At 40.3% G+C, this 144179-nt stretch overlaps 4 protein-coding genes across 8 annotated transcripts; 3 read left to right on the top strand and 1 right to left on the bottom strand.

Moving 5' to 3' along the window:
* The first annotated feature begins 5036 nt into the window (after positions 1 to 5036).
* Positions 5037 to 11994, top strand: gins3 (GINS complex subunit 3). Its single transcript, XM_036567777.1, has 3 exons — positions 5037 to 5300; positions 7564 to 7797; positions 11562 to 11994. The coding sequence occupies exons 1-3, from the start codon at positions 5130 to 5132 to the stop codon at positions 11790 to 11792; spliced, it is 636 nt and encodes a 211-aa protein (XP_036423670.1). The 5' UTR covers positions 5037 to 5129; the 3' UTR covers positions 11793 to 11994.
* A 30156-nt stretch (positions 11995 to 42150) lies between these two features.
* ndrg4 (NDRG family member 4) lies at positions 42151 to 108397 on the top strand. 4 transcript variants are annotated; one of them, XM_036568046.1, is made up of 18 exons: positions 42151 to 42343; positions 46078 to 46151; positions 63264 to 63354; positions 64961 to 65098; positions 76428 to 76466; positions 87608 to 87713; positions 96477 to 96597; positions 96689 to 96751; positions 98187 to 98247; positions 98378 to 98521; positions 98992 to 99095; positions 100193 to 100249; positions 100371 to 100422; positions 102668 to 102715; positions 103767 to 103802; positions 104427 to 104478; positions 105549 to 105587; positions 108232 to 108397. In XM_036568046.1, exons 2-18 carry the CDS (start codon positions 46078 to 46080, stop codon positions 108384 to 108386), a joined length of 1380 nt encoding a protein of 459 aa, XP_036423939.1. In that variant the 5' UTR covers positions 42151 to 42343; the 3' UTR covers positions 108387 to 108397. The 4 variants fall into 4 exon arrangements, with proteins under 4 accessions (XP_036423939.1, XP_036423940.1, XP_036423941.1 ...); XM_036568047.1 differs by lacking the exon at positions 46078 to 46151; XM_036568048.1 differs by lacking the exons at positions 42151 to 42343; positions 46078 to 46151; positions 63264 to 63354; positions 64961 to 65098; positions 76428 to 76466 and adding an exon at positions 84963 to 85182.
* Positions 108398 to 115703: 7306 nt separating this feature from the next.
* On the bottom strand, positions 115704 to 123168 carry LOC118806587 (olfactomedin-4-like). The gene is made up of 5 exons (XM_036568045.1): positions 123005 to 123168; positions 121696 to 121818; positions 119447 to 119665; positions 117754 to 117907; positions 115704 to 116736 (listed from the first exon to the last, which is right to left on the bottom strand). The coding sequence occupies exons 1-5, from the start codon at positions 123062 to 123064 to the stop codon at positions 115907 to 115909; spliced, it is 1386 nt and encodes a 461-aa protein (XP_036423938.1). The 5' UTR covers positions 123065 to 123168; the 3' UTR covers positions 115704 to 115906.
* Positions 123169 to 126555: 3387 nt separating this feature from the next.
* LOC118806586 (olfactomedin-4-like) lies at positions 126556 to 133105 on the top strand. Of its 2 annotated transcripts, none has more exons than XM_036568043.1 (5): positions 126556 to 126668; positions 127451 to 127609; positions 129284 to 129496; positions 131376 to 131508; positions 131960 to 133105. In XM_036568043.1, the coding sequence occupies exons 1-5, from the start codon at positions 126636 to 126638 to the stop codon at positions 132769 to 132771; spliced, it is 1350 nt and encodes a 449-aa protein (XP_036423936.1). In that variant the 5' UTR covers positions 126556 to 126635; the 3' UTR covers positions 132772 to 133105. The 2 variants fall into 2 exon arrangements, with proteins under 2 accessions (XP_036423936.1, XP_036423935.1); XM_036568042.1 differs by having other exon boundaries at positions 131376 to 131514.
* The last annotated feature ends 11074 nt before the right edge of the window (positions 133106 to 144179 follow it).

Below are 144179 nucleotides of genomic sequence, written 5' to 3'. Positions count from 1 at the left end.
AACATTGCAGACTAATGATTGGTCAGGGAGAATTGCTAAACACATATGCTAATGCTTGAGCAACCAGAACCGTCTCATCGTCCGAACTCTAACGCAGTGCATTGTGGATACCCCTTATCAACTAGCGGGTTGTACACTACTTATTGCGGCACACTGTGGGATTGTTTGAGTGCACTTGATCTCCTGTACTATGTTTTTAGTGACTGCCACAAAACAGCTGAACCCCACAGTTTCCGACGCAGGTTAAGTGAAGGTGCGCTCTAGACCAACAGGCAAGTGAGGGCCTCTAATATTTTTTATGTGTGCCAGAGTAACAGCCAGCCTATCTATTATGTTGATACTAACTTAGTTATATGACTAATTACTATGAAATATAAACAGCTACGGCCCCTGCTGTTCCATGCACCAAGCTGTGGCTCCCCTGTTCAGCCATATCATGTAGGCCTAGCTTAGGGTATTTCATTATGCTCATTATTACTGTGGGATGCTTTGTGTGGAGAATTAAATGATTCATCACTGCCCACATGGAATTGTTTAAATGGTTTCGGTCCTGTTTGCTGTTTCTGCCTCTCAGTGAATGTAGGAACACAACCAGCTCGGAGACACAGGCTCCACTAAAGGCATTTATCACAGAAACCTATTCTTGAAACTAACAACATTAAATGTCATTCAGTTGCAGCAGTATCAGTTGGTGCATTTTCTCACAGAAAAGTGAATATTTTGAATAAATGTGTCAACAATATGTACCATTTCACTGTTATATTTCATAAGATCCTTCTATTTTTAGTAAGGCTATAATAAATACTTTGAAATATATGAAAGGTCCCGCTCAAAAATGCACTATAGACCACTTTCAAGAATTTTATTTTATTTTTGCATGATATGCATTGTTGGGCTTAACATGTACCAGAAATATCAGTACTATATTATACTTAAAACCACTTTTATTAGTGAGAAATGTGGTTTCCATTATACTTCAGCTGTTATTATTATTGTCTTTTTTTAAATAGTCACAAATGGATACAGCATTTCATATATTAACCTGAGGTTATATAGAGAAGGGATTTCTTGCTTGTAAATGTCTGTTACTGTGGTAAATATTTGGCTTTGTTTCGTCTCATTTGACTACTATTGACATTTAACATATATGTATATGTATGTATATATATATATATATATATATATATATATATATATATATATATATACATATAGTAGTGCACAAATGGTGTAAGTTCGCACTATTGTATAAAATAGGACGTGTGACTTGTATGTATATAAGGGGGCGTGTTTGCCGGAAAACGGGTGGGAATAAAAATAGCCTCGCTGCCGCTGGAGACAATGGAGACGCCCAGTGCGCATGCGCGGGTTAGCAGCAGTAGCTGTGCAGAGCTGCAGCTATCTCACATTTATCTTCAATAACAGTCCATTTCAGACAGAGAGCCTCGTAATTTCCTCCATACACGACCAGTAAAACACATTCGCGGCTAAAACAGCTCCTTTCTGCACCGAACACAGTGTTCATAAAGACAGAGTCTGATCTAATGAAGTTAACACTGGGCCAGCCTCTGATGTCCATGCTTGTGTTGCCTCACATTAGATCACTAAACCCAGGCCTCTTATAACCTGGAAGAGCATTATTTCTTTCATTGTCAGCAAACAAAAGGAGAAACAATGCTGGTTTTAAATCAGGGGCATTTTCATAATCACACATACAGAGCAGATGTGCCCCCATCAGACATGCACATGATAAGGTAATGCATTATTTAGCATCAGTGTTAATTAATGTCACAACCTAGAAATGTGCCACCTTACAGAGCACTGAAATAGAGCCGCAATCAAAACACATGTACTGGACACATCCGGGATTAATTATTGAAGCCTTGACCAATTAGACACTGTGAAAGTTAAAGCAGGACCTCATGTAAGTCCCTGCTCTCTTCTTAGTAGTGCTGCACCTCTTTCACACTGACTCATGTAGGCCACTGAACTCTGTGGTTTGTCTGTAATGTCACTGCTTTGCATGTTAGATTGTGGTCACAAGAGTTGGGCCATAGAACTATGTGACTAATGTGTGACTATACTGAAACCCAGATAAAGGTGTTTTGACCAGTCAGAGCAGCCAGAATAGCCTAGACTGTTAAAAAAGATGCTTCTTCAAAGGTCCTTCACAAAGGCTATGGTTTTATTTAGAACCATGAGTTCTATGTAGGACAATTTGCATGCTTAAATGGTTCTTTGCATGGTGAAATTGTTCTTCAGATTGCTAGAGAATGTGTTGTATATGCTTCTATATAGAACCTTTTTGAAAATGGTTTGATATAGCACCGAAAAGGGCTCTGCTGTTATTACGATGTCAAGCTTGTAACAATAACAAAACCCTTCACCATGGAAAGAACCATTTAAACACAAAATGGTTCTATATGGAACGGTTCTAATTAGAACAATTCCCTTTACTAAAGAACCCTTGAAGAACCATCATTGCTGCTGTCAGAACAAAACCATCTCCATTTTTTGTCATTTTTCAGTTCTTGACATAATTTGAAAAAACATACTGTCCTTTATATTGAGTGTGAATTTCAAGATGAATGGACCAACAGAAACTGCCCAAAAGTACTTGGAAAAATGTCCAGTTCCATTGTTTTACATTAAAAGTAAAGTATGTTTTTTCCTTCTCCTGTAAAGTTAGCATTTTGGAGACAGGAGGTTTTGCTCCAACAGCAGCGATATATATATTTATAGTATATATATATATGTATATATATATATATATATATATGTGTGTGTGTGTGTGTATATATATATATATATATATATATATATATATATATATATATATATATATACACCGATCAGACATAACATTATGACCACCTCCTTGTTTCTATGCTCATTGTGCATTTTATCAGCTCCACTTACTATATAGGTGCACTTTGTAGTTCTACAGTTACAGACTGTAGTCCATCTGTTTCTCTGCATACTTTGTTAGCCCCCTTTTACCCTGTTCTTCAGTGGTCAGGACCCCCATGGACCCTCACAGAGCAGGTACTATTTGGATGGTGGATCATTCTCAGCACTGCGGTAACACTGACGTGGTGGTGTGTTAGTGTGTGTTGTGCTGGTCTGAGTGGATCAGACACAGCAGTGCTGCTGAAGTTTTTAAGCCTACATGTACAATAAATAGGACTTTTAATGGTGAAACCCCATTAGCATTGTAATTTAGTCCATGTCCACTAAACCAGCCCTAATTGTCCAAAAGTTTGTGGACACTTGCACATCCACTGTTTCTACTGACATAAATGGTATTACTAGTGTGTTTGTCCTCCTTTGCTGCAGTAACAGCCTCTACTCTTCTGGGAAGGCTTTACACTAGATGTTGGAACATTGCTGTGAGGATTTGATTGAGCATTAGTGACGTCAGGTACTGATGTTAGATGGTCAGTTTTGGATCACTCTAACTCATCCCAAAGGTATTGGATGGAGCTCCATCACTCCAGAGAACACAGTTCTACAGTTCCACAACCCAGTGCTGGGGAGCTTTATACCCCTCTAGCCCACTATACCCTAGCTGGGCACTGGGTATAGTGACCTTAGGCTCATGTGCAGCTGCTCCAGTGTGTCCAATTCTATCAGTCAGTGCTTTTCTGAGGAGATTATACAAGCTGTGAATGTGCAACTGTGTCAGCAGTAGGTGCTAGTAGCTGAATTCAGTTCTTAAAGGGCTGTCTGGATACTTTTGTACATATGTTCTATAAAGCTCTCATTAAATTGAGATCACTGAAGTTATGCTACAACTACAAAAGCACCCCTCATATTTAATCATTTTGACATGTAGTGGGAAATCTATGATATATCAGAATTCATGTAATGGAATCCTGTTAAAGTGCTGGCCTAACAGTGTAAGGGTACATAAAGAAAGATGAAAACACTCTCAATGTTGAGAAACGTTGAGAAGCTGTGACATCTGCTGGACAAAGTTGTAATTGTCCTAAAACTGAATCACAGACATTTTTCCTGATGTAAATATTGCCAGTGCATTTCCACATGACTACCATGCTGCATCTCCAAACTTTAATTTATTATTATTATTTTTTTATTAATTAATTAATTAATTAATTTTACTGCACCACAATATAGGTTTATTTTATGGATGAAAATGTGCTAGTGTAGCATGCAGCACTCACTTTCGGACATAACTTTTGTTTTGTTTATTAGCTAAATGGGTAACACTTTACTGTAGGGTACTGTTTATAAGGCTACATGACACCTACAAGTCAGGACAACTGACACAACCCCACATAAACATTTATAAGTGCTCATCCCAGTCGGTCTCATTCACTTATAAAGGCTACATTTGCCAGTTTTGATCAGTTAGCTACATTTAAAGGGGGGGGGGGTTATGGGTTATGCCAGTTGTCGTGACAGGCTTATGTAGGTGTCATGTAGCCTTGTGAACAGTACCCTACAGTGAAGTGTTAGCGCTAAATGTAATGTGTCATAAAAAAGAACAAGGAGATGGAAATAATTTATTTATCTGAGTGCAGTGAATAGAAGTATTACTACAGAAGTACTAAGGCTGCGTCTCAAATGGCTTGATGCGCCCTACGTAGTGCGCTACGCTGGTCAAGTACAAATGACGAAAGTAGCCTACCTTATGTCCTTTCAGTCTCTGGAAGGACGAAATCCCAAACGACCCCACTGTGTAACATAAACTGCGCTATTTGGGTGCTGAAGCCGATTTTTCACGACTTAGTGCGTTAGTGCACTAACAAGGGTGTACGGTTTTTGGGATCGAGCCTGAACTCAGCGTTTCAGTTTAGCTCGATTGAATAGACTGGCTGTGTTATTCGCTATTTTCGAAGGAAATAAATGACGACAGGAAACACGGCAATTCTAGTAGTAACAATAAACCACGAAAAACAACAAAAATGTTAAATATAAAAGGGACAGTCGTCCGTTTTCCCGCCCTCGACTCGCTCTGTTATCGATTGCTTTCGCCTGCTCGATGGCATCGGGGCGCTGCTGTTAGCTTTGGAAGTCTGGCGCCAAATTTAGTGTTGACAGCTGTGTTCCAGTTGTTTTCCTCTGTTTTTGTTTGTTTGTCTGTGTATGTCGTAGGTAGCTGGGCAATGGACACTCAGTCGTACATGCCTGTTCCTCCGGGGGTGGGAATGGAGGAGAATTACTTTTCGCTGGATGATATTTTGCTGTCCCAGGAGCGGCTGCCCTGCAAGACGGACACTGAGTTTCCAGGTCTGGGCTTTCTGGAGAAGAACGCAGACAGCCGCCACATACCGGAGGTACAGTCATATATCTACACCGATCAGCCACAACATTAAAACAAGATCCTTGTTTCTACGCTCCTTGTCCATTTTATCAGCTCCACTTACTATATAGGTGCACTTTGTAGTTCTACAGTTACAGACTGTAGTCCATCTGTTTCTCTGCATACTTTGTCACCCTGTTCTTCAGTGGTCAGGACCCCCATAGGACCCCCACAGAACAGGTATTATTTGGGTGGTGGATCATTCTCAGCACTGCAGTAACACTGACGTGGTGGTGGTGTGTTAGTGTGTCGCACTGGTACGAGTGGATCAGACAAAGCAGTGCTGCTGGAGTTGTTCAGCTTGGATATTCGTCATTTTCTCCTCGATTTCTCATGAAATTAACGTCCCGAAACGATCAAACCAAGATTTTCTCAATGCTGTGAAGAACAAACAACAACCAAACACATTCTAAAAATGTTTGAGTTGAATTCTTCAGCCAAAACAGTAGCATCACTGCATGGTCCTGTCTCGGCTGAGGACGCTGGCAGCACTGAAGCACATTTGATACAGGATTCAGGGCTTCTTTGCTTTTTTGTGGTATGAAAGCAGCAGAAATCTCGAGGTCGTGATGTTATTCTTGATAACACATGACCTTGAGTGCTCTGTTGCTGTACACTGGTTGTTGTTGTTTACAGACTCCCTATAATTAGTCTAAATATTTAATGATCCACGCAGATCTAGACGATCTAATGTAATTTATCTAGAATTTATGACATTATTAATCCCAGTAACGATATTAAATTATCATATTGCTCCCCCAAATGAGGCGTAACCTTTACTGTGGATTATATCCGTTTTTTTTTTAGTTGTTATAAACTTTAGGTGGTGGCTTTAACAGCTAAAATATGATTATATACACCGATCAGGCATAACATTATGACCACCTCCTTGTTTCTACGCTCATTGTCCATTTTATCAGCTCCACTTACTATATAGGTGCACTTTGTAGTTCTACAGTTACAGACTGTAGTCCATCTGTTTCTCTGATACTTTGTTAGCCCCCTTTTACCCTGTTCTTCAGTGGTCAGGACCCCCATGGACCCTCACAGAGCAGATACTATTTGGGTGGTGGATCATTCTCAGCACTGCAGTAACACTGACGTGGTGGTGGTGTGTTAGTGTGTGTTGCGCTGGTCTGAGTGGATCAGACACAGCAGTGCTGCTGGAGTTTTTAAACACCTCAGTGTCACTGCTGGACTGAGAATAGTCCACCAAACAAAAATATCCAGCCAACAGCGTCCTGTGGGCAGCGTCCTGTGACCACTGATGAAGGACTAGAGGATGACCAACACAAACTGTGCAGCAGCAGATGAGCTATCGTCTCTGACTTTACATCTACAAAGTTGACCAACAACGCAGGTGCGTCTAATAGAGTGGATAGTGAGTGGACACCGTGTTTAAAACCTCCAGCAGCACTGCTGTGTCTGATCCACTCAGACCAGCGCAACACACACTAACACACCACCACCACGTCAGTGTTACCGCAGTGCTGAGAATGATCCACCATCCAATAGTACCTGCTCTGTGAGGGCATTTGAAAATGCCTTTTGCACTTTACATTATGCATAAATGTCATGATGAATGGGCAAAAAGAAACGGCCCAAAATGACTTGGAAAAAAAGTCTGGTTCCATTGACTTACATTAAAAGTAAATTAGGTTTTTTCCTTCTCCTGTAAAGTTGTCATTTTGGAGATACAAGATTTTCTTCCGACAACAACAATACATCAAAACTAAACTGCAAAAACCAGCCTGTTTTGAATTCCCCGTTTTTGTGATGTCATGAAAACCAGCATTTACATACATCCATCTATTCAGCTGACAGCAGTTTAGCCCCGCCCAGTCGCATGGCAGTTATAAAGAGTGTTTCAGCTTGGACTGTTCTTTACATTGAGACACCATACAACCAGTCAGAACAGAGCTCATTTACATATATTAGTCTGAAAGACACAGTAACAGCAGCCTGTTTTCTAAGCGATACAGAGAGTTTGGAAAATAGTCATGTAAAAATGAATTATGACTGTTTTTGGTACATAAAGCTGCACAAGTGTTATGACTGGAATTGAGGGGAGAGAAATACACCAAAAATGTAGAGCTTGAGGCCTTTACTTTCCCTCTGTGAGCTCAGTCCCTGTGAGAAATCACCCTTTACTGCAGAGCTTGACTGATTTATCCGTGTGTGTGTGTGTGTGTGTGTGTGTGTGTGTGTGTGTGTGTGTGTGTGCGCGCGCGCTGTAGGGCACTAAGATGGAGATGCCGCTGTGGTTGGCTAAGGGTCTGTACGAGAGGAAGCGGCGTGTGATCTCTGTGGAGCTGCCTAAAGTGTACCGCGAGGGCTGGAGGACGGTGTTCGGGGCCGACGCCAACGTGGTGGACCTTCACAAAATGGGCCCTTATTATTACGGCCTGGGCTCTCAGATGCTTCACTTCGACAGCCCGGAAAACCTGGAGATCGCTCAGACGGTTCTACAGGTGAGCGCTGAGCTCTGAGGGGCTGAGAGTGATGGAGTGGAACAGAGTCGAGTGTGATTACAGTGCAGTGACTCAAAAGAAGGCCTGTGGTCAGACTCACGGTCATCGCTTTGCAGGATGAATGATTCATTAATAGAAATGTGTGATCTATCTGTCTGTCTGTCTGTCAATCTGTTTACCTATTTCATCTCTCTATTTATCTGTCGATCTGTTTACCTACTCTATCTATTTATCTATCTGTCTATCTATCTATCTGTCTATCTATCTATCTATCTATCTATCTATCTATCTGTCTGTCTTTCTATCTGTCTGTCTTTCTATCTGTCTGTCTTTCTATCTATCTATCTATCTATCTATCTGTTTGTCTGTCTGTCTGTCTGCCTATGTCTACATCTGTTTGTCTGTCTACCTATGTCTGTCTATCTATCTATCTATCTATCTATCTGTCTGTCTGTCTGTCTACCTATCTGTTTGTCTGTCTGTCTACCTAAGTCTGTCTGTCTGTCTGTCTCTGTCTATCTGTCTGTCTGTCTGTCTGTCTGTCTATATCTAGCTCTTTATGCTGTATTCTTTTCTGTATTATCTGTATCTTACAGCTGTGCTAATGTTGCCACACGCTGTGTGTTCAGTGTTATTGTTAAACATGATTCTGAGTCGTTCCAAAATAATCGAATCACACATAATTGTGGTGAAATGTTAGATTTCATAATGGGTTGAATTGTTTCCTAAAGAACTGTAATCAAAACAGACTGAGAGGTCAGAGAGTCACGCCCGTTAGTCAGCGGTGTGTTTATTAAGGCTTTGAAGTACCAATATCTTGATTTTGATGCCGATTCGTGAATTTACTTTCCTTTAAAATCTACAATATGTTTGTTTTATTAAGTCATATGATTGCAGAGTAATCAAAGGAGCACTGCATAGAATTTGTGAAGTGCTGACATGAATAGCATGCTTATGGCACGTAGCTTAGCCAGTCAGCTGTCTAGATTTAGAAGCAGGCATGCTTATTGGCTCATAGAGCTGATAAGATTGACTAGCACTGACAATGGAATTTGAATGACATGGCATTTTCGATGCTCTGTGGTATTAATGTAATACAGTCGGTACCATAAAGTGTTTAAAGTATTTATAATTTGATACCAGGCTGAAGTGACTAGAAGTTTATTTAGAATGAGGATCCCAAACCCTGAGTCACCATCTGCATGAGCTGTTGATTGACCTGGTGGTTAAGTCAAAGCGAGTATTTGGGTTTTTCATACTCTTTTTCAGTCAGCAGGGGGCGCTGTCTGCACATAACATGCGTTACGCAGCGTTGCTGGGCAGAATGGCCTTGGCGGCTGAGTGGCAGACACAGCCACTGCTCTCTGTAGGTTACAGCCTCCGTGGCGTCCTGCTGCTTCTGTCTCAGGTGCCATAAATACACTTTTGGCTTGTTAAAGCTTATAGTGAGAAATGGGTTTCAGTGATTTTGTCTCACAGGGCTGCGCTGGGTTTATCTCTGGGTTTGTCTCTTTCCCACTGAAGCTGGAGTGACCAGATCTGTCAGCCAGCAGTGTCTGTGTCTGTGTGCCCACAGATTGCAGGGAAATGTGCACGAAAAGAGGCTTGTAGTGATGCATCAATCCAACACACTGGATCGGTTTCAGCACCCATACTGACCTTATTAGTCAGACTGGGAATCGGCTGGTCTTGACTGGTTCTGTGTCTTAGGCATGGTCACTCTAAAATGGAAGTATGTCGTTCCAGTAGATTTTTGGGAGGGTGGAAGCAGGGTGGGGGAGTGAGGGGGATCAGTTGTTCCCCCCACCCCCCAGTAATTTGCTCATAACACATTAGACTTTGCTTTTTAAGAGTAGGTTTTGATTATTGCTGTCGTTAAACTTTACCAAAAACATGTATTTCTAAATCATAACGTTGTTAAATAACTGGACTGAGAGGATCCACATCCTCTGTCATGCCTTTACGTCCGTGTGCAAAGACCCATGGGAAATGAAGTCTGTATACAGTCTGCATCTTCTATGTTGCTTTACTGTAACAGACTGAGCTTCAGTTTTCTAATGTTCAGGACTGTCGAGGATGTGAACTAAGCATGCTGGGATAATTTATATGTCTACTTTGATAAACCTAGAAAAAAGCGTCACACTTTAACATTAAAATGTCTGGGTGAGTTTCAGTCTGAAGGCGTTTGATTTGTTGAAGTAGATAGAGTTCTGTTCTTGCTGTGTCTTTGCACTTCTCTGTCCCAGGTGGTTGCTAAGGTGTTGCTAGGCTGTTGCACTGGTGTCCCAGGTGGTTGCTAAGGCGTTGCAAGGCTGTTACAATGGTGTCCCATGTGGTTGCCAAGATGTTGCTAGGCTGTTGCAACGGCGTTCTAGGTGGTTGCTAAGGAGTTGCTAGGCAGTTGCAACGGTGTTCTAGGTGGTTGCTAAGGAGTTGCTAGGCTCTTGCAATGGTGTCCCAGGTGGTTTCTAAGACATTGCTAGGCTGTTGCAGTGGTATCCCAGGTTGTTTGCCAAGGTGTTGCTAGGCTGTTGCAATGGTGTCCCAGGTGGTTTCTAAGATATTGCTAGGCTGTTGCAATGGTATCTCAGGTGGTTGCTAAGGTTTTGCGAGGCTGTTGCAATGGTGTCCTGGGTGGTTGCTATGGTGTGGCTAGGATGTTGCAATGGTGTCCCAGGTGGCTGCTAAGGTGTTGCTATGCCAAAAGAGAAAAGTGTGTTCAAACAAGCTGTAGAATATTTTTAAATGCGTCTTTTGAGTAAGAAAGATTTTTAGCAACCAGCACATTTATGTTAATCCTAATTATAGCCTGAGCGCAGGTGTGATACGGTCAGTTTTCAATGAAACATACATCACATCAGATTCTGACTTTGTATTGTATTAATGGTACTGGATGCTCTATACAGTAATAATTATGACCTCCAGGGTTCAGAATGTTTAGCTTAGCACAGCTTCACAGCACAGCGCAGCTTCTTTCCAGCTCACTGACGCTTCAATAATGTTAATAATAAAGTAAAGTTTAGAGAATAAAGACTAAAATCTGAGCAGACTGAACCTGTGTTTCTGCGTGGAGCTGTTAGCTTAAGCTACCTTTGCTTCAGTATCCTTGTTAGCGCTAGAGGCTAACATTAGCTTAGCGAGAAGGCTAAACCGCCAGCAGTTCCAGCTCACTGACTCTGTACTGAGGCAAGTTTAGAGGCTAAAGGCTCAAATCGAACGAGTGAAATCGAGTGACTGACGCCTGAGTGACAGAGTCTTTCTCATTTTTAAAGTTCCAGTGTTTCTGCTCTTCCTCGTGTGCAGAGTGTGGTGGGGTTTAGAAACGGGGAGTCAAGGGGTTGTTCACAATTCGTATAATCATACATATTCATGAATTCTACCATTCTGAATGAGGGTTGAGGATTTTTAGTAGTTTATCGGGCATAACAGTAATATGTTAAAAATATTTCACTCTTATTCATTTTTCAGTTTTTGACATAATTTGAAAACGCCTGTTTCCCTTTACATTGTCTGTAAATTTCTTGATCACTGGACCAAAAGAAACGGCCCAAAATGACTTGGAAAAAAGTCTGGTTCCATTGACTTACATTAAATGTTTTTTCCTTCTCCTGTAAAGTTGTGATTTTGGAGATACGAGGTTTTCTTCCGACTACAGCGATTTAACACTTTATTATTCAACATAGATTTTTTTTGTATGTTTTCAATAACGACTTTAAGGGTACTTTAGTTTTCTGACACTGTTCTGATCTCTTCGTCCTGACCAGACCTTTATCGGACGTTTCCGCCGTACCATGGACTCGTCCCAGAACGCGTACAACGAGGACACGTCGGCGCTGGTGGAGCGGCTGGACTGCCTGGAGAGGGCGCTGTTCAAGGCCGGCCAGAGCGGCCTTAACGCCTTCCAGCTGTGGGAGAAGGGCAGAGCGGCCCAGCTGACCGCATCCAGCCTGGTCACCAACTATCGCAAGAGGAAGATCACTGACCTGCAGGCCTGACGACACGATCACAGAGACGCAATAGAGAGAGTGAAGTGGTGTGAGAGCGCGTGTGAGTGAGAGGGTTAATGAGTGTTAGTGTGTGTATTATGGATCATTTTGTCTTTGATGTATGTATAAATTCTTAGGACTATTTTTAAATAAAAATAAAACTTTTGTACTGTTTTGTATGGACGGGTGGATGAGCCGCTACAATATTATACCAAATCGGTAAATTAATTAAATGTGACAGAATTTACAGATTTTCTTTTAGTCTTTTCATTTTTTGCAGCTGAACTGCTGACTTCAGTCTGAAGGTATGTAATCATTCTGTCGGGTTTGTTTACAGTGTAGTGGCCGTGATGGGGAATGAGCAGATAGAGCAGCATGCGGCTCTTTTACTGTCCTGTTGCGGCTCCACAGCAGAAAAACAAAATAATCCTCCTTTACAGTAAAATAAAGCTCTGCTGATCGTTCAACACAGTATAACAATAAATGATCTTAAACGCTGGAGTTAATGTAGAACTGCTAATTCACCCTTTAACCCTGAAGGTTGGTGCGCAGACTGCTGGTCACCATGACAACTCAGACAACAGTCCTGTCTAGCTAGTAGCTAACGAAACGGCAAAGAGGGAGATTTAAGATGAACATTGATAATTTAGAGACGAATGGACTTATGTGTGTTTATAATCACTCCAGCTGGTTTCCTGATACGTTTAATCTGCAACGAGAAACTGTCAAACACTAAAAAGTCACGAAGCTGAAGGAGCTTCTTTGTTCGCCAGCTTCTTATTTGAATTTTCCCATTCCACCTTAAATGGTGCAGCAGTTACATTGTGGTGCCACAGGCTCCATTTAAGGTGGAACGGAAAAATTTGAACAAGAAGCTGGCGAATGAGAACCTGACTTCAGCCTCGTAAAAAAGTCAAATGTTGAGAGACATTTTACTGCCGGAGATGCGGGAAAAGCAGCTAAACAGCAAACTAAGTCTGCGTTTTTGTTTATTTTTGGATTTATTATATTTTAGCCTACACTTGTACGTTGGCACATACTGAGACATATTTACAGCCAATATGGTGAAGCGTTACTTCAATAAAATGCACATAAAATGTGGTTTGATTTTTGTTGAAAGGACAAAATGGCTCTTAACGTTTGAGTTGCCGACCCCTGAACTAGAGGAATACAAGTACTTGCAGGCTATGATTACACAACAGTTTACTAACTTGCTGTACTTTTTTTTTTTAACTATAGTAAATAAATTATTAAAGGCTCTATTTAACATGCCTTAAAGGGGAATTCCACAGAGTTTTCAAAATCTCTTGATAATTAAATGGTTAGGATGTAAACAAAGTCATTCAGAGTGGGTTGGTGTGAGACGCTCTCTTCTGGAGAAACTTACCAAGTCAGACTTGTTTACAGTTGTGATAGGAACCAGACGTCTGAAGAGTTTAATGCCTCCAAAAAATGGTGATGGATACGCTGCCTGGTGCCTCAGGCCCTGTATTGTGATAGATGTGAGGTCAGCTTTGGGCCTAAATTTTACTTTTTAAAAGTCAGAGGGGGAGGGGTAACAGCAGGGGATTGTAATTGCACCACAATTTTACTATCGTCAACATCACATATTAACACTCAGAGGACACGTGTAGGTTTACTTGTAGTTCTGGATAGTAAATAAAGATATTTACAGTGTAAACATTGTGACCCCAGACTCTGTTTGCATTTTAACAGTTTATTCATGCAGAAATTTTTTAAATTTCCTTTAAATAGAAAAGTCCCTTGTATTACACACAACTGGAGAGTTTTCACTGAAGTCCATGTAGGGACTGAATGATGAGCATTAGACCCCAATAAACCTGTGGTTTTAAGAGGTTAATGCATTTTAACAAGTAGCTTTCCTGCCATTTGCATTTGAATGAGCTGCACTTCCCCTAGATTTTGCTCAGGCTCAGTATTAGACCCTCCAAAGGTACCAGTGTTGTCATGTGTACCCGGTGTCAAAGTTTACATTCTCTACATATTCATTTACACTAAGGCAATTATGATTGATTAGGAGTTCAATTATAGTCAGTTAATTTATGTCCAAAGAATTTGGCCCAATCCCATTTCACCCCTCATCCCTACCAATCACCCCCTAGCCCTCTGTTTTGCGCGTTCACGTCTAGGGGTAGGGTGTTGTGATTTTTGTTGAGATAGAGGGGGAGGGCGAAGCGTTAGGGCTACATGACCCTCCAATCGGAGGTTTTTCAGAGACTCCAAACAGTGATATGAGAAAAAAGAAAAACCGGCAAGATGGCTGCGCGAGCAACCAAAGAAACCCACAAAAAGTACTTTCTCTGTTAAAAATGATTATAACCACTGCATTATCTTAGTTTAATGCTGTTTCAGTGTATTATGGTCTTTTTCTTCATAACAAGCATAAAAAATTTCTAATAGCATGCTAATGTCGCTGTAGCTAGCTAACTAGCTTTCCCGGTCCACCTTAAATAGTCTAGCAGTTCTGACGCCTGAAGTGCCAGAACATAAGGTGGAACGGGAAAATTCGAACAAGAAGCTGGTGAATGTCTGACTTCAGCTTCATATCACTGAAGAATAATAGATAATAAATATAATAAAAAAGATAATAAATAATTGCCCCCCCTCTTTGAAGTCATATGATGCCCTAAATGTAACTAAAGCCCAGCAGTGAGGAGCTGAACTTTACCCTCCTCTGCTGTCACTGCAGACTGGCAGCGTCGCCTACAGAGCAGCGCTAGTAGCTGTTAATGAAGTAATGCTCTTTTTATTTGAGGGTCCCATTTCAGAGGGAAGATTTCAGCCACTACCCCTTGTAACTCAGTTCCAAGAGGTTAGGGTGACACTCAAAAACAAGGGGTAGGGGTAAAAAGAAGAAATGGGACTGGGCCTTTGTGTGAATGAATGCTTTAATACTGGGCCAAAACATAATTTACGTATTTCTATAGAAATGTCTGAGAATAGTGTTAACAGTTCTGTAAATCAGACTATTTGGACTGTGAAGTCGATATAATATATAAACATGATGCTACAGGAAGTTTATTGCTTATGTCTGCAAACATACAGAAGCAGGAGCTCTCGCTGATTTCTGATTTCCTCAAAGGTGAAACTCCTTTTATTCACATCTTTTATTAAGACTGTTTCAACTAGAAGAGTGAATGACCTTTACGTTGGCTTGACAAAACCGTTGCTATGGTATCCCAGGTGGTTGTTCAGGTGTTGATTTGTTATCCCAGGTGGTTGTGAAGTTGTTGCTAGGCTGTTGCTATTGGATCCTAGGTGATTACTAAGATGTTGCTAGGCCGTTGCTATGGTATCCCAGGTGGTTGCTCAGATGTTGATTTGTTATCCCAGGTGGTTGTGAAGTTGTTGCTAGGCTGTTGCTATGGGATCCTAGGTGATTACTAAGATGTTGCTAGGCCGTTGCTATGGTATCCCAGGTGGTTGCTCAGATGTTGATTTGTTATCCCAGGTGGTTGTGAAGTTGTTGCTAGGCTGTTGCTATGGGATCCTAGGTGATTACTAAGATGTTGCTAGGCCGTTGCTGTGGTATCCCAGGTGATTGCTCAGGTGTTGATTTGTTATCCCAGGTAGTTGTGAAGTTGTTGCTAGGCTGTTGCTATGGGATCCTAGGTGATTACTAAGATGTTGCTAGGCCATTGCTATGCAATCCCAGGTGGTTGCTAAGATGTTGCTAGGCTGTTGCTATGGTATCCCAGTTGGTTACTAAGATGTTGCTAGACCATTGCTGTAGTATCCCAGATAATTACTGAGATGTTGCTGGGCCGTTGCCATGGTATCCCAGGTGGTTGTTCAGGTGTTGATTTGTTATCCCAGGTGGTTGTGAAGTTGTTGCTAGGCTGTTGCTATGGGATCCTAGGTGTTTACTAAGATGTGGTTAGGCCGTTGCTAGGCAATCCCAGGTGGTTGCTCAGGTGTTGATTTGTTATCCCAGGTGGTTGTGACGTTTTTGGTGGACCAGGTTGTTACTAAGATGTTGCTAGGCCGTTGCTATGATATCCCAGCTGGTTGCTAAGACGTTGCTAGGTCATTACTATGGTATCCCCGGTGGTTACTAAGATGTTGCTAAGCCGTTGCTGTGGTATCCTGGGTGATTACCAAGATGTTGCTAGGCTGTTGCTGTGCAATCCCAGGTGGTTGCTCAGGTGTTGATTTGTTATCCCAGGTGTTTTTGAAGTTGTTGCTAGGTCATTGCTATGGTATCCCAGGTGATTATTCAGATGTTGCTATGGTATGCCAGGTGATTATTAAGATGTTGTTATGGTATCCCAGGTGATTATTAAGATGTTGCTAGGCCGTTGCTATAGTTTCCCAGTTGGTACTAAGATGTTGCTAGGCCATTACTATGGTATCCCAGGTGGTTCCTAAGGTGTTGCTGGGCCTAAAGACAAAAGAGTGTTCAAACTAGCTGGAGAATAGTTTTAGATGCACCTACTGAGTGTTTGATGTAAGAAAGATTTTCAGGCCACCGGAATATTTTTAATGTTTCTCAGAAGTCCTGATCATAAACACAGCATTGTTTAATGCTGCCTTATTTTTACGTGCAGCGTTGGTGGGGAGCAGATCAGTTTTAAAAGCTGGGCAGCAGAGTTTTGTCTAGTAGGATGTGCCTTTACTGTGTGTCCTCGTGTAGCAGCAGACAGCCAAGGTTGGTTTAAGCATTGAATTACAATAAAAGGTCTCTGTGTCGGCAGCAGCTCAGTGTGTGTTTGGTGTTGACCTTTCAGCAGATCTTCTGTCTGTAGTTTGCTGGCTGTTTGTATATTAGAGGTGATATTCAGATGCTCTCTCTAACACTCAAATAGAGCAAGTACTCCTATCGTTGCTTTATACTGCTGTGTATTGTGACTGCAGTACACCTTGCAATATATTAAAACCCCATATCCTACATTTTTCTTGTTTTTTATTTTTTCTCATGAGGTCCTTTTACATAATTTGTGTGGTACCCTGGTCCTTTAAACAGGCTGTTTTTACTGCCCCTTTAAGAATGATATATGTCAATAAGCTCTGTTCTGGTTGGATGCCCTCCTGGCATAGACACTACATATAACTTCACTGTGAGTGGGCGGGGCTAAACCCTGTAGACTGATTAAGTGGATATACACCGATCAGGCATAACATTCTGACCACCTCCTTGTTTCTACGCTCATTGTCCATTTTATCAGCTCCACTTACTATATAGGTGCACTTTGTAGTTCTACAGTTACAGACTGTAGTCCGTCTGTTTCTCTGCATACCTTGTTAGCCCCCCTTCTACCCTGTTCTTCAGTGGTCAGGACCCCCATGGACCCTCACAGAGCAGGTACTATTTGGGTGGCGGATCATTCTCAGCACTGCAGCAACACTGACGTGGTGGTGGTGTGTTAGTGTGTGTTGCGCTGGTCTGAGTGGATCAGACTGTTTTTAAACACCTCAGTGTCGCTGCTGGACTGAGAATAGTCCACCAACCAAAAATATCCGGCCAACAGCGTCCTGTGACCACTGATGAAGGACTAGAGGATGACCAACACAAACTGTGCAGCAGCAGATGAGCTATCGTCTCTGACTTTACATCTACAAGGTGGACTGACAAGGTAGGAGTGTCTAATAGAGTGGACAGTGAGTGGACACTCGTACCACAACACACACTATCACACCACCACCACGTCAGGGTTACTGCAGTGATCTGCAGAATGATCCACCACCCAAATAGTACCTGCTCTGTGAGGGTCCATGGGGGTCCTGACCACTGAAGAACAGGGTAGAAGGGGGGCTAACAAGGTATGCAGAGAAACAGATGGACTACAGTCTGTAACTGTAGAACTACAAAGTGCACCTATATAGTAAGTGGAGCTGATAAAATGGACAATGAGTGTAGAAACAAGGATGTTATGCCTGACTGATGTGTGTAAATGAGTTGGTTTTCGTGACATCAAAAAAATCAAATAATTCTAACAAGAAAAGTTAATATTTGTATTGTATTATTTTTAATAGCACCCTGCAGACAAGGGAGTATCTCAAATGGCTTTACTTAACAATAATATAAAATGACGAATGAACATTAAGAGTATATGATTAGAAAGTAGTAATGAAAAAAATAAAATGGTAAAAAGAAGAATAAAAAAACACGAGCGTTTAAACAAATAATCAGCACAGGAGTGAAATAATATTGATATATTGATTAAATAATCACAAATTATCATAAAAAAGTTTATAAACACTGAAAATCACATTTGAAAAAGCAAGAAAATAATAAAGCTGAGTTTGTGTGGTCAGGCTGGGTGTGTTTGGCTTGTGTGGTCAGACTGAGTTTGTGTGGTCTCTGGTCAGGCTGGGTTTGTGTAGATTTGTGTGGTCAGAATGTGTGTGTGTGGGTTTGTGTGGTCAGGCTGGGTTTGTGTGGCTCTCTGTGGTCAGGCTGGGTTTGTGTGGGTCTCTTTGGTCAGTCTGAGTTTGTGTGTTCAGGCTGGGCTTGTGTGGGTCTCTGTGGTCAGGCTGGGTTTGTGTGGCTCTCTGTGGTCAGGCTGTGTTTGTGTGGGTCTCTGTGGTCAGGCTGGGTTTGTGTGGCTCTCTGTGGTCAGGCTGTGTTTGTGTGGGTCTCTGTGGTCAGGCTGGGTTTGTGTGGCTCTCTGTGGTCAGGCTGTGTTTGTGTGGGTCTCTGGTCAGGCTGAGTTTGTGTGGTCAGGCTGGGTTTGTGTAGATTTGTTTGGTCAGGATGAGTGTGTGTGGGTTTGTGTGGTCAGGCTGGGTTTGTGTGGCTCTCTGTGGTCAGGCTGAGTTTGTGTGGTCAGGCTGGGTTTTTGTGGATCTCTGTGGTCAGGCTGAGTTTGTGTGGTCAGGCTGAGTTTGTGTGGTCAGGCTGGGTTTGTATGGGTCTCTTTGGTCAGGCTGGGTTTGTGTGGGTCTCTGTGGTCAGGCTGGGTTTGTGTGGCTCTCTGTGGTCAGGCTGGGTTTGTGTGGGTCTCTGTGGTCAGGCTGGGTTTGTGTGGGTCTCTGTGGTCAGGCTGTGTTTGTGTGGGTCTCTGTGGTCAGGCTGGGTTTGTGTGGCTCTCTGTGGTCAGGCTGGGTTTGTGTGGATGGAGTCCTAGCTGTTTGCTCATGTGTTAAATGCAGGTCAGCTTGGTGATGTTGGTGAATGGAAGATATCGATGTTGGCCTCTGGCGGGGTCACTTCGATCCTGACATCAGTGCAGATAGGACCTTAGTGTGGCTTTGAGGGGGATTATAATCGACTGTTAGAGACGGCAGGTCAGTCAGAGAGGCGGCTGTTCGGTGTCCCCTTTTTTCTGTTATGTCACTGGTGAGTTGGTGTTCTGGCTTGTGATGTAGTTACTGTGCTTCCTTCATATCAGCACTGAGCTGTTCTCTCCATCTGATCTTGTGACCCTTTTCATAAAAACTGCTTTGTATAAACTACAATCAGTTTGATAATAGATACACTTAAAATGAATATTAAAGAGCCCATATGGAAAAGTTTCACTTTTGGGAAACAAATCTTATTATATAGTTTTATGTAGTATGTAAACACATACTGTCTTACTGACAGCCTGTTTTGGGCTTATTTTTTGTGTCATACAGTCATATGCAAAAGTTTCAAATACCATGTTTTGTTGATTGTGTTGATCGTCTACAGAGATCACACTTCTGTTCTGAATTTAACACACTGGAAAAAAAACATTTTTACAATTATAGACTTAAGAAAGTTCTCAGAAATAAAAAGTTCTATTTGCGTTTGGTCCATTCCAGAAAAGGCTATTTCTAAATGACCTATGATTTTAACCTTCAGTGGTCTAAGGTATCTCAATGCCATGACCTTAATAGGATAAAAAGTGAGTGCACTATGTAAGAGTTTTGCTATCTTGAAAGTGAAATCTTTCCTCCATACCTTAAAACTCCACAGACTGCAGTCAGAACCTTATAATTCCAGGCCAATGATTTCTTGAAGCAAACAAAATGATCTGCCAGTGCAGTGAGATCACGTCCCGTGATAAAACGACTTAAAATGTGCAAAAGAGGCTTAGAAATGGGTTTAATAACATCACAGTATGCTTCACCTTAATTTACTAATTCTTAACCTTAATCAGAATTCTTAACAACCCCATAAAAAGAAATCATGATTATATCTAAGAAGCTTTCTTTTGCTACAGTAGCATTTTCGGCAGTGCACTTTCTGTCAGTCCTGAAGAGAAAGCATGAAAATGTACATTATTGGCTCTGCGCGACCAGAACTGTTGATGATTTTGATGGATATTGAACATTTAGTTCTTTAGCTTTGTACAAACCCAGACTCGTCCATCAAACTGACAGATAGAGAAGTGTGATTCATCACTCCACAGAACACGTTTCCACTGCTCCAGAGTCCAGTGGCGGCGCTTTACACCACTCCATCTGACGCTTGGCATTGCGCTTGGTGATGTAAGGCTTGCATGCAGCTGCTCGGCCATGGAAACCCTGCCATGAAGCTCCTAGTGCTCAGTTTTTGTGCTGACGTTGATGCGAGAGGAGGTTTGAACTCTGCAGTTATTGAGTCAGCAGAGCGTTGGTGACTTTTAATGCATCATGCAACAGAAATGTCCATTTTCGTGTCCCTAGCGTTTAAAGATATATTGCCTTAAAAAACATGTTAGGGTTACTAATTTATTCATATTTTAAAATAAAACAATGTTATTTTAATAATTACACCTTCTTGAGCCGTCAATTCAGCAATATTGGCTTTTAAATCAATCATATAGAATTCCAAGCACCACAGAAGAGCTCGTCCCCACAGTCATGTGTAAAGGCTGAGGCCATATTTTGGGGGTAAAAAACATGTCTTTCTGCGATTTTAACTACAATAATCTATACATGACTATGGAATATCTAAATTAAATGACATAAAGGAAACAAATGCCAAATGGTCTCTAGGAGTCGTGTCACTGGTTTTACTGCGTAACAAAAAAATCAATATTTGGGTCTTTATTTGTATCTAACAAGTAAATGTGAATTTGTATTGTGATCAAACTATCGCTTTAAATCTGGCAACGTTTCTGGAACAGCACCTCCTGTTAAACCCCAGAGGAGAGGACAGTAGGAGGCTGCTCTGCTATGAGACTCGTGCAGTTCCACAGGCTCCACTGCAGCAGGGCAGTGTGCTGTACCTGATGTGCTGTATCTAATCAATAAAGTGGATCAGATCTTGTGATTCCTCACTGAGCTCATCTGTGCTGAGAGTCAGGCCTTCGTTCTGTCCTGCAGTGAAGATTCCTCACCACAGCCTGCTCTTTTAGCCAGGTTCCTTACTGACATAAACATGATATTCACTCAATAATGTATTTGCAGTTCTTTCTTACAATATTACAACCTTTCATTTTCAGATTTTGTAGAAAAATACACTTTTTAAAACAACATATGGAATATATACATTTAGATTTATCGCACTGTAAATTGATTTATGTCAAATGTTGCACAAAGATAGAGCACGGCCTGACCTTTCAAAAGAGTCCAGACACGACCAAATGATTAAACACTGGCCTTGAGACTGAAGGAACAGGTCAAAGCCCATAGAAGTTATAAGATTATAAAATTCACTCCTTAAGCCTTTTTTGGATAATAAAATCAGAAGTCAGCCTGAACGATATGATAAATTGCGCTTGAAGGGGAATGCCACTGATTTTTCCAAATTTCTGTATAATTTACTTATTTAGCTGTAAACAGAGTCATTCAGAGTGGTTTGGTGTGAAATGCTGTGCTCTAGAGAAACTAACCCAGTCAGAACGGTTCACAGTGGTGGTGATAGGAACCAGACGTCCACCTCTAAAAGCTCCCTCACGGGAAGTTATTACAACAAATGGTTATACATATGCTGCCTGATGTCTGAAATGTTGTCTGATGTTGTTTGACAATAGTTTTGAGAAGGTTTTTGGCCTCATACACTGAAGTCAATGATTAAGATGTGTGTCCCAATACTTTTGTCCATATAGTGTATTTTTAAAAAAAAACATTCACATAGGAGAGGTACATGAAGAGTGTTATAGGGAAAAACTTTTTCAGATTTACCACTATTTTGCCATCATAAACATTTCATATAAAACTCTGAAGACTCGTGTAGGTTCACTGGTTATTTTGGATAGTAAATAAAATGTCTATATTTGTGTTGTTGTCATGGCGACCCCTGGTTCCTATCACCACCACTGTAAAGAAATCTGAGTCTGAACTGTCAACCATTTCACACCAAACCACTCTGAATGACCCACTCACTGCTCAGTATGCTATTTGCTTTGCGGGCCAAACTAGCTAAACTAGCAAGCTAATTCACTGAGCCACAAAGGAGGTTGTGTCTGAGAAGCTAAAGAGAAGCAAAACAAAATATTTCTGTGCTTTTATTTAATGTTGTCAGGCTAAGAACTACATACCTAGTGACATGACATCAACTCACGCGCTTAGTTACAAAGGAAATCTCTGTAAAACTGATAATTCATCTCTGTTAGCGCATGCGAGCCGGTTCCTGTTTCAAATTGAGCAGTTCTAGTCAGGCGTGGACTGGTCAGGTCTCAAAGGCACGGGAATGAGCTTCAATTGGGCTGCACTTTCATAATCGTGCAGCTCTCTAAACCCTCTAGTAGGAGCTCTCAGTCGGGATCAACTTTCACGGCTGAAATTTTCATGAATTATGTATTAATCTGAAGCTACATCAGCAGGCTTTGTGAACAGCAGCTCCAGCTCACAAATCTGATGACATCCCCTGTGCTCTGTTATGGCTGAGTATCTGAGACAGAAACGTTTATTGCCAACCCAGTTACAGCGCACACACACACACACACACACACACACACACACACACCACACACACACTCAACACACACGCATGGTCTGCTCTGCGTCGCGTCAATCTGCCGAGACGATGAACAGAGCAGCTCGAGCTGTAGTGGTGATGACATGCTGTGTTCTACTGTAATGGGATTAACCATTAGTGTAGACTGTTAAGGCTGTTCATCATCATCATCATCGTCCTCCACTGCAGCCATTCTGAAACCTCAGTGCTTTTAATTAGACTCTGAATACTGACTATAGGTACTGTTATGAGTTAAAATATGATATATGTACGGTTTGTTCATACACTGCCAATCAAATAGAACCACTGGAACATTTTTTAAAATGGACACGGATACATAACAAGTACTGAATGAAATGCTGCATATACTTATTTCACTAGAAAAAAATCAAACACACACAAAAAGGCCTAACACCAGAAAAAAAATTTAACACCAGAAAACAGCATAAAACACCAACAAACACTGAAGAACATCAGTAAATTCTACCAAACACCAAAATACGGTGAATAACACCATCAAACACCAAAAAATGGCATCTAGCACCATCAAATGTTGACAAATACCAGAAAACACCATCAAACACCAGAAACAGCATAAACCCCCAACAAATGCCAACTAACACCAGAAAACACCATCAAACACCAACAAAGGCTGACCAACACCAGAAAAAATCAAACACCAAAAAAGGGTGCCTAATACCACCAAACGCTGACTAACACCAGAAAATGCCAAATACCAACGAATGCCGACTAACACCAGAACAAAATCAAACACCAGAAAACAGTTTCAACACCAACAGATGCCGACTAACACCATCTAACACCAATTAACACCATCTAATACCCTCATCTAACTCCATTAAAGATGTACAAACACCAACAAACACCATCCAAAACCAATAAACACAAGCACTATCTAAGACCAACAAACACCATGTAACACCATCAGTCACCAACAAATGCCATCTAAAACCAATAAATACCAAACACCATGTAACACCTTCAAACACCATATAACACCATCAAACACCAACAAACACCATCCAAAACCAATAAACACAAGCACTATCTAAGACCAACAAATGCCAAACACCATCTAACAAAAATAAACACCAAACACCATGTAACACCATCAAAGACCAACAAACACCATATAACACCATCAAACACCAACAAACGCCATCTAACACCAATAAACACCAAACACCATCTAACACCAATAAACACCAAACACCATGTAACATCATCAAACACCAACAAACACCATCTAAGAGCAATAAACACTAAACACCAATAAACACCAACAAACGCCATCTAACACCAATTATCTTCAACACATGCCATCCAGAACGTTCTCCCTCATTCATGTTGGTTTATTTGGATTGTCAATTATTTAAAGATCCCATAATATATAAAACCAGGGAGGCCCTAAGGGGCCGAGGTTAAAAAAATGGATTTTGCAAAAGAGAACACAAAACTTTTGCAAACAAATGCAAAATTATTGGAAGTGAACACGAAAATTTTGTGAGGTATAAATAAATATTGTTGATTGCAATTTTTTTTATAATGGCACTTCAGAGACTCAGTAGAAAACCTTCAGTTCAGGACTGCTTTTTGAATGAGGCAGCCAATAAGAACAGAGGTCATTTACATACATTCATTCTTAAAGGAACAGTAACAAAACAGCCTGATTCACTGTAAAGGATGAAGAGAGGCTGGAAAAATCAGGTGAAATGAAACAGGAGAGGAGTGTAGAGTTCAGGCCCTGTGAGACTCGCGCTGAGGCAGTAAATAAAGGCCTCAAACTCTCTGACTCTCTGGAATCCAGACTGACTGCTCTGAGCGTTTAATCCCATCCAGAACTGAATCAGAGGAGTTTGTAAAACTGGCTGCAGGAGCTCCTTTCTGCGATTTGTGTTCCTGTCCATCTTCATGTCTTCACTTTCTTCTGTGTCCTAGATTCATTTCTCTGCCTAACGAGAACGAACATGAGAACGTGTGTGTGTGTGTGTGTGTGTGTGTGCGTGCGTGTGTGTGTGTGTGTGTGTGTGTGCGTGTGTGTGTGTGTGTGTGTGTGTGTGTGTGTGTGTTGCTCTCCTCTCATGCCTCTCTTTTGCTTTTCTTTTTTGGAAAAGAACAGACAATCCCGGAGGCAGAGAGAGAGAGAGGGAGAGAGAGAGAGAGAGGGAGAGAGAGAGAGAGGGAGAGAGAGAGAGAGATAGAGAGAGAGGTGGATTATCCGCTGTGGGTGAACGCCCCCACACTCTTCCTCTTGTGAATCTCTCTCTCCCCCGTTTTTCTTTTTTTCTCTATTTCCATCTCTCTCTTTCTCTCTGTCTTCATTCCCTTCTCTCTCTATCCTCTCTGTCTATCTCTCTATTTCTTTCTCTTTCTCCTCATTTCTCTCCATCTCTCTCTCTTCCTTTCTTTCTCTCTGTGGTTATCTCTTTCTCCCTTTGCTTTCTTTCTTTCTCACTTTTTCATTTCTTTCTTTCTCCCTTTCTATCTTTCTTTTATTCTTTCTTTCTGTTTTTCTTTCTTTCTCCCTTTCTATCTTTCTTTTATTCTTTCTTTCTGTATTTCTTTCTTTCTTTCTTTCTTTGTCTTTCTTTGTCTTTCTTTCTGTCTTTCTTTTTCTTTCTTTCTTTAGTCCTATCTCTATTTCTTTTTTTCTTTCTTTCTTTCTTTTTTCTTTCTTTCTTTCTTTCTTTCTTTCATTTTTCTTTCTTTCTTTCTTTTCTCTCTTTTTAAATTTTTCTTTCTTTCTTTCTTTCTTTCTTTCTTTCTTTCTTTCTTTCTTTCTCTGCATTTATCTATTATCCACAGTAACAACTCTAAAGTTTGAAATAGCTGGTCATAATAATGAATAATTATACTGCAGATAGTAATATAAACATAGACAATAAAGCTGTGTTACTGAATCATAGATAATATACAGTAATTATACATTTACTATATATACATTTACTATATATACACTATACAGCTGTTAAACAATAGTGTGTGTATGTAATGAGGTCAGAGTGATGGTGACTGCTCGTCTGGGCTGGTGGTCAGTTCAGCGCCATGTTTCTGACCGTCTGATCCCGAGCAGCCGTTCTAATCTCCTCTCAGCTTAAATCAGCTGCTCTTTCTGCTCTGTGTGGTTTTTTACTTATCAGCCCAACGTTTTCACATTTACTGTACAAGAGTGACAGATCTGTACTTTATTAACTCTCTCTCTCTCTCTCTCTCTCTCTCTCTATCTCTCTCTGTCTCTCTCTCTCTCTGTGTCTCTCACTCTCTCTCTTTCTCTCTCTGTCTCTCTCTCTCTATCTCTCTCTCTCTCTCTCTCTATCTCTCTCTGTCTCTCTCTCTCTCTGTGTCTCTCTCTCTCACTTTCTCTCTCTCTCTCTCTCTCTCTCTCTCTCTCTCTCTCTCTTGCTGGTTCAGTGGACACCCAGTTGATGGACATGAGAGCTTCAGCGAGAAAAACGGACCATAAACAGATCAGAGATGATCCACCGGCTCTCATCCCTTCTCCTCAAAACAGAGGGATGACTCACTCTCTCTCTCTGTCTGTCTCTCTCTCTCTCTCTCTCTCTCTGTTCCGCCACCGCAGTGCTGTAATTTTAGCATATCAGTTGGACTCTAATGCGTGTATGGGTGGGTGCTGCTGAGAGTGTCAGTAAGTGAGAGTTAGCGTGCAGGGCGCTGATTGGAGCTAATGGAGCTCAAGCTTACAGAGTATTTACTTCAGCTCTCTACTGAGTCCTCAGTCTGTTCAGACTAACTACTCACAAACTGGAAAAGAAAACATATTAATCTTATAAATATCTCAGATATTACACAAGCTCAGTGGAGTGGGGTATCTACGGTGGGTGTTGGGAGAAACTGCCTTTCTATACTAGTTTTCTTGGTGTTTTAGTTTCTTTTACAGTTCCCTAAGTTCTAGATATTATCTACACTGTTACCAATAAAGGTTCTGTGCAGGTACATGTTTCGTTCATCAAGGTACAAACAATGTAAATGTTCCCTCAAAGGTACAACAGTGGGTTTAAGGTCTGATTGTGAACCTTAAATAAGTTTTTCCAGGTGAAAAGTTCGTATTTGTAAACTAAAAGCCTGGAGACGAGACGGGGTGTGTGGAGTCAGTACAGCTTAGAACATATCATTTCAGTGGATTATGATACAGTTATGTTCCCTGACTAAAGGTACTGAGATGGACCCTTGAGGGTCCCACCCCAGTGACAGTTTAGTACCCTTATTTCTGAGTGTTGGTAAGTATGAGATACAAACTCCAAAGTACTTATTTCGGGTAACATGATGGTAACTCCCAAGGCAAATTAGACTGAAGTGCCCAATGGGTTCTCCATATTCACTGAGTAAGTGCACTCTAAGGCCTAAAGTATGTGATCACCCCTCCTAATCAATGAGTTCAGGTGTTTCAGCCACACCCATTACTAACAGGTGTATAAAATCAAGCACATAGCCTTGCAGTCTCAATAGACAAACACTGGCAGTAGAATGAGTCGTACTGATGAGCTCAGTGACTTTAAACATGACACTGTCATAGGATGCCACCTCTGCCACAAGTCAGGTCATAAAATCTCGGCCCTGCTAGATCTGCCCCAGCCAACTGTAAGTGCTATTATTGTGAAATAGATGTAGAATTTCACAGATAATTTTTTTAGAACCTGAAGTTGGATATTAATTTTATTAGAACCTCATTTTGGATATTTTTCTTTCAGGATATTAATTTTATTAGAATCTCATTCTGATATTAATTTGTATTAGCACTTCATTCACTTTTTAGCATCTTCTATGGTTCTGTTTATCATTCTGGACACAAAAAAAATTAAATAATTTTTAAAATGCTTTGAAATCTGTGTATTTGAACAGCAGAGACATTTTAGAATGTTTCACCTGATTTCTGGTTACCTGGTTCTGTTGTTGTTGAACACACTGGTTCTAAGCTGAACAATAGAGTCTGAGTTCCGCAGTGAGTTAATGTGTAGCTCTGCTCTCTCATTGGCTCGTGCCTCTCGCGTGCTGTAAAGGCCATTTTGACGGCATCACTCTGGCACAGACTCGCTGGCACACCTCAGATAACCTCCAGACCCCCGGACGTGTTTTCTTTATCTCCCACCGCCCCCCCTCTCCTCCAGGGTCCTCCCCATCACTACCCGTCACCGTTCCCTCATCACCCTCCCAAAGAAGGCCTCTCACCACGTTCTGCTTATCACTGAGCTACTTCAAGGACAAATAAGAGTCAATTAGGTCCCAAACAGCGCGAACCGTGCCAAGAATGTGAGATCAGTTTTTGTGAATAGAACCGAACGCCCCCCCAGCTCTGCTGCTTTACATCAGCAGGTGGGCTGCGGGTGCTGACAAGACCACGACTGCAGGAGGGAAGGTGGGCTCGGGAGGTCGCTCTGAGCTGAAAAGATATGAGGTGTGTGGCTAAAGAACAGGCCATACTACTTTTTGGACAAGGCACTCTATAAGGCAGCCAATCAGCACAGAGATGATTCACATATAGCCGTGTGCAAAAGTTTGGGCGCCCCTTGTCAAATTACACTTTGTTGATTTAAATGAAAATAAGCTCATCCTCTACAGTAAACCAAACTAAATATGGCATTTATTTCAGTTAAATCAGAGACATAAAGGTGGAGACTGGTTAAAAAAGAATGAGAAAGCTTGTAACATGGCTCAACATGGCATCTGTTTATGAGGAAAGTACCACTCTTCAGCTTGCTAAGATGTTGGACAGCTTTGACTGCATATCAATGCCTTTTATTTAAAATGTAATGCACTGTTTGTGTGTAGAATCTTTATATAATGACCTAGTGTGCACTACATAGGGAGTAATAAGCCGTTTGATATTGAGACTATATTTTGCCCAGCTTGCCCAGTTATTGTAGCACCCATACAGACTAAGAATGCTATTTTATGCAAAGCAAAACTGCTCATCTTAAAGCTCTGTGTTTTCACTGATAAACATGTAGGATAACTCACCAACTGAGCAGACAAGAGTGCAAAATATACATGGAATAACTACAGGTTTAAACTACTGGGAAATGCTTACACACATGCAGTACAGATCAGTTAGCGACAGACCATAGTGGTCATTTACCAATGCTTAATGACTTTATCTTCTCCTGGAAGGGTGATTCATTTGCTAAGTTGTCATTAGCTTAATCTGCATGTGTTATAGAATGAGAAGAACACCCTTCTGTACCATTAGATTCTCTTGGTACCAATCATAAAGAGTAACTCTCCCCTCTTGTACTTTTTTTTTGCCCTACTCGTGCCCAGAGCCATGCAGAGAGATGGCTCTGCTTGTGCTGCACTCATAAATATGAAATCATTCAAGCCTAGAGCGAGGGAGAGCGTATCATCTCATCGCATTTAGTGTGTTATTTAGTGTTCTAGTTAGTTATTATTGGTAATTCTTAGCGATTGTATTTGTAGATATTTTCATTTTTTGGCCTTTTAGATTTAACTGGCCTCATATTGATAATGTTCAATGTATGTTTAGGTAACCTTACAGACCGATTAAGTGAGGATTCTTCCAGGTCTCTATAAAGCTGCTGATAAGTGCCATCAACAGCTCGAACAGACAAGTGCCATGAACCCTCCCAGCCCCACCTCCAAACCCATAGATCACTGCAGTGCTTCTCCCATAGTTTGAGCATTTTTCAAAGTTGGGCCGGGGGTGGAGTTAGCTGAAAACAGTGGGGTGTAGTTACTCTTTAAGCAGGTGCCAAAAACCATACAACTAAAGTACTGGACCCATGACCAATGGAAAAAAAGAGTTCCAGTTTTCAGGTGCCTTATTTACATGAACCTTCGTAATACTGTAACAGTTCATGGGCATTTTTGAAAGTGTATGAAATATTTGGCTGAAGAAGAGAGAAGCTGCTGGTGAAGAATGAATCAGACGGCTGTGGCCTGCAGCCGCCCAGTGATGGACGGTGGGTTGATGTGCTGTTACACTCTTCAATCAAAATGACAGCCCTCAGGCCCGCTGACCTGACAAGAGCTCTGGAGTCAGTCAGACTGTGAAATCTGCAAAATCCATCAGTGAAATAGAAAAATAAATTCTGACTCAGCGGATTTACGGGAGGAAGTGTAACTCCATAGTAAATGATGTTATTCAAGGGATCAATGGAAAAATGAAGGGTTTAGTTCCAATACGTGTTATAGCCTACTTTCAATTTTTTTTTTCATGATGCACATTGATTGTGTTTATATGCACTTAATAATCCGATCATTAGCAGATTTCTGCAGTTATCTGATTATTCACGTGGTCATGTAAACAGCACACTGCGTTTTCTTAGATTGGATTAATGCCTAGAAATATGATTAAAAAACCAGATAACAAGAGCTGGATTTCAGTTATTTTCAGTAATCTGGTTTGTCAGTGCATGTATACTCTTACTCTGATTTCTTTCATTTTTTTCTTGGATTTAAATATTCTTCATCTTCTAGTGACTCAAGTTTTTTTCAATGGCATGTTGTTGGTGTTTCATGCTACATTTACGTCAAATCTTATTCTTATTCCGTGAGTTGGTTGATTGCAAAGCAGAAATCTGATTACTGCGTAACTCATGTAGACTTGGCGTTTTCCCATTATATGATTACCCAAGTGCTTTTAAACACACTGAACCAGTTACTGACAAAGTGTATACAAGAAATATCAGTGCTCACCTGAAAGTATATGTTGCACACATGATAGTATGTGGTGCACACCACATTTCTACCAAAAAAAAGGCTCCATATTGATTGATATCACTATTATTTGAGGTTTTTGAATTATACCTCAGCTGTAATTCTTTTCAAAACCGTAAACACCAAAATTGTTACAAATGGATAAACAGTATTTTGGAAAAAACCTATTGAAATGCACACTGGAATGATATTCATAAACCTTCACAAAATCTTCATCTTATATATATATATATATATGATGAAGATGAAGATTTTGTTGTAGTGCTGTAGCATATTATCCACCATTTTTCATTAAATAAACTGTACTTTTCAGTTCACCTTCCTTTTTTAAGGTGCTGGTGGTTCTGTGAAGTGTATGGATCTAAACTAAGAGGCAGTGCCCAATAGGCTTCTACACACACAGAACTCACCCAGTTTCACCCATACTCTGTTTTAATGTGTGTGTTTTTTTGTAACAACAAACATAAAAACAGAAACAGGCCAACAGCTCCTCAGGATATTGTATGAAATATGCATTTTAATGTATTCACCAAATATTTTTAGGGTAAGATCATTTTTCCATACAACACTTAACACTTAGCATGTGATATGGTGTTTTGAGCGTGTTGTGCAGTTCTGGACTGAATCACTTTGAAGCTTTTTTGCTGAAATCTGAAAATCTCTAGCCTTAATTTAGGATCTGGACTACACCAACTGTCAGTTTCTGCTTCATTATTATTTTAATTGATTGCTCCTGTTTTTGCTCATTCATAATTATGTATCTTTCCCTTCAGTATTTCTTTCCCATCCCTGCATTCTTACACAAATGGCTATAATCGTTCAATAAACTGATTTCACTGCAGTTACCCTTTTTAAATTTTATCTAGAAAATGATTTAATTTGTTATTCACCAATTTACTTTCAGGTGAAAATATGTATTTTAATTGTATGGATGATTCTACTGAACTGGTTCAAAGTCAGAGCTGAAAACACTTCAGTCTTTCAGCTGAGCCTGACTTTAGACTACAGTCCTTTGGCTTTGAGTGACCCTGCACCTTAATTCTGTTTATTTTATTAAAACAAATGATTGAACATTCCATTTTGTCACCAACAAAACAATCATAACACTACTGAAACTTTACCAGATGTTTCAGTAGTGACTAAAATTGAGTGACAATTTTAGCTCATTTTGAGTAAAATGCAAAACTGCAGCAATTACATGACCAGTAAACACAGCTTTGAACAGCTGTACACACACAATATTTAGAGTCATAATATTTTTCATTAAAACACAAAAAATGATGTAACTGCAGAAATATGCGCTTCAGTATGACAGATCTTAAAGTTCCATACTGATCAGACTTTTGGACACATTTACTGCAAAACAGTGGGATGTAACTGCTCACCGTGTGGCCATGATGGACATGGATACAGTCTCACTTCCTGCTCTAAAAAGCAGGGGTGTGGCTAAAATAAGGCTCCGCCTATGGACGAAAACCATGTTTTTTGTAGTGACATGAAAACATGGGACAGCAATTTCTGGATAAAGTTTTTTATTTAAAATGTAAATATTCATGGGAAATCGAAATCTTTCGACTTCACTTAACACTGAATGTATTATAAGTGTACATTTAGGTGGTAGGGTTTGGGACAGACACCTCACAATAGAAACTACACAAGGTAATTTTCTATATATTTTATATACACCAATCAGTCATAACATTATGACCACCTCCTTGTTTCTACACTCATTGTCCATTTTATCAGCTCCACTTACTATATAGGTGCACTTTGTAGTTCTACAGTTACAGACTGTAGTCCATCTGTTTCTCTGATACTTTGTTAGCCCCTCTTTTACCCTGTTCTTCAGTGGTCAGGACCCCCATGGACCCTCACAGAGCAGGTACTATTTGGGTGGTGGATCATTCTCAGCACTGCAGTAACACTGATGTGGTGGTGGTGTGTTAGTGTGTGTTGTGCTGGTGTGAGCGGATCAGACACAGCAGTGCTGCTGGAGTTTTTAAACACCTCAGTGTCACTGCTGGACTGAGAATAGTCCACCAACCAAAGATATCCAGCCAACAGCGTCCTGTGGGCAGCTTCCTGTGACCACTGATGAAGGACTAGAAGATGACCAACACAAACTGTGCAGCAGCAGATGAGCTATCGTCTCTGACTTTACATCTACAAGGTGGACAGACAAGGTAGGAGTGTCTAATAGAGTGGACAGTGAGTGCTGTGTCTGATCCACTCGTACCAGCACAACACACACTAACACACCCCACCACATCAGTGTTACTGCAGTGCTGAGAATGATCCACCACCCAAATAGTACCTGCTCTGTGAGGGTCCATGGGGGTCCTGACCACTGAAGAACAGGGTAAAAGAGGGGCTAACAAAGTATCAGAGAAACAGATGGACTACAGTCTGTAACTGTAGAACTACAAAGTGCACCTATATAGTAAGTGGAGCTGATAAAATGGACAATGAGTGTAGAAACAAGGAGGTGGACATAATGTTATGCCTGATCGGTGTAGCTGACATTTTTAAAGAACAAAAATCTGTTCAGTTTAAGCCAAATATTTTCAAATATTTAAGAGATGAAAGTGAGTCATACATAGAAAAATGAGAAATGAGAAGGTTTCCAGAGCTATAAACTGGCTGTGAAATGTGAACGTGCTGGAAGGAAAAGTCTCCTGTCACAATAACTGCAGCTGAAAAGCTGATAGTGTGGATCTCTTTGAAGAACTGATCATCTACTTAAAGCTGCAGAAGCTGAGTCAGTCCACAGCCGGCTCACAATTCAGCTTTGATGTTCCGCTGTGGTGTAGTGGTGCAGTCTATGAAGGTTCAGTATACAGCTAGAGTGAACTCTGTTCCTGGAAGAAAAACAGCACTCATGCTGTTTAAGGGCTTTAATATTGGCCAATCCGTACTCTGCCCGAAAAATAACTGAATTGTTGTGAGGTTAGACAAGCTTTACACAACACTAGTAACACTCCCATTCAACTTAATGACTCAGTTTATATCACAATACCTACATTTAGAGTCGGTTATTCATTCAGCCTAATGAGAAACTGTAGAACAGACTCAGTTTATATCACAATACCTACATTTAGAGTCAGTTATTCATTCAACCTAACGGGAAACTGTAGAACAGACTCAGTTTATATCACAATACCTACATTTAGAGTCGGTTATCCATTCAACCGAATGAGAAACTGTAGAACAGACTCAGTTTATATCACAATACCTACATTTAGAGCCGGTTATTCATTCAACCTAATGAGAAACTGTAGAACAGACTCAGTTTATATCACAATACCTACATTTAGAGTCGGTTATTCATTCAGCCTAATGAGAAACTGTAGAACAGACTCGGTTTATATCACAATACCTACATTTAGAGTCGGTTATTCATTCAACCTAATGAGAAACCTACATTGATAGAAAACACTAGACTGTACAGTGCATGGCATTAAAAACCACTGTGCTAAACCGTGTGGTGCTCTGACCATTCATCAGGCAGGAGCCTGGCCCAGTTTTTCCTGTTCTGAAGGGCTAATCAGGACACATCGATCGGCTATGAATCATCATTGCTCTTGTCAGGAGATTGCCTGGTTGGGCATCCAACTCAGAAGGTCAAACAAATGGCAAGCACGGACCATTATTAGCAATATCAGCTAAAGATAGTCAGCATGATATTGAGTCATTATATTAGCGTCATAGTTGCATACGTCATTGCAAAGTATCCAACCATGTTAGACTGTCTTAGACAAATATGAAAAATCATATTTGCATAGTTTTCCACGTTTGCAACACATGTAGTCGCCAGCCAGGAGATGTTTGGTCTGAAATTTACTAGTATAGTTCTGCAGTAGAGCTACAAGACTAGTGTTGTAAGTAATGGCAGTCATTTAAAGTCTTTTTGAATGACACACTTTTATTACACAACAGGAAAATCCCATCAATTTTTCTAAATTTCTGTGTAATTCAATGGTTAAGATGTAAACAAAGATATTCAGAGTGGTTTGGTGTGAAATGCTCCATGCTAGAGTCAGAATTGTTCACAGTGGTGGTGATGGGAACCTGAATACAGTGCCTGGTGCCTGAGACATTGTTTAGTGATAGTCTAGAAGGGTTTTGGCCTAAAAATGTCCATATTTTTTAATCAATTCATGGGGGAGAGACACAGTACCTGCAGGGCTTTGATAGGAACCAGATGTCTGAAGAGTTTAATGTCTCTAAAAGCTCTCTTACAGAAAGTTATTACATGAAATGGCTATAAATATGCTGCCTGATGTCTGTTTTATGATAGTTTTGAGAAGGTTTTTCATTTTAAAAAAAATGGCATTCATTGTAAGGCAGGGGTGGGGAACTGAGGGCTGGAGTCCAGCACATTTTGGTGATTTCTGTGTTCTCGCACACCAACTAAACCTGCTCATTATCTGATAAGTTGAATCATGCAAGCTTGAGTAGGAAAATCACCAAATTGTGCAGGAATCCAGCCCTCCAGGACCAGGAGTTCCCCATCCCTGATGTAAGTCGAAATAAAAGGAAACCGAAAGGAAACTTATTTGTTCAGATTTATCACTGTTTCATCATCATCAACATTACATATAAAACTCAGATGACTCTTGTAGGTTCACTGGTGGTTCTGATAGTAAATAAAATGTCTATATTTGAGTCGTAATCATGGTGACCCCTGGTTCCTATCACCACCACTGTAAAGAAATCTGAGCCTGTAAGTTTCTTTGACTTACTGTTTCCTGTTGCTGATGTTCAATAAATAAGCCAAACCAATTCGAAAGTCTAATTCAGTCTCATGCTTTTGTAGCATCTATGCAATGTTTGATGCTGATGTTGCTGGTCAAACCCTGAAGTCCTTGCTAGGATAGTGCAAACAACAGCAGCACTAGCATGACTCAAACCCATCTGGAATGATATCAACATCTCCCACAGCTCTAAAGTGAAGCTGACCTTATTGGTCGATTTTCTTGTATGCAAGCCAAGCATGTACCCTCACAGTAGAGCTACAGAGAAGAATCCAGGCCATGGAAATGAGGTGCTACTGGAGGATCTTACGCAGCTTCCATACAGAGCATATCAGCAATGAGCAAGTCCACCATATTGATCCCACATGCCACTGGTGCCCAGGAGGACCTTCTCAGCATTGTCCGAAAATGGAAACTAGGGTGTTATGGCCACAACACCTGATCATCAGGCCATGCAAAGACCATAAGTGAGGCGGACAAAAGAAAAGGTGGGAGGATGACATTAAAGAATGGACAGACCTGGACATCACTGACTCTCAGACTGCTGCAAAGAACAGGGAGAGATGGAGAAGAATAGATAAGATTAGCGTCTGTGTTGCTCCAGGTTGTTGCAGGGTGACGCTGCTTCTGCTAAAGCAATAACAATAACAACGATGATGAGTAGAGCGCGTACAGCTCACTCAAGTGGTCAAGTTTGAGGCAAAAACAAACTTATCTAGCTTCAGTGGTTTGTCCTCTGACCATGAGCAGAGGACAAGTGAGTCTGTGCAGTTAACAAAGGAATAAACTTTGCATTATGGAGGAAAAGAACCTCTTTAGAACCTGCTTTAAAGTTTCTGCTGCAGCCGCTTTCAGAGGAGCAGTTTTCATTTTCTCCCTCAAAAGCTGACGGCATCTGAGAGAGCGAGTGCTCAGTGGGGTAGCGATGTTTGTTCACTGGAGCCAGTGTTTGTGTAAAACGTCTACAGTGGTGCTGCGGACCATAATGACCCGGGACGCCACCTGCTGGCATGTGTGCGTGTTTAGCTTTTTGCCAAATAGTTATTGTTAGCGAGCTGTTTCAAAATCTCCAGCTAACATGGCTATTTTAGCATTTTGGTTATAGTTATTTTCACCATCCATCGATTTATCTCTCTGTAGACGTCAGCTGACGTTACTCTGATAGCTGTGAAGGAATTTTTCCATGAATCATTTATGTCCTTTATTTAGTTTGGGCTCCCACATAGTTGTGTGTTTGGTTCTCCAACAGTTCTGGACACGTCCTTGAATTTCAATTTTGGCAACTATGACAAAAATAAAGTGGGACACTTTCCTGTGGTGGCTGAAGTGATACAAATGTCTGTATTTCTGAGGTTATTAGCTATATGCAACGCAACTGTGGAACTTGTTTTACGAGCATTTATGGTGTCTGTTTCTTGTGAAAAGGGTCTATTGGCTTAATAGTTTCCAATAGAGGCCACTTGTTTCCTGTAGAGCATGTTTAGATCCCATCAAATGCATTTAGAATCAGCCATTGCTCACCTGTTAAACCATTAGGATCCTTTACATTGTAATATCAATCCATTAAAAAAGCCAAAAACTGCATTACAAAGCCATCAGGAACCAACGGAAACAATGGTTTCTATTAATCGTTCAATCGGATGTTTGAATCACTGAATCAGATGGTTTTTAAAAGAATCAGTTCAGTAAACTGAACTGAACTGAAGCATCTTCAATTCCTATCGTACACAAACAAAACAAAAAACAAAGCACCGTCAAACAAATTCCTTCTTAAATAATACAAAATATCACTTTATAATATAAAATGACACTTTATTTTGAGTGGTCCTTTTAGATTGTTAGCATTAGGGCCAGGGTGAGGGTTAGGATTAGGTTTTGGGTTGAGGTTAAAGTTAGGGTTAGGATTAGGGCCAGGATGAGGGTTAGGATCAGGTTTTGGGTTGAGGTTAAGGTTAGGGTTAGGATGAGGACCAGCATAAGGGTTAGGTGTTGGGTAAGGTTGGTAAGGTTAGGTTTTGCGTAATGGAAGTAACATATTAACAACATCTACTTAATGTAAGTAATGTTTGAACAGATCATCTACAAGATATTTACATCAGTGTGTTCAGATGCTTCACTACTGCTACTTCACCAATATGTTGTTGATGTGTTACTAATAGTCTGTTAAGTGTTTATTAATCATCGACAAAGGACCACTCCAAATAAAGTGTTACCAGTCCATTCAGTGTTATCAGTCGTTGCTTGCTGGTATATCTTGCGTATTTGGTGGACCTGTTAGTTGTTGGTGGATCGTCTCCGTTGGTGGAGGCTGCCTGGAGACTTGCTGCAGAAGAGTGTTGCCTCTCCACATGCTGTTTGATCTGTTCCTTCCGTCCAGCCATGCGGCGGTGTTTGAAATGGGTCACCGCTGAATGCAGAGATGGAGCAGACAGAGCTCCCACGCTCACACGGCCTTCAGGGATTAACTCTCAGACTGAAGGAGAAAGCCTTTGTTCTGCTTTAATTGCTGCTGAAGAAGGAGGACGGCAGAGTAGCTTTACTTATGGTTAAAGCAACATCACAGACAATTAAACAGCAGCATTCACTGCAGATGATACGTGTGTGTGTGTGTGTGTGTGTGTGTGTGTGTGTGTGTGTGTGCGCGCTTGCATTTGCGCTTAAACAAAGAACAAATCTGTTGCAGTGGAACACTTTGCTTTGGAAGCCCATTACTTCCTGCTTACCTCCTCCAGCTAGAGGAGAGTGAAATTTACATTTCAGGCAGACGCTCTTATCTAGAGCAACTTACAGTTTGATCATTTTACACAGACAGGCGAATGTAGTGTTAGGAGTCTTGCCCAAGGACTCTAATTGGTATAGTTTAGGGTGCTTACCCAGGCAGGGGATTGAACCCCAGTCTACAGCGCAGAAGGCAGACGTATTACCCACTACAATAAACCAACAATCACCTATGACTTTCTCTTTCACTGTTTCTGCCGGCAGTTGGTCAAAATTTTGACTTTGTATCTCAAAATATTGACTCAGACCCAATGACGTCTTTTTTTTATCCCTACCCCTTGTTTTTGAGGGTCACCTTGCCCCTTGGAACTGGGTTACAAGGAAATGGGACCCTCAAATAAAAAGAGCATCACTTCATTAACAGCTACTAGCGCTGCTCTGTAGGCGACCCTGCCAGTCTGCAGTGACAGCAGAGGAGGGTAAAGTTCAGCTCCTCACTGCTGGGCTTTAGTTACATTTAGGGAATCATATGACTTCAAAGGGGGGGCAATTATTTATTATTGCCCACCCCTAATTCTTCAGTGATATGAAGCTGAAGTCCGATATTCGCCAGCTTCTTGTTCGAATTTTCCTGTTCCACCTTAAATGGAGCAGCAGGCATCAGAAATGCTGCACCTTCTAAGGTGGGACAGGAAAGTTAGCTAGCTACCGAGACATCAGCAAACTACTCAGATTTTTTAATGCTTGTTATAAAGAAAAGGACCATAATACATTGAAATGACATTAAACTAAGATAAAACAAAGATTATCATAATTTTTTAACAGAGAAAAATATTCACATTAGTGTCTTTCTTTGGTCTCTTGTTCAGTCATCTTGCCAGTTTTTCTTTTTTTCCCATATCACTCTGTTTGGAGTCTCTGAAAAACCTCTGTTTGGAGGGTCATGTAGCTCTAACACTTCACCCTACCCCTCTGTCTCAACAACAATTGGGACACCCTACCCCTAGACATGAACACACAAATGGAGGGGTAGGGGTAAGTGGTAGGGGCGAGGAGTGAAATGGGACTGGGCCTTAGTAGCTCGTTATAATGAATCTTGACTATATTGACTATAGTATTCTAACTTATTTTCTCAAATATTGACTAACCATGTCAAAATAATGATCTTGTAATAACGGCTTATCCCAAAATAATTACTTGCTTCCTTGACATTTAATAATTCATCATTAAATTGTTTCATTATCTCAAAAGAACAAGAAAACAAGCTATTATTTTGAGAATAGTCAATATTTTGGGACAATTAGTCATTATTTTAAAATATCAAACCATGTATTTCCAGATAATGTCATTATTTTCAGATATTAGTTCAATATTTTGAAAAAATACCTCATTATTCGAAGATACTAAGTCAATATTTTGATATACTGCTGCCAGAAAAACAGAAGGAGAAAAAAAAAAAAACATGTTTTTGGCTCTTCCTGGCAGGGATGGGGTTTCATACTTTGCCACTTTGAATGGCAAAAAAATCAATCAGTTTAAGATAAAAGTGTCTCTCAGCTCTGCTCTATGACTGATTTGCCCTTAGAAGAAGAAACAGGAACTCAGAACAACATTTACCGATTACAGCTCGGCCCTAAAGCTCCTGCCTGCGCCAGGTGTAGCAGAGCGGAGGCTGAGAGTGAGATAAAGTGCTGATACACTCTGTCCCAGCACTGGATCTGCCTGTAGGTTACTCAGTAGAGCGTTCTGCTGCAGCTGAGAATGTCTGTGATATGAGGACAGTGAGGAAAAGCAGGACTGACCTACAGGGCAAACAAGGGCTCCTGACTTTGTTCAGCTCCATCTGAAACTGAAAGAGCAAAAGCATTTGGTTCTGTAGGTGAAGATTAAGGTTAGTTTTAAGTTTAGGCTTAGAAACTCTAATCATCCATAGATACTTACAGATCATCACTGTCAGAACAAAACCTCCCAAAAATCTCCAAAAAGGCAACTTTACAGGAGAAGGAAAAACGTCCTCAACTTTCAGTGTAAGTTAATGATTTTATTGGGTTTGGAACATTATGGATGTTCATTCACCAGGAAATAAAAGGGTAGCTGGTTTTTTCGAACGACAGAAAACGACAGAAATGGAGATATATAATACATATAGGCATGGCTGGAGCGTCGGGGGCGAGCAGGCATTTGTCCCACCACTTTTTAAAGCACTTTTTGATCGAGTTCAGGATGTTTATTCCGAAAAAAGAAAAACGCTCCCCCACCACTCGCACTCCACTGAATAACCAGTTAAAATCAGCGTTTCAGCTGAGGGGCAGGCCAACTCTCAAGAAGCGACACCTGCACAATTTCGTGTTCAGTTAGTGCAGTTCACTACTGACTAAAGCACTCGGTCACATCGGTTATTACCACATTCAGGGAAATTCACTAGATGGCAGTTGCACATTTCTCACAGCTACCTTGCTTTTGGCAGTCAGAGGAAAGTGATTCATAAACATGGGATATATGAAACATATTATTATTACATATAAGTACTTACAAATATATATAATATGCGTGTGCGCGTGTGTGTATGTGTATCTGTGTATGTGTTTGTGTGTGTGAGCATGTGTGTGTGTGTGTGCGTGTGTATGTGTATGTGTGTGTGTGTGTGTATCTGTGTGTGTTTGTGTGTGCGTGTGTGTGTATGTGAGTGCGTGTGTGCGCGTGTGTGTATGTGTATGTGTGTGTATCTGTGTATGTGTTTGTGTGTGTGAGCGTGTGTGTGTGTGTTTGTGTGCGTGCATGTATATGTGTGTGTGTGTGTGTGTGTGTACGTGTGTATGGGTGTGTGTGTGTGTGTGAGTGTGCATCTGTGTGTGTGAGTGTGTGTGAGTCTGTGTGTGTACGTGTGTGTGTACGTGTGTGTGTGTGTGTGTGTGTGTGTGTGTGAGTCTGTGTGTGTGTGTGTGTGTGTGAGTGTGAGTCTGTGTGTGTGTGTGGAGTGTGTGTATGTGTGCGTCTGTGTGTGTGTGCGTCTGTGTGTGTGTGTGTCTGTGTGTGTGTGTGTGTGTGTGAGTGTGTGTATGTGTGCATCTGTGTGCGTCTGTGTGTGTGTGTGTGTGTGTGTGTGCGTCTGCTGTTGTTAAATGACTCCAGCTCAGCTCTGACCGATGGACTGACCGACTCTGACTGCTCCTTCTCACCTTTCAATAAACCTGTTTGTGTCCTGCTGTAATGAAGGTGTCTGTACTGAACCTGCTGTTTCTGCAGCTCTTCCTTTTCTTCATCTCTCTCTTCTCTCTGTCTGCATTCATTCCGACTCTGACTCTTCTTCTGCTCTTTTACCAGCTCCCTTATATTGTCTTATAATCTATCTCTCCCCTCTCCTCTTCCCTCTCTCTCTCCTCATCCCCTCTTCTCTTATTACATATTTTAACTCTCTCTTTCTCCATCTTCCTCTCTCTCTGTCTCTCTCTCTCTCTCTCTTCCTCTCTCTCTCTCTCCCTCTCTCTCTCTCTGTCTCTCTCTCTCTCTATCTCCTCTCATCCCCTCTCTTTCTCTTATTGTAACTCACTCTCTCCTCATTCTTCCCACTCTTTTCTCTCTCTCCTCTCTTGCTCTCTTTTTTGCCAGTTCCCTTATATTCTCTTATAATCTCTCTCTCCCCTCTTATCATCTCTATCTCTCTCCTCATCCCCTCTTCTCTTATTATATATTTTAACTTTCTCTCTCTCTCTCTCTCTCTCTTCTCATCCTCTCTTCTCTTATTAGATATATTAACTCTTTCTCTATCTTCCTCTCTCTCTCTTTCTCCTCAGTCTTCCCACTCTTTTCTCTCTCTCCTCTCTTGCTCTTTTTTGTGCCAGTTCCCTTATATTCTCTTTTAATGTCTCTCTCCCCTCTTATCATCTCTCTCTCTCTCTCTCTCTCTCTCTCTCTTTCTCTCTCTCTCTCTCTCATCCCCTCTCTTTCTCTTATTATATATTTTAATTCTCTCTCTCTCTCTCTCTCTCTCTCTCTCTCTCTCTCTCTCTCTCTCTCTCTCTGTATTTTTTATATTTTAACTCGCTCTCTTTCTTTCTCTCCTCAATCTGCCCACTCTTCTTTCTCTCTCTCCTCTCTGGCTCTCTTTCTTTGTCTCTCTCTCCTTTTTGTCCTCTCTCTTTTTCTCTTTGTTCTCTCTTCCCCCTCCTCCCTCTTTCTTTCTCAATTTTATCTCCTTGTATATACATATATATGTTTCTCTTCCCCTCCCTCCTCTCAGCCCCCTCTCTCTTTCCTTTTTTTCTCTCTCTCTTCCCTCTCTTTGTCCCCCCCCCACCCTTTTGCTGTACCCTCATGCTGCATCATCCAGGATGACACGTGCTCTCTGTTTATTACTGAGGAGGGAGGGAGAGCGAGGGAGCGAGGGAGGGAGGAACAGAACAGAGAGAACGAGTTCAGATAGCACATCCCTCATAGGCTAGACAGCATCTCTCCAAGACACACAGACCCAGACACAGAAAGAGGAGAGAAAGAAAGAAGCGAAAAAACACTCCAAAATTCATCCGGCAGCAGCAGCAGCAGCAGCAGACGCCCAAAGCCTTCAGGTAAGACACCTTAACGTTCAGTTCCTCAAGTTCTTCCATAAATATACTGTATACGTGAAGTTTAATCAGCTAATGTACCGACATCCAGACTGTGCATGTGAGCGTGTTGTGAGCTTGGGCTGATTTTCTGTTGGACAGCAGATGAAATGTCCTGTTATAGTCACTATATGTCAAAGTAGAAGCTAAATATGTTGTTATAGGGTCTTATACTTTCAATACATGATGTATTTTTTGCTAATACTGTATGGGCTTATATGCGTGAAGCCCCCATGGGGACCTTCACACATATAAGCCCATACACGCTCATAAACAACACCGAGGCTGGCAGAGTGCTCCAGTTTTCACCCACTACACTACGCTATACTATACAATGCTACACCACAGCAGCCTCTGCATTGGCAGGTGGCTGTAGGTCGTCAGGTTGAATTTATTGACCTGCGAAAGAACTGCGGCAGGCCACCGGGTGGGGTGCCAAACCCGCCCACGAAGTGGCACCCTGGGAACTTGCCTTTAAGGCATTAGGGCCGGAGCTTTAACAGGTGTCTTTGGCACTCCGCTGGATTAACGGTCTCTGCTTGTGTACGTGTGCTTGGGGTATATTTTTAGAGGCTCTGTAATAACTGATAAGAACGGCTCTCTGTCTTGTTCTCTCCAGCTACCTAATCGCTAGTGGCACTTCATATAATAATCGAGGCCGGTGGGGGGGGGCAGGTTGCGGTCTGTGGAACTTTCCGCTGGTGTTATGGTTCAAAGTGGGGCTCGAATTAATCGCATCGTCACTTTCAATTGGTCGGAGCTCTTGGAAATTGAATTTTGAAGGCAGCGGCCCCTCCCACCGCTCTCTCGCTCACCCACTGTGAAATATGGGCGAGGATAACAATAACAAAACTGCAGTGACCAGGCCAGCAGCGTCAGCGCCACCAAAACGGCATAACAGCAGTGGCCAGTTTGTCTAGATTTTGAATGTTTTTTTTTCAGTTTTATCTTGACTATCATGATAACGCTGTGATTATCTTGTCATTGTCTTGTGAAAGCGCTTAATGAGCTTAGGAAATGTGTTGGAAATGTTTCAAATGCTCTTTGTTAAAAGGCTTAGTCGGGGTGGCGTCCAAATTAATTAAAGCTTAAGAAACTTAAGAACAGCTCAGTTAGTTTGCATTGTAGTGCATGTAGTTACTGAATAATAAGCCGTAGGATGTAATAAGCATTTTAGAAAACTGCTTAAGCCACAATCAAATCAATATAATCTTAAAACATTGACATTAGTAATATTTTCATTGTATTTCCGAATTACAGTGTTGTTATTTGTCTAAGTACTAACAGATATTTCTCATGGAGCCCCACTGGTGACATTCCACCCTAACAAAGGTAATGTGGTAAGGCATTGGAATGGCCTTCTAATGTGTGGCCATGACTTAGTACAGTGTGGGAAAGAGTGGCCATGACTTTGTGAGTCATGGGAACAAGATGATTAAGGCATGGCAACAAATTAGTAAAGTGTAGGAATGAGATGGTCAAGTTGTGGCCATGACTTAACTATCCCAACTTAATTATCTCATTCCCACACATTTCTAAATCGTGGCCACAACTTAACTGTCATTACTTAATTATCTCATTCCCACACCTTACGAAATGGTGGCCACCACTTAACTATCGTTACTTAATTATCTCTTTCCCACACCTTTTAAATTGTGGCCACAACTTCATTATTACAGCTTAATTAATCTCATTTCCATGGCTTACTAAGTTGTGGCCATGACTTAATTACCTTGTTCTCACAACTATTGTCATAACTGTCACCACTTGATTATTGCCTTACTAAGTCATGGCACTACTTAATTGTCTCATTCTCATGCCTTACTAAGATGTGGCCACAACTTACTTATCTCATTTCCACACTTTACTAAGTTGTGGCCATGTCGTAACTATTACAACTCAATTTTCTTATTTACACACCTTACTAAGTCATGGCCACATCTTAAGTATCTCATTTCCATGCCTTACTAAATTGTGGTCACGACTTAACTATCACAACTTAATTATCTCATTCCCACACCTTTCTAAATTGTGGCCACGACTTCATTATTACAGCTTAATTAATCTCATTCCCATGCCTTACTAAGTTGTGGCCATGACTTACTTATCTAATTCCCACACTTTACTAAGTCATGGCCATAACTTAACTATCACAACTTAATTATCTCATTCCCACACCTTTCTCAATTGTAGCCATGCCTTCATTATCACACCTTAATTATCTTATTCCCATGCCTTACTAAGTTGTGGCAATGACTTAATTATCTTGTTCCCACAACTAGTGTTATAACTATCATGGCTTGATTATTTTGTTCTTTTGCCCTACTAAGTCATGGCACTACTTATTCCATGTCATGTCTCACTCCCATGCCTTACTAAGATGTGGCCACAACTTACTTATCTAATTCCCACATTTTACTAAGTCATGGCCATAACTTAACTATCACAACTTAATTATCTCTTTTGCACACCTTACTAAGTCATAGCCACGTCTTAATTATCTCATTCCCATGCCTAACTAAATTGTGGCCATGACTTATTTATCTCGTTTCCACGCCTTATTTAGTTGTGGCCATGATTTATTTATCTAGTTCCCTCACCTTGCTAAATCAACAAATAAATAGTCAACGGAATCGAGGGAACAAAAATAATTCACTATTCCTGCCACGATTCTGATGTCTATTTATCTCATTCTCACGCCTTATTAAGTCATGGCCACAACTTTACTGTCTTGTTTCCATGCTTTGCTTAACCATGGCCATGATTTATTTATCTTGTTCCCATGCCTTACTAAGTTGTGGCATTATTTTTGTTAATAAGGCATGTCACCAGTGGGAATCCGTAATATCTCGAGCAGCATCCTAATTGTTTTTCAGCAGTTTGTTTTGCTTTAATTGCATCAGTTCACACCAGATTTCCAATACAGTCTGGTCAGAAAAGTCCGGCGTGTGCGTCTGTGGCTAAGAGAACGTGTTCGGTGCCCTTTCCGTATGTTTGCATTTCTGTTATGGTTTATAATTCCTCAAACACGTCAAGCCGGCTGTCATAGTGACGATGCACAGCAAGCTTTTTACACCGTGCACATTCAGTCTTTGTCGGCAGATCGCCTGGCAGTTTAGCTCGTCCTCAATCCTCAACTGACTGACATGTTTCAGCGCTGGAGGTGGATTTGCATCAGATACGGTGTCCTAATTCTGTGCGGGGCGGATTGGATTGGAAAGGATATTAAATAATGTAAAATGCACGGTTCTCCAATGAATATTGATACGACTGTCAAGATAGCTGTCATCTCCGGGATATCTCCAGCTACAAACGCTGCGATTGCTCAGATGCAGCTCCCACTCTGGGTTACATAACAATGCAACAGACGTCGTCTTGCCAACTTTTTTTTTTTTTTTGCCTCAGAGTGATAAATCTCACGGGCTAGAATCCTCTCTGTTAGATCTGGACTGAAGAAAGTCAGACTAATCTTGTCTGCTCATGTATACTTTAGTATCACACTGCAGCCTTGCTTTTGCCCTTTTTCTTCCCTCAGCAGAGAACCGTGGAGATATCAGTGGATCAGTGGAGGGGGAATCTGCTTGTTTTGCATCCACAGTTCAGTCTTTAGTCAAAAATGTTTTAGAATCCATAAATATAAATGCTCTTTCTGTCTATCCTCAGTGCAAACTTCAACGGTTCTTGTTTTGTACTGCTAGATGGGGCCCGGATTGTTCTGGAACTTCCCCTCCAAGACTAGCTGCACGGTTTCGCAGACCCTGCTGCAGACAATGTACGTAGTTCTGTTTTGCAACCGTAGCTCGTAGTCTCGTCTGGCATTCAGTCCATCCCTCCATACTTTTTTTTGTCCGTCTTTTTTTCTCGTAAGTTCCATCGGCCTAACAGTTGTGTCTGCCCACGTCATGGCCACACCTTGAGTTGTTGACCAGTCATAGATCAGTGTTGCATGCAAGCAACCAATCATTACACAGCACTGGACCATGTTCATAAGCTGTAGCCCAGTGGATATTACTTTGTCTACCATTACTTGCTGCGAGAGAATGTGTGATCAAATCCAGGCTGAGCTCATTTTGAAAGGTTGATCGGTTCTATAACACATTCACCTCGTAAGGATCTGAGGTTAAAGGAATGGTTTGGCGGGAAAATTAAACTCACACGCTTTCCCACTTACTCCGGATGTAAGATCAGGTAAGAGCAGTTCGGTGTCCACACTTTGCTTCTCTAGTTTAGTGCTTCAGCTATGAGGCTAAAGTAGCTAACAAACATTAGAAGTCAATAGTCACCGAAATCTTTTCTGCAAATAGACCCCTGAAATTTCTCTCAACCTGCTGAAACAGCATCCAGGTCTCCATTAAGGTCTCACAGACTTCTCGAATGTGGTTTGGGACACAGTACGACTTACTGTGAACTATAAAAATGAAAAAAACTTTACTGAATAGCTGAATGCAGCAGGCAGACACTTTAGACAACCAGGTACTGTGTCAAATTTCCACTCAGAGAAGGCCTGATGATTTCTGTGAAATTAAAAAAATACTTGTTACATAATTTCTAGTTTATTTTTATATAATAGAATCATCACGCTTGCTGTGTTTAAACACTTTGTATTGTAATAATATAATAATATAATTACATATATTAAATACACACATATATATATATTAATATTATATTTTAAATATATCTAAAAATAAGTAATAAAAGTATTGTAGTAATTCTCAAATTTCTTTTATAAGTTTTATATTTAGAAACAAAAAAGTTAAGATCTTGAAACTTCCAGTGTAAAACTATCCAATGAGGGTGTTTCTGTGGGATCTAAGCATATACAGCCAAGCGAGCTCTCCCATTGGTTAGGCCTTCAGGAGCTGAACTGAATGCCTAATCAGTGTCAGATTAACTGCTAGCATAATTGGGAACTGACAGTAGAAGCAACCAATCACATTTTGATTTACAATGTGTGGGACCTATTTTGTCCAAAAAGCTAGACCTTCTGAAAGTTCTAGACATGTCACTGACTGTGAGTATGAGCTGTAGTCGGTTTCAGTCAGCTGTTAGAAATGGAAAGCAGAGGCGGCAGCTCTATGTCAGGACACTGTACTGAACCACTGTAAAACTGATATATACAAGGTCAAATATGTTAATGTTTGTTACAAGCATCAAATAAAACCTGAAATATATGTTACAAGCTTCAAATGTCTATGATTTTTAGAAAGGCCAAAAAAAGGTTAATGTAAATCACTGCTAGCTTAGTGCTAACATGCTACTAGAATGCCATAGGGGCGCTAGCAGAAATTAGCATTATAGTAGAGGTGTTTTTTTGCCATTGTTGATATTTATGACCTGAATGGGCTAGAATGAATAGTCACAATTTAGCACTGATATTTGTAAATAGAAACAAAATAAAACACAAACTAATCTGGCATCCATAATGTGCATGCTTGCGAAAGGGAGTTTTGTAGAGGAGTTACTGGGTGTCTAAAATGTCTAATTTTATGGTTCACAGTAAGTCATGCTGTGTCCTAAATCCCATTAACCAGTCTGCGAGACCTTAATGAAGACCTAGATGCTGCTTAAGCATGTAGAAGAGAAATTCTGGGGAGGTATTTACAGTAAAGATTTGGGTGACTATTGACTTCTAGTGTTTGGCCTCGTAGCTCTAATTCTAAACTAATGAAGCAAAATTTAGACGCCAATGGTGATCAACAACATCTGGAGTAGGTGGAAAATTGTGTACATTTGGTTTTTCGCTGAACTATTCCTAAAGAAAGGGAACCTTTAAGAAATGAGCAACACGCTCCATGCTTCTGGAACAACACCCAACTCTGTGGTGGAGTTTTCTTGGCAGCGAAACAAAGTGCATTAGTCTTCTTGCTGACGATGCGCTTGCTTGCAGATTTCAGATTCATATCCCTAACTTTAGGATTATATTCAGAAGAAAATGCAATAAACTACTGCTGACACTGTTCTGGAGGTGCCTGCACACAAGCTATATCAGATACAGCTAGAATGATTCCTTTATCTTGACAGCAGGAGCAGTTACTTTATATAGGAAGGCAATGACATGATGCACTGGCTGTTTCCTGAGAGTTCGGTTCATAGTGGGTGATATTAAAAGAGATAAAGAGCCTGGGTTTATAGAGGATTTAATTCCTTCCTGACAACTTGCACAGCGGAGGTAGGGACACAGGAGGTTGAGAAAGAGAGAGATCTTCAAACAACTAGCTTTTAAGTGGAGCCCATTAATAAAACGAAAGCAGCATTCATCTTCCAAACTGCTCAGAGTGACGAAGCTTAAAATATATTCTCCACTCTCGCTTGGTGGTGAGCCTGTAAAATGGAAAACTACATATTTCAAAGCGACGAGGGACTTGAAGAAGATTTTGGCCGCGAAAGTGTTAAAAGTCCCTTTTGCTTTGGCAGTGGTGAGTGAGTCCTGTGGAGAGCCACACACCGCCTCACCGTCTGCCGGCCTGGCGCGGTACACAAGCCCTGGGCCGTTCGTGGCAGGCATCTCGTTGTGGGGCTGGAAGTGTAGTGGATTCCTCCGGAGGCACAGGGCATCTCTGACGCCAGGGCATGACAGCCAGATAGCCCCGGTAAGCCCACGGCCCGCTACCCAGTGCCCCACCGGAGGTGTGAAGTGAGTCGTCTCAGATGTGCAATGGCACCCTCGAGGTCATGGGTTTTTAATCAGCTCTGGCACTGAATGTCCTTGCGATCTTCCATTCCCCATTCTATTGTGGAATCAATAGTGTTGTCTAAGTTCCTCCAGGTGTCCAATTCCTGAACTGAACACAGACTCAAAGATGCCAAATTTGGCACATTGTATCATATCCTGTTTGTGGCTATTGCCACTGAATGCTCTGTGTTACTATGGCCTGTGCTAACACTCTTAAAAATAAAGGTGCCGTAGAACCACGTTTGGTTCCGTGAATAACGCTGCTGTCAGAAAACAAAACCTCCAAAACAGTAACTTTACGGGAGAAGGTAAAAACATTACTTTACTTTACTTTTAATGTAAGTCAATGGAACCAGACGTTTTTCTGGGTAATTTTGGGCCGTTTCTTTTGGTCGATTTATCATGAACTTCACCCATAATGTAAAGGACAAAAGGCATTTTCAAATTCAAATTATGTCAAAAACTGGAAAACAACAAAAAGGGAGATACAGGGTTTTGTTCTGACAGCACACACACATCTTCTAAGCCGCTTATCCTTCTGGGTTGTTCCGACAGCAGCGATAAGCAAAAAAAAAAAATATCTTGGAAGGTAAAATGACCTTAAATCTAATCAATACATATCATATTTGTTTAAACTCTTGTAAGCTTATTTTTAGATTATTTTCTAGACACTTCTAGACATTGTTTACTTGCTTTCAGTAATTTATCAAGTGAAATGAACTCACCATATTGGCAGACAGTTTTGTTTGTTTTAAGAAATATGCTTGAAAACAAGCAAAATGATCTGCCGATGTAGTGAAATAATTATATTTAACAAAAAAAGCTTAAATAAGTTGAAATTGCCTAGAAATAAGTTGTCATCTTATAATAAGCCTAAAACAATTTCAACATGGAACATATTAGATATATTAACCAGATTTAAGAATTTTACTTGACATTTTTACTTAATCTGCTTTTAAAGGAACATATTGACAAATGTAAAATAACTGTAACTGTCTCTATAGCTGTTTAAACATGCTTAATTATAACATACAATAATGCTGCAGGAGTCTGTAGTTTTGGGTTTTCCAGTGTAAACATTGGAAAACCTCCTCCTGATGATGTATCTTGAAGATGAGAGGAACTACCACTGCTTTGGGGTGCATTTTTGGGGCGGTTTTCCCTTCAGATGCAGAAATAAGGCTAACATTAATGCTGGAAAGTTGAATATCTTCTTGCAGCCCTATATCTCCGCATCTAAACTTAAAGTTAGCAATCTGGATACCTCAGTTTGGCCTCTTCACTCTGGTTGAAAGGATAAAAATTTGTCAATGGTGTCCATTTTGTGTTGAATAAAGACACAATCAATGTTTTCTTTATGATTTTGTTCAACGGTCGAGGTACGAGTTGCACTAATGCTGGCTCGGTTTAATGTGGTAGCCCATAGCTCAGTAGCTAGGCTAGCAGTCAGGATTGGTTGGCACCACAGGGATTTCCAGTGGTTGCATGATTTCTGCTGGATTTTGCAGTGATAAATGGAAAACTGAGGAGGTTGAGAGATACAATGCTGCACTATAGAATACATCACTACACAACAAATAACATATTAAACTGAAGTTTTAGAAGAACAGTAGAATCGAAAGCTTATTTAGGGAACCAAAAGTGGTTCTGCTATGGCATCGTTAGCAGATCGTCAGCGATGCTGTTGCTCCTCCCTGTTATTGTGAGTGAACAAAGTATCACAGCTTTAAATATGTACAGATTTCATTATAACTGCATGTTTGATATGGCTTGCTTTTTTCCATTATCCATTTTTGAGCCATTGCTGTAGCTGCTAGCAAGGCTATGTTACACAAAGATGCAATCAAGCCTCTATGGCAAAAACCATAGACAGAATGTGCTGCAAAACTGCTTCATCAACATCTTACTCTTACTTTCAAGTGTTTATTTGAGTTTAACAGCACGTCAAGTTCCTAGGAATGCGCAAGTTCTTCTGGGATGGCTCTTCCGTATGTGGACAGACTGTCTGTGCTTGTTTGTGTTGATTTATACAGCGGCTCCGGCGGGCTGTTTCTCTCTCGCCTCTGTCTGTCTTGGTAACCATCACTGAGCTCGAACTCACAAGGAGAAGAGGGCAGTCGTTCGGTGGTTTGCACTTAATGCTGCATGTAGCTCTGAGCACAAGCTGACGTGATTTTAGAAAGCAGTGGCAAAGAGGTCAAGCTAATCTCCATTTGAGCACTTCCGAGCAGCGCCCTTTGGTGGTCAATCCAGTTGCAGGAATAGTTTTATTCTTAGTAAATATTCTTATTGAATTCCGTCCCGAAAGAAAATTACTTGCAAAGTACACCGATCAGGCATAACGTTATGACCAACTCCTTGTTTCTACACTCATTGTCCATTTTATCAGCTCCACTTACTATATAGGTGCACTTTGTCATTCTACAGTTACAGACTATAGTCCATCTGTTTCTCTGCATAGTTTGTTAGCCCCCTTTTACCCTGTTCTTCAGTGGTCAGGACCCCCATGGACCCTCACAGAGCAGGTACTATTTGGGTGGTGGATCATTCTCAGCACTGCAGTAACACTGACGTGGTGCTGGTGTGTTAGTGTGTGTTGCGCTGGTCTGAGTGGATCAGACACAGGAGTGCTGCTGGAGTTTTTATACACCTCAGTGTCACTGTTGGACTGAGAATAGTCCACCAACCAAAAATATCCAGCCAACAGTGTCCTGTGGGCAGCTTCCTGTGACCACTGATGAAGGACTAGAGGATGACCAACACAAACTGTGCAGCAGCAGATGAGCTATCGTCTCTGACTTTACATCTACAAGGTGGACTGACAAGGTAGGAGTCTCTAATAGAGTGGACAGTGAGTGGACACAGTGTTTATAAACTCCAGCAGCACTGCTGTGTCTGACCCACTCAGACCAGTGCAACACACACTAACACACCACCACTACGTCAGTGTTACTGCAGTGCTGAGAATGATCCACCACCCAAATAGTACCTGATCTGTGAGGGTCCATGGGGGTCTTGACCACTGAAGAACAGGGTAAAAGGGGGCTAACAAAGTATGCAGAGAAACAGATGGACTACAGTCTGTAACTGTAGAACTACAAAGTGCACCTATATAGTAAGTGGAGCTGATAAATGTCATAATGTTATGTCTGATCGGTGTAAATGACAACCGAATATATTTGTTTATTTGCTATTATTATGTTTTAAAGAAGTTAATGTTCTCAAAGCATTACTCGCTACAACATCTAATGTTGAAGGGAAAATTAAACAGTTTTTAAAGCTTTTTGCATAATTAAATGGGATGTAAGCAGTCATTCGGGGTGGTTTGATGCGAGTAGTAGAAAAACTTACAAGCTCAGATTTCTTTACAGTGGTGATATGAACCAGGGGGCACAATGTCTAATCAAGCCATATCCCAAATATAGCCATTCAATTTACTATACAAAATGACCAGTGGACCTACATGCATCATTTGAGTTTGTCTATGTAATGTTAATTATAGTAAAACAGTGGTAAACCTGTAAAATTAGCCTTGTTTTGGTGCTATTTTGGCTTAGAATGTATGTAACCCCTGCACCATGAATAGATTAAAAAAGGTTTCAGGCCAAAACCTCATCTCAAACAATGTCTCAGGCCCCAAGCAATGTACTTGTAACCATTTTTGTGTAATAACTTTCTGTGAGGGAGCTTTTAGAGACAAACTCCTCAGACATCTGGTTCCTATCACCACCACTGTGGACGATTTTGGCTGGATAAGCATCGTTTTTTTCACACCAAACCACTCCGAATGACTTTGTTTACATGTTAATGATTTAATTATGCAGCATTTTTGAAAAAAGATTCCCCTTCAATCTAAATATTTATGTCGGACGACTTTAAGGTTTCAGGATGATAAATAGTGAATATGTCTTGTTGCAGGTTGTGAACGATCTGTTTGTAAACGCTCATCACGAATGGCATTATGAATAAGAGGGAGATGAATAGGCCTCAGTGATGTCTGTACAGTGTTGATGGAAGCTGACTGGTGACATATGTTTTTAAGAGACTGGATCTTTCCGTGAGTCATGATTATAAATTGTATTAGTATCTGTATGAGGGGCTCAGTAAAGATTACAGAGGGCTTGGTTGCAGACACTCACTCCCTCCCTGCGGCATGGGCTTCAGTGCGACCCCCTGTCCCGAGCAGTTACGCAACTGGGTTCTGTCAGGACCAATCCAGGACTAGGGATGTGCATTCCAACCAATTCTGATATTCAAGTATCTGCAAGAGTTCATGAATGGATATCCAGTTAACCGTGAGCAAGGAAAAAACGAACGTTGGCTGAAATTAACATTTGGCAGCTAACCTAGGTGATAGCATGGGTTTAAAAAAGGCTAAAACAACCAGTAGCACAAAAATTAGCAGCAAGCGAAGCAGAAAACATGCTTTATTATTCAAAAGAAGCTGAGGGAAATCTGTAGTTTTTGTGTTGGATGAGTAACAGAGGCTGCCTCTTCAGATGAGCTAAAACTACAGCTAACCGGTTGCTAACACTTTCATTTATTTACACAATTTGAAATCACCAGATGCTGATGAGGACTTGTTGTCTACATGAGGTCTTTTTCCCTCAGTGGATGATGTGCCAAGATGTTAATTTGTCAGAGAAATGTGTTTCTGCTGTTTCTGAACCTAGATAACATCAGCTAGACTAGTTAGCCTCATTAGCAATAAAGCTGTGCTATCTCTGCCTTGAGTCCTTGACCATGCGCTCACTTTCAGGCACTCATGTTCTTGTGTACTTGTGAAATATACTCACAAGAAAAACTGTAACATTTTACTGTCTTGTTAAAGCATGAAAGTGGGCTTCATTGAATTACTAGCCTCTATATTTTTCCATCTTCCTGTGATGAAGTGTAACAAGTACCCAAATAGTTATTTCAGTATTTGAATACTGAATTCTTAAGTGGTTAAAAGAGTACCTGAGTACTCGCACACATCCCCATCCAGCACCCCTGCTTCCTTCCGGGATGCCTGTTTAAATTCCACCTGTGCCTGGGGAACATCAGTGAGCTCAATAGAGTCGCCCCACACAGTTAACCCAGTTGAGCTGGGAGATGCATGGGACTGCACTGGGCGCTCCACCACCTAGGCCCTTCTGATCAGAACGACAGCCCTCTCTTCCTCCTTTATTTGGGACTTGGGTTGCGTTCTCGTGCGAGCATGCAGAGGTAAGTGACCTTCGGTAGTGATGGGCTAGCATAGAAACCTTCAGCTCCTTACCCTGCAGCGCTTCTGCTCTCCACCTGGTCCTTTATCTTTTCCATCAGCACGATCCAAATCATTATGACTGGTATTAAGTAATTAACATTGTCCCTGTGTGCATTTGATTGTGGCTGCACGAGGATAACTTTCGGAGCTTCCTCCCGTTCTCCCCTAACCCTCGTTAGTATTAGCATTGAGACGGCTAATTAAAACTGCAGACTACAGTTAATTATGTTACAGAGAGCGAGATTAAAAACACAGAGCTGGGTGGCTGACAGGGACGGTGCTGTTTCGGGCCATTATTGTGTTTGTTTTGACTGGAGGACATTCAGTATGTTGACTCTGATTGTTTGTTGCCAAAGTATTAAACCAACTGTTGATGCTTCTGACTGTTAGCATGAGGCTCTCATTAGAACCCTGTTCAACACTCACACGGAAAAGGCCCAGTTTCCAGCGATTGATTGGGACTTGCTGTATTGGGTCAGACTCGCCCCCCCACATCCACCGCTAGATTGATTTTGTGTCTAACAGAATGCAGCAGTCTCCCTACCTCTAACCTCTCACACAGACACATAATGAGCAGCCTGTCGGACTTCAATTTACCCTTAATCCACTGACCATTTGACCATATTTTAAAGTCCCCACAGACCTGCTCTTACACATATGAACAAAGAAAATATGAATATGTATTTTTATATATTTGAAATACATTTAAATACATTGCAGTTCCTTCCAAACACTAAAATGTATTTCACAATATGTTGTCATTTTAGCCAAATAAATATTTAAAATACATTTGTGATAAAAACATATGGGAAAATATTACACATAGAATGCATACATACATGCATCATCTAAACCGCTTATCCTTCTGAGTTGCGGTGCGGTGCTGGAGCCTATCCCAGCTGTCATTGGGCGGAAGGCAGAATACACCCTGGACAGATCACACTTAGAATAGTACCATAGAAAAATAAATGTATACAAATTGTATGAAAATACTGTCTAATGCTCTTTGCTGTTTGGATACCTTTTGAAATGAATTTGTATTCCAGTATCTTAATTTAAATTATTCGCAAATTAACCTTTAACATGGTAAAAGCAAGTGTCAATCGGCCAGTTGAATACAGCATATCACTGCTGTCAGAAGAAAACCTTGTATCTCCATTTTTGTCGTTTTTCAGTTTTTGACATAATTTGAACATGCATGTTGCCCTTTACATTGTGTGTAAACTTCATGATAAATGGACTAAAAGAAACAGCCCACAATTACCTGGACGTCTGGTTCCATTGACTTACATTAAAAGTAAAGTAGTTTTTTCCTTCTCCTGTAAAGTTATTATTTTGGAGATACAAGGTTTTCTTCTGACGACAGCGATTTGGAGCATATGCAGTTTTGTTGCTTCATAGCTTGCTGCATGCTAAGTAGAAGTTGGATTTATGGATCTATGAATTAAGTTATGAAAAGTTTGGCACTGTGTATAGCATTTTCAGGGGGCCAAAACTGCTACCAGCATTCCTGGTCTTGATTATCAGGATTAGATAGAGATTTTCCACATAAAAATACAAGTGCAAATGCACCCAAGACACATTTGGTAGCAGTCTAAACAAAACATTGTATCTCCATTTTTGTTGTTTTTCAATTTTTACACAGTTTCTCAAAATTTCATGATGGATGGAGCAATAGAAATGATCTGAAATGGCTTGGAATAAAATCTTTTGCTGTGACTTTTTGTCCAACAACAATTGAAAATAGGTTTAAATCTGATAACCTAAAGCACTTCAGCAGGTCTGAGACGCGTTTTAGCCTAATGTTCTACAAGTGCAAATGCATCCATCTTTCCAAGACACACTCAACAACCAAAACCCCTCTCAATACAGTGACTCCTCCCCCTGCTGTTCTGCATATGGGGAAGACTCGGCCCACTGGACCACTACCATTAAGTAGAGCTCCTTCAGTTCAGCTCTTGACATGAGTTTCACCTCTTTTCTTGATGTTTACATCACCTCGTTGTTATCCACTGTCTCGCTGCAATGCACTACATTTGACCATGATGACTAATACAGGAGGCTAATTATTCTGAACAGCCGTCTTCTGTCACCACTGACTGTAAACATCACTGTAAAGCTGGTGTAAGGAAAGAAATAATGCAAATGCAAAACTGTGATTCAGAAGGCACTCATCTTTTGAATAGAACATGAAAAACAAGGAACAATAGACAATTGGCTGTGGTGTCTGAGCTGATTTGCATATTATACACCATACAGCAATCGGACAGCTAACCAGAGATTTCATTATCAAGTGTAAATGCATGTGGTTAAAATCTTATCACAATCCAGATACAAGTCACATGAAATAATTTGTTGTAAATGGGGTCAAAAATTATGTCATCATTTTATGTAACCTCATACAACTGAAATACTGACTACATGTGTCTTTACTACTGTAACCCATAACTGCTCCACCTTAATGTAGCTTTAACAAAGCTTCTGGTTTCTCAAGGCATCATTGTTCACGATAGCCAGGGCGAGGCGTTTTGAAATGCAGGGAAAAGTCAATAGAGAAATGCCAGAGCGACCCAGCAGGGTCCGCCGGCACTGCTTGACGTTGTCATAGCAACAGCGGCCCGGGTACCGAGCCCAATAAAAGCCTGTGGGAACGGAGGGAGGGCGTTACCGGGGTTTGATGTGATAGAGCTCCTATTTTTGGGCAGGAGGAGAATATGAGACAATAAAGACGTCTCCTCTGAGGAGCAGAGAAAGAGTCGTAAACGTCGGTGAGTCAGTGTTAATGGATTGGTGAGTGATGAATTCCGGGAAGAAAGCTGTGTGAAGCTGATTGGGTTTGATGACTACTTGTGCAGCAGTCCATTATAAAGTCTTTTATGAGAGAGAATGACTGCACTTCAGGAAATCAAGCACAAACTCACTGAGTGGACACTGAGTGCGCAAACCGGACAAGCGGTTCAGACTCTTCGGCCTGCACTTTCTGAGAGATCAGGTTTGCGGGTGAGGTGTTGGTCCAGGCTTGTGTACAAAGCTGATAGTAAAGTGATAGTTTGGCAAAAAAGAATTTAATTTACACAGTTTTCCCCTTGGGGAAGTGCAGTTGATCAGACAAAACATGTTTTGCAGTGGAGCTATGAGGCTAATGTAGCTTAAACATTGACCTGTTTTTAGCCATGCTAATGTGCTTTTGTCCGTGTTTGTAGATGACAGTATGTCGTACAGTGTCAGACCACATTAGCAAGTCTATTAGAGATTACGTAACAACTGTACACAGTCTGAGGCCAGCACTATGCTAAATGGGTGTATAGGCTTCCTTTACTTGCTCATCACATTAGCCTTGTAGCTCCAGTGCAAATATAAAGAAGCAAACTCCAAACACCAATCTTGTCTTAACTGATTGACTACACTTGGGGTTGGGGGAAATTTTATTTTTCACCAAAATTTTAAGTTTAACCAAAACTAGTCCTAGTTCAAGACAACTTATTAGACAAACACTGAGCATTAGCATTAGCAAGCTTCCTTTACTTGTTCATCACATTAGCCTTGTAGCTCCAGTGCACAAGAAGCAAACTCCAGACACCAAACATGTCTTAAGTGATTGACTACATTTGCCGTGATAGCAAGAGGATAGTGGACCAATGTTGGCCCACTGATGGCAAAGCTGGCGGTCCGCTGGTGTTTTGCTCAGCGTTTTCTGGGCGGCCCACCGGCAGTAAAGTGGAGTATTTGACAAAATTCCACTTATTATTGCTTATTGTCTGCTCACAGTCTAATTCTCTTATTTTTCCTTCCTTCCATTCTTTAGCTATACTTTGTAAATTATTTTAGTAAATAATTTTAATCTATCACAGACAACTGCAACAAATTTTTTTATAAAACCATTTCAAATCAGGCTTAGTCATTATTTTTTTTCTCTCAGTTGTTTGTAATATTGGTCTTAGTTTATTTTCCAAAATAAAAGTCTCTGTGTATTTAAAATCTGTTTGAGGAGATTAAAAATTAGTTAGAGCTTGTATGCAGGACAGTAATCTGGGTGGTCCGAGAGTGGACCTGCAGTGGCAAACAGTCAGCGGGGGTCTGACCTTATTAAGCCAGCGGACTGATATATGCTTGCTATCAGGGAGTGCACATGAAGCAAACTCCAGACACCAAACGTGTCTTAACTGATTTACTGTACTTGGTTTGGGGCGGGGGATTGTGCAAATTGTATGTTGCACCAAAGCTAGCCTTGGTTCAACTTGGACAACTTATTACACAAACACTGGGCATTAGCATTGACCTGGAGTGGTCAGAAATGGGGCTATTAAGTAATCTCTAATAGACTTGCTTATGTGGTTTCTGACACTGTATGACACACTGTTATCTATAAACATGAGCACAAGCTAACAAGATGGCTGCTACTACTGTGTTTAGCAATGCTGATGTGCTAGTGTTCGTGTTTATAAATAGCAGTGTGTGATACAGTGTCAGAAATCACATAAGCAAGTTTATTCATGATTACTTAACCACTGGACAGACTGTGAGGCAAGCATAATGCTAAATGGGTGTATAATTTCCATTACTTGTTAGCTACAGCCTTGTAGCTCTAGCACAAAAACTAAAGAAGCAAACTTCAGACGCCAAACGTGTCTTAATTGGGAAAATTGCATGTTTCACCAAAGCTGGCCTTGGTTCAAGACAACTTATTAGACTAGCACTGGGCATCAGCATTGACCTGCTTGTTGCTGCTTGTTCAGGAATCATTTTGAACGTGAACTGATGTGATTTTATGTCACGTCTACATCAATATACATGTATGCATATTTTCAAAACGTTGTTTATGTGGATGCATGCCAGTGGTCACCAGTGGATGTTGGGTTTTCAAGTAATCTCTAATAGACTTGCTTATGTGGTTTCTGACACTGTATGGCACTCTGTTATCTATAAACATGAGCACAAGCTAACAAGATGGCTGCTACTACTGTGTTTAGCAATGCTGATGTGCTTGTGTTCATGTTTATAAATAGCAGTGTGTCATACAGTGTCAGAAATTATATCAGCAAGTCTATTAGTGTCTGAATTTTGCTCCTTTAGTTTTTGCACTGGAGCTACGAGGCTGTAGCTGACAAGTAATGAAAATTATACACCCATTTAGCATTGCACTGGCCTCAAACTGTGTCCAGTTGCGAAATAATTGCAAATAGACTTGCTTATATGTGTCATACAGTGTCAGAAATCATATAAGGAAATCTATTTGCAATTATTTCACCACTGGAAACAGTTTGAGGCAAGTGCAATCCTAAATGGGTGTATAATTTCCACTACTTGGCTTGTAGCTCCAGCACAAAAACTAAAGAGCCAAAATTCAGACACCAAATGTATCTTGGCTTATTGACTACTTTCGGGGGTAAAAAGAGAAACTGTGCAAATCTGATGTTGCTTTGTTCAGGACACTTTAACAGACTAGCACCGGGCTTTAGCGTTGACCTGGGCTGGTCACAAACTGTGTCAGCCAGAGCGAAGGGAGCATGCATATTGGTCATTTGAACCTGTGGTAGTTACCCAACAGTTGGCCGCGATGCTCTGGCTGCTGTTATGAAACCAAACCAATCATCCGCTCAAGAGCTGCTGAATCATTCTAACACCATCGCAGTCAAGTGGCAATCTGGGTGCCAATAAATTATGGACAGAAAAAAAACACTTTGAATGACTGCAGTATTACACTACAGAGTTCTTGTTTAGAGACTGCCTCTTTTTAGTGAACTTCAAATTTATTACACTGGCTATTATATAACTCTATAAAATGAGAGTGTATATGAGTTCAAATGAGTCTGATGGCTTTGAGAGCTGCTCTTTGTAAGCTAGCGCACTTTGCTCTTGATTTCTCGTGCTTTTCTGCATTACTTTGTTCTAAAATCTACTTGACTGTAAAGCATTCTGAAAGCATATTCAAGTTAGAGAATCAGTGCATTCATACCTAATCATTTTTATTCATGCTCGCTGTCATGATGGTTTTAACATCATTGTTGCTGCTTGTTCAGGAATCATTTTGAACGTGAACTGATGTGATTTTATGTCACGTCTACATCAATATACATGTATGCATATTTTCAAAACGTTGTTTATGTGGTTGCATGCCAGTGCAATCAAAGCTTGCACTAGATGTTAATCTATGACTGTATGATTCTATAAAATGAACTGAAATAAAGCTGACCCTGTTGAGCCCACTCAGCTTGATTAAAATGATCAGGCTAGTTCCTGCCCTGCTATTAAGATATAAACGACAAATGATAGAGCTCTCTCAGCTAAACCACTGATCTAACACACCATGTGGTATTTTATTCTCCTATTCACACATACACATTTAGCCTCCAGAGTGTGAATTATACAGTGACAGGGGGTTGCCGTTTTATCCCCGCTGGTGATTGGACAGGGATCCTAGCTTCATATCACACAGGTTTGTGCATCAAGTAACCTACACATGTATCAAAACTTACCCATGATGGACCATGACAGGCTCCTGAGGGGCTCCTGAGTCTCCATCTAAATGTTGACCCTATTCTCAGGAGGTCACAAGTTTGATCCCTGGAGATGCCACAGCCATCCATGTCTGGGAGGCCAAGAAATCATAATCCTCTCTCTCTATCTCTCTTTCTCTCTCTCTGGGTGGGAAGGATGGTCATTCATCACCCCCCCATCACTCAGTGCAATGCTGACCCAGACGAGTGTCTGTTAGCTGATGCAACAGAATTAGCAATTAGTGTTCTCCTCCAAGCGTGTTGAGCTGTCCAATGAAATTGTCTTACAATTTGTGTGAAATAATGGGGTGCCAAATCACAAGTCTCAGAGGAAGCATGTGCCAGCCTTCACCCTTCCAGCTATATAGATGTGGCGTGTGTCACATTTGACCCGGGTGGACGAGCTGCGAAGCGTGGGCGGTGACGGGGAGGCGGAGCAACAACCTCTCGTTCCCTCTCGGCTCAGGTGCCTTTTAGAAAGAGTAGAGAGGGAACAGAGAGAGGGAGAGAGGGAATGAGAGCTTGTTGCTCTGCCTCCCTGTTACTGCCCCTCCTTCGCAGCTCATCCGCCTGGGTTGAACTTAGATTGGCCTCACTGCAGGACCGGAGGCGGCGCCCCACTCACTCGCCGTATTCCTCTCCCCGCCGGGCTTCGTCTCCGCTCAGAGTTCAGGCCCCGCATTCCTGCTGGCTCTCGCAGCCATCATGGGGACACAGGGGGCGGGCGCATGCCACAGTAGCATCGGGTGAAAGGGGCTGACCTAAGGAGTTGGAAGGAGTGGGAGTTGGCCACAAAAAAGAGGGTAGAAAGTGACACAAAATATAAAATATAAAAATCTCCATCCATGATATGTTTTATTATCTACTCAGCATGTTACAGCTTTAGTTCTATTTTAGTTCTATTGTTTTCAATTGCTGCTCAGCTAATTCTTGCCAGTCACCTCTTACATAACATATAAAACTAATATAGAACAGAAATATGTAATGAAAAATTCACACTTGAAAAAGTGTCAACAAATAGTATGATCCTATGTGGCGTGTTCTAATTGCATTCTAGTTTGACACACCTAAAAATGTGTGTTAAATAATACAGTTTCTTTTTGGGGGGTCTAAATTAAGCAATCAATCCCCCACCCAATAAATCGCCCAGTAGTTCACACTCAAGACCTTCAGTTATGGCCTGAACCTGGAAGTTGGGGGCTCGTCCGGGACATGGGAGGCTTGTCCAGGACTTGGTGCTTATTTATGTGTTATTTATGTATTATATTTTATAAAATATATGACATTAACTTGTTTTTGGCAGTAATTGTGTTCTTGTAATATATTTTAATTTACAGCACTGTGCAAAAGTCAGAGACCAGCACTCTTCATTTATTTAATTTCCAGTCAAAACAGCCATTAAGTACTAGTTAGTGCATTAGTCATTCATTTTTCAGGAGATATTTGTGAAGATATTAGATATGAGATAATCAACATGCATGAGGAAGAAGAACATCAAAGAAAAATAACTGAGAAAAACAGGAATTTCCAAAACTAGAGTTCAAAAAATTATTAAAAGCTACAGAGAAAATGAGACTCCTAACAACCACCTGGAAGACCTGGTAGACACCAAAACTGCCCCCATCAGATAAACAGCACTTAAAGCTTTCATCTCTGAGAGAGAGGAGAAAATCAAGCTGCTTCAGATCTGAAAACATCCACAGGTGTTTCTGTCCATCCTTCCACTGTGAGAAGAACTCAGCGCTGTGGGTCTGAAAGGATGTGTAGCTGTCAAGAAGAACCTCACTGAGAAAAGGAGACAGACACATCAAACAAAGAAGCTGAACGATGGACTGACCACCCCAGAGTCCAGACCTCAACATCACTGAATGTGTTTGATTACTTCAGAAAATGATCAACCAGCTTCTAAGACTGAACTTTGGAGGTGTGTCTGCAGATTCTTTGAGAAACTGAAAGTGAGGGTTCTGATAAGAATGGAAGCTGTAAGCAAGGTAAAGAGTGGACACACAAAATACTGAAAAATCTGTTATTCTATTTAGTTGTTGAGGCTTCTGTGTGATAAATACGTGTCTTCTTTTTTCCTGACACTGAAAAATTAATAACTTGTATTTAATCTCCGTTTTGACTGGAAATTAAATCAGTGAAGTGTGTTCTCTGACGTTTGTACAATACTATAAGTAGAAATGATGATTTGAATTTAATAAATGCGTCACTTCTTTCAGTGTCGAGGGCTGAACATGAACTCAGACATAACACGTAGTGCAGCGTGGATCCATCAGAAAAGCACAGAATCTGCTGTGCGGTTTATCAGCGGGGGTGTTATGTAAAGGGTCTGCACTCATGCAGAGCGAAGAATATGATGATGCTGGAGGGTGAAGGATGGATATGATTGGATTATGGGATGCTGTGAAGCAGCCCTGCTAATCTCAGGTGTGTGTGTGTGTGTTGCCATGGTGATTGCAGGTTGCTCTCCAGGATGGCTGGCATGAAGGAGCAGCAGTTTATTGAGGAAAAGCCGCTACTTCCTGAAACAAGAGGACAGGACACGGAGATGGTGAGTGCGGTTGTGCCTGTTGCATTCAGATGCATCTAAATATAGCAGTGAGGCAGGACTGTGTGCGTCCCTTATTTTCTTTTAAGCGAGTTCTAAAGACTGTTTGTGGATGATGGTTTATCTCTCCGAGTCCTAAAAAAGCCACATTCAGCTCAGAACGTGCGGAACACTAACAGGATCCGAAAAGCATGAAATGTGGGGGCAAGAAAAACGTCATGTGAAAGGAATGATGTTGAAAATAGCACTTTTTTAATAAAAAGATCTGGTACTTCACGCTCATGTATGATGTGTGACAGCGGCTCCGTTCTGCTCAGAGGCCTCAGAACGAGTTTTTTATGGACCGGAACCGTCTGGTACTTTGAGCGTGAAGAATCCGAGCAGCACACAGTGAATGACGTAAAACAGAAAAGAGCGAAAGTGACCGGCATGCACTCTTACAGATAATTAAATCGACTGACCTGCAGAGCTGCTCATTACGCTGAGTGAGACAGTTAGAATACAATGAACAAATAATCATTATTATGAGGATGTGAGGATTATCCGAGTAATCCAGCAGAACTTAAAAAGAATGTCGCAGGTCTATAGGAGTGCAGAGTGTGATGATAATATGAAATATAAAAAAAGAAAGAAAATTAAGCTTTATTTGCTTTTATCTGCAATCCTCACCACCAGGAGCAGAAAGCTAAGACTGCTGGAACAATGTTTTCTATTCACAGTCAGTCCTGTGGTCAGAAACTGACCAATGATGAATGGAGTACAAGAGGGCTGATCAATTATGCACCAACAGATGGGCTATAGTCTGTAATTTCCACTTACATAGTGGACCCATAAGGTGTTCCTAATAAAGTGGCCAGTTATTAGAAGTACAATGTAGGTGTTTCTAATAATGTGGCCAGTGAGTGGAACTTAAAGTAGAGTTTCTAATAAAGTGGCCAGTGAGTTGAAGCACAAAGCAGATGTTTCCAATAAAGTGGCCAGCAGGGTTTCTAATTAAAGTGACCAGTTAGTAGAAGTTAAAGGTTTTCTAATAAAGTGGCCAGTGAGTGGGAGTGCAAGGTAGGTGTTTCTAATGAAGTGGCCACTTAGTGGAAGTACAAGGTAGGTGTTTCTAATAAAGTGGCCAATGAGTAGTAGTAAAATGTAGGTGTTTCTAATAAAGTGGCCAGTCAGTGGAAGTACATTGTAGGTGTTTCTAATAAAGTGGCCGGTGAGTGGAAGTGCAAGGTAGGTGTTTCTAATAATGTGGCCAGTTAGTGGAAGTACAAGGTGGGTGTTTCTAATAAAGTGGCCAGTTAGTGGAAGTACAATGCAGATGTTTCTAATAAAGTGGCCAGTGAGTGGAGGTAGAAAGTAGGGGTTTCTAATAAAGTGGCCAGTAAATGTATTTTGCCATTATGTGAAGCAGTAAAATCTTGAGAAAGCCTTCATTGCATCTCCATTTTTTGTTTATACAGAGATTCTATCACCTCACCAAAGATCAAAAGCCTTGGATGTTTATTCTGTGCCAGGTTGACCTTATTCCTCGACAAATCTCACCCTCCACATCCACAGAGGGCGCTGTTTGGCCTTTTGTTTTCTTTAACACTTTTTATGTGTAATGAGGCAGGCGAGAGGAGTGTGTGTGAATGCACCTCGTGCTCAACCCCACCCCCCCTCAGCACGCCCCGCCCACAGGTGGCACGACATCGCCCGCCATTGGCTCGGTGTGACACGCCGTCGGCGTCGGACCAGTGGGTACATCCTGGTAACTAATGCACAGACCACGCCCACCCCATTCTCCAATAGCATTGCAGTGATGTTGGTCAAATCTCAGTAAATTTAAAGTCATCTTTACACAATTTTCCCTCTTAGTAAGAGTAGGAGTCCTGATCTAGGACCAGATTCCTCTCTAGTTTCCTGTGACTTTATGGACAGGAACAGATCCTAGATCAGCACTCCTACTCTGAGAAGCTTTGGGAATATGGACCCTGATCAGCCAAGACACCGTCTAAGGTTTGCTTTCTTTCACACGCTTAAAAACAAAGGGTGTTTTGAGATGCCATAGAAGAACAACATTTGGTCCCCTAATATATATACACTGATCAGGTATGACATTATGACCACCTCCTTGTTTCTACGCTCATTGTCCATTTTATCAGCTCCACTTACTATATAGGTGCACTTTGTAGTTCTACAGTTACAGACTGTAGTCCATCTGTTTCTCTGCATACTTTGTTAGCCCCCTTTTACCCTGTTCTTCAGTGGTCAGGAGCCCCATGGACCCTCACAGAGCAGGTACTATTTGGGTGGTGTATCATTCTCAGCACTGCAGTGACACTGATGGGGTGGTGCTGTGTTAGTGTGTGTTGTGCTGGTACAAGTGGATCAGACACAGCAGTGCAGCTGGAGTTTTTAAACACCTCAGTGTCACTGCTGGACTGAGAACAGTCCACCAACCAAAAATATCCAGCCAACAGCGTCCTGTGACCACTATGAAGGACTAGAAGATGACAAACACAAACTGTGCAGCAGCAGATGAGCTATCGTCTCTGACTTTACATCTACAAGGTAGACTGACAAGGTAGGAGTGTCTAATAGAGTGGGACAGTGAGTGGACACAGTGTTTAAAAACTCCAGCAGCACTGCTGTGCCTGATCCACTCGCACCAGCGCAACACACACTAATACACCACCAACACAGAGAATGAGAATGACCACCACCCAAATAGTACCTGCTCTGTGAGGGTCCATGGGGGTCCTGACCACTGAAGAACAGGGTAAAAGGGGGCTAACAAAGTATGCAGAGAAACAGATGGACTACAGTCTGTATATATAAATGTAATAATATTTTTGCTTTTTATAGTTTTTGACATAATTTGAAAATGCCTGTTGCCCTTTACATTGTGGGTAAATGAATAATGGACCAAAACAAATGGCCCAAAATGACTTGGAAAAAAGTCTGGTTCCATTGACTGTGGGTAGACCTGAGGAGGGCTGTACACAGGAGATGCCCTCGCAATCTGACAGATTTGGGGCGCTTTTGCAAGGAAGAGTGGGCAAAGATCGGCAAGTCAAGATGTGTCATGCTGATAGACTCCTACCCAAAAAGACTGAATGCTGTCATAAAGTCAAAGGGTACTTCAACAAAGTATCAGTTCAAGGGTGTGCATATTTATGCAACCACATTATTTTTATTTTTCCAGTCTAAAAGATTTCAGTTTGTTTTTCAATGGAATTGTACAGATTATGGGTCACATTGAAGGTGGAAATAAATGTGAAATGATTAATCTTGGTCAGATTTTTTTACGTGACAAAAACCTGGCATTTTAACAGGGATGTGTAGATATACCATATTTATATATATATGTTAACTTTACAGAAGAAGGAAAACCTACTTTACTTTTAATGTAAGTCATTGGAACCAGACTTTCTGCATTGCATAGCCATTCAGAGTGGTGTGGTCATCATAGAGAAACTTACTGATGTTCTTTACAGTGGTGGTGATAGGAACCAGAGGTTGTGATGTCTACAACACAATTATAGCCATTTTATTTGCTATCCAAAACCACCAGTGAACCCACACATGTCTTCTGAGATTTCATATGAAATCCTGATGGTTAAATAGTGGTAAATCTTAAATATTAAGTTTTCTTTGCCGTACAATGATGCATGTATTTCTCAGACATGAAATGCATTAACAAAATCTCTACACGGAAAAAATAAACCTTATCCCTAAAGCAATGTCTCAGACGTCAATCAGTGTATTCATAACCAATTTAATTAATAACTTTCTGTGAGGGAGCTTTTAGAGGTGGACGTCTGGTTCCTATCACCACCACTGTGAACCGTTCTTAAATGTCTCTAGAAAAGAACATTTCAAGCCAAACCACTCTGAATGATTAAATTAGCCATTTGATTATGCAGATATTTTGAAAGGATAAGGGTTCTTCCTAGAACTTTTACATTGTGTGGAGTCTCCTAAACTTTAACAAAAGGTGTATACACTCACACACTTCACTTACAAACATGGTTCTCCAAAGAACCTCCTAAAAGTGGTTCTTCTATGAAGTTGCATCAAGAACCCCTTCGGGCTCCTTAAGAGTGTCGTTTAGCATTGATTGTAGGTTTGGGTGGCTATGAGTTTCCATTACTTGTTAGCTACATTAGCCTTGTACTTCAGCACAAAACTAAAGAAGCAAAATTCAGACACCAACCACGTCTTGGCTAACTGACTATGTTTGAGCCAAGGGGAAAATTCTGTAAATTAGATTTTTAACTGAATGGTCATTTTAAGGCTAGTAAAGAATAGAATGGAAGGAGTGGAGTTAACAGAGCTATTCTCCTTTTATTCATTAAATATATTTGATTTAACTCCACAGAACTGGGTGTTAGAGCAGGGTAAACAGTGGAAAGTCACTTGTGGTTTAATCTTGAAGATGTCCGGCCACTCCAACAAGAGGCTTCATGGGTTTAGATTTACATTTATGGCATTCGGCAGACGCTCTTACTCAGAGCGACTTACAATTTGATCAGTTTTACACAGGCAGGCGAAGGTAGTGTTAGGAGTCTTGCCCAAGGACTCTCATTGGTATAGTGTAGGGTGCTTGCCCAGGCAGGGGATTGAACCCCAGTCTACAGTGTAGAAGGCAGAGGTGTTACCCACTACACTACACTCACAGGAACATTCCTCAGCATTTAAAACAGCATTTAAGTCCAGCTGCCTTGCCCTACTACTAATTCATAATCTGATGGTCTCTAATCTGTGAAAACCTTCTCAGATTTCGCAAGGTAAATGCTAAATTCTGCAGCAGTGGAGTTTGACACCTCTGCTCTAAGGAGACATAACAAATCAGGCCTACAAGAAACATCTTCAAGATTATACCGCAGCTTATCTGATTCTCTATAAATCTCGTTGTGATTGCATTGCGTACTGTCAAGACAGACCTATGTGTTATTCAGACAGAAATAGAGGCATAAATACTCAGTAGATGATCTGTCAGATACTGGAACGTGAATGCCTCTCATGTTTTTCTGTACACATCTCATCAGATACTACAGATGAGTGAGATTTCCCTCAAAATCAGCTTATCTTATTGGCTAACTTTAATCAGACCACCATAAACATGAGAGTAGAAGTTCTTTCTCCAGATCAGACTCGCTTTGTAGCATTTAGCATGTGTGGTAGCGTACAGGCAAGTAGCAATGTGATCATAGACCAGCCAGTGTTTGACTCTGAATTATACACAGCGAATGTGCTCACAGAAGCTGTTAGCACATTAGCAAACAACTGATCAGATGACTGATCCCCTGCTGTGTCATTGGTTTTTGTTCAGGCTAGATTTGGCTAATACTAAACGCTTTGTCAGTTCTGGCTTGAAGCCTGCATCACCATCTACTCCAATGAACAGCAAAAAAGGAGCACATTTTCACTGGCTTTAGTCTGGAGATAAAGCTTTATGTAACACGGCGCCCTCTGTCCCAGCTCTGTGGTACTGCAGTGTGGTGTGAGGCCTCAAACCCGCTGGTCTGACTACAGTGTGGGCTCTTATCTTCTCTCTCTCTGCCAAGACAGAGTGGCTCAGTCTCCCAAAAACAGCTTCCAAAATGGTATTATATACTCGTTTAGAGGTCATTTGAAGTGAAAGGCAGCACTCGCTCTGCCACTTTTGTTTTTTTTTGATGATTTTGGGAAACTGGGTACTGGTCTGCATAACCGCTAATGAAAAAAAAGAAAAATCTAATTTATTGTTTTCCCTTTTATCCCGAATGCAGTCAATCAACCAAGACATTTGGGATCTGAAGTTTCTTTAGTTTTGGTGCTATAGGGCTAATGTAGCCAACAAGTAATAAAAGCTTATTAGCAATTAGCATTGTGTAAACTGCATGACAGTGGACAGAAGGATGGGCAGAATTCAGGCTTCAAGATAACTGCTACATTGGTCCACCTATTGCTGCCTTCAAGTCCTTGTCAGAAGTTCCTACTTATGACTTCAGAGGTCAAAAGTACGACATGATTTTTGCACTGCAAAAAATAGTATCTTGTCAAGTGAAATTATCTTAATTCTAGTCGATATATCTAAGACTTCTTATTTTGACATTTAAGCTTATTAAGATTATTTCAATTATTTCTAGACATTTTTTATGTTTTAAGTGGTTTTAGTAAGTCAATTTATCTCACTATACTGGCAGATAATTTAGCTAGTTTCAAACACATTTCTTAAAACAGATTAGATAGAATATTTTACTTAATAAAATGACTTAAAACAAGTAAAAATGTTTGGAAATAAGTTACATAATCCTAAAATAAGATTCAGACTCAGCAGGAGAAATAAGAAATTACATTTATTGACTAGATTTAAGATAATTTTACTTGACAAGAAACCATTTTTTTCAGTGTGCACAAGGATTTCCGTTGAAACAAGACGGATGCGCTGGGAGTAATGATTTTTTTGTCTTTTTCCTGTCGTCAAAGAGCAAGTTTATTTTGCATTACTGCAATAAAATTAAGAGCAGAGAATGTGCATTAGATGAGTAAAGGTTTTATCCAGTTAGAAGCATCACACATCGTGTATTGTATATTGTTGCTGTTTAAAAAATATAACATGTATCTCCAAAATGGCAACTTTACAGGAGGCTGCAAAAACATTCATACTTTGGAATGTAAGTTAGTGTAAAGATATTTTCTTCCACGCAATTTTGGAACATTTCTATTGTCATGAAATCACACAAAGGGCAGCTGCTGTGTTTAAATGATGTAGAATAAAATGAACGTAAGGCATAAAAAAAGCCTGCAGTGCTTATGTGTAGCTGCTGCAGTAGCTAAAATATATTTGATTTACAAACTGTTTTGCTGCGTCTCGCGGTGACGCTGCTTGACTTATTTCCGGTACCACTGTCTGTTTTCACACATGCGCAGACTGAGAAATCCGAAAGAAATCAGAGTAAGAGTTCACATGCACTGAGAAATCTAATTACTGAGCTAAAATCCAGCCTCTTTATCAGATTTCTAAATCAGATTTCTAGACCTTACTCCGATCTAAGAAATTAGAGCATGCTTACGCGACCATTTGAATAATCAGATAACTGCAGAAATCTGATTATGATCAAATTATTGAGTGCATGTAAATGCACTCATTGTGGTGGCGTTCATGTGTGCTCATCTCGTAACACGACATTTCTGACACGACTTGAAGGCAGAATATGTTCTCAGTCCTGTCTAAGCTAGCCTCAGTGAGCTGATCAGCTAGCTAAACTGTTCTTTTGAGAAGTCAGAGTGTAACTATCAATGCTCAGGACTTGGGAAACTTGTGGCAGTTTCTTGAGGTGAGATGACTCCATTGCTACTGTTTTTAAATGTTAGCATCCTTTTGTCTTTGTTCATAGGTAACATTACATCATATACAGTGTCTGAAACCACATTATAAAGTCTATTAGAGATTACTGAACAAGCAGACAACTTTTCAGACGCCCATCATGTCTTGGCTGATTGACTACATTTGGTGTAAAGGAGGAAAATTGTGTAAATTAGATTTTCTGCTGAGCTTTTCCTTTCTGTTTATAGTCTAATCTGGTATCAGCTTTACTCTGTTGGCTTGAAAGTGACCTGTTTGTGTGACTGCTTGTTTGTGCAATCCATTATTTATCATTCAAAACACACTGGGCATGAATACACATCTCTTATGAGAGTGCCTACTAGGCCTGGTTTTGCTGTTTTGCTTTCAGTACAATGGGGGCCGAGGTGGGGGTTGGGGGGGTGTTGGTCTCTCATGAACAGCAAAATCAGTCATTTCAATATCTGCAGTTTGAAATAACCAATATGACACTTGAGTCATTGTGAGGCTGCTCCTAATGAACAGTGTACATTGATTTCTACATCTAATCTAACCTTTGCTACCTATTCAGATTTACCCCATGTGTTGTTTTTGGATCTCCATTCACAGCAACTAACCTTTACGCTTCCTTTCCCCAGATGTGCAGGAAACATCTGCAGGAATGTTGTCCAAACCAGTTAACATGATCTCATTTTGCACAAATGAGATGGGTTTACAGGGTTGCCAGATTGTGGCTATATATTCCTTCCTAAAAAATGTTCAAAAGCCACCGAAATGCATGACAAACCACCCTAAAAGCACATTTCAAAAACCGTCTATGGTCATTTCAACCATAACGCTAAATAATATAACATTTAAACCAACATGACATCAGTGATCAACTTCTAGGCACCACTGACTTTGATAAAGGGGAAAAATTAGTTTGTGTGCCACTAGATGGTCTTTTAAAAGAACGTGATTATTTTATCCCTGTTATGAAAGACCAAATGTATAATTTTAGGCTGAACTGGCACAAATTCATATTTTATTTTCATTGTTTTTAATTAAATAACTTAAATTTACTTAAATAAATTACTTGTTTATTTCTTATTTAACAGCATTGTATATGATCCATGATCCCATGCAGTCAGAAAGTGAAATAGCAATAATATTGCAAGCAACAAAAGAAGCATAACTATTCTCATACATATTATTAAAACTTGCTTACTTTTAGGCTGTGATAAACAAATCACAGGCCATTCCAGTTTCCAACTATTGCAGAACTATGTGCAGTCAGTAGTGCCAAGTGAACTCGACCATCTATGCTGTGTTAGGCCCGTATGCACATCCACTGCTTCAGTATTAAACTGCTGGGTATGTTAACTGCTGCCGATTTTGAACGATGCTAATGAGCATAGTGACGGCCTCCCCTCAGCAGTGAATACACAGTTGGATGCAAAAGTTTAAAAAATCTTTTGTCAACTTACATATTTTGTAGATTTTCCACTACAGGGAATAAACTTAAATACAACATTTTTGTGTTAATTTTATGTGTATTTATGTGTGTTTATGTGTGTTCTATGTGTACATTTTATATATATTTCATATATATATGTGTGTGTGTATTTGTGTGTGTAGTTTAACATACTGGAAAACAATAAAACATACAAAATACCATGTGCCATAACTTTTGCACAGGCTACATTTATATTTTATGATCCAAAGAATTAGTAATTATGTATTAAAATGTGCAGACGTGTGTTCCCTGTAGAGGAGGTGTTGACTTATTATCACTTATAAAATCAAGAACAATATGTAATTTGACCAGGGGTGCCCAAACATTTGCTTGCCACTGTAATGTCAAGATTTGATAACTGGATGTGATGACTGGGTTGGTTCTATTTAAATTCTAGTTTCATGCAGTTTATACTATTTTAAAAACTATTTCATGGCCAACCAGCCCAAATTTTGTTCACCCGCCAAAGAAATTTTCATGTCAATTCCAGCCAAAATCCCCCAAGTATGTCAGGAAACTGCCCAATCTGGCAACACTGTTGTTATGTGTCGTTAAATGTGTTTCTGTGTTGCTCTTGGATGTCTACTTACACACTAACCGTTACACTTCCTTACCCTGAAATGCAGGAAATGAAATCATTTCTGATAATAATAATAATAGCACTGGGTGTTAATATCATGCTAACTGGGGACCAGATAACTGTTAGCATGATCTTATTTGGGCATGCTGAGAGGTCCTCACTTATGCTAACAGCTAGGATTAGCGGGAAATGACAACCACTTTTTTTTACCTTTGAATGATTCTTTAATCTTCAAGCAGGTGTTCAACAACTGTATCTGCAAAATCAGCCTCATTTAGCAGCTTCAGTTTGTGCTAAATGTTCTTATAGGGCTTGGGAATGTATGTCATGTTGTGCTGCGTTATGGGATCGTTCCGCCATATTGACAGGGTTTGTTCTTTGTTTACATGCTGTAAATACTCACATACACTACAAGAGCTTAACAATATTACTCTTTATAGCGTTTCTTTCAGTCTTATCATACTTCATATTGAATCAAGTGAAAAGGGAGTGTATCTGAACTGACTACAGTGGAATGCTAAACCACTATACAATGATAAAATTAGCCTTATTGATGGACTGGATCCACACAAACTCCCAACAGCGAGTCGAGCAATGATCTTGTTACCTCCGCTTTTATTCATAGACTTTTTCCCAGCTGGTGTGAGGCTTGAGTGCTGTTCCTTTAAGTACTTAAGTAAGTTTTAAGTCACTCAAAGTCCATATACAGTTTACAAATGGTTATTCCCCTCAGCCAAATACACATTTACCTCAGTTACTGCCTTTATTCCCCTCAGCCACCAGCAGATTTACCTCAGTTACTGCCTTTATTCCCCTCAGCCACCAGCAGATTTACCTCAGTTACTACCATATTTCCCTCAGCCACTGCAGATTTACCTCAGTTACTGCCATACTTCCCCTCAGCCACTGCAGATTTACCTCAGTTACTGCCATAATTCCCCTCAGCCAGAGGCAGATTTACCTCAGTTACTGCCATATTTCCTTCAGCCACTGCAGATTTACCTCAGTTACTGCCATAATTCCCCTCAGCCAGAGGCAGATTTACCTCAGTTACTGCCATATTTCCCTCAGCCACCGCAGATTTACCTCAGTTACTGCCATATTTCCCTCAGCCACTGCAGATTTACCTCAGTTACTGCCATATTTCCCTCAGCCACCAGCAGATTTACCTCAGTTACTGCCATAATTCCCCTCAGCCAAATACACATTTACCTCAGTTACTGCCATAATTCCCTCAGCCACTGCAGATTTACCTCAGTTACTGCCATAATTCCCCTCAGTCAAATACACATTTACCTCAGTTACTGCCATAATTCCCTCAGCCACTGCAGATTTACCTCAGTTACTGCCATATTTCCCTCAGCCACCAGCAGATTTACCTCAGTTACTGCCATAATTCCCCTCAGCCAAATACACATTTACCTCAGTTACTGCCATAATTCCCTCAGCCACTGCAGATTTACCTCAGTTACTGCCTTTATTCCCCTCAGCCACTGCAGATTTACCTCAGTTACTGCCATAATTCCCTCAGCCACCAGCAGATTTACCTCAGTTACTGCCATATTTCCCTCAGCCACTGCAGATTTACCTCAGTTACTGCCATAATTCCCTCAGCCACCAGCAGATTTACCTCAGTTACTGCCATATTTCCCTCAGCCACCAGCAGATTTACCTCAGTTACTGCCATACTTCCCCTCAGCCAGAGGCAGATTTACCTCAGTTACTGCCATACTTCCCCTCAGCCAGAGGCAGATTTACCTCAGTTACTACCATATTTCCCTCAGCCACCAGCAGATTTACCTCAGTTACTGCCATACTTCCCCTCAGCCAGAGGCAGATTTACCTCAGTTACTACCATATTTCCCTCAGCCACTGCAGATTTACCTCAGTTACTGCCATAATTCCCTCAGCCACCGCAGATTTACCTCAGTTACTGCCATAATTCCCTTAGCCACTGCAGATTTACCTCAGTTACTGCCATAATTCCCTCAGCCACCAGCAGATTTACCTCAGTTACTGCCATATTTCCCTCAGCCACCAGCAGATTTACCTCAGTTACTGCCATAATTCCCTTAACCACTGCAGATTTACCTCAGTTACTGCCATAATTCCCTCAGCCACCAGCAGATTTACCTCAGTTACTGCCATAATTCCCTTAGCCACTGCAGATTTACCTCAGTTACTGCCATAATTCCCTCAGCCACCAGCAGATTTACCTCAGTTACTGCCATATTTCCCTCAGCCACCAGCAGATTTACCTCAGTTACTGCCATAATTCCCTCAGCCACTGCAGATTTACCTGTTACTGCCATAATTCCCTCAGCCACCAGCAGATTTACCTCAGTTACTGCCATAATTCCCTCAGCCAAAGGCAGATTTACCTCAGTTACTGCCATAATTCCCTCAGCCACCAGCAGATTTACCTCAGTTACTGCCATATTTCCCTTAGCCACTGAAGATTTGCCTCAGTTACTGCCATATTTCCCTCAGCCACCAGCAGATTTACCTCAGTTACTGCCATAATTCCCCTCAGCCAGAGGCAATTTTACCTCAGTTACTGCAATATTTCCCTCAGCCACTGCAGATTTACCTCAGTTACTGCCTTTATTCCCCTCAGCCACCAGCAGATTTACCTCAGTTACTGCCATATTTCCCTCAGCCACTGCAGATTTACCTCAGTTACTGCCATAATTCCCTTAGCCCCTGCAGATTTGCCTCAGTTACTGCCATAATTCCCTCAGCCACCAGCAGATTTACCTCAGTTACTGCCATAATTCCCTCAGCCAAAGGCAGATTTAATTCAGTTACTGCCGTTTATCACGCATCCACTGGCAAATTTCACTCAGTTATCTTTCACTCCCTTTTACTCAGCCAGTGGAGAATTCAACCAGAGAGGATTCATACAGTCTTTGATTTAACTTGGTATATTTCTCTCAGTCTTGGCATATTCCACTGTAGCTTGTTAGCAAACGCTAAGTAGTGCTCTAATGACACTATTACTGTACGGTACAATATTAAGAACCACAAAAACCCATATTAGAACTTATAAATCTTAAATTTACCCTGAAGAGGCAGTCAATCTAAAGTCTTTAAGAGAAACCAACAAGTAAACGCTAATTGTCTGGCAGTTCAGCTAACATTACTAGCTCTGTCACTGCTTACTTCACCTCAGACCTCGTAGCAACATTGTAGCTGGATAACAACCTTTTGACAGTTGTACCGTCAGTGGTAGTAACACACACCTTACCACAATGTTGAGATTTGCTTCTTCTTTGTTCATTAAATGTATAAGATTAGATCAGTAAAATGAGCTGGAGCTTATCTGCACTCTCACTGCAGTGCTTCCTATGTGCCGTTTGACCAGAGCTGTGTCTGAATAGCTGAATAAACCTTCTTCTCTGATCTGTGTTTGATTATGATCTGATCTGTTATCTGTTAGGCATGTAGGTCCACATGTTAGCCATTTCTGCAAACGTATTTAGTGAAGCCATAAGGTCCGCAGGTAAACAGGTAAAATCAAAGAAATCAGGTAGAAAAGTAGGTGTTTTTCAACTATTGTAAACCAGCCTAGACTGATATACCTGCCACAATGGTGGATTGCCCATAAAACACTGCGTTATGACATCACATTGCCAAGCCCTGTAGTTGGCGCCAGACAGTTCTTGACTATTTTTATCTGTCTGTTGCAGGAGAACTGCGAGACCTTCGTACCTGTAGGAGACTGGAAGGTACTGAACACTTTTGGTTCTAATTGCTGTTAGCCTTCAGCCAACTTCAGCCAAGCTGCTACACTGGCCATAAAGCACGTCAGGCCTGCAGCGTTAAGCCAACATGAGAAAGCGATGTTATCACTAAATGTCCCAAGCTCAATTGCAAAATCAATTACTGCTTATTTTCTTGAACAAAATGTTGTGGTGGTCAGAATGTAGGATATGAAGCTAATTTATTGCTGCTTGGCTGATTTATAGTCCCTTTATCTGTATGTGCCACAGAGAAAAATGGAAACTTGAAGAAACAGTTTGACCAAACATGCTAATGTCGCTGACAGTGAATGGAAGCTATTACTTTGAAGGGAAATTCCACTGATTTTCTAAAATTTCTGCAAACTTACCGACTCAGAATTGATTGTGGTAGTGATTACATGACGTTATTACATGAAGTGGTTATGATGTCTGAGACATTTACAATAGTTTTGCAATAAGATTAAGGCCTAAAATGTACATTTTAAAACATATTTATGCCTGATAGGTACTACAGGGTGTTGTAAGGCATAATTTTCCCCAAAGAAAGCTTCATCAGATTTACCATTATTTTACTATCATCAACATTACATATAAAAACTCAGAAGACAGTAATTAAAATACAGCTAGTTTTGGTTGTGGTCTGGTCTATAATTGCGTTGTTGACATTGTTCCTATCTAGACCACTATAAAGAAATCAGTGGTCAGGAGTGGACTATTGATCCAGAGATACAAGCTAAAAAATTCAGATATATCCATTATTATCTTTCCATTATTATTTTCTGTTAAATTATTGGAAAGCCTTGTTGAATATAAGAGACAATGAGTAAAAAGAGAAGCTCAGACTCAAACTAAACACATATATAGATGAACATGAGTGCATGTTTGATAAGCATGTGGTAAGTGTGGCTAGAGTGCCCTCAAGTGGTTAAAGTAAGTAACTGTGACAAGTTTTAATGCCATTATGAAGCTACATTATGAAGTTTTATTCTCATTATACATAAATATATCTGCAAGTTCAGTTATCTAGAGTTGACCATAGATTTTAAGCTGCATGTGTTAAGTTTTGCATCAGTCTTTCATTTGTCTTTTCACTTAATATTTAAATGTTTTTTTAATGAACATACCTATTAATCCAAAATCTTCCTCCTGAACAACACTAATTAAACAGACAATCATGGAAAGATGCTATAAAGGTGTCACATCATGCAGAAAGATAGAGAAGCCTGTGGGAAAGAGTGGATTAAAAAGAGATATGCAAAATTCAGAATTACTGTGGAAGAAGCTGATCATGTACAAATAATTGCATGGACTGCCATTCTGTATAAAGGGCTGCACAATAATAGCTGAAATGAAAACTGCAATTATTTATCACAGTTATTCTGTTGATTCAGAACAAAATAGTGTGTTTAATGCATTTTCAAATTTTAAATCACAATAAATAGACACAAAATAAAAAAATATTAATATGTCATCACTATATGCAACCATATATCGCTGTTGTCGGAAGAAAACCTCATATCTCCAAAATGGTAACTTTACAGGAGAAGGGAAAAACCTTCTTTACTTTCCATGTAAGTGAATGGAACCAAACTTTTTTCCAAGTCATTTTGAACCATTTCTTTTGGTCTGTTCATCAAGAAATTTATACACAAGTTAAAGGGGAACAGGCATTTTTACATTATGTAAAAAACTGAAAAATGCCAAAAATGGAGATACAAGGTTTTGTCCCGACAACAGCGATATATAGGAACTGTATGTGTATAGAAAGTTTTTTTTTTTCTTTTTTTTGCCAGAAATGTGAAAACTAATGTTAGCGAATAAGTTGATGCTACATTATGTAAGATTTGGGGATTTGGAGACCTCTCTGGTGGAAAAGTATAATTGCACGCACTGTACGGAACAACATTTTGTAGCATGGGTTGTGATTCAGCCCACTTTCCCAGGTAGATGAATCTGATGATTTAAAGAGAATTCAAAGAGAACTCAGTCCAAACCTGGTGAAGGAGGCACTTTCCAAAGATGTGAGTGAATTATCCACTACTGTCATCATATCGTCATCAGTGTAATGTTGATTTTGAGATTGAGGCCTAAACATCGAGCCGGACTTTCTTTCTGAGTCTGTATGTGTGACGTTAATATGTAAAGACGTACGAGGTGGTCTGAAAAACTCGACGCCTCTGACTTTCAAATGATTTGCTCAGGTTTTACAGGGCGACTCACAGCAGCGCACGCTCACCATATTTTAGCCTGTTTTTATTCCCCTCACTCAGGAATGATACTGCTTTCATTTCTATCTGGCATGTAAGTAACTTTACATAAAACCATGATCATTATTAACATGTGATTAGTTGTGCAGACCTGCAGCATAGAACTGAAAAATTAACGCAGTCACGATTTGAGTGTCACGAAGAGCATCAGCACCTAGATCTCTCACCCTCTCCCTCTTTTTCTCGCTTTCACTCTTTTCACCTTTCCTTTACACAAACACCTTTGGGGAGAATTTTAAATGAAATCTCCTTTATTTAAAGACTTTAATAAAAACAGTGAACAGAAGTCACACAGGTACAGCTGTTAGTGTTGCTGATGGGAATGATGAGAGAGAGAGAGAGAGATTTTAGTGAGAATCAGACTTACTCATATGACTGAAGATACTTTGCATAAAGTGGAGGAGAGAAAGTGAAAAGAGAGCAATTGATGTTGATAACACTTCACTTTTTGACCTCTACATAACCTCATCATGGCAACTAACGTAAACTCACATAAACATTTATACAGTATTAATCCAATAGGTGTCCTCCAATGTCATAAAGGCTGCTTTTGTCAATTTTGATATCAACACCTACATTATATGGCCAAAAGTATGTGGACACCTGACCATCACACCTATACGAGCTTGTTGGACATCCTATTCCAGAGCCATGAGCTGCTCCCCTTTGCATCTGTACCAGCCACCACACTTCTGAAGTCATTCCACAAGATTTTGGAGTGTGTCTGTGGGAATTTGTCAAAAGAGCATTTGTGAGGTCAAGCGCTGATGTTGGATGAGAGGGCCTTACTCACTTTCAAGTTTCCAGTTCATTCTGTTGGGTTGAGATCAGGGCTCTGTGCAGGCCACTGGAGTTCTTGGCTGAGCTGTTGCTGCTCATAGATGCTTCCGTTTCATGATAATAGCACTTACAGTTGTCTGGGGCAGATCTAGCAGGACAGAAATGTCACAAACTAACTTGTGGCTGAGGTGGCATCCTAAGACAGTGCCATGTTTAACGTCACTGAGCTCTTCAGTACGACCCATTCCACTGCCAATGTTTGTCTATGGAGATTTTATAATTGTTATAATTAGGAGGGGTGTTGACACACTTTTGGCCATATATTGTTGCTTAAATCTTATAAATAACAAAATGAAACTTACTTTACCTAAGGGTAAAGGAAATGCCCACTGTTGTTAAACAGTCTGACTTGGAGAGCTATGTCATATTATCAGCATTATGTGACTGTGACATACATTAAACTACAAAGTTCATCATTTCACCCTTAGAAAGTCTCATGATGCAACCTAATGTTTAAGTGATAGCATAGCAAGAGCAGGCAAGGAAAGCAGAAGAGCGTTTTTAGCTAGACTCACAGTTAGCCATGTTTTTCTTTTGAACTTCTTGGATTGAAGGAGCAGATTTTGTCCATTATTTTGCCTTGCTATTATGAGTGGCTGTCACAACTGATGAGGAACAACGGCTAGCTGCGTAGCAACTACCCATACCATAAACAACGTTTACTAAACGTCTGGATGTATGTAAATTTATCATTTTTTATTGGCTGCTCTCAGCATGGTGATGGGGCCGCACAGCTGGTTATTGAAAGCGCATTGAACATGCGCAGTGTTTTTTAACTGCTTACTTGGTTAGATGGACGCTGACGGGCCCCACACTCACCAAATAAATAATAGGTAGAAATAGGTAGCATACTGGCATTTACACAACAGATACAGGAAAATATTTGGAATGTATTGGACAGCCCTACCATTGTCATATGTAATAAACACGCAACAATGTTAGTTATGAAGAAAAAAATATATGTATTAGTTGTTATACTGAATTACTGATCCTGTCGTGCACTGCTCCACAGACCAGGCCCCACCGGCCCCTAATGTAGAGTCGCCACTGCCTGACACAAATGTTAGCTCAACTTGACGAATGCATCCTTTATGACATATGATGCTTATTTGAATAAGTGTTTATAAATGTTTATTTATACACTGATTATGATGATTATCCTCAGGTTTTGTACAGTAGTATATCATTAAAACTAATAACCGTCCCAGCCCCGTCAGCGGTCTGAACTCCATCCTGACTCTCTTACATAAAACACTTCAGTAAATGGAGCGATCCCTCTTTACCAAACAAACACACTGCGTTATATAACTGCAGTTCACTGCTTTACACTGTTCTGTGTGTGCAGGAATCTAAGTGGCTTGGAACTAAGCTTGTGGGGGTGGCAGAGAGGAGAGAGAGAGAGAGAGAGAGAGAGAGAGAGAGAGAGAGATGCAGACTATGTGTTTATCAGAGATGTGTGAAATGTAACTCCTCTAATCTCTCTTTTCTGCTGTCACACCAAAAACACTCCATACTCAATATGTTCAGCTGCTCATGATGAAAAATCAAATATGTAGTCAATCGAAACATTTAATCATAATTTAACTGACCCTGTCCATCTGCTTAGCAGTCTTAAATGAATGTAGTGCGTCATTAACATTGTCATTAACTGACTGTACGAGAACTGACTGTTCACTTACCATGTAAGATACTAGACCTTGACAAGCACATTTACAAGATAATCAGTGCTCTTCAGTTTATATCAACAGTTTTCTCTTTCAGTTTACTTGCTTTTGGTAGTTATTGAGCTGTGTAATACACTATATAGACAAAAGTGTTGGGACACACCTCCTAATTATTGAGATCAGGTGTTTCAGCCACACCCATTGCTTACAGGTGGATCAAATTTAGCACATAGCCTTGCGGTCTCGATAGACAAACACTGGCAGTAGAATGAGTCGCACTGATGAGCTCATTGACTTTAAATATGGCACTGTCATAGGATGCCACTTCTGCCACAAGTCAGTTTGTGAAGTTTCTGTCCTGCTAGATCTGCCCCAGCCAACTGTAAGTGCTATTATTGTGAAATGGAAGCATCTAGGAGCAGCAACAGCTCAGCCAAGCGGTAGACCACGCAGACTCACAGAGTGGGGCTGCTGAGTGCTGAGTTTCAACTTGCCTCTGGAAGCTACATTAGCAAAAGAACTGTGCATCAGGAGCTTCACGAAATGTGTCTCCATTGCCGAGCAGCTGCACACAAGCCTAAGATCAAAATGCACAATGCCAAATGGGATGGAGTGGTGTGAAGCGCCGCCACTGGACTCTGGAGCAGTGGAAACACATTCTGTGGAGTGATGAATCACGCTTCTCTATCTGTCAGTCTGATGGACGAGTCTGGGTTTGGTGAATGCCAGGAGAACGTTACCTGCCTGACTGCACTGTGCCAGCTGTAAAGTTTGGTGGAGGAGGGATGATGCTATGGGGTTGTTTTTCAGGGGTTGGTCTAGAACCCTTAGTTCCAGTGAAGGGGAATCTTAATGCTTCAGCACAAAGACATTTTGGACAATTGTTTGCTTCCAACTTTGTGGGAACAGTTTGGTGAAGCCCTTTTCTGTTCCAGCATGACTGAGCCCCAGTGCACAAAGCAGCTCCATAAAGGCCTGACTGGGTGAGTTTGGTGTGGAAGAACTTGACTGGTCCTCACAGAGCCCTGACCTCAACCCTATCAAACACCTTTGGGATGAACTAGAATGGAGATTGTGATCCAGGCTTTCTTGTCCATCATCAGTGTCTGACCTCACAAATGCTCTTCTGGATGAATGGGCTAAAATTCCTACAGACACTCTGCAACGTCTTGTAGAAAGCTTCCCAGAAGAGTGGAAGCTGTTACAGCTGCAAAAGGGGGACCAACTCCATATTAATATCTATGGATTTAGAATGGGATGACATAAAAGCTCCTGTGGGTGTAATGTGTAGGTGTCCCAGTACTTTTGTCCATATAGTTTTTGTGGAGATGATGTAAAGTTTGAAGGAAGTAAATTCAGAGCATCACTGTTCTCAGTTTAGCATTAGACACTTTCTCACACAGCTCACTGAGGAATCAGGGAGCTGTGTGTTGTACTGCAGCACCGTCCTCCTCCTAGTGGACATGTGGAGAAGCACGTAGCCTACTAACCGCAGTGCTGATCCGGTCACTGCAGGCAGCTGGCACACAGACAACAACACTGTCCCTATAGAACATAATTCACTCCACAAAGGGACATCCTGTTCCTATACTGAGATCCGTGTCTACTGATCTGAGATCAGCACATTTCATGTACAAAGGTCATTCTATGTTTTACATATGCAGGCATACAAACATAAATATAAATATATATAATAATAAAGGAACAAGACAGATAAAAAAATCTACATAACATCAAAGGTGTGACGTAGTGCTTGTGCTGAGAGTTCAGTCAAAAGCAGAAAGAAAGAAGGAAGAAAGGAATACGTTTAATCTGGATTTAGGATGGCTGGAGTTGTTGCACGTCTGAGCTCATCCAGGAGAGCAATGAGGACATTCATTATTTACCACCGCTGTTACAGTTCTGTCTGAGATGTGGCCTGAAGTGCTTTAGACTGGACTGAGCCGGATCTAAAGGGGAATGTGAATGGACAATAGCGAGGGAGGTTTGTTGGGTGGGTGTGTAGGACAAGGACAGAACCACGTTCAACATCCCTGACCCAGAAACACTGAGAACACAGACCCAGTTAGAGAACAAAACAAACTCACAGTAGACTGACACATCCAGCAGCCAATAGAAGCACAACCAATAGAAAGCTGAGTTGATGACCGATGGGAGGGTGAATTACAGCTAGTAGGAGGCTGAATTTGATGACCAATGGCAGGCTGAATTATAGTCACTAGGAGACTGTGCTGATGATCAATGGGAGGCTGAATTACAGCCAATAGGAGGCTGAATTGATGACCAATGGGAGGCTGAATTACAGTCAATAGGAGGCTGAATTGATGACCAATGGGAGGCTGAATTACAGCCAATAGTAGACCATGTTGATGATCACTGGGAGGCTGAATTACAGCCAATAGGAGGCTGAGTTGATGACCGAAGGGAGGCTGAGCTGATGTCATATAGGAGACTGAGTTGATGTCAAATAGGAGGCAGAGGTGATGTCATATAGGAGGCTGAGGTGATGTCATGTAGGAGGCAGAGGTGATGTCATATAGGAGGCTGAGGTGATGTCATGTAGGAGGCAGAGGTGATGTCATATAGGAGGCTGAGGTGATGTCATGTAGGAGGCTGAGTTGATGTCAAATGGGAGACTGAGTTGATGGCAAACAGGAGGCTGAGATGATGTCATATAGGAGACTGAGTTGATGTCATATAGGAGGCAGAGGTGATGTCATATATAAGGGTTAGGTGATGTCAAATAGGAGGCTGAGCTGATGTCATATAGGAGGCTGAGGTGATGTCATATAGGAGGCAGAGGTAATGTCATGTAGGAGGCTGAGTTGATGTCATATAGGAGGCTGAGGTGATGTCATATATCAGGGTTAGGTGATGTCAAATAGGAGGCTGAGCTGATGTCATATAGGAGGCTTGGGTGATGTCATATAGGAGGCTGAGGTGATGTCAAATAGAAGGCTGAGCTGATGTCAAATAGAAGGCTGAGCTGATGTCATATAGGAGGCTGAGGTGATGTCATATAGGAGGCTGAGTTGAAAACTAATGAAATACTGAGTTGATGATCAATGGGAGGTTCAATTACAGCTAATAGGAGTCTGAGTTGACAGCAAATGGGAAGCTAAATTGACATCCAATACGAGGCTGAGTTAGGAGGCTGAGGTAACATCAGATAGGAGGCAGAGCTGATATCAAATAGGAGGTAGCATTAATAGCAAATTGGAGTCTGAGTTGGCAGCAAATAAGACACTGAGTTGTCGACCAATGAGAGGCTGAATTACAGCTAAAATGAGTGTGAGTTGACAGCAAATAGGAGGCTAAATTAATGTCCAATAGGAGGCTAAGTTGATGGACAACAGGAGGCTGACGGCTTTTTCCTACAAAAAATAAAAATATTGTGTTATTTATGCATTTAAAAATGTAAATAGAATATGTTATATTACCATTGTCATGTGGGCCAATAGGATGCTGAGGTAATGATCAGTAGGTCCAGTAGTAGGTTGAGCCAATGCACTATGATTAAATTCAATATATTGTTATACAGTATATTGTCAACATATTCCAAAACTGTAAGTGGAATATCTGGTAATACATGTTCAGTGTGTTTCTGGGTCAGCTGGAGGCTGTGTTGAAGGGCAAAAGCAGGCTGAGATGATGGCCAATGGAAGGCTGAGTTGTGGTGTAAGGGTGGGCTGGGGGGAGGGGCTTAAGGAGCTTAGCCCCCTGTAGCAGGAGGAGAGGAGACAAAGAATCTGCAGCCGTAGCAACAGCAGCATCAGCAGCATCTCTCTGCGTTTGTTGTCTGGATCCTAATCTGCCCGCCCGGAGAGGACCAGCACAGGTTGCGTCGTCTTGATCGCACTCTTCCTCAACATCCTCATCCTCTGAGCACGCACGCAGTCTAGAGCAGCCATGCCTGAGTGTTGGGACGGGGTGAGTGCCACTGGGCGGGGGGTTGTGGATGTGCGGGAATGCAGTGTCACTGTGTATAGCTGAGCAAAGGGAGGGTCTCTGTTTTGCATAATTGTGAAATACAGGATTTGAATGTGCTTGCATGCGTCTGTGTGTGTTTAAATGTATATGTTTCAAATTATTATATTAATGCTCTGCAAAAAAGAAGAGAATGAAGCTATTTTTAATAAGCATTTATTATAATATAAAAAAGGACAGAGCAAAAGCACACAATACGAACCAGGTAGAATAATATAATAGAATAGGAGACAGTCAAGGGATCAAGAGTGGGTCTGTATCAGCAGTCTATAACCAAAGAAGGAGCAATGATTTGACCTATTTCCTGTTTACAGTGTCATACTGCATGACTAGCTTATGGTTGGAGAATTTTTTATTGTGTACAAAGTCATTGTATTCATGTAAATATCCAAATTCAATTGTTTTAAATAGGAAAAGTAAAGACGCATGCTGTTGTTCTATTAAAATGGAAAAAAAAAAATCACTGAATTTCCACCCAGAACTACAAATTAACCCACAGCAGTGTGTGAGATATGAGTGTGAGTGATGACAGTGAGTGAGTCTGAAACATGATGGAAAGAAATTACTGTGAAAACTGAAGAGTCATGGGTGACATAAAAACATGCTGAATTGGTGCAGAGTCACCCACACACACACACACACACACACACACACACACACACACACACACACACCATGAATCAGCTCAATCAGAAAAACAGACAAACAAATGAACATCAATATTTATAAGCACAAGCATGCGGTGGTCAGGGCTGCTTATATTTATTACATGTTTTGACCCAATGTGTGTGTGTGTGTCAGAAATCTGCATTCAGGGACAAATGTATGACCTTGAGATTAATAGAGAAAGAGAATTACACCAAAGTGCTGCATTGAATTTGCTTGATTTAAATGTATACATTACATTAGACTGACTTGATTCAAATGTGTACATTATTTCCACATTAATAAAATACATTATTACAGCTTAATGCTGTCTTTCAGTTTGCCTAGCTTGGGCAGTGGCTGTTTTAATGCAATCTGTTTTATTCATGCAGAAATGTACACATTTGAACTGCCAGTCTTGCATACAGAAAGACTGGAGTGTATCTTGATTGAAATGAATATGAATAAATACATATTCCTATCATTATGGCATTGTAAAGCAAATAAATGCCACACATCCCTATGTCTCTCTCTCACTCTGCCTCTCTCTCTCTCTCTCTCTATGTATATATATATATATATATATATATATATATGTATTTATATATATGTAGATAGATAAACATTGATCTTATTATTGCATATAGGTACATTATTATTATTATCACATAGTCAGATCTTCATATGACATCATTCTAAAATGTGTACACACAGTTTGACCCAGAAATAATCTATTCATATGTTCATATTCAGCACATGGTGAAATAAAGACATGCACAGGTTTACTGTGTGTGCGTGTGCGTGCGTGCGTGTGTGCGTGCGCGTGTGTGTGCGCTGCACGCTCTGTAAAGCTCCTGACAGGCGTAATCCTGCAGCAGAGCGAAAACATCACGCATGCTGCGTGTGGCATGTGAGATGTAGGTCAGTGCGGATTTGAGACGAACAAGAAAAAACTCCCAGCAAAACTGTGCCAGCTGCTGCACAGGCCAGAGAGAGTGTCCTGCTCGTTAATTAATTAGGGATTAATTAGTCTACTTTTGATTTCAGAGTGGAGTAATCATATACTATTCAGAGTATTTATGATGTTCTGTTTCAAATCATTTGAGCTAAATTTCTATTGTTTGCACTTCTAACAATTTCCTTAGAGAGTAAAGTAAATGCTACATTTAGATTTTAACATGAATATATAAGATTTTAAAGCAGTCAATTTGGATTCAGTATCATATATATATATATATATATATACACACATACATATATATATATATATATATATATATATATATGTATCTTATATGCACATTTCATGATTGATATCTGTATATAGAGTTATAGACCATAAAGTCATGATTTTACAGCATAAATACATGGCTTAGTATAATTTGTGAAATATGCTGTGTACATACAAAGGAAATTACATCCAGGTTTAAAACAATGACCCAGTTTGATGGATATTTTTGGTTGTCCAGCTGTATGTTAGTCCATGTCTATATTTAAATGTCATCACATCAGAGGGTTTTGTCAGTAAAGGTCACAGCTGACTACGGGCTTCTGCTCTTATTCACTGTTTCTGGGTCAGTTTACAGTTTTACCACATAATGGCAAAGACCTGGAGATAAAGCAGGAGAAACTGATCCTGCATCAGCACAGCTGTTCTAACCCCCTCTGTGGAAACAAGCCTGGATTATGAAATGATTGGAATGTTTATGTTTGTATGTTTTAGGAACATGACATTGACACTCCCTATGGGTTGCTCCATGTGGTGATCCGCGGAGCTCCGAAGGGCAACAAGCCCGCGATCCTCACCTACCACGATGTAGGACTCAACCGTAAGTATCTTTATGTATATTTCATATAAAACACATACTTATGCTTATTATTGCGTACGGATACTTACATACAATAAGTATTTGATCCCCCACTGATTTTGAAAGTTTGTACTCTGACAAATAATTAAACAGTCTATGATTTTTATGGTAGCTTCATTTTAACAGTGAGAGATGGAATATCAAAAAGAAAATCTAGAAAATTAAATAATATTTAAATCAAAAATAATTTGCATTTCATTGAGGGAAATAAGTATTTGATCCCCTAAAAACCATGACTAATGTTGGCTCCCACAGACCACTGACACACCCTAATCTCAGTGAAGTCGTTACCTGCATGAGAGACACCTGTCCCAAATTGTCACCTGTATAAAAGGCCACCTGCCAACAGATTCAGTGACACTCCAACATCTCCACCATGGGCAAGACTAAAGAGCTGTCTAAAGATGTCAGGGACAAAACTGTTGACCTATACAAGGCTGGAATGGGCTACAAAGCCATAAGTAAGAAGCTGGATGAGAAGGTGACAACTGTTGGGGCAATTATTCGGAAGTGGAAGAAGTACAATATTACTGTCAATCGACCTAGGCCTGGAGCTCCATGTAAGATATCACCTCGTGGAGTCTCACTGATCATGAGAAAGGCTAAAAATCAGCCAAGAACTACACGGAAGGAGCTGGTTAATGATCTCAAGGCAGCTGGGACCACAGTCTCCAAAAAAACCATTGGTAATACACTGAGACATAATGGTTTAAAATCCTGCAGTGCACGCCAGGTTCCTCTGCTCAAGAAGGCTCACGTCCAGACCCGCCTCAAGTTTGCCAATGAACATATTAATGACTCAGAGAGAGACTGGGAGAAGGTGCTGTGGTCAGATGAGACCAAAATTGAACTCTTTGGCCTCAACTCAACTCGACGTGTTTGGAGGAAGAAAAATACAGAATATGACCCTAAGATCACCATCCCCACCGTCAAGCATGGTGGTGGAAGTATTATGTTTTGGGGGTGTTTTTCTTCTAAGGGCACAGGCCAACTTCACCGCATCGATGGGAAGATGAACGGGGCCATGTATCGCAAAATCCTGGGTGACAACCTCCTTGCCTCCGCCAGGGCACTGAAAATGGGTCGTGGATGGGTCTTCCAGCACGACAACGACCCAAAACATACAGCCAAGGAAACAAAGGAGTGGCTCCATAAGAAGCATATCAAGGTCATGGAATGGCCTAGCCAGTCTCCTGACCTCAATCCCATAAAAAATCTATGGAGAGAGCTGAAGCTTCGCGTTTCCAAATGCATGCCAGATTTGGAGATGATCTGCAGAGAGGAGCGGGCCAAAATTACTCCTGAAGTGCAAACCTTATGAAAAACTACAAGAAACGTCTGACCGCTGTGCTTGCCAACAAGGGTTTTGCCACCAAGTATTAAATGATGTTTTACTAGGGGGTCAAATACTTATTTCCTTCAGTGAAATTCAAATTAATTTTTATTTCTCATTTCTTGTAATTTTCTCAGTTTTTCTTTTGATATTCTATGTGTCACTGTTAAAATAAAGCTGGCATAAAATTATGAGATGTCTCATTTATTTTTTTTGTATTAAAACTTTTAAAGTCAGTGGGGGATCAAATACTTATTTCCTCCACTGTACATACTATGTATGAGACATACTATAACATGTAGGTACTTAAATAAATATAATACTGTGGTGTCGGCATAGGTGGAGATGCGGGAGAGGCTGTTATTTCTGCCACATGTTGTTCCACCGGCAGGAGTACCTGGAGTCCTTCCAGGACTAGGCACTGCTAGTCCTGGAAAGGACTAGCTGTGCCATGATGCTGGGCGGCCATTTGCAGTGCATAGTAGGGCTCCCATGCACCTTTACCATTATAGCGCAGTAGGCGGATATGTACGGTCTCTCTTTTGCCAGGCCTTGGCTGAGCCCTGCCACCGACTACCACTACATCATCTCTTCCGCCATCTTCTCTTTCACTGGCTTCTCTCTCACCTGCTTCTCTTCTTCTTTGCTGTCCACCTATAAGTTTTTTGAAGTGCCATTCCACTTCTTGCTACCTGGCAGCAGTATTCCACTTCTGACACCACTGTAGTGTTGGTGAAAAAGAGAGAGGAAATGAGGAATGACAAGGAAAGAGGTGACAGAGACAATGAGTGTGAGAGATGGAAAGAAGAAAAGAGAGGGAGAAGATAGAGAAAGAGAGAGATGAAGTGGGAAGAGATAGTAATAGAGGAAAAGAGGAGAGAAAGAGAGAGAAGGAAAGGGGTGAGATAGAGAAACAGTGAGAGAGGGTAAGCAGGGGAAGGAGAGAGAGAAAAAGTGAAAGGGAGAAAACGATAAAGAGGAGAGAAAGAGAGAGGGAAAGGTGAGATGAAGAGAAAAAAAGAGAAATAGGGAGAGAGAAAGAGAAAGAGAAGAACAAAAGAGAGAAAATGAGAGTTCTAGATAAAGAGATACCAACTGCCATTATGTCGTTTTTTTCCGCCATCTTCTCTCTCACCAGCTTCTCTTCCTCTTTGCTGTCCGCCTGTAAGTCCACTTCTTGCCTCATGGAAGCTCTGTCCCACTTCTGACACCATTGTAGCATTGGTGAAAAAGGAGATGCGAGAGAGGCCATTATTTCTGCCATGAGAAGTGCTTTTATTTTTTTTTATTTTTACAAGCAGAAAAGGCACATTGGTACATGTTCCAATTACATATAGTTCTTTTTGTAATAGGTGTTAAATGCAATACCTGATAAAGTGAAAACAAATGTGTTTGTGTAAGTTTCTGGCACTCTGCAACACCATCTGTCTTCTGTAGCACCTCGACGAAGATAATAGACTAACTATGCATGTGTGAGTCCTTTGTGTATATTTATGGAGTTCTCAGCTCAGGATGAGTGGAGCTCATATCTGTGCATGGAGGTGTTAATTGGATAACGGATTACATTATCATTGTGCTACTTTAGTAAAAAATGAAAAAGCCAGCTAACTTCAGTTCATCTTTTGTTGTAAATATTAGAAAGATTATATAAAACAATCATCAGAAAGCCTGTCCTTACATAAGCCCCAGTTATCCATTAATGGGAGGATTAGAGTTATGAAAGGATTTTTTGGTCATCTGATTTGGCGAGTAATTTTTGCTTTGGGTCACAGCGGGACGTAGCGAGTACCTTCATCTTCTTTGATGCCCCAGTACACCAAAAAATTGATCTGAATGTGGACATTGTTTCTATATGAATAAAATATATTACATCAACACAGTTATTACCAAAGCAAGTAAACTGCTAAACTCAATTTTTTTTCATTCAGGTGGGCCTCGATTGGAGTATCATTTTGTTACTGTCGGAAGAAAACCTTGTATCTCCAAAATGGTAACTTTACAGGAGAAGGAAAAAACATGCTTTACTTTTAATGTAAGTCAATGGAACCAGACATTTTCCCAAGTCATTTGGGATCATTTATTTTAGTCCATTCATCATGAAATTTACAGACAATGTAAAGAGCAACGGGTATTTTCAAATTATGTCAAAAACTGAAAAACGTCAAACATGGAGATACGAGGTTTTGTTCCGACAACAGTGATTTGCTGATGTCACTAACACAAATCATCCAAAATTTCTTGAACAACAATCTTTAACATTAACTTCCATCACAAGTAAACAAGGTTTCTTCATTCTTCTGAAAGTTCCCATTTTAGAAATGCAAGATTTTGTTCCAGCAGTGCAGAAAAACATTTGCATACATCTGTATAGTATGTACATTTATGTGTCCCTGGTCAAATGACGTGTTTTCAAGATTTTCTGCGTGAGAATAAGTGAACACGTCCTCTACAGAGAACACACTTCTGTACCAACAAATGCACAATTGCTGTTTATTTGCTGAATCTTACCATACTGAGGGAGAAAAGTGCTTTTTAATTAAAGCGTATTTTATATTTTGTCATCAGTACAGAGTAGGAAACAGGAGAGACCATGATTCTGCTGTGAGCAGTGCTTTTTTATTGAAACACCAGCAAAAAGGCACGAACGAAACACAGCCGCGGTGCAGGCAGGTCACCTCTAGCCATACAGCTCCACTCAACACAGTCCACTCTGACTAAACCCATTCCCCAACACAGAAAAACACAATAAACACATACACATACCTTTAAACTAACAAACAACAACATCAACATCATAAATGTCCCTTTTTATGGGGAGTGTGCAGCACCCATGAGCCTCTTTGCATGGCCCTCTGCATGGCCACGCCTCCTGAGCCTCGCAAGTGGCCAGTAGTGGGACACTACCTCTTTTTTTCATGTTTTATTTTTCCCTCAATGTGTTAAAGTAAACAAATAAATAGAAATTGTGCACTAAAATTGGTAGAAAAGGCCATCATGTTGTTCTCTGTACAGGATATACAGTATTTACTAGCAGTGTACAGATACACTGCGGCTCATTTGGAATCTTTTAGCTCAGTGTGTCTCAGAGGTCACATCTGTGTGTGTGTGTGTGTGTGTGTGTGTGTGTGTGTGTGTGTGTGTGTGTGTGTGTGAGCCTCAGCCACACACACTCGACCTTCAAACAGCCACATCCGTCTGTCTGACAGCATCCAATTACTGCTCTCCTTCAGCTGCAGCATCACTCTATCATCAATACTGAGAGAGACACACACACACACACACAGAGAGAGAGAGAGAGAGAGAGGAATGAAGCTCTCCTCAGCTCTCTATATCATCCTCTTGTTTTCCATTTTCCTTTCCTCCTTAATCCATTCCTCCACTTCTTCCACTTCTTCCTCGGCTCATCCATACATCCTCCCTCTAATCCTGCAGCACACTCTCTCCCGAGAGGGAGAGGGAGAGGGAGAGGGAGAGGGAGAGGGAGAGAGAGAGAGAGAGAGAGAGAGAGGAATGTAGGGCAGAAAAACATCCATATCATGTGACTCGTGTTGGCGAGGGTCAGCACTGCAGAGTCTATGTATATGTATATGTGTATATATATCTTTCATTCTGTCTATTTTTCTACATCTCTCTCTCTCTCTCTCTCCTTCTCTCTCTCTCTCTCTCTCTCTCTCTCTCTCTCTCTCTCTATATTGCGGTCTTCTCAGCTGCAGATGTTCACATTAGTATTCACAGCAAGACTTGAAGTCACCTGACTCACTGAGTCAGAGAGAGAGAGAGAGAGAGAGAGGAGATGAAGAGAGAGGAAATGAAGAATGAAGAGGAAAGAGGAGACTGAGACAATGAGAGAGAGAGATGGAGAGAGGAAAAGAGGGAGAAGATAGAAAATGGAAGAGAGAGATGAAGTGGGTGAGATAATGACAGGGGGAAAGAGGAGAAAGAGAGAGTGAGAGAAAAAGAGAGGAAGAATAAAGAGAGCCAGTGAGGAGGGAAGGAGACAGAGATGGTGCTGGAGAGAAAGACAAGAAAAGGGGTGAGTTGGAGAAATAGGGAGAGAGGGATAGAGGAGGAAGGAGAGAGAGAAATAGAGAGAGAAAGAGGAAAACAAGAGAGAAAAAAATGAGAGAACTAGAAAAAGAGAGAGAGAGAAAGGAGAATGAGAAGAAGAAGGAAGAGGGAAAGGAGAGAGAAAGAGAGAAACAGAAATGGGGATGAGAAAGAAAAATAGAGAGAAAAAATGGGGACGAGAAAGAAAGAGAAAGAGAGAAAAATAGATAGAAGATAGAGATAGAAGGAAAAAGGAGAAAGAGAGGGAAAGAGGAGAAATAGAGAGAAACAGAAATAGGGAGAGAGGGGCAATGAGAAAGAAAGAAAGTGAAATAGAGAAAAAGAAAGAGAGAGAAAGAGGAGAAAGAGAAAGAAAGGGAAAAAGGAGAAAGAGAGAGATAGAAAGAGAAGAAAGAAAGAAAGAAAGGGAAAGAGGAGAAAGAGAGAGAGGGAAAGAGGAAAGAGAGAAAGAAAGGGAAAGAGGAGAAAGAAAGAAAGGGAAAGAAAGAGAGAGAGAGAGAGAGAGAGAGAGAGAGAGAGAGAGAGAGAGAGAGAGTGGGAGACGGAGGAGAGGAGGGCTGCCCTGTATAGAGGGTGGCGAGTGATGGAGGGAGGATAGAAGTGGGTCAGTTTGCCGGAGGGCTGCAGGGGTGGGCTCATGATTCACTCTTCAGTGCAGAGCCTTTTTGGACGGACAGTGTGTTTGTGTGGGCGGAGTGACCCGGGACCCTCGGAGCCCCTCTGCGCTTTTACAGCACTGGTGTGTGTGTGTGTGTGTGTGTGTGTCTCATTAAACGCGGTGATTTGCTCGTGGACTCACACAGTGGCGGTTTGTTGTTGATGTGATGTGATGTGATGTGGTGTGATGTGATGTGGTGTGATGGTTCAGTATGAAGGGAGTCGTTAGTCTCGCTTCAGTTGTTTGAGATTCTGGAACAGGATGTAAACAGGCCATCAGCTCTAGAGGGAGGAGTTCCACCCTTTACTCATTTATGAAAGTTGAGGCGGGTAATTGTGGCTATTTGGGCCAGCTTATAGTCCAATATAGGGCCAATAATAAATATTATCGAAAATGCAATTAGGAGTACCACTTACAATTAGAATAACCTTTAATGTGTTAATGAAGGGTTTAAAGTTAGTTCATTCATGATTATTAATTATGCTTAAACACTTTAAAATCATTAATAAGCAGTTGTAACACAAATAAAAAGGGCAGCAGATCTGTTATGTCAGAAGAACATGAATATCTGATGATTCATGGTAAAGCAAAATAAGCAACCAGGTTTAACAGTATAGATGAATGTGGATTCACTATTTGGCAAGAGGCAGGTCACTGTTACAATGTTATAATGTTAAAATGTGTTATAATGGCTTATCAATGATTTTTAATATTTATAACCCAACTATAACCTTTAATAAACTCATTTTAAACCATTCTTAAACCCTTTGTGAGGGTAGACTTATTAGTACCTAATTAAATACTGATATTATGTGAATTATCATTCTTTTGTTCTCTTTCACTTTCTAATTTTTGGTTGGTTAACAATGTAGACAATAGAAAAAAATGATCATAAGTTATATCAGGGGTTGGCAACCCAAATGCTAAGAAGAGTCATTTTCAACAAAAATCTAGGCACCTTGGGAGCCACAACATTTTATGTCCATTTTACTGAAGCAACGTTTCACCATTGTGGCTGTAAATATGTCTCAGTACATGCTGATGTGCTAGTATAGCCTAAAAAATATAATATAAATGAAAATGCAGACTTACTTTGCTCTAAGCTTTAGGTCAGCTATAGCCCCTTTTCTCACATCTCCAGCAGGAAACATTTCCGCAAAGGTAGAGCAGTTTATTATAAAATGTCTCTCAACATTGGACTTTTTACAAAGCTAAGGTCAGTTTCTCATTCACCAGCTTCTTGTTTGAATTTCCCATTCCACCTTAAATTGTGCCTGAGGCACCAGAATGTAGCTAACTATGTAGCTAACTGGTGCATCATTTAAGGTGGAACGTGAAAATTCGCACAAGAAGCTGGTGAATGAGAAGCGACTTCAGCTTCACGACTTTTTAGTGTTTGTCAGTTGCTGGTTGCAGATTAAACGTATCAGGAAACCAGCTGGAGTGATTATAAATGCGTCTCCAAATTATCAATGTTCGTCTTAAATCTTTCTCTTTGCCGTTTCGTTAGCTACTAGCTGGGCGAGACTGTTGTCAGTGTCGCTATGGTGACCAGCAGTCTGCGCTGATCTTCAGAGTTAAAGGGTGAATTAGCAGTTCTACATTAACTCCAGAGTTTAAGATCATTTATTGTTAAACTGTGTTGAACGATCAGCAGAGCTTTATTTTACTGTAAAGGAGGATTATTTTATTTTTACCTACAAATCTAATTCTGCTGTGGAGCCACAACAGGACAGTAAAAGAGCCGCATGTTGCCGACCCCTGAGTTATACAAACATCAACTAATAAAGTAATCATATATACTTTAAATGGCACTTAAATGCACCAACGCACCAGTTTGGTTTCCAGCCAAACGAACACAGAGAATCACTAGATGTTAACAGTGTCATCTGGGCAGAATACTGTCATTTTAAATTATTAAGAAATATTACAAGCCACCCCAGTTGTTAATTAAATACTTATATTGAATTATATAGTGTAATTTCATCACCATTAGGGAAAATTCGAGCTGTAGGCTAAGCCTCTGTAATGATCACGTGATACTTTGTAGCTGAATTTGGATCACGATGATGTTGTTTGTCGCAACAATTCATTATCGGCCAAGCTTAGTGATCTACTAACACTAAGCACATCACTAGGTTATTAGGAATACGCTATATAGCCAAAAGTATGTGGACACCTGAGCATCTCCTCTGCTGCAGAATGTGTTTTACTCCACTCTAGCTGATGCTCAGCATTGTGCATGGCCTCTGTGCAGCTGCTGTGGTTGCCATGGTAACCCCATCCATGAATCTCCACATGAACAGGTCTTGTGCTGACGTTGCTTCCAGGTACAGTTTGGAACTGTTCTGAAATAGCCAAACGTTTTAGAAGGGGTGTCCACATACTTTTGCCATACTTACACATACTTGTCGTGTATGTGGCCTTTACTTTTTACCATATGAGTGAAGGATTCAATTCAATTAAATGAAATAATATCATATTAATAGTGCTAAAAATATTTATTTTTGTAAATATTATTAATATTAAAATGTAAAAGTATTGCGATTGTAATGACTGTAACAAAAAGTTTGCTACAAAGGAATAAAGGTAGCAAAGTTGAAGATTTGTCTTCCACTATTTGCTGGTTAGATAAAAATGTATTCTATTTCTCTCTCTCTCTCAGACAAGTTGTGCTTCAACACTCTGTTCCATAATGAGGACATGCGGGAGATCACTAAGCACTTTGTAGTTTGCCATGTTGATGCACCTGGCCAGCAAATCGGAGCTCCTCAGATGCCACCAGGGTATGAACACACAAAAACATACACTGCTGCTCTCAGACTGGGTTGTTCTACCTACTTTGCCCTCATTCTGATTTTTTTTACCCATCTGAAGATATCAGTACCCCACCATGGACCAGCTGGCAGGTATGCTGCCCAGCGTTGTGCAGCACTTTGGGTGAGTATGACTATAGTAATATAGACTGGGTTAGTATGTCTAGATTAGTATGGTTTAGAGTAGGTCAGTATGCTTAGATCAGACTTCGTGAGTATGGTCAGATTAGAGTGGGTGATAATGTGTAGATTATTTTTAAGCATGGTTAGATCAGAGTGAGTGAGTATGGTTAAATTAGAGTGAGTGAGTATGGTTAAATTAGAGTGGGTGAGTATAGTTAGATTAAAGTGGGTTAATAATTTTAGAGGACAGTGAGTGAGTACAGTTAGATTTCAATAGAGTATGGTTAGAGTGGGTGAGTATAGTTAGATTAGGGTGGGTGAGTATAGTTAGATTAGAGTGGGGGAGTATGGTTAGATTAGAGAGTGGGTGAGTATAGTTAGATTAGAGTGGGGGAGTATAGTTAGATTAGAGTGGGTGAACATGGTTATATCAGAGTGAGTGAGTATGGTTAGATTAGAGTGGGTGAGTATAGTTAGATTAAAGTGGGTGAGTATGGTTAGATTAGAGTGGGTGAGTATAGTTAGATTAGAGTGGGTGAGTATAGTTAGATTAGAGTGGGTGAGTATGGTTAGATTAGAGTGGGTGAGTATAGTTAGATTAGAGTGGGTGAGTATGGTTAGATTAGAGTGGGTGGAGTATAGTTAGATTAGAGTGGGTGAGTATGGTTAGATTAGAGTGGGTGAGTATAGTTAGATTAGAGTGGGTGAGTATAGTTAGATTAGAGTGGGTGAGTATGGTTAGATTAGAGTGGGTGAGTATAGTTAGATTAGAGTAGGTGAACATGGTTATATCAGAGTGGTGAGTATAGTTAGATTAGAGTGGGTGAGTATGGTTAGATTAGAGTGGGTGAGTATAGTTAGATTAGAGTGGGTGAGTATGGTTATATCAGAGTGGGTGAGTATGGTTAGATTAGAGTGGGTGAACATGGTTATATCAGAGTGGGTGAGTATGGTTAGATTAGAGTGAATGCGTATGGTTAGAGTGGGTGCGAATGATTAGATTAGAGTAGGTGAATATGGTTATATCAGAGTGGGTGAGTATGGTTGGATTAGAGTGGGTGAGGATGGTTAGAGTGGGTGAATATGATTAGATCAGAGTGGGTGAGTATGGTTAGATCAGAGTAGGTGAGTATGGTTGGATTAGAGTGGGTGAGGGTGGTTAGAGTGGGTGAGTATGGTTAGATTAGAGTGGCTGAGTATGGTAAGATCAGAGTGGGTGAGTATGGTTGGATTAGAGTGGGTAAGGGTGGTTAGAGTGGGTGAGTATGGTTAGATTAGAGAGGGTAAATATTGTTAGCTTAGAGTGAGTACAGTTAGATTAAAATAGATGAGTATGCTTAGATTCGAGTTGATGATAAGGCATTGATTAGAGTGGATGAGGATGAGTATGAGCACATTCTCATCTAAACAATGATACTTTTATTCTCCATCACCAGATTTAAAAGCATTGTGGGAATTGGAGTTGGGGCTGGTGCCTACATCCTCGCCAAGTTCGCTGTAAGTGTCTTAGTAATGAGTCTGTGTATTGATGTCGCTGCATTTTGAAGACAGCCTGAAGCAATGAGGGCTAAACATGCTCGCTCTCTCTCTCTCTCTCTCTCTCTCTCTCTCTATCTCTCTCTCTCAGTTGATCTTCCCTGATCTGGTGGAGGGTCTCGTCCTGCTCAATATTGATCCCAATGGGAAGGGCTGGATCGACTGGGCCGCCACTAAACTGTCTGGACTGACCAGCACCTTGCCAGACATGGTCCTACCACACCTCTTCAGCCAGGTGAGCAAATAAGAACCAGCATTCTATAATTAATTTGTTAATTAAATGACTATTTAGTGACAACAATAACAAACAACAACAACACCAATAATAATACATTTATTCTAATTATTAATTAACGATGGACTGATTTTTTTTCAATTATTTATATTGCTGCTAGATTGCAAACTACATTGCATATTTATATAAGGAAAAAACATAAAAAACATTTTCCACTACAGTGGAAATTGAAGTTCTAATCTAATCTAATCTAAAAATATTACTCTCATATGAGAGGCATTTTCAGCAGAGGTCCAGAAGATTAGTATGCCTGGTTTAACTAATGAGGGACATGATAATGATTACTGGATGAGTTGATGCAGAAGCAGAGAAAACATTATAATGAGCAGTGAGTGTACAGGACTACAGCTGCAGCACACGCTTCATCCAGCTTTAATGGAAGATGTTGCTTTTTGCACTGTTAACTGCAGGAGGAGCTGATGAACAACACAGAGCTGGTGCAGAGCTACCGTCAGCAGATCAACAACACCATCAACCAGTTCAACCTGCAGCTCTTCTGGAACATGTACAACAGGTAAGCAACAGCACCAGTGCAGACACGTCTTCCATAAACCTTTCAAGCAGATTAATGAAAATATAGTATGATACAGTATAAATCTGCATTAATATATTACATACTGTATTGCTTAATATATGTACTATACTTAATATACTGTTTTACTTACTATACATACTATAATATACTACATTCATTAAAATCTCCATTATATATGTGTGTGTGTGTGTGTGTGTGTGTGTGTGTGTGTGTGTGTGTGTGTGTGCAGAAGACATACAGATTAAATGCATAATTCATATTGGTCAACCACAACAACAACAACAATAATAATAATACATTTAAAAAATATACATAATCAATGTACATAATCCATATTTATACATGTAACCTCAAAAAACGATCTATATACAGTCGTGTGCAATAGTTTGGACACTGCTCATCAAAAGACGTTTTGTTTTATACATTATATTATATTGTTTTGTACAGTGCTGTGCTAAATTTTTAGGCACCAGAGAAAATTCTATTTGAAAGTTATTAAAAAATTGAAGTGATATTTTTAGAAATTATACATTTTAAATTGATATTTTAAAAACTTTGTTTTTGTTCTTTATGAAAGCTTTTTTTCTTTATGCAGCTCGTAAGAAATCCTATTTTTTTTTTTAAACAAAGGATTTCATATTACATTTTACAGCATTACTGTTTGTTTTCATTCATTCACTAATATTAAAAGGAGTTTTTACAAGCAAGTGATAGTTCACATTAATTCATTTTAAACAGTTTGCTTAAGGTTATTTTCGACTTTTGCGCAGTACTATATATATATATATATATATATATATAATATATATACACACACACACACACACACACACACACACACACATATATATATATATATATGTATATATATATATATATATATATATATATATATATATATATATATATATATTACAAACTATGTACTGCAGTAGTTTGGTATGTTTTTAATGTGCATTTCTGTGAATATATATTATCTACATATGTATTAGAATATATATCTTAATATATTTATAGATCATTCATCTGTTGGTTAGAAAGGATTAACTGAGATTTCTGTGTGTTTTATGTTGCAGTCGTAGAGATTTGGAGATGAACCGCAGTGGGACTGTGCTCAACGCCAAGACCCTGAGGTGTGTTTTTCACACCTGTGTGTGTGTGTGTGTGTGTATATGTGTGTGCTCTGTACAGTCAGACACATAAACTCTACTGTGTGTCAGTGTGGAGGTAACTAATGCTTCCTGTGTCCTGTAGGTGCCCAGTGATGCTGGTCGTTGGTGATAACGCTCCAGCAGAGGAGGGCGTGGTGAGTCTCTCAGCTTTTCTCTAACACTCCATTGATCATTGCTTTTGCTGTAGCTGGAGTCACATCATTAGATAAATACACCATTAGATAAATAGAGTCATCCAACTCTGAAAACGGATAATCGTTAATCTACAGCATGCTAAAGTTATTAAAGTCATTATTATTCTCACGCGCAAAGCAAATGCAGATAGGAGTAAAACATGCCCATAAGGCATAATAAATATGGCTAGAATATATATTGCATTTTATAAATATTTATAGCCATGTTTATAATGCCTTGTGAATGTATTTTAATGTATTATGAATGTTAATGTATTACTCATAGATTCAGTAGAAACAGTCTCTCCTTATGCAGTTTTTTCCCTTGTATATGACTCAGCAAATAAACAGTAATTGTGTATTAAAATGTGCAGACGTGTGCTCTCTGTAGAGGATGTGTTCACTTATTTTTTTTACTTAGAAAATCAACAGAACTTGTAATCTGAGCATGGGTGCCAAAACTTTTGCACATGGCTGCATGTGTGATCTGCTTCAGAGTGTCAGACTTTCTCTCGCTCTGCTGTGTCTCTGTGGTGTGTTTGGCTCTGTGAGGGGATGTTTTGTCCTCATTCAGAAAAACAGAAGCAGGTCAGTCGTCTTTCTCTCTTTCTCTCTCTCTCTCTCTCTCTCTCTCTCACCCCTCTCTCTCTCTCTCTCTCTCCTTTCTCTCTCTCTCCCGGGGACAGATGGCACAGGCTTTAGGCGCGCTCTCTCTGGGCTGTGTTAGCTGTTCTCTGTGTTAGCTGCTCATCTGTGCCAGATATTTTTTATGCCGGGCGAGTGCCGGGTCAGTGCGCCTTCACATCCCATCAGACCAACAGCGTGTGAGAGAAAAATAGAGGGAAATGAGAGAGAAATAGAAAAAATATAAGATGTGAAATGGGGGAGAAGAGGGAGATGAAAGTAAAGTAGGGCAAAGATAAGAGAGAGAGAAAAAGATATGAGCAAATGAATTAGAGATTAAATGAGAGAGAGAGAGGAGAGAGAGAGAGAGAGAGAGAGAGAGGATGAATTCAAGGCACAGAGAGAAGCGAAAGCAAGAAGAAAATGGAATGTTCGACTGGAGAGATAAAGAGAAACAAGCAGAAAATCAGGAGCAGAGAGAAGTGAAGAAGGGCAGAGAGAGAAGGAAACAGAAATGAGTCAGCTGAGTGAGAAAGATACAAATCAAAAAGTGTTTCCATAGCGATGTTCTGGAGGCTGATAATTTGTGCACCAACTCATGAGCTACAGTCTGTAATGTACACCAGTATAGTGGAGCTGTAAAGTGGCCAGTTAGTAGAGGTACAAGGTAATAAAGCGGCCAGTGAATGCAAGTACAAGGTAGGTGTTTCTAATAAAATGGCCAGTGAGTGGAAGTACAAGGTAGGTGTTTCTAATAAAGTGGCCAGTGAATGGAAGTACAAGGTAGGTGTTTCTAATAAAGTGGCCAGTTAGTGGAAGTACAAGGTAGGTGTTCCTAATAAAGTGGCCAGTCAGTGGAAGTACAAGGTGGGTGTTTCTAATAAAATGGCCAGTGTATGCAAGTACAAGGTAGGTGTTTCTAATAAAATGGCCAGTGAGTGGAAGTACAAGGTAGGTGTTTCTAATAAAGTGGCCAGTAAATGGAAGTACAAGGTAGGTGTTTCTAATAAAATGGCCAGTGAGTGGAAGTACAAGGTAGGTGTTTCTAATAAAGTGTCCAGTTGGTAGAAGTACAAGGTAGGTGTTTCTAATAAAGTGGCCAGTTAGTGGAAGTACAAGGTAGGTGTTTCTATTAAAGTGGCCAGTAAGTGGATGTACATGGTAGGTGTTTCTAATAAAATGGCCAGTGAGTGTACAGTGTTGGCTACAGTCCTCTGTGTGTATGTGTGTGTGGAGGAGAAGCTGCAGGCGTCTGCAAATGTGCAGCCACTGCTGGAGTGACTCATCACTGCAGTCCTGCAATATCTGGGTCAGCATGCACACACAGAACTAGACCACTCAAACACGAATATGCACTCTGTCACAGACATGCAACCCCCCCCATTCCCTCCCCCTCTCTCCGCCTTTCTCAGCACTGCTGTCTCTCTCACCTAACACAACACGTCTATTTATAAACCATCACTTACCCTGCAGTAACAGTACATGGCAGCTGAGTGTGAATTTCTTTCTGGCCTAAAATTAAAATGTGACCCAGTTGCCTCACATGATGTTTACTTTAAAAATGTGATTTCTGTTTTTTTAGGTCGAGTGTAACTCCAAGCTGGACCCCACCAACACCACATTTCTCAAGGTGAGAGAAAATAATCTAACTATGTAACACAGCAGAGGAGAAAATGACCCAAGCCTTATGGCTGTACAGTATGAACATAAAATACAATGTTCAGTAAAGCTGCTGGATAAAATGATTATAAGAGAAGCATCAATTATTATTAAAATATGTGCTGCAAGTACAGAATCTATCTAATAGCAACAAATTTAAACACAACAAATTTAAAACAAAATTGAAATTCACTATTAAGCATGAGAAAAGTAAAAAAAAACAGCTTTTTGATAAGAGCTACATTGCTATATATATATATATATATATAATATATATATATATATATATATATAACAACAGCATTGTTTAGCCTGTTGTCCTTTACATTGTTTATAAATTTCATGATGAATGAGTGGACCAACAGAAACGGTACAAAATAACGTGGAAAAATGTCTGGTTCCATTGACTTACATAAAAGTAAAGTAAGTTTTTTCTTTCTCCTGTAAAGTTACTATTTTGGAGATACAAGGTTTTGATCCGACAGCAGTGATAGATATGTACATAGCCCTTATAAAAAAGCTAAATATACTATATTTAATTCCTTATGGTGATGCAAATGTACTGTAACACTAGTCATTACTGCTTTATACATTTAACACACAAGTGAGAATAGGTTTCTTTTTAATAGCCTTGTTTTAAGTATTTTACAGGCTAGTGGGTCAGAATAGTGTAGAGTTTGAGCTGCCTACGTATGGGATTTGTATTTGGCAGTATTTTGGCAGTCTAGCCTAATGGTTAAGTCACTTAGCCCAACTCAGGGAAGCACTTGTTTGGCTTCTAACACTGCATTCCCGCCCTCAAAATCTGCGCTGATATCTGCGGCAATATAGATAAGGAAAAGTGGCCATATATATATATATAAGAATGTACTGTTCATATAGGAATCCTCTAGACATTCCTGTAGTTTTACAATGGAACATTTTCTTACTGGAAGTCTGAAGAGCAGAATTCCTCACTAATCGATATTTTCAAAGCCATTACCAATGACCTGAATGACCTTACTGTGAGGGTTTTGTTTCAGATGGCTGACTCCGGCGGACTGCCTCAGATCACACAGGTCAGCATCCGGCTCATTATTGACCCCAGTTTAGGTTACACTCTGTGTCTTCTAGCCTTACTCACTGCGGGCTGATTCAAGTCACTGACCCACAGCTGGCCGCCCCAGTGGGATGCGTTTCTCGTAAAAGAACAGTGTGGTGAACTATCAACAGTCAATCAGCCTTAGTTTGCCTCTTGCGTGATGCTAATGTAGCTAACAACTAATGGAAGCTTATAACAACCAGCTGGCCTTGTGTATTTTTATAGATAACAGTGTTTTAGAAACTACATTAGCAAGTCTATTAGAGATCAATGAACAACTCCACATGGTTTAAAACAAGAGCGTGATCATTTATATATGCTGCTAGCACCATGCTAATTCTTAGTTTTAAGCTCACTTGTTAGCTACATCAGCTTCGTAGCTCCAGTACAAACATTTCGGATAAGTGTGTACATTTAATCACTTTTACAGTTACCATGACAGATACAGGTGTTTTACTTGTTTAACGGTGTGTATTTTTCTTCTAAAATTGCTTTTCTAAGTAATTTATTTATATGTTTAGAGAAATGGAAAGATGTATGATAATGAAGGCGGTGACGTCTATTTTTTTGTTAAATTGTCATTTGTTTTTAATTTTTACAGCCTGGAAAACTGACAGAGGCATTTAAATACTTCCTCCAGGGAATGGGCTACAGTAAGTATCAGTAAATGCGATTAATCTGAGTCTGTTTGTCAGTTAATCAGCCTGGTGAGCGGGGAATCAATAGACATGCAGAGAATCACCGGCTCTAATTAGAACGCAGTCAGTAAATCTGTAGAGTTTATTTATAAGTCTGTTCCTAATTGTGGTCACACAGTTCAACATGTTTAAGTTCATACATCTGATAAAGAGTCTCATCCTCCTGGGTGTCTAAACAAAGATTAAAGATATCTACTGTGAGTGTGTGTCTATGTGCACATGCAAGTTCATCTGTAAAATTGTGTGTGTGTGTGTGTGTGTGTGTGAGAGAGAGCTTGTTTTTGTATATTATGAGGACATAAAACCAGAGAAATCCCAAGCGTTTACATTTAGGCTTAGAAAAGTCTTCTTACATGTAGTATGGTGCTTATTATTATTACACATAGATACAGATACATACATTTATAAATCTGAGCTAATGCTAGAGCTAGCTGTTAGCCTAAAGCTTTGCTTTCTGTATTGCGTGTGCTTTATTTGCCTTTAATAAAGCACAACTTGTGCATAAGTTGTGTGTCTGCTTTTAATAGCAGTAAACGTGACAATATATATATATATATACATATAAACTATAAAACATATAGCACATTATTTCATATAGGTACTTTTATAGATATATAAGATATATGGCAAATATTATTATACTTACATATAATATAATACATATGGGACATGTGCATATAAATGCTTATATATAAACATATTGGACATTTTCTTATTACATATAGGTACTTATATACCTATATGTACATATAGGTATATAGGTATATACCTATATGTAGTACATGTTGAACATTATTATTTTATATACTTACATACAAATAATACATATGGTACATATAGAATACCTATATGGCATATAAATATATTATACAAATGAGACATAATCATTACATTTAGATACTTATGGGTATTATTCATGCTTGTACAGGTGTGTGTGTGTGTGTGTGTTGTGTGTGTGTGGTGCAGGAGTTTGTTGTAATCTTGCCCTCTGTGTTTGTGTGTGTGTGTTTCCTGTCCTCTCTCAGTTGCATATATAAAGGATCGGAGGATGAGTGGGGGGCCAGGTACTTCCTGTTTCCTCTCTGCCTCCGCCCTCCTCTGCCTCATCCATCTGAAGCCAGTCGACTTTTCTTTTATTCGTTTACTCTCTCGGGTCTTACATCCCTCCTTTCTTTAATTTTTGTCCCTGTTTAACTGTATGACTCTTATTGGCTCATCGTGTGTTTTGTTTTTGGCCGTTGTTTTTTCCGCTTGAGGAAAAACATGCCGTTCCCTCCTGCACTCCAGCCATCGAAATATCCTATCATTCTCTGTGCATGACAGGCCATGGCAGCCAATCAGAGAGGCTTCAAGGGCTGAATTGCACGTGTGTCATGAATATGGGCCTTCTCTGTTATGATCACTTAGGTATTGTGGAAGGGAAAAGCCGCAGTCGCTTTAGCTCTTAGACAGTGAAATTACATTCATTTCAGTGTAAATTTATGAGATGAAGGGTTTCACATCGCAGAAATTTAATGTGTTACGATGCCATCAGGATCTAGTGAAGTTTGACGTGCCAGTTAACCTCTCCATGCTCCCTCTTATTTAACCTAATGACAAACTGTAGATCACAATACTTACATTTAGACCCTGTTTACACCTGGTCACTTCATGCATCTTGAGTATTAGGATTATATCTGGATGAGGCCGAACTCCTCCCAGTACGACCAAAACCCCTCCCCATACAAAAAACTCCTCCCAGTACAACCAAAACGCCTCCTCCCAGTAAAACTGAAACTCCTCCCTGTACAAAAACTCCTCCCAGTACAACCAAAACTCCTCCCAGTACAACTGAAACTCCTCCCAGTACAACCAAAACCCCTCCCAGTACAATCGAAAACTCCTCCCAGTACAACTGAAGCCCCTCCCAGTACAACCAAAACTCCTCCCAGTATGACCAAAATCCTTCGATACATGAAGTGACCAGGCATAAAATGGGGTCTTAGAGTCAGTTATTCATTCAACCTAATGAGAAACTGTAGAACAGACTCAGTTTATATCACAATACCTACATTTAGAGCCAGATCAAATGTTAACCTGTTGATGTCTAATAGTAAAATTGTAACTGATAATGTTCTTTTATACCTTTTGTATAATAATGTTATGACCAGAAATTAGACCTAGATGGTTAAACGATAACAGTAATGATTGAAATTTTTCAATGATTGAAAAAAAAAACATTTTTTGTCAGCATCAATGTTGTTTTCACTAAAATAATAATGGTATTTGGTCCTCAGTCTGGGTAATAGTTGCTGGTGTGTGCCTTTAACTCACTGTACTGTCAGGGTGAAGAAGTCTAGCCATTCACTCACAACAGCACACAGTGAGACAGTTAGCAGAGTTAGCTAGTGAGCTATTTTCAGTGTAAAAATGTAGAGATTAAAAAAGGCTGTGATTTTGAAGAAAAAAAGGAAAAGGTCCCACAACATCTACAGTGTAGATATGGTTCCTAAATCAAATGTAAGAGAACGTTAAAGAATTTCTTAAATTTTAAATTTTCCTACATTTTATATGTACCATTTTAAAACCGAGCATGATGGCGTCCATATATCAGTTATCACTAATTACTGATATCGATATATGGAAGATATGCTGTGATAAGATATAGGCCCAGCCCTATGTGAAATAGCTAAGCTGTGAGAAAGTGGAGAATGTGTTTGTGGAGAATGAATCCTCAGAACTCTGCCCTTAGATGCTAACCTGGGTTTGCGTCGGCCCCTGCATGATTATCATTGAAAGATGAAAGAAATGAAGACGTTTGCTGTTTGCTGAGAGGAATTTTAGTCTTGCAGTTTCTTGGAATTCCTTGGATGCGTTGAAAGCCTGATTCAAACCCCTGAAACAGACTGAGGTTCAGGATGATTTGCTGCTCTCATGAAAAACTAGCATGCCATCCCGACCACCCTCCATACACACAGACCAGCAACAGCCTGCTACTGTTACTCACCCTCTCTCTCTCTCTCTCTGCCTCTCTCTCTGCCTTTCTCTCTCTCTCTCTCTCACCATCTCTTTCTCTCTCCCTCCCCCCCCTCTCTCTCTCTCTGCCTCTCTCTCTCTCTCTCTCTGCCTCTCTCTCTCTCTCTCTGCCTTTCTCTCTCTCTCTCTCTGCCTCTCTCTCTCACCATCTCTTTCTCTCTCCCTCCCTCTCTCTCTCTGCCTCTCTCTCTCTCTCTCTCTCACTATCTCTTTCTCTCTCCCTCTCTCTCTCTCTCTCTCTCTCACCATCTCTCTCTCTTTCTCTCTCTCTCTTTCTGTCTCGTCCTTTTCTCTCTCTCTCTCTTTGTGTCCCGTCCTTTTCTCTCTCCTTCTCTCTCTGTCTTTCTCTCTTTTCTCACTCCCTATCTCTCTTGTTCTTTTTTCTCTCTCTCTCTCACACACTCTCTCTCGTCCTCTTTCTCTCACTCTCTCTGTCTGTCTTTCATTTATTCCTTTTTCTTGTCCTTCATTCTGTCTTTTTCATTTCTTCCCTCTCTCGTTTTCTCTTTTGCTCCCTGATCATTTCCTCTTTTTCTTTCGTTGTCTTTCACTTTCCCTCATTCTTTTCTCTCTCTCTCTTTTCACTGTCTCTTTTCTCTCTCACTTCTCTCTCTTCTCTTTTTTCTAATTTCTCTAATTCTCTCTCTCTCTCTCTCTCTTCTCTCTGTCTCTCTCTCTTTGTCTCTGTCTCAGTGCCCTCGGCCAGTATGACCCGTCTCGCTCGCTCTCGGACGGCCTCTCTGACCAGCGGCGGCTCCATGGACGGCTCACGCAACCGAGCGTGCACCCACTCCGATAGCAGCGAGGGGGTGGGCCAGCTCAGCCACACCATGGAGGTGTCCTGCTGAGCACACACACACACACATGCACACGCACACACACACATGCTCAGATGGGGGGCACAAGATAGAAGAAAGGACTAAAGCTGCATTCACATTATGAGCTCATTCCTCAGCTCTGAATTTTTCCACTCTACATCGGTTATGAGTGTGAAGACCTCTGTCCTGAAAGGACCCTCACGGACACAGTTTATACAGTTAAAACTCTCTCTCTCAATAAAGTTCTCATTACGTTACATCATGTAGGAGCACATATGTGGCTAGACAGCTGTGTGTTCAGACAGCTCTGAAAAAATCACATCGGTTTCACATTTGTGCCACGCTGGAAAAAGTGCAGCATTCTAATATGTACATAAACAAAACAGATTACGTCATCACACTAACTGAAAGACTGAACTGTAAGATGTAATATATTAATGTACACATTTGAATCAATTCAGTGCATCACTTTTCTCAGTGCACTTCAGCACCGTAATGTGAATGCAGCTTCAGCTGAAGGAAAGAGGACAGTTTCGTTCCTCTGGGGTCCTTTATTCTGTCTCCTGCTCTCTCTGGGTGTCTGTGTTGGTGTTTTTTTTCTTCTCTATACTGTAATATGAATCACTGCTCGATTACTCTCCCCTGTCCTCTTCGAGCTCGTTTTATGGGTTTCCCTGACTTTGTTATACATCGTTTCTTTTTTGCTCGGAGTGTCAGTGTTTTTTGTCCCCCCTCCTCGCCTGCTGCCCCTGGCCTTCATCCTCAACCCCCCCCAGACCACAAATCCCATCAGCCCCTGCTCTCATAGCCCCTGTCCTATGACAGTCTCTGTGGAGTGACTGGTGGTTTAGCAGGTGGCAGATAGTGGGGAAAAGGGTTTGGAAAACAGACAGAAGGGAAACGAGAGAGAAATAGAGGGAAACGTAGTGAAAGGGAGAGGTAACGATAAAGAAGGAAGCGGAAAGCAGTTTGAGGAACATTGTGCAGCAGTGTACTGTAATACGAAGCCATGGGCAAGAGGACTGTACGACTGAAGGATTGTATGACTGAGCTGTATGAATGAGGCTCTCTGGGCCAATCAGGTGCTAACACAGGAGCTCTCAGCCAATCAGCACAGCTTTATTGCAGAGTCGGGATTAGCACTGGTTAAAACTCCATTCGGTTGGTGGTTATTTAGTGTAAAGTTGTAAAGCCAAAGCCTGGGTTGTTTTTCAGCATCTTGGAGTTTGTAAAAAAAAGATGTTTCAACATTGAAAATTAGTTCACATTTTCTCATTCTACATCTACCATGACAGTGCAGTCTGTAAGGCAGTGTCACAATCCACCACCGACTAGCTGTAGTGTGCACTACTTTAGCAATGAGAACATTGAAATCTAGCATATTATTCAAAATGTGCATTATTCTACCATTGACCACTCCATCTGACTCTAGTACGCTCCTACTCCTTTTGAGTCTAGTACACTAATTCTAGTGTGCTATACTCCACAATTCTCAATACTCAATCTGACTCTAGTACACTAAATGCAGCATGCACTACTGTGCCTATTGCTGTTCCTTGTACTCTAGCATCCTAAATGTAGTGTACACTACTGTACAATTGACTTCTCCCTTCAACTCTAGTACACTAACTGTAGTGCGCACTACTCTACCACTGACTACTCCATCTGACTCAAGTGCACTAAATGTAGTGTGCACTACTTACCTATTACTATTCCATTAACTCTAGTACACTAAATGCAGTGTGCACTACTTTACCATTGATTAATTCGTCCAACACTAGCACACTAAATGTACTGTATCTATTAACACTACTGAGGCTGGTCTCCCAGACTAGGCATTAAGCCTAGTAGTGGACTTAACTGAAGTGCCAATGGTGAATAATCATTGGAAATTCTTTTTAGTCTAGGATTAACCTTAATCTGGGTCGGAAAAAGTGGCCCTAATTATGCATTCTACCATTGAGGACTCTAGCTCTAGTACACTAATTGTAGCGTGCACTATACCCTTAAGTCCAGTACACTGTAGTATGCACCACTCTAGCATTCACTACAACATTGAAATCTATAATTTCTAGTACACTAGTTGTAAAGTAGTGTGCACTACTTTACCACTGCCTACCTCACCTAGCGCTAACACACCAATTATAGAGTTCTCCTTTATTCTTCCAGTGAAAAGTCCATCTTACTAGTGTGCTCATTGTTCCTCTTGTGGCAGTGGGTTTTGCCTGGGATCGGTTCATTACGGTCTCCTTTCTCTAGACAATCACACTCCAAGCCAAACCAAACTGGAACCGCGAGCTGAGGCTGAACCGGAGAGGTCATTAGGTCATTACGTCATATAAGATGGTCAGCCATTGGAAGTAGTTCAGTGCTGGTGCCTTGCTTTCCCTACAGAACCCAGCCCTGCAGGACGAGGATACCAAAGCGACACTAATACACATACACATACACCCACCATGACTGGAATCTGTAAGGAGATTCAGATGCTTCAGACGTGCAGACACTGGTATAGGACTGACATAAACGAGCACAGAAAATCACACAGAGTGATGGGTGTGGTTATTTAAATATTCAGTGATCCAACTCTTCTTAGAAGTTGTTTACTCAGGCCTAATCAGGTCATGTATTGTAGTGTGCATGTAGGCTTGCGGTGATCAGCCTGCGGTAAAGGCTGATTTGTAGTTCTGAGAAAATGCCCATGAACGTGTCCGAGAGGGGGTTCATGGGTGAGCATAAAACCCACCTACACGTCAAGCAACCACTGATGGGCTCCTCGATAGTTTGGGTGGGGACCTAAGCACTTTATTCATGTTTTCCCCAAACACATCAATTTCAGCACTGCTTTGACTCATGAAAAGCCCCACCATAGATTACACCTATCAGATGGACGAATGGATGACAAATAGATCTCTAAAGCTGTGAGCTGATTGGCCAGAGCTGCTGTCAGACTGTGTTCAGGATGAGAGAGGTGTGTGTGAACGTTTGAATCCCCGACTCATTCTCAGACGACTCCATCTCTCTTCCGTCTCGCTGAATGTCACTTTCTCACAGCGTCTGCCGTCGTACGGACGACGTGATGTAATTACCTACTGCAGGGGGTGTTTCCTGTGTGTGCGTCTGTAAGGGGCGGGGCTTTCTGGAGCGTGCTGCTCCAAGCTCGGAATGTAGGGCAAACCCCAAATCCCCACTGAAAAACTCCCGTCCCATTAAAAACTCAAGGTGCCCCGGCCCTCACAGATGCGTGCAGTCGCCCCCTAAAGGGCTAACTGACCCCTATCCCCCTCCGAGCAATGGAGGAACTGCCTCAAACTGAGCACCGGTGGGTGCGGACTGCTACTGTCTGCTGTACAAATAGAAAGACGAATGGGGTGGATGGGCTGCAACTAGCGATCCGTGCTGCTGTAGGAAAATCTCGTACCTCTGAAAGTTTGTAGAAGAAGGAAATGAACATTTTCAAACAGCGTATAAAAAAAAAGAAAAATGAAAAAAGTTATGAGGTTTTCTTATGACAGCGACTGATTTTTCCTATAATAGATTAATCTACTATTCCTTATTCAATTAATCGATTAATCGACTAACTGAATCATTATGCCTTCTTTGGTTTCTTTCACTTTGCCCCATTTTGTGTCTTTTCTTCTTTTATGCTGCAGTGAAACAATAGAAGCCATATCGCCCCCTATGTTTCCTGTAGTGTACTGCAATCTGTCAGAATGACCATGTGGATCGTGCAAACATTACAGGGCATTATAGTTGTTGTTTTTAGGTGAACAAAGCCTCAGCCTTGTTTTACTCTCTGTCTTCGACTTTTTAGTCCGCGACTTATTTTTTATGACAATTAATCTACTTTTGTCGACTAATCGTTGCAGCCCTAGTAGATGGAAGGTCTGTCTTTGTGGGTAAGGAATGTAAAAAAAAAGGTAGAGTGAGTGAGTGGAGGTACCATGGAGGGTGTTATTAGGGTCTCTGGAGAATGCTTACCTGTAAAATTGAGTCCCATTGAGCACAAGGGAAGTGAGTAGGATAGCAAGGTAGCTGCCAGGAGAAGAAAGCGTTCTCCGTTTTTAGGACTGATTCAGGACAAACCGTTTCTCCCCCTGCATTTGTTTGCATGCACTGAGATAAGACAGTAAAGCCTGTGGGTGTTTTGTTATTTCTCTGTCTCTGTCCGATGTGCCCAGTTGTCTACTCGTGCTGAGAGGTGAAAAGCATGCCACTGACCCTCCTGACCCTCCGATGTTTACCACATCGAACCTGGGCCATGAGTATCAGATGGCTGATCCAGTTTTTGTTGTTTAGAGGCAGAAGCAGTTCTAGACCTGCAGGTTTAGGCCTCACAGTGGGTAACGTTAAGGATTTTACACATTGAGGATTAAACGCATTAAAAAGGTGTGGCCACGCATTATTTTTATTTATGTGGGATGTCACCAGCAGGGCTCCGTACGTTATCGTATTCGCCCTGTTTGATTTTGGCGAACTTTCTAAAAGGTTAAGAACCGAGTTACTTGGGCTACCTCTTTGTAGCTAACAGTGTTAGCTAGCTAGCTACCTAAATAGGGCTGTTCTTTGATTCATGTGCTTTGACCATGTGCTAAAACATGATCTTGCTTGTATGTCATAAATTACGCAAGGGTCTAAAGCCGCGCCACGCCCTGAAACAGCAAGTCTAGAACTGCTGCTGTATCTGCCGATGGATGATGTTAAGGGATGGTATTAGTTCGTAACCGGGTGGGAATGCTGTTGGATCAGTGCTGGATACAGGCTCTTCACCACTCCTGCCTGGGGGGGCCCTGAATGTATCTTGTCATTTGGAAGTGCTGTAAAGTTTCTGTCAGTGTGGCTCCATCCAATCACCTTGCTTCTCTCCGGGTTCAGGCCCCTCCCTCCTACCTTCCTCTTCTTAATCTTCACCTCACTCCTCCTCACTCCTGCTGTAGATACTCGCTGTTTTTAGACAATAACGATAAAAAAAGGTCTCTACCACTACTAGCCTTGTGTTGTGGAAGTATACAGTATCAGTTCACACTCCCTCCCACCACCTTCATCGACCTCCTCTTTTTATAATATGATAGAGCTCTTAATATACCACCATTGTATTAATTCCTGCAAGGATTTCATGAATATTATTGATACAATTATTGTTAATATGATTATTATTATTACTACAATTAGCCATCATTTTGTATTGAGCAATAAGTTACTATGTTTTGAGAACTTGCTAGACTTTGTGTGGGCGGGGCTCTTCCCCCGCAAGCTCGAACATGTCTGCAAAGATAGAACAGATTCTTTCCTGCTTTGTCATGAAAAAAAGTGTTAATGTAAAATGTACATCTATATAGAAGCCATCACTGTCTGTGTACTGATCATGTAACTACAATAAAAAGGATGTAAAAATAAAAGCTTTTGTTTGTGGTGCTGATAAATGGAAATATTGCATTATAATATTACAGAGAAGGAATAGGTTTACAAAATGTACAGTATCACCGCTAAAACCTAACGTAATAGTTTCAGGGGGAGCCCAGGCCAAAATAACAAACAAAAGACTAACTGCAAAGAAACAAGACTTCCACTATGCTAACAAAGGCCTTCAACCCTACCTACCTACACAAACCGGGAGAAAACAGGGGACCAAAGGAAAACAGCAGCGCATCCCTACTGTCAATCAACTAAACAGGGAATATCAGGTATATAACCCTCCAGGAAGAGCTATGGCATCCTCATTGGTCCATAGCCAGCCCTAGTCGCACCATGAGAGGTAGAGTCCTAAGAGCACTGTTAGAGAAGCAAAAACAGTGCACCAGCATCTCTCTGGTGACCCCAGCACACAGGCAGCCATAACACAACAAGTTTGCTATTGTTGCTGGTCTAAAGATAGTCTTACAATAGAGTGAGTACTGTTTTTAGATATGAACTAATTAGTTTCACGGAAATTTTGCACGAAGATCCAGATTTTGGTTCTTATACATTAGTTAATTTTTCCACTTAAAATGGTCTCATTAATAATAGATTCTGAATCATTCATAGTAGAGACTGGATCCTTTATAGCAGTTCTTGAATATTTCTTAAAACTTACTGAATAATTCATATTAATTATCAAATAATCAATAACAAGTGTGATTATTTCAAATTTGTTACTAAATAACTCATAATAGTTACTGAAGAATTCATAGTAGATAGTGAAGAATTCTTAGCAGATATTGAATATATTTTGTTGTAGTTACTGAATAATTCGTAGTAGAAATTTAATAATTCATAGTAGTTGCTAAATAATTCATCATACAAACCTGTTCCCAAATATAAACAGAATGCAATAATGTGCAAATCATTTTAACTGAATATTTAATTGAAAATAGTACGAAGACAAAATACCAAACTGAGAAATTTAATTCTTTTTTGAAAAATTTTTGCCCATTTTAAATTGGAAGGCAGCAGCACATTTCAAAAAAGTTGGGATGGGGGCCTGTTTACCACTGTGCTGCATCACCTTTTCCTTTAGCAACATTCTGTAAGCGTTTGGGAACTGAGGAGACCCTGCTGTAGTTTTGAAAGTATATGTTTTCTCCTTTGTCGTATTTTTCATTTCATACTGTGCCAAATGTTTTCAAAGGGTCTCAGGTCTGGACTGCAGACATTCCAGTTTAGCATCTGGACTCTTTTACTACGGAGCCATGCTGCTTTAATATGTGCAGAATGTGTTTTGTCAGTCTTTTGTTGCCCTTATCCTAACTTTTTAAAAACATGTTGCTGGAATGAATTTCAAAATAGCCATATGTTTTTCGAAAAAAACAATATATTCTTTTAGTGTCAACATGTTGTGTGTTGTCTTTGTACTATTTTCAATTAAAAATAGGGTTCAAATGATTTGCACATCATTAAATTGTTTTTATTTACATTTTGCACAGCATCCCAGCTTCTTTGAAACGGGGATGTAGATACTGAATAAGTCATAGTAGTTACTGAATAGTTTATTTTAGTTATTGAATAATTCTAAAGTACATAATAAAGTACTAATAAAGTACATATTGAATACATAGCAGATACTTAATGGTTCTTAGTAATTATTGAATAATTCATAGTAGATTTTGAATAATTCATAGTAGTTACTTAATAATTCATAGTGGAAATTGAGTAACAAGTCTTAAGGTCAGTGAACAAATATTTGAATGTCACGCCTGCATTTTATGAGGTTAAAGAACGCATAAAGCCAAGATGTAATTGGTTATGTATAAGGCACCAATTATTAAGTTTTATTTTAGCAACACAATGTTCTTTTAGCCTAAACATCCAGAGGAGAAACTTTTAAACTAATTAGGAAACTAGCAGATTAATGATGCAACAATCACAATATAATCCAAGACCATATCCACTGTAAAGTTTTATTAGCATGCTTTATTCCAGTAAAATTGGATACATGCCTTTTCAGCTTTCAGAGACAAAAGACATGAATTCAAAGAGAAAACCTGATTTTAAAACCACTCAGGGTTTGAACTACACTGAAAAGTAGAGATTGACCATTAATTTGCTCATTGGCTCATAGGAGCTGAACTGACGGTTCACCGAAAGATGACATCATACGAGAGGATGTACGCATCGCTGTACATGTACAGCATTCGGTCTTGTGGGTTGTAATTTAGTGACTGGACGTTGGTCTGCATCTTCTTAATCTGGATCTTCAGGTCGTAGCGTTCTACACCTGTTACTGTGTCAAACGAGTAGAAGATCTCTTCCGTCTCTTTGTTCAGGAAGCGGGTGGCGTAGAGCACACCGCACGCCATGAAGGTGTTGGTGGCTGTGCGCTTGTGGAGGGACGTCTGCCATGTTTTTTCCAGAGCTGGAGGGCTGTCGGTCAGCACCTTGCTAATAATGATGTTACCAAAGTTTTCTGGAGAAGTGTAGGTGACCCAAACCCCAGATTCGTCCGTGGCAAAGTCGAGATCAGTGTAGACGTAGGTGGTGTCGAGGTGGCCAAATGGGAATTTGTTGTTGAATCCTGAGTTTTGAGGCAGAGCCACGTTGGTGACCGTGCGCGCGGTCATGTTGAAGCGGCAGATGGACGGTGTGTTGTAGCAGCCATAGTAAAGCGCGTCTCCATACATGACCACATTGGGCCCTTGGATGGTGTTGGTGGTGGGGTTGGAGGAAGCAATCACCGTGTCCGTTTGCCCCACACCCACCACGATGGTGCTCAGGCTGTTGTACTGGCGAATGTAATTGGCGAAGACATTGCTGCTGGTCAGCGCCACCAGCCAGTGCATGTTCTCCTTCCCTGGAGCAGGATTGGGGTCTTTGCCCCAGGCACCGTAAGAGTAAGAGGTCCCATACTGGGTGAGGGCATACGTTCTTGGCCCAGACACGCTGACCAATTGCCCTTGTGGACAGTGTCCTAGACAGAGGAGAAAGGCGTAAAGGAATAGTTTGGTTAAAACAATATCCCCCTTGATCAAAATCTAGTCAATCAGCAAAGATAAAATTATGGAATTTTGATTGATTTAGAAAAAGACTGTTACTACTGTTTTCATGTAACAGCACATCACATAGGGTCAGAAAGTCTACCAGAGATTGCTTAACAACTCACAGAGAAAAGCATTAATAGTAATTCAGGAAGTACATCTAAAAAATGGTTTGAAAAAATGTGAAAAAGTATGGAATAACTTTGGTATCATATTGTTGTAGGCCAAAAATAAATTAAAGACACCATGTTAGTATCATTTTGAAATTGACATATACAGTTGTATGCAAAAGTTTAAACATTCCTGGTTCAATTTCATGTTGTTTTGATTTTCTTATTAAAAATAAGTTAACACATCCACTACAGAGAACATATTAAATATGGAATTTCCTGCAAATTTAAGGGCACAATTTATATTTATTTGCTGAGTCTAACATACATATTTCTACACAAAAAAATTTGCCATAACTTTTGCACAGGCCATTTTATGTTTTATTTTTCTCTAATATGTGATATTCAGCAAATAAAAAAGTATATGCTGATGCATTAATAAGCATTGATAATAAGCTTGCATGCACATTTTCCATTTTTTTTTATTTTCTCTTCACTTTATTCAGTTAACAGATGCCTGTGTTGGCTTGCCTCATGCTGAGTGATGGGGGCAGAGAGAGGACCATCTTACCTACCCACAGAGAGAGAGTGAGGACTCTTATGCTCTGTTGGAATCCCAGCCACTTATGGCTGTGGCATCACGGGGGATCAAACACATGATTTCCCTATGATAGAGTCGCTTGGACGGCTGCATCACTCAGAAACCCCTCAAATTCCCCTTTTGAAATAAACTACTTACATGTAAATCCAATCCCAGAATCAGAGAAGCCACCAAACCTGTTTACTGTCATACTGACCTGTGTGTGAGTGAACTGTAGGTTTGTAAAGAAGTGTGGGTACCTGGTGCAGGTGTGGGAGGATGAGGGGTGACGTGCAGCTCGTGCTGGCAGTTAGCCAAGTCTCTCTTCATTCGCTGGTTCTCCTGCAGCTTTTTCACCACCTGCATGTGGTCAAACTCCTCCAGATCCTGCATTTCCTCCATCAGGCCTTGCAGCTTCAGGACAGACAGAGATGGCAGTCAGTTCAGCTGTTTACCCAACATACTTTTGATCCAGGGGATACACATAATGATGTTGGGGGCATGTAAAGAAATTCAGTGCTGAGACTGATCCACCACCCAAATAGTACCTGCTCTGTGAGGGTCCATGGGGGTCCTGACCACCGAAGAACAGGGTGAAAGGGGGCTAACAAAGTATGCAGAGAAACAGATGGACTACAGTCTGTAACTGTAGAACTACAAAGTGCACCTATATAGTAAGTGGAGCTGATAAAATGGAGTTTTTTGAGAGCTTTAGCATTTTATTTTAGACTAAAAGAATCTAAAAAGAGAAGAACAGAGATACGAACTTCAGTTCCTCTGCTGATAGATGCTGGATGTTCCACTGAGGTTCTAAGGGCTACTTGGTGCTTAATATGGCTGATGTCAAGCGAAAAAGTCACGTCTGAGTAATGAATTAACGCAGTTTTTATTTGTTTGCTTCATATTAGCCAACCGTTATCAAAGTAGTAACTACTGTTTTTAATGTTAACAAATACAAAAATTAATGTTAGTCAACACTTCATTTCGAAAATGAGTGTAGCGCGTTTGAGAAATGTTCTGCATGTTTATACTGGGAATTTTTCTCCTCCACATATTCTGACAAAGACTCTTAATGTAAAGGCGGGGCTAGTCGCCTTTGCGAGGAAGTGTGTCAGAACCAACTGGAACTGGTTATCAGTTGAGAGCTGGAAGCGAGAGAGCGCAGACATGAGCTGAGTGTAGAGCGAGCTGTTAGCCAAAAGCATTGCTTATTGTACGGCCTGCCAACTTCAGCGCTTTAATAAAGCACAGTGACTTGTGCATAAACAGTGAGTCTTCTTTAATAGCAGTAAATGCTACACTATATTAACTGATGCAGTTGTTACTTGTTTACTTAATATTAACTAACCATTATTAATGTAGCACTTCATTATGTGCATCTTGGGGCCCTGAGGCGGCACTGCTTTAAAAGCAGACACGATTCTGTAGTGGAAATCACTGCGGGAAAACTTCCAAAAAAACACTGTCTGTGAACACAGTTTGTCGCTGCATCCACAAATGCAAGTTAAAACTCTGCAATGCAATGAAGAAACCGTATATAAATAGGTTCCAGAAACACTGCTGCCTTCTCTGGGCCTGAGCACATTTAAGATGGACTGAGGCAAAATGAAAAGTCGTCTGATGAATCAAAACTTTAAATTCTTTTTGGAAATCATGGACGCCTGTCCTTTATCCTAAAGAGGCGAAGGACCACCAAGCTTGTTATCAGTGCACAGTTCAAAAGCCAGCATCCGTAATGGTATAGGGGTGCATTAGTGAACATGGTATGAGTGACTAGCACATCTGTGAAGGGACCATTAATGCTGAACAATATATGCAAGTTTTGGAGCAAAATATGCTGCCATGCAGACAACGTCTTTTGTGTTTTAAATAATAATAACAGTGTAGCTATACAGAAAGCATGCTGAAGTCATGCTGTGGTGCAGTACAGACTGTGAGTTGAGTTTAAGTCACCTTGGTGCTGGTGGCTTCGCTGAGCTGCTGGTGGGAGCGGATGGTCCTGTTGAGTTTGGCCATGAGCTCCAGCACCTCAGCCAGCTCCAGCTCGATGATGCGCAGAGACACGGCTCCGTACAGCTCTCCATCATCCTCTTTCTCCAACACAGCCACGCTCTCCTCCAGCTGCTCCAGCCGCCTCTGCAGCCCCAGCATCAGCACGTCCACCTCCAACATCTGACAGACACAGAGACAGCTTTACAGCACAGCAGAAACGGTCCACTAAGGGTTAACTGTATAAAGTTAGTAAATATTTATCAATATAATATGGACATAAATATAAATGCAATCAAATATATGAGCTGGAATCAATTCTGAACACTGAAATGGGTCCACAGAAATCAGTGAAGGCCTCCTAAATGATTTATTTAATGCTTGAAATAATGTACAGTCCTCTCCACAATTATTGACACGCTTGGTAAAGATGAGTAAAAGGGTTTTTACACTTTTGGTGAAATAGCTTAATCTCACACTGAAAAATGGAAAATACATATGCGCACACACACACACACACACACACACACACACACACACACATATGTGTATATATATATATATATATATATATATATATATATATATATTTTTTTTAACAAAACTCATGTGTGTCACAATTATTAGCACCCCTGCATTACATACTTCGTACAACCTCCCTTTGCCAATAAAACAGCACTTAGTCTCCTATAACATCTTATCATCTTATACGGTTGGAGAATAAAGAGCAGGAAATTAAAAAAAAATCCTTTTTATAGAATCTCTCTGACTCGCCCAGGGATCTGGGTCCACTCTCTTGAACCCACTTCTTTAGCAACCCCACAGGTTATTTTATGTTTTGTATTATTGTCCTGATGATTCAATGACAAACCATTTTTAGTTTCTTGGCAGAGGCAAACAGATTTTGATTTAAAATGTTTTGCCTCTGCCCAAGTTCCCAGGACCTTTGGAGAAAAAACAGCCCTGATGACATCACAGACCATCCACCATCCTTAACAGCAGGCATGAGGTTTTTACACCAAACCCATTTTGAGTATTTGCTGCCAGAAAGCTCAATTTTCATTTCATCTGATAATAGAACACAGTTACTGGATCAAAGTCCAGGTGCTTATATTTGTGGTTAGATGACAGGAAAGGCTTTATCTTTGCATGCCTTCCAGATAATCTTTTGGCATGCAGGTGGTGTCTGATGGTAATTTTGGAGAACTGGGGACCCCAAGATGCTACTTTTTCTTTTGGGACGTCGTTCGGACAATTTTGTCACAGTTCTATTTGAACTTTCTAATTATTGCTTTAACTGTAGATTTGGGCATTTTCAGGTGAGTAGCTCATTTTTATAGCTATTCCCTGATTTATGAGGATCAACACACCTTTCCGTTTGAATTGTGTTTTCTTGCCTTTCCCCTGCTAAAAAGTGACTAAGGGAATTTGACCTCGGTGTCACCTCATATATAAAACAGGAAGTTATGGATTAATGCTTGAAGTTGCTAGACACTCTGATCAACTTAAAAAAGTAAAATAAAAATGAAAAAACCCTTTAGTTACATTCTATTTCTAAGAATTTCTAGAGATACCAATAATTGTGCACGTTGTTTTATTAAAAAACAGAAAAAAGTTTTATGAAGGGTATCACAGAATAAATTTACTTCAGTTAAAGGTTGGACTTCTCGTTTTTTTTCCAAAAGGTGAATGTCTTATAACCATTTTTACTCGTGTTTACCAAGGGTGCCAATAATTCTGGAGGGGATTGTATTTGTTTCCAGCAGTGTAGAACATTTTGTCCTTGTTTTTTTGAATTGTTTTGGAGATCCAGAGGCTTAAAGAGTCTAAAGTGGTGCTAATTTTTGCTTTAAAATGAATGCATCCAAAAAATGAACTTTTGAACAATTCGGATTAGATGCGTGAATTTTGCAGAGACAGAAGACACAGAGATGCATGATTTCTATTTTATGGCTTCTTGAATGTTTAGGGAAAAATGTTTATTGGAACAAATTTGACTTTTTATACCTCCACAGTGAAGTGCATAGTTTTCAATTAACTATTAGTGTCACAGCAGTAAAGCTCTCTGGTAAAATAAAATAAACCTGTTAATCACACCATAATTTCACAGGTGATTCCAGGTCTTTATCCTGTCACATTACACCTGGGAAGATGTTAAAGCATTTATTAGATTGTTCAATTAAATCTTGTTTGAAGAGAAGTAAATAAAACACCTGGTTTGGGGTGATGGTCCTGTTGCATTCAGAGGCCGCAGTGCGGACGCTGTCCAGCTTGTCCGTGGGGAACGGACGGTCCGAATTCTTCAGCTCACACACACACTGCTTCCCACTCGCACTCTGCACAGAGAACATCACAGCGTAACACACACTATTCAACACTGAGCAGCAAACAGCAAACAGCAGTTCAGTCACCCATTACAGCTCTTTCCCTCATAGTCTGTGTGTGGCTGACTGAGATACTGGACTCATATATTCTCTATACACACTGAGCCAGTGTGTGAGATTAAACTGTATTCTTCAACTTACAAATACTGGACAAACATAAAATGGACTGGACAAACATTCAAAAGTGTTGAATCACTTTAATAATACAAAAATTACAAATTTAGACTGTCCAAAAAAAAATTAAAAAATACTATGATGCTTTTATTCAACAACACCATCTTTAAAATTATTAGTAGGAACATGTAAAAAATTTGAAAAAGTGTGTTTGATTGTTCAAATAAAACACTATCAGAATGAACTTCTAATACAAATAATATCTACAAGGAAGTTCTGATAAAATTAGTATCACAAATGAAATTATAATCATTAACATTAGTACTTTATCAGTTTATTTATTAGTACTTTATAATTAACATTCATACTTTAAAAGTGCTGATCAAATCTTAAAATAGCTTGCAATTGTTATAAGAAGATACGTACAATATACTATTCATTTAATAACTAATAATCAATATTTTAAAAACAAGTAAAATGAAAATACCTTTTGATGTCTAGTTCATATTTTTATCTGCACACTTAAAAATGATGGTCCTTCAAGAATTCTTAAGTAAAGAAAATGGTTTTATATAGAACCATTAACCCTTTGTATGGTTAAAGGCTTCTTGGCATCATGAGAGAGACGGATGACAAATGTGCTGTATGTGGTTCTATAAAGAATCTTTTTAAAACGGGTTCTATATAGCATCAAAAAGGGTTCTTCTATTGTAACTAGCTTGACATCATAGCAATAGAAGAACTCTATTTGGTGCTATATAGAACCCTTTTCAAAAAGGTTTTATATAAAACCATATACAGCACATTCACCATCAATCTGGAGAACCATTTCACGATGCGAAAGAACCCTTTAATCATGCAAAGGGTTCTATGAGTGTTCATGGTTCTATGTAGAACCATTTTCTTTACATAAACCCTTGAAGTGTGCACAGTATATACGATACAAGTGCACTAAATGAAAGAACACTATTGTTAATATGATGTGTTTGTAAGCTTGAATTTAAACAGTGGTGTGAATCCTTACCTGAGAGAGAAAGGTGAGAAACACAGCGGTCACCCAAATGGACAACAGTGGTGACTTCATGTTTGCTTTGGAAGAAGAGCAGGATGGAGCTGCTGAGGGTGCTTAACTGAAAAAAAGTCCACCAGAACAGAGAAACAGCATTTTAGAGTGAGGCATTCCCTCCCCGAAAAAACTGAAATTTGTCAATGCGCCTTTCAGTTTGTGCTGACTGAGGGAGAAAAGTGAGAAATTGCTGAGAATGAGGGAAGTGAGAGACGGAAATATTTGCTTTTGCTGATATTCAGGATGGACTGATGGAGAAGAGGAGGATGTGGTTAATCCCTATTAATGGAGTTACTCAGTCTTGGCACGAACGCATGTCGAAACCTGGGGCACATTCTCAAAGTTACGGTTACTCTTCCTCTTTTTCACTCATGTTCACGCTTTCCTTTCCAGTATATAGCAGTTCTCTACTTTACTGTGCCATCTTTTCTCTTTTGATCCATAAACAGATTCTTATACAAATGCAGTGCTGTAATCCTCACAGTAACACGTTCGTACAAAGCCTTTCTTTTAAATGCAGTAGGCCACTCTATATTTACAGGTTCGGTTACACTGTTCTTTGATTTCATTGTAACTTCGCAGGTTTTTTGAGATCTCTACAGTGTGTCCACTGATTCCAGCATACTATATTTGTACTAATCAGTTTATTACTGGTTATTTGGAACAAACACATGAATATGAGTCAAACCTTTTTGCCTAGGGCCTAAAAGATCACACCATGGACGTCCACAAAAAACAAAAAAAACCAAAAATTGAGCAAAAAGCTCTATTTAATTCATAGAATCCTGCAAAATTTCAAAGCTGCACTCCATTTACTTTTTAGTAATGCATTTTTAAAGTCTGCCCTATCAAGTTTTACATTACCTCTTAAATATAGAGTTTAACTGCTAACAGAATAATTAAACTGAGCTTAAATATAACTGTGTTTAAAACAACACAAGAAAGTATACAAATCAACTTGTTTCATGTTAAAACAATCTCACAATGGGTTAAATTATTACAGCGCATACTTTTAATCCCATAAAAATGTTTCTGCTAAATTTTTGTTTCATATTATACATGTTTCTATCAAATAATTCACATCTATTGAGTATTTAAAGTGACATAATGAGTTCAACATGTTTTTGCCAATAAAAAATAATAATTTTACAGCCATTTTGGACTCTATATTTTCTCAGAAGGTAATTTTAACATCAAACACTACAAATGTGTTTCATGTATATTTTTCTAATTAAGACTTTTCATTAACAAGCTCATTTAACCCGTACAGTGCTCCAGGATGTCTGCATCCTTTTTTGAGAGGTAGTATATTCTTCCAGTTCTTTTTGTTAGGGGATCTAATAAGCAAAGAACCTCTTGCAACCTCTCCCAATAAGTGTCCTGTGTTACTGGATGAATAACTGTTTACCTAATTAGTTTATGTTGCAATATATCAGTATATATAAACATGGACTGAGAGACTATACGAGAAGTGGCAAATAGATCACAGTTGTAAAAACAAATTTATATCTGTATGCATCCAATGAAAAAATGGAAACTGCAATATTTTCATATTGCATAGGTATTTATAGATTGCAATAATGTCCATATTTACAATATTACATTATGCTTGGTACATACAATATATGAACAAAAGTATGCGGACACACCTCCTACTTATTGAGTTCAGGTGTTTCAGCCACACACTTTGCTAACAGGTGTATAAAATCAAGCACATAGCCCTGCAGTCTCCACAGACAAACACTGTAGAGTGGCAGTAGAGGGTCGTACTGAATAGCTCAGTGACGTTGAATGGGGCACTGTCATACGATGCCACTTCTGACAAAGGTTAGTTGGCGACATTCTTGCCATGCTAAGTCTGCCCAGGTCAACTGTAAGTGCTGTTCTAGTGAAATGGAAGCATCTAGGAACAACAACAGCTCAGCAATGAAGCGGTAGACCATGCAAACTCGCAGAGTGGGGCTGCCGAAAGCCAAATCTCCGATCCTCTCACTACAAAGTTCAAAACTGCAAAAGAACTGTGTGTTGGGAGCTTCATGAAATGGGTTTCCATGGCCGAGCAGCTGCACACAAGCCTAAGATCACTACGTGCAATGCCAAGCGTCGACTGGAGAGGTGTAAAGCATGTTGCTGCTGGACTCTGGAGCAGTGGAAACGTGTTCTCCTCTGGAGTGGCATCACTGGCAGTTTGATAACAGTAAAAAAAAACAGGTTGAGAAGAGATAAGGCCCTTTCCAGTTCCAGCAGGATTGTGTTCCTCTGCACTAAGTCAGGGTCATAAAGACATGGTATGACGAGTACCACAGGTGTGGAGGAACTCCAGGACACTCAAAGCATGTCCAAGCTGTTATAGGTGTGATGGTCATGTGTCCGCATACTTTTGGCCATGTGCTGTATGTTCTCTGAGCTTGTCTCAATACAAATCTGAAGACATTCTTCCAATCTTCCATATGGCTTAATTCATTAGATTAAAACTTTACAAATTTGATTAGAAATAAAATGAAGAAAACGAAAGTATGAAAAAGGGGTGATGTCCATCCAAGGTATAACTATACAAAAATATTTATGGCTTTTTTAAAATTATTATACTAAATTTAGTTGTTGGACAGGAATGGATTACTTGTCATTTATTCATACACTTAAAAACGATGCTTCTTCAAGGGTTCTTCAGTAAAGAAAATGGCTCTATATAGAACCATGAACACTCAAGGAACCCTTTGCATGATTAAAGGATTCTTTGCATTTTTCAAAAGGGTTCTACTTAGCACCAAAATGGGTTCATCTATTGTAACAAGCTTGACATAATAACAATAGAAGAACCTTTTTTTTGGTGCTAAGTAGAACCCTTTTGAAAAAAGGTTCTTATATTGAACCATATACAGCAAATTTGCCATCAAGCTGAAGAACCCTTTCACGATGCAAAGAACCCTTTAATTATGCAAAGCGTTCTTTGAGTGTCCATGATTCTATACAGAACCATTTTCTTTACTAAAGAACTCTTAAAGAGCCATAATTTTTAAGTGTGTACAATATACACTGTGCAGGTTCACTGAATAAAATAACACTATTGTTAATATGACACTAATACTAAATTTAGCTGTTAGACAGGAATTGATTACCTGCCAATTATTCATATAACTACATTATCACTTTAGAATTTTACATATAATAAAAAAATAAAATATGAGTCTTATAATCCAAATTATAACCACCATGTACCTGCATGTCAACATTTAGCTCATAACAACAATGAAAAAGTGAATATTTATTATAGAAACTTATTTAGATGTGCAAGTGCAGCTTCTGCGTGACTGTTGCTTTGGCTGCATTAACAAACTTACACTGCATTATTTAAGAGGTGTGTTGAGAAATATTATGGAAACTTAAAATTAGAGTGGAATTTTTTGACAGTTATTTCCCAGCACACAACTTCCTTTACTGAAAATCTTCACATCCTCATCAGAGAAAAAAAACATCTTCATATGTGTGTGTGTGTGTGTGTGTGTGTGTGTGTGTGTGTGTGTGTGTGTGACAGAGAGAGAGTTTATAAATGGTGTTGCTGAAGCTGGTGGTCACTCAGTGATCGACCATGATCCTGTTGGTGTTGCTCCTCACTGCCACTGTAAGTACTGAGGTGTTTCTTTTATCCATGCTCTTGTTTTTTTCTTGTTGTCATAGAATAAACATTTTTTTTATTTTGCTTTTGTCTTTTATTATACAGTGCAGTTTTGTTTGTCAAAAGACTTAATATTCTGTGTTAGGTGAACACTGCAGTGCATGATTTTATAATCTTATTGAATTTTAAATAGAAACTTGCACCATTTGATACCTGAAACCCAGAAAACAATAATGAATAGAATTTTTCTACATGAATGTGTCAACAAAATGTTGTTTTGGCATTGATGTATACATTTGAAGCAAGTCAATATAAAATCTCAGGCTTATTACACACTAAGGCCTATTATTCAATAATGACAGTGCAAACTGGTTGAGCTATTCTTAGGTTATAGAATGTGTAATAAAACATAGGGCCTGCTGGGGGGCGCTGGCCATTTAAGGGGTTAACTAGTATGTCACTGTGGAAACAAAATGCTGTATCTTCATTTTTGTCAGCTGAAATTTACACAGTGTTAAAATTTCATGTTGAATGCAACAATAGAAATGTTAGAAAATGACTTAGAATAAAATCTTGCTAAATAAACCTACATTGAAAGTTATGAAACCTTTTGGGAGATGTAAGGTTCTGTTCTGACAGTGACAATTTATAAAATTTAAAACTAACTGTAAAGGTAAATGCATAATAATGCAACTGTGATGCTTGGTTTAAAAATCTATGGCAGTATTGATATAAATAATTATATCATCCTTGTTCCTTATTGATTTTGTGTTTGTGTGTGTTTACAGCAGGCAGGCCACGCTCAGAGGGTTCAGGGTGAGGAGAAAGACGGCTCATGTGTATGTGAGGTGAACAGCGCCATCTGGGCTTTTCCTACCGCTAAATATGAGGGAGTCACACAACTGCTACAGGGCTGTGAAGTCTCACTGCAAAAACTCCAAACACAGGTAATTCACACTGTATAAACTCCAAACACAGGAAATTATCACTGTATAAACTCTAAACACAAGTATTTCATATTGTATAAACCCTAAATACATGATATTCACACTGTATGAACTCCAAACACAGGAAATTCACACTGTATAAACTCTAAACACAGACAATACCCCCTGCATAAACCCTAAATACAGATAATTCATACTGTATGAACTCCAAACACAGGTTATTCATATTGCACAAACTCCAAACACAAGTAATTCATATTGTATAAACCCTAAATACATGATATTCACAATGTATGAACTCCAAACACAGGTTATTCATACTGTATGACCTCTAACCACAGATAATACACACTGTATGAAACCTTGAAACCCAGGTAATTTATACACTGGACGAACTGCAAACACAGGAAATACACACTGGATAAACTGCAAACACAGGTATTACACACTATATTAACTCAAAACACAAGTTATTCACACAGCACAAAGTCCCAACACAACATGTAAAACACACTGCATAAACTCTTAACACAGGTAATTCATGTTGAATGCATCAATAGAAATGTTCCAAAATTACTTAGAATAGACTCACACACCAAATAATTCCTCACTGCCTTAACTGTAAACGAAGGTAATATATACAGGATACTCTAAACACAGGTAATTCATATTGCACAAACTCCGCACACTGGTAACATACACCCCATAAACTCCAAACACAGGTAATTACACCCCATAAACTCCAAACACAGGTAATTTACACCCCATAAACTCCAAACACAGGTAATATACATTGCATGAACTCCAAACACAGGTAATTTACACTGCATAAACTCCAAACACAGGTAATATACACTGCATAAACTCCAAACACAGGTAATTTACACTGCATAAACTCCAAACACAGGTAATTTACACTGCATAAACTCCAAACACAGGTAATTTACACCGCATTAACTCCAAAGACAGGTAATTTACACTGCATAAACTCCAAATACAGATAATATACACTGCATGAACTCCAAACACAGGTAATTTACACTGCATAAACTCTTAACACAGGCAATGTACACTGCATAAACTCCAAACACAGATAATTTACACTGCATAACCTCCAAACACAGGTAATTTACACTGCATAAACTCCAAACACAGGTAATTTACACTGCATAAACTCCAAACACAGATAATTTACACTGCATAAACTCCAAACACAGGTAATTTACACTGCATAAACTCCAAACACAGGTAATTTACACTGCATAAACTCCAAACACAGATAATTTACACTGCATAACCTCCAAACACAGGTAATTTACACTGCATAACCTCCAAACACAGGTAATTTACACTGCATAAACTCCAAACACAGGTCATTTACACTGCATAAACTCCAAACACAGATAATTTACACTGCAAACTCCAAACACAGGATTTACACGCATAAACTCCAAACACTGGTAATTACACTGCATAACCTCCAAACAGAAATAATTCACACTGCTCAAACAAGTTTATGCTTAAACAGTTATTTTGGTCAAAAAATGATCGTATACTTCACTGAACACACTAATTAACAACAGAACCTTAAATCTCGTTCTGAAGCCAATTTAAAACATCACTGCTGTAGTAAATGCTGGTGCTGTACTAAATGGTGTTTACTCTTACTGGCAGGTTGTGATGACCAGTAAAGAGCTGCCTAAGATGCAGGTCACACTGGAGAACGTGACGGCACGTCTACAGCGCTTCCAGTACCTGAACACACATGGCCTGTACAACGCTCTGCACCTACGCCAGCTCAGCGATGAGCTCCAGGACCTTCATCAGATCATCAGTGACACACACAGGGACAGGCCCAGCGCCGAAACTCAGAAACTAAGTACAGAGGTACAGACACGTTCCTGCATTCACACACAGGAACAGCAGGAGTGGATGTGGTGGTTAGGGATGTGCACAGGTGCTCGAGTACTCACTTCACCGCTCAAGGTGCCAGTATTCAAATACTGAAGTCACTATTCGGGTATTTGTTATGTCTCATCACATACATAATTACCATATTATTGGACAGAGATGCGCACTTTCACCAAAAATAATGATTTCAAATTTCTGGATGTTGCACAACATGCCGGGTGTGAATCACTGTCAGTGATGAGTTGACGCCTGTGTCTTCTGTGTACATACACAATGGACTTTTGAGGCTATTTATGTACATTGTAATGTAATGTCAGGTGGGTTATACAGAGCCCTCCACAAATATTAGCACCCTTGGTAATCATGAGCAAAATGAGCTGTTAAAAATATTATTAATTTCTTATTCTTTTTGATCTGTCATTCAAAATTTTAGCAGAAATCTAATCTTTATTTAATGTACAATAATTAAAAAAATATTACTAATATTCTTAGATTCTTAGAATTTCTTAGATATATGTGTGTCACAATTATTGGCACCCCTAGAAATTCTAATTAAATCTATTCCTATTCATATTTTATATTTTTAAGTTCACCTGAAAGATTAGGAACACTTAACTGGTCAGCTATGACTTCCTGATTCACCAGGGAAATATATGAGATGAAACATGGACCAAATTCCCTCAGTCCTCCATCAATATGAGAAAGACAAGGGAACACCGCAATGATGTATAGCAAAAGGTTCTTGGCTAGCACAAAACAGGAAATAGCTACAAGAAAAAGCTAAACAGTTGAAAATGCCAATTTCTATAATCAGGGCAATAATTAAGAAGCTCAAAACGACTAGAGATGTTAAGAATCTGCTGGGAAGAGGACATATCTCTATATAGACCTCACAAATAGTGAGGAGGATGGTTCAAGTGGACACAGAATCTCCAAGGATCACAGATGGGGAACTGTAGACATTAGTTAGGTCTTGGAGACACAAGGTCTCCCAAACTACAGTCAAACCCCACAAACTGTATATCAACAAACTCAAGCTCCTATAGTTTGCCAAACATTACTGGAACTTTCAGTGGGACCATGTTTTCTAGTGATGATTTATAGTGACCAAAATAAAGGTTCGTGGCAACAACCATCAAAGGTGAGTTTGGCAAGATAGCCATGCAGAAAAGTACCCGTGAAGTATGGTGGTGGATCTGTGATGTTGTGGGGCTATTTTACTTCCAAAGGCACTGGACTATTTATTGAGATACATGCTATCACAGACTCCATCATGTATGAGCAGGTATCTGCCTCAGCCAGAAAGCTTAAACCAGGCCATAGTCTGGATCTTCCAGCAGGATAATGATACAAAACACGCCTCAAAATCCACACAAAAATGGTTCACTCACCACAGCATTAAGATTTTGCCATGGCCACCACAGTCCTTTGACTTAAACCCTGTAGAAAACCTGAGGGATGAGCTGAAAAGGAAAGTCCACAGTATGGACCTTGGAACTTGAAGGATCTGGAGAGATTCTGAATGGAGGAATGGTCTCAGATCATTTGTCATGTGTTGTCCAGTCTCATTGTGCGTTATAGGAGAGGACTCAGAGCTGTTGTCTTTGCAAAGGGAGGCTGCACAATTGTGGCACACACAGATTTGAGAAAAATATTCATTTCCTGATAAGGTTGTTTTTTTCAATCATTATACTCCAAAAAAGGATAGATTTTTGTTAATATTTTAAATGAAAGATCAAAAAGATAAGCAATAAAATATGTTGCTTACAACCTGTTTTGCTCATGTTTACCAGGGGTGCCAATATTTGTGGAGGGCACTGTACATAATTACACTCATTGGAAATGTGTGCTTCAGTTGCAGAACGTTCAGAAGGATGTGGAGAAGATGTACACAGACAATGTCTTCAACTTGGAGTCAGTGAGGGAGAGGCTACGCTTCCTCAACAACCGTGCACAGACTTGCAGGAGCATTCCAGATGACTTCAGGAGTAAGGGTACTTATGTTTTTCTCTTCATCTGAGAGAAGAAGTCATTATTCAATGATACCTCAAAGTCATGTATGTCAGAGAGCTTGTGCAGCAACCTAAAGACCCATAGTCTAACTATTGGGTGTTAATTGAAAGATTAGCATATCGAGGCAGAGTTGCTATGGGGGACCTATGAGGATTAAAACAGTTAGCCGACTTGTTAAAAAATGTTCCCTATTGCCTTTTTAATGCCAAAAGTTTTGTACCACTCTCAGCATTAAAAAGTCAATAGGGAACATTTTTAACGAGTTGACGCTGGTAGTTGCAAGGCTAAGCCTGACTCCCTGGCTCCATCTTGGGCACCTGTGCAGTATCAGTCAAAGTTTAGGAAGTACCTACCCTGGAAGAACGAGACCAAGTGGTTTCCGGAAGTCACAGTGAACTGTCCTAAGATGTGATCTCGGTCTTTCAGGTTCCTGTTCTCATCGTATCATGACCAACATCAGCTCCCCATTGATCACCAAGCTGAGTCCATTTGGCAAGTCCTACACCTCGGGTGCCTGGGGCCGTGACACCAGCGCCGGCAGTGAGGAAAGGTATTGGGTCCAGCCTTTGGTCAACAGCCACAAGTTTGGCAACATCATCCGCTACTACCCGTCTTTTGAGGACTTCATGGCCGGCAGAAATCACCGGGATGAGTCCATTGCGCCCTCCAACACTCACACTGATGCGGTTCAGGGCCCAGGTACCATAATGTACGATGGTGTTGTGTACTATCAGTGCTACACCACGGCCGAGCTATGCAGCTACAACCTGCAGACCAAAAAGAACCAGCGCTTGAAACTGCCTGAAGCCGGAGTCAACAACAAGTTCCCATATTGCTACTACAACTGCCGCGACTGGACCGACATCGACCTAGCGGCCGACAGCGAGGGCCTGTGGGTGATGTATGCCACAGACAGCAACTACGGTAACATGGTTCTGAGCCGAGTGGACAGGGAAGGTTTCAATGTGACGCACACCTGGAAGACCAGGCTGTTCAAACGCTCAGTCACCAACGCCTTCATGGTGTGCGGGGTGCTGTACGCCACACGCTACGTCGACCAATACAAAGAGGAGGTGTTCTACGCCTTCGACACGTCTACGGGGCAGGAGGACAACACGCTGTCCCTGCCGCTGGAGAAGGTTTCAGCTGGCATTGCCAACCTCCACTACAACCCCACCGACATGAAGCTCTACATGTACAATGACGGCTACCTGCTGTCTTTCCAAGCTTTCTTCTGAGGAGAGAAGATGCTATGTAATGATGCAGGATATCACAGTTCAGACAGACTTCACTGCTAAAAGTGTAAAATACTGTGCGAAGGTCAGAGAGATTTAAATATAGGAAGGACCAACTGCATAATTAGGAGGGAAGTCAAAGGAAAATAGGTGGAAAAAAGTCAAAAGATTATTAAAATATAAAAAGACAAAGGGGACTCCTATCAACTGTGCACGACCTGGTCGACACCAAAACTGCCCCCATCAGATAAACAGCACTTAAAGCTTTCATCTTTGAGAGAGAGGAGAAAATCAAGCTGCTTCAGATCTGAAAACATCCACAGGTGTTTCTGTCCATCCTTCCACTGTGAGAAGACGACTCAGCGCTGTGGGTCTGAAAGGATGTGTAGCTGATCAAGAAGAACCTCACTGAGAAAAGGAGACGGACACATCAAACAAAGAAGGTGCTGGTGTTCTCAGGACAATGGACTGACCACCCCAGAGTCCACTCTTTATCTTTATTACAGCTTTCTTTCTTTTCAGGGGTGGACACACCAAATACTGAGAAAATAATATTATATTGAGCTGTTGAGGTTTCTGTGTAATTTTCAAACATCTATTTATTTCTGACTTTTAAAATGAATAACTTGTACTCAATGGCTATTTTGACTGGAAATTGAACAAACAATGGGAGGTCTCTGATTTTTGCACAGAAATGTTGTTATATTTTTCAGTGGAAAAGTCTGGATTTCAAAAAATAAACTATAAAAACTAAGATATTACAAGTTTCTTTAGATTATACAAGCTATGATGCAGACTGTCCCAATATTGTGTAACTTAGTGCCCTTAGTGGTGAAACAGAAGATGGGTGAAAACAGGTTTTTGCATTTTGTAGTTTACATTTTGTTTTACAATTCAAAAACAACTAGTTACTCAGGAAATTTGATTGAAACAGCAAAAATTTATTACTACAGTGTTATAAATAATTGCAATGACCATTACAATGATGTAACTCTGCATTAAACAGCACATTTAAATGATGCATCTCTGTTAATTCACTTGTAAATCACTGTGCGGCTGCACTAGTGCAAAATGAGTCTGTGGTGCCCCCTTGTGATTAACTTAGCTCAGGCAGAGGATTGGCTGTCATTTCTGGTCCACGGTGTTCGCTCACCCTCTTACGCAATGTTGAACCATTCTCTATTAACATGGCAAATAATCTCTCAGACGTATTACTAGTGAAATGACAAAGCAACATTACCTGCCAGTAAAAATGAGATCAGTTTACCATCACTATGAAGAAATCAGCCGATACATTACTCTACTATGAATCAATCAATTAGACCACTCTGACTGACTTTGTTTGATCAACTGTATCATGCAGAATATTGAAAAGATCTGGACATTGGAATCTTTTTGTAGTGAATGGGAAGTGGATGGGGACACATGCTGCTGTCCTTCAGCTCAGAACAGAACAGAACAGACCCTCAGATGGACAGGCCTCAGAGATGTAATTACACATGACTCATAACATTCAGAAAGCAGAGGATCCACTGAGCACTGAGTCATCAGGCAAAAGAGGCTGTAACTGGACAAGCCGGCAAAGGACAGGCTGCTCAAAAAGGGTCTTACCATATGCCTCAAGGGTTTGATAGAGGTTGCTATATCAACAACTCACTTTGAAAAGAAAAACGTCTGATTATGACCTGCTTTGTTTAAGCGATAGGGAAAGTGACATGGCGCTATAAATGTAGTCATATAGAGCTGTACATAAACATGTTAATGTAGCACTGGTTTTATAAGAGTTGTTGTGTTGTAGCAAAAGTGTTGAAACATAAATTAAATTTTTAAAGATTAAAGAGATTAAAGTCCATGTAAAGCAGAAATAAATGTGTTTGTCACACCACAGAAAGATGTTTTATTACCCATTCAGCCAAATTTGAATGATTAAAAAAATCAAAGTATGCAAAATTTTTCAAAATCATGAAAAAAAATAAGAAGTATTTTCCGCTCTGAAATGCTGGGGGCGTGTGCCTGCTGAAGGTGCGAAAGGTGGTGTCAAAGGAAGATCAGTGGGTCAGCGGTCCTGGCTGGCAGAGCACAGAGATCACACTGACTACAAGCGACATGTTATCTCACTGAATGTTTGTACGTCATGGCCAATGCTAAGAGAAAGACACTTGCTGGGAGCATCAAAAAGAGCCTGCACTCCCTCACAGCTAGCAGACTGTACAGTGCACTGTCTACAACGCAGATAGTGGTGCCATAAGCGTTTCTGTTGAAGAGAGCTGTTTTGATTTTGTATGTGATCACATGTGTTGAGATGAATTACTTAGCCTAGAAGATCAGGGAAATGTCACAGCTGCTTCAGTTAGGTGATGTTCAGCAGATCATACAGCTGCAAACCTAACGTCACCTACTGCCCAACATGTGGACATGGAACCTGTAGTTTTTCAGCTTCAGGTGAAACAAGCAGTGGAGTAGTTCATCAAGACATAAGTAGTGTCTCGCTCCCTGATTCAGTTAACACACACACTCAGTGAACAATACTCACAAAAAGGCCTGATCTCTATTAGAGACTTACCTTTACTGCAGTGCAGGGAGTTTAGGATCCAAGGGGGACAAACAGGTGACATCAACACTGACATCAGCTGCTGCAGCATCTGTAGACAGATAGGTGATGGTGTCAAGGAGGGCCACAGTGACACAGAAATCATCAGGAGCATTCTCTGCATTGTTGAACCAGGTAATTTTAAGGAAATGCTACTTAATAAGAAAAAATATAACTCACCGATTTAAAAAGCTTTCTTCAGTCACATCTCAATGAACGGAAAAGCAGTGAACTCTTTCAAGCCTTAATGTGTGCAAAGCAGCATGATCAGGAAACGTTCCTTTATCGACTTCCAGGATTAAGGCAGAAGTACTCTTTGCCTCAAAACAGACTAATGCTGACATATGACTCTTTGATGGTGCAGTGCGTGTTTCTTCAGTCCCTTTATCAGGGATTTGGTATTAAGTACGGAGGCGTGCGGAGGAGTTAAAAGCTCTTATATATGACACATCTGTCCCAGACAAAGAGCTCTTACACCAAGTGACTCAGACCATGAGCGACGAAAGTTAAAGACAGAGAAGGCTGGGACCAAACTTCAAGGGCAAGCATACCCACATCAGCAGTGTTCAGTTGGATCACAAGAGGCTAAGGCAGGGAGTGTCATCCAGCACCACCACTCAAACACTTAGGTATCCACGTTAATGAGTGTGGTTGACTCCTTAAGGCACACAGTCCTGCCAGTGTTCACAAGTATGCTCCCAGCCACAAAAAAAAGAGCTGCCAGAGGTGTTCCGAACAGGGTGTGGTCATCTGTAGCCATTGCTAGATCAGAAGAAAGGGGGAACCTGGAGCCAGTCACTGAGAAGGGACAAGGAATGACTGATTTTCACCTCAAGTCTATCCATTTCCTGCCTTAAGCCTGCCAGGTTTTCACTAAACCACTCGCTTGAAGAACAGACCAACACTTCTCACACCAGTCCTCAGTTTACACATTTAGTTAAGCACCAAATCAAACCACCGACCCTCAGAAGTAATCAGCCAGCACCCACTGAGATTGCCTGTCTGGTTGGGGGAAAATGTTTGCTGCAGTGCTACATCAATGTCAGTGTACTATTGGACACGGGTGCTCAGGTCAGCATGCTGAATGTTGCACATGAAAGGAAGAATATCTGCGAAACCTTACAGTGAGGCCCCACAACAACATTAAAGGGAAGCCTAGATGTTGTTACAGTTAAGGGAGGTGCCATACCATATGATGACTGGGTTGAACTGCAAGTTGACCTCCCTGGAAATGATGGTCCAAGTCTATTCATCCATGTGTTATTCCCGGTCAGCCACATGTCGCTTGAAGAGGCCACTGCTCAGTATCAAGTATCAATGGAATGGTTGATAAGAAATTACTCCAGAGAGATGCAAAACGGCACTGCAACTCTTTTAAGTCTACTGAGTCATGCTATGGGCATCCATCAAGAACAAGCAACAGCTATTGTGAATGCAGTTCAAGCACAGTCCTCTCTGGAAGAGCATATCATCATTCCTTGGGGTAAAATGATAGCATCAGGTATAGAATACCTCCCACCATGGATTCCTCACAATGAAATGTTGTAGCATTCTACAGCTGAGCATCTAGAATCAAGCAGAGGCGTAGTGGAACTTTTTGGTGCTCAAACAACTTGAAATATTGAAATTTCAATCTTCAATATTTCACATTTCAAAAATTATTTTCAGGATCTTCTGGCTTGAGGATAGAAAAAGAAATCAAAATCTGCTTATTTACCCCTAGTGGTCTGCATCCGGAAGAAGAATGGTGTTGAGCTTTCAACAGGGTCTCCCTACGTGATGAATGTTGCCTCCCCTATCTTGAAGACCTCTTGTGCTAAGCGAAAAGCTTTGAACAACATGTGGTGGGGCTTCAGCATGTCCTAAGAGCACTGAAGACTTCTGGAGGGAAGCTGAGACCAACAAAGTGCAAGCTTTTCAAGTGAGAGGGTCATTATATATTCTCGTTTATATATCCTGGCATACCCAGATTTCAGTTTACCATAGGTTCTCATACCAGTGCCTCCACATTTCATCCTCTACACGGACAACAACCCATTGACCTATGTCATGAAGACAGCCAAGCTGAATGCTGTAGGCCACCAATGGGTTGGAGACCTCACTGAATCAAACTTTGACACCAAATACAGGCCTGGAAAAATCAATGTGGATGCAGACACTTTGTCCCAATGGACATTGAGCAGTATGTAAGCAGGTGTCCAGAGAAGATGCCCATGGATGATGTTTGTGCTGTGTGGCAAGGTAATGATGCCACTTGGAAGAGAGATGTCCCTTTAGTTGCAGTTCTAAATATCACCACCTAAGGTGACCCAGACACAAGCTTTTTCCATGGCTCACTAAAAAAAGTCAGTCATAGAGAACTTGAAGTGGGACAAAGAGAAGACAGCACAATTTGAAAACTGCTAAGGCTGAAAGAAGCCAATGTGACACCAGTGAAGTACGGAAGCAAGCACAAGGCCACATCAAGAAACTACTCTATGAATGGGGAAAGTTACATCTGGAAATGGGTCTCACATGGAGAAAGACTAACCTGAGGAAACAGACGGTACTACCAGCAAAGTACCGGTCAGCAGTCTTGCGACATCTCCACAAAGACATGGACCGTGTCGGAGTGGAGCATGTGCTAGGTCTGGCTAGGGATCAGTTTTATTGGCTGTATTTGAGGAAAAAAAACAAAGCATATAACATGGAAATGCCTAAGCATTAAACAGAAGAAAACAGCTATGCATGTGAGAGCACCCATCTCTACAAACTCTCCACTTGAGCTGGTTTCCACAGACTGCTTACATCTCGAACATAGCAAAGGAAGCTTGTCTTGGTGGATACCTTGACTTGATTCACCCAAGCCTAACCCACAGGGAATAAAATTGGAACAACAGAATTCAAGAAGATTTTCAATGACTTCATCCCACATTTCGGCTACCCCACAAAACTTCATCACGACCAGGGAGGAGAGTTTGAAAACGACCTCTTTAGAACCCTGTAAGAAATGTCAGACGTGGGCCACTTCAGGATCATCCTCAAACATACCTGGCAAAAAGTTTCAACAGGATGCTTTGGAGAGAAAGAAAGGAAGAAGTAGATGGACCATCTCCCACAAGTGGTACATGCCTACAATTGCACCAAGCATAAGTCCATTGGATATTCCCCCTTCTTTCTCCTTTATGGCCACCACCCTCACCTTCCTGTTGACTTACTGTTTGTGCTAATTGAGGAAGATGAAGAATAGCATACTCCCAGGGGCCATGACAAAATGTGGGCAAAGTGGATGGTTGATGCTTATGCAGCCCAGTTAAAACTTTCAGTTCTGTTTATTTCTTTTTATGTCTTAAGTGAAGCAGCAGTTCAAATATATATTCACGTGAATCTAGAAGTGTGGTTAGTTGATTAAGTATGTTTCTGAAATAACTCTTACTTTTTCCTCTTTCTGAGCCTATAACCTCTCACAGAGTGTTTTAATGAGCCAATCAGCAGGGTCGGTGGGAGGGACAACAGCAGAAGTGGGAAAAAGAAAAAAGAAAGAAAGAGAAAAAAAGAGAGGAGAACACACACGATACTGCTGCTCAAAGCATCGCCCATTGTATTGTTCATAAGTCAAGCTGTAGTAGGCTAACTCAGGCTGTTAAGGGCACCCTAGCTCCATAATCCTTGTATTATTACATTAACTAGCTCAGTTCTCCTATAGTATGTGTATTATTGTCGCCATCCCAGCGACTGGGGTGACCGGCAAAGGCCCAGTTTCCACTGGCTACATCGGAGTACAAACGTTCACAAGCCCTGAGTGTCTGACTACTCGACTACGGTGCTTTGTTCCACTGCTGCAGAGAGAGGGAGCGAGGGAGAGAGAGATGTGGTAGAGAGACAGAGCCACTCCCACAGAGGTAACTTTTGTTTTGTTTAATGCTCTTCGGAGTGAAGAGGCCAATTGCATTATTTTTTTCTGAGCCACTACGCACCCGAGCCACGTATCAGGCCTGCAACTAGGGCGGTAGAGAACTGGTTTGTTTACTGGTCAGAGACTCTACTTAGAGCGACCTGTGCGTGAGAGAGTGTGAGTGGTGTTTTTTTTTGTTTTGTTTTATTTGTTCAAGCTTTGCCAATACAAATATTTTAAACTAAAATCTACAGTGTTGGATGTTTTCTATCTTTTGCATATTCAGAAGTTATTTGCTAGTACTATAATTGTGTTTCATGTTTATATTGAGTGTATAGTGCTAACTTAAACTTCTGTCACAGTTCTGTCGCTAAAAATTGAGACCACTGTAGGCTGTAGTGGGGCCCTGTAGTGGGGCACCAGTTAGTTATGAAACCGGGGCATGTGCAGGGCTTCATAGCCCTCATATGGGGGCTTAGTGTATGCTTCCCAAAGTGGAGCCCCAGTCAGTCATGAAACCAGGAATACATGCAGGGCCCATGTTGATTGACTGAGGCCCCACTTCAGGAAGCCCACACTAAGCCCTCATATGAAATGTGACTGACTATGGGGGCCCACACTAAGCTCTTATATGAGGGAAACCCACAATTAGCCCTCATATGGCACGTGCAAGGGCCCCATGTTAGGGGCCCATGCTTGTGGTCCATTCTAAGCTCTCATATCAGGGCTTATGGTGGGCCACTGACACAGAAGCCCTAACAATGAGGCCTGTATGTGCCCCGGTTTCATGACTGACTGGGGTCCCAAAATTAGCAGCGCGCAGTGGATCAAATTTTTTAGCCCACATTTTTAGCCCATTGCTGGGATGGCCTGCTAACGTTGAGGCCCGCATGTGCCCACCATTTCACATTATATGTAGGAAACCCACACTTACTGCCTTTTAAATGGGCTATGTGTGGGTTTGGCTGCAGAGGGGCCATTAGCACTCTGTCAATATATGTACATGTTACCTTAACATTATGATTATGAAGTCTCTACAGATATGGCTCAGCAAGGTTTCATTTGCATGTGAGGTACACAACTCTGCTGCAGAAGAGGAATGTCCAATGTCCAGAAACTTCCAACCTCAGAAACCTTCTAACTGCACAAGTCTCAACCAAACACACACACACTCACAGATGCTATGAAGGACAGGGTCTGCTAATATAAAAAATAAATAAAATAATAAAAATTAAATAAATGAAAAATCTTAAAAATGAACGCAAATAAATGTAAAAAGAAATGTACTCATAAACAAACAAATAATTAAAGTTTGACATTAATGCCTAATGTATTACGTTCAGTATTTATTTCTATATTTGTTTATTAATGTTTTACTATTTATGTTTGTCTTTATGACAATGGGTTGGGGGGGGTACTGCATACAATAATAATTTATTTATTGTTTAACTTATTTTTTAGCCTACACAGCCCCCAGATAGCCCTCAGCAGCATATTCGCAGGTATTTGATCAGCGGGACAGAGTAGTAGTCCTGAAGTCTGGGGACAGAGTGTTACTGGAACAGGGTCATCTATGTCATCATAGAAAATGATGAGAGGAGGATGGGGACGCTCCATCACAACCTGCTTCTTGAGGTAAATCATCTGAATGAATAAACTAAGGTGTAACCAGAGGGGAACAAGCCAGTGATGAGTCTACCGACAGAGATGAAGATACTGTTTTCATTACTGGAAAAAATGACTACCAGAACACAGATTTGGACAAAGACTAGAAGACAAAGTCAGTCAGTCAGTCAGTCAAGAACACCAGTCAGCCACTGTTATCCATGTCCATCTGTTGCTGAATGCAAACAAAACATACCTGCAGGGTTGGGATAGCTACTGAAAAATAGTTGTCAGCTACTTTGTAGCTACTTTCCCAAAAGTTGTAGCTAGCTACAATTGCTACTTTTCCAGAAAAAGCAGTGGCTACTTTTTAGCTACTTTTTGAAAAGTAGTCCACTACTTTTTAGCTACTTTCAAAGCGTGATTGTCAGAATGTTTGTGAATCTCCACGTGACACACCAAACAAGCCCAAGTGACAGTGTAGACAAGACACTGCATTTAGTCATGAGCCAGAAAGAAACATACATTTGAAAAGCTGCAAATATACAAAAAGATCACAAAAAAGTGAGTTTAAGTGTAACCAAGAATCAAACTTACACAACCAAAGATGTGACACCCAACAAAAATGTATATTAAGTAAAGGCAAAGTCAGTCATTCCAGGTTTTTCCTAACAATAATCAACAAAAATATCCGAATAAAAACAAAACATTTTTGTGCAAAGCATTGTCAACTGTTGAAATAAAACTGCTCCAATTTAAACATTTCAGCAAGAAATGTACAGACATGATATTTAGAGTCCTTTGTTAAACTTCAGCAACACTTCAGCCTCTTTTTATCAGTGACCCTGGCTCTGCGGAGTACTATTAGGTCTACTATGAAAATGTTTTTTCCACTTTAGCTGAGTCAGGGGTCGGCAACATGCGGCTCTTTTACTGCCCCGTTGCGGCTCCACAGCAGAACTAAATTTTTACATAATCGTCCTTTGCAGTAAAATAAAGCTCTGCTGATCATTGAACACTGTTTAACAATAAATGGTCTTAAACACTGGAGTTAACGTATAACTGCCAACAGGCCCGTAACTAGGATCAGGATTTTTATGAGGTCCATTTTGCAGAAATGTTACTCACGTCTGATTGTGATTAAAATAACTACCAAATTTGAATATTACAGCAACAATATGTTTCTCCTTTTGTTTTTTATTCAATCACTGCTCCTTTTTTACCCATCTGTAACTGTTATGCACCTTTTTTCTTTCATTTGTTCCTTCTTCATCCATCCGTTCTTCCATAAACTGCTATTAATGTTCCATAAATGTATTTGACTTCAATTGCCTGTTTAAGTTTAATTAATCATTTAACTATTTATTTATATGTTTAGTTTTCAGCTAAAAAAGTACATTAAACCTACATTAAATCAGGCGATAGTTTAAATTTGATTTTGTTTCATTTACCTCTCTCTCTATCTTTGCTTGTCTCTTTTGCATCTCTGTACTCACCGATTATTGTAAAAGCACACATTGAACATATGTTATAAAAGGCTGTCTGTACCAAAGCCCAGCTAGAGTGAAAGGTGGCTACTCATATAGTTACTGAGACAAAATATAGTCTAATGTAAGTGCTGATTTCTTAATGTTCGCAACATGATACTATACCTTCAATATGCTGGTTAACAGTGAACTTTCTCATGTTTGTAGTCTGTTATAAGTAGGTAACACAATATAACTTTAATTTCACATCTAATCTCTTATATAGCCTACTATGGAGCCTGTAGCCTAAACTGAGCAGCTACTGGAGCTGGACTAAAGCATGCTGATTTGGCTAGCCACACTACCAGCAGTCCAAGCAAAAAATAAATAAATAAATAAATAAATAAAATAAAATACTGGGTTTTCATTTTACAATCTTAATGTGTTAATCGTGCTCATAAACTCTCAGCTAGCTACATTTTTGCCATAGCGATGTTATGTGTTAGCTTATAGCATGTGTGCTGGATACCTGAACATCTCAAGAAGTCACAGTTGCTCTGGTTCTCTGGGCTGTGCAGCATCTCGTACAGAGACAAACAGAGTTTAATTTCACCGTTGTGTTGATTTATGATTAATATTCTAAATTCACAAAATAAAATAAAAAATAGCTTCTTTACTGTAGGGCCCAAACTTGTAAAATTAAAGGTATTAAAATCTGTTCTATTATTTTAACTAACTACAGCTAGTCAATGAACTCCAGTTTTAGTTAACGTTTTAAATATTTAAAAAATCAATAGCCTTTTTACTATAAGACCTAAAACTTTCTGATAAAATGCATTAATATGTGGCCTACTATTGCAAATGACTACAAGTAGAATTTGAATTGTATTCAAGTTTAAAACATTTGTCACACACAATTATAATTGGTTTCTTTTCTCTGCCTGATTTAAAATTAATGTTCTATGCAAATAAAATTTAAAAATCAATAGATTTTTTTTTCTGTCATTAATACAGTCTACTACAGCAAGCAGAATTCACAAGCGTTCTTGTGAATTAAATTTGTATCCTTACTACTAGAATTCCTTTCTACAGGAATCAGAATTTGAAGAAGGCCTTGAGGTTAATACTGATTAAAGTTTTAATAATTACAACATACATGAGATAAATGTAGGAGGAAAAACTGTAATCCAAATGCATTAAAGTGTGCCCTCTATATGCTCCTTACTACAGCAAGCAGACTTATATTAATATTAATATTTTACTTACAAAAAATTCAATAGCTTCTTTACTGAAGAGCCTAAATTTGTCAAACCGAGGGTTTGGACAGATCCCTATTACTGTAACCAAATACAGCAAGCAGAATTTGAATTTGAATTAAGAGTTGGATTGAATTATAATTAATATTTTATGAACAAAAAATTCAATAGCTTCTTTACTGAAGGCCCCACGTTTGTCAAACCATATGCATTCAATAGATGGCCTTTACTGTAACCAAGTACATCAAGAAAAACCCGAAGGGTCGTTACTGTAGTAACTAACTACAGCAGGCAAATTTTGAATTAAGCGTTGGGTTGAATGTGGAAGAACCGCGAGCGCCTTTCATTCTGAAAGTGAACAAACAGGAGCGCGTTTTATTCTGGTGCCGCGAGCGTCTCTTCATTCTGAACGTGAAAGAACCAAAAGCCCGTTTGGTTCTAGTGCGGCGAGCGCGTTTCATTCCGAATGTAAAGGTGCCGCGAGCCCGTTACACTGTGAATGTGAAAGAGCCGCCAGCGCCTTTCATTCGGAATGTGAAAGAACCGCGAGCATCTCTTCATTCTGAACGTGAACGAACCGCGGGCGCGTTCAATTCTGGTGCCGCAAGCGCGTTACATTC

This window comes from Colossoma macropomum, unplaced genomic scaffold (genome assembly GCF_904425465.1).
Source record: "Colossoma macropomum unplaced genomic scaffold, Colossoma_macropomum, whole genome shotgun sequence".
Taxonomy (NCBI): Eukaryota; Metazoa; Chordata; class Actinopteri; order Characiformes; family Serrasalmidae; genus Colossoma; species Colossoma macropomum.
Note: the sequence above shows the minus strand (reverse complement) of the source record. Positions and strands in the feature narration are given on the sequence as shown.

Coding starts and splice junctions, on each gene's coding strand:
- gins3 (XM_036567777.1), top strand. CDS start 5,130: ATGGACACTCAGTCGTACATGCCTGTTCCTCCGGGGGTGGGAATGGAG. Junction 5,301..7,563: donor ACAGCCGCCACATACCGGAG/GTACAGTCATAT, acceptor CGCGCGCTGTAG/GGCACTAAGATGGAGATGCC. Junction 7,798..11,561: donor TCGCTCAGACGGTTCTACAG/GTGAGCGCTGAG, acceptor CGTCCTGACCAG/ACCTTTATCGGACGTTTCCG.
- ndrg4 (XM_036568046.1), top strand. CDS start 46,078: ATGGGGCCCGGATTGTTCTGGAACTTCCCCTCCAAGACTAGCTGCACG. Junction 46,152..63,263: donor CAGACCCTGCTGCAGACAAT/GTACGTAGTTCT, acceptor TGGTGATTGCAG/GTTGCTCTCCAGGATGGCTG. Junction 96,598..96,688: donor GCTCCTCAGATGCCACCAGG/GTATGAACACAC, acceptor ACCCATCTGAAG/ATATCAGTACCCCACCATGG.
- LOC118806587 (XM_036568045.1), bottom strand. CDS start 123,064: ATGAAGTCACCACTGTTGTCCATTTGGGTGACCGCTGTGTTTCTCACC. Junction 121,819..123,004: donor TTCTCACCTTTCTCTCTCAG/GTAAGGATTCAC, acceptor TTCTCTGTGCAG/AGTGCGAGTGGGAAGCAGTG. Junction 119,666..121,695: donor GGACCATCACCCCAAACCAG/GTGTTTTATTTA, acceptor TGTGTCTGTCAG/ATGTTGGAGGTGGACGTGCT.
- LOC118806586 (XM_036568042.1), top strand. CDS start 126,636: ATGATCCTGTTGGTGTTGCTCCTCACTGCCACT. Junction 127,610..129,283: donor TGCAAAAACTCCAAACACAG/GTAATTCACACT, acceptor TCTTACTGGCAG/GTTGTGATGACCAGTAAAGA. Junction 131,515..131,959: donor AGATGACTTCAGGAGTAAGG/GTACTTATGTTT, acceptor TCGGTCTTTCAG/GTTCCTGTTCTCATCGTATC.